The sequence below is a fragment of the Podarcis tiliguerta genome (genome assembly GCF_965153285.1).
Source record: "Podarcis tiliguerta genome assembly, chromosome: 6".
NCBI lineage: Eukaryota > Metazoa > Chordata > Lepidosauria > Squamata > Lacertidae > Podarcis > Podarcis tiliguerta.
The window spans coordinates 81,820,687-81,964,865 of NC_139539.1; the positions used below are offsets into that span (position 1 = coordinate 81,820,687).

Sequence of the window (144,179 nt, forward strand, 5' to 3'; positions counted from 1 at the left end):
ATAAGTGCTAATGTCACTGCAAAAAACAAAAAGTGATTTACCTAATTGGCACAGTCTTTTGCAATTCAGATCTGTGAACTCTCTTTCATTCTCCATTTAAGCTAAAATGCCAACTGAATATTTTCAATTTCTGCTTAAGATAATGAACCATTGTAGCTATTTCAAGCATAGGAAGTCAGACGTTCCCATAAATACCAACCAAAGTATTTCAAGGAGAAAATATGTAATTTTCTTCTGATTCCCTAGAGATACTCTAGTCTAGTTCATCCATGGCAGCTCCACAAAAGGTTCATGCTTCCCAAATTCTGCTTCCATCTCTCAATAGCAGCAGATACAAAAACTTTCTGCATGAAAGGGGAGACTTACGCAGGAGCCATGGGCACACAAGAAAAGCTCCTGCACAATTTATGTGTGCCATCACCCTTGAAAGTATCATATTTTTTGCTCTATTATACACACTTTTTCCCTCCTAAAAAGTAAGGGAAAATGTGTGTGCGTCTTATGGAGCGAATGCAGGCTGCACAGCTATCCCAGAAGCCAGAACAGCAAGAGGGATTGCTGCTTTCACTGCGTAGTGATCCCTCTTGCTGTTCTGGCTTCTGAGATTCAGAATAGTTTTTTTCTTGTTTTCCTCCTCCAAAAACTAGGTGCGTCTTGTGGTTGGTGCATCTTATAGAGCGAAAAATATGGTGCTGATCACTTGTTGATGGGGAAAAGTTGGTGCCCATCTTGGCTCTTCTCCTTGGACTTGAAACTAGACTCGTAACCACACCTGGAAGTTTGAAAACATTATTGAGCAAAGCACTAAATGCTGTTTATCTTCCTGTCGCAGTGGTACCTATTTATCTACTTGCACTGGCATGCTTTCGAACTGCTAGATTGGCAGGAGCTGGGACAGAGCAACGGGAGCTCACCCCCTCATGGGGATTACCGAACCGCCGACCTTCTGATCGGCAAGCCCAAGAAGTTCAGTGGTTTAGACCACAGTGCCACCCATGCTATAGTGTCCCAACATAGGACGACAGGCTACAAGTAGGTGACGCATGGTGGAGTACAATGAGACAACACTAAGCATAGCCAAGATGTTGATGCAACACTAGGAATGTCCCCCCTTCTTTGGAAGAGCAGGACAGGGACATCCATTTGCGTGGTCCATGTCCTGAGCCCAGGACTAGGCAAGCAAACAACTCTTCCTCTGCAGAGGCCGCTTCTGTGATGCAGGTTTGCAGCAGGGCTGATGCTGCCATGACCTTGGAGACAGATGGCTCAATGCTAGACCTTTACCCAGAAGCCTCACCAGGAAGGGAGGCCACCCTGTTGACAGGGGGAGAAGCCAGATGCAACTCCACATTGGGAGACATCAGGCTTCGGATATCCTGTGCCATGTGAGCTGAGCGCTCCTCTGACACCCTGCTAGGCCCCACCCTGGGATCCAAGTCTCTTCCACCCAGTCCACTGGGATACTCTTCTAAGTCAAACTATTCCTGGGATCCTAGTTTCTCATTCCCCAGACCCTATCTGTGACCATCAGACCTTGGGTCATCCTCCTGCAGACCCAGAAGCCAATCAGGGCTGGCAAAAGTGTCAACCAATCAAGAGGGAGTGGAAGGTTAGCACCTGAGAGCTAAACTGTCAGATAGGACTTGGTTAGAGCCTGGATAGGATTTATAGGGCTAAGAAATAGCTCGGCTAGGGATTAGCTTGGGTGGTTAGGGAGTTGCTAGGCAGGGCAATTCAGTTTATTTCCCTGAAGGGAAGTAAAAGATCCTGGAAGGGGCTGTAAGTGCTTTACTGGCCTAGTAGAACAAATAGCCATTCTAGGAGGAATTAGTTTAATCAGAAATAAGGTCTGAAGCAGACATTTTAATTAAGGTTCTTTGTTTCTTCTGTAAAGTGTTTGTCTTATTTTTTTGGAGTTGTATGCTCCGATTATTATTATTTTATTAAGAATATTACAGTGATTTAAAGTAAAAGAGAAAATACATAAAGAATTTAAAAGGTAGAGGAAAACAACAGTAACCACGTGACAATAAAAGTTAATTAAGATTACAGAACTGTATAATATATATGTAAATGGATGAACTTATTGTTTCCCTCAAGTATACATTGATTCATGGGTCACCATGGTTTCAATAAATACGTTCCAACATCATCTGAGCCCGGCCTTGGCTGGGGAGGGCGGGGTATAAATAAAAATTATTATTATTATTATTATTATTATTATTATTATTATTATTATTATTAATATATAAATATATAACCTTGGTCTGAAAGTGATCTGTTCATGGGTTACAAGAGTTGTCGTCTATTCTATCCATTGATCAAAAGAGGCCATATTTTTGTCCTTTCAGTATGTCATTATCAATCACTTGTAAAGTGATTCTGACTGAAACAAAATGTTGTGCCTTAGCAGAATAACCATTAAACTTTAACCCTGATCAATTATGTTTAAATAGAATTCCAGTTTTGTTTGCAAACATGCCCCATCCTTATTTTGATCCTCTGTTTCAGGAATGGATATCACATGTTTCCCTTTCATATTATTAAGGATCTTTACTGCTGAATATTAGCAGACACTACTGCATAGAGGGGACGTGGGTGGCGCTGTGGGTTAAACCACAGAGCCTAGGGCTTGCCGATCAGAAGGTCGGCAGTTCGAACCCCCGCGATGGGGTGAGCTCCCGTTGCTCGGTCCCTGCTCCTGACAACCTAGCAGTTCAAAAGCACGTCAAAGTGCAAGTAGATAAATAGGTACCACTTCGGCAGGAAGGTAAACAGCATTTCTGTGTGTTGCTCTGCTTTGCCAGAAAGCGGCTTAGTCATGCTGGCCACATGACCCGGAAGCTGTACGCCGGCTCCCTCGGTCAGTAAAGCGAGATGAGCACTGCAACCCCAGAGTCGTCTGCGATTGGACCTAACGGTCAGGGGTTTCTTTACCTTTACTGCATAGAGAGAAATACAGACCTCTGCAGTGATACTGACAGGGAGTGTCTAAACTTTAAAGCATCCAGTGGGAACCCATTTTTTCCCAGCGAAAGCCATATTCCCTTGGGGGAATCGGTCAGGGACTACATAGCAGCCGTAGGCAAAGCCAGAACCAATGACAACATTCTTTTAGATTAACTAATCCAGAATTAAGACCACTTTGCTTCAGTGGTAAACATCAAATTAGCATTGCCAATTCCAGGCAGATGGAAGGAAACTCCATTTGGATTGATGGCTTTGCAAATAAGCACACCTTTTTCTCTACCCAAATATATCTGCTGTTCTTGAAAGCCAGTGAAAGGAATTCCTTTCATAACAGAGACAAACATAGCAGAACCCTACCTATTTGTTCTTGGCTTCAGAAAAGACTTCTATTCTCCCAGGCAAATAATAAGGGTGGGAAGGGGAGCAAAAAGGAATCAATTTCTTTGTAGCAAATAAAATGCTGCCCCTTCCACTTGTTCTGAAGCCGTGTAGAAATGTGTTTTGTTGTGAGGGAGAGGGCTAGTGAACACATGCTAAAACACAAGGAAAAAGAAAGGGGGAAATGGACAGGAAGAAATGAACTTTGGTGGGATGGAAGCTTCAGAAAGGAACTGCATAAATTGAGGCTGGAGTTGCATGTGGCCTCTGGGTCACAATTTACCCACCTATGCACTGCATCACCAAAAAAGATGGCAGTATTACATTCTTGTTCAAAGAAATAACCTTACTAAATTTTACTCCAATCTATACACCTCCCGCAACTCATCTGAGCAGGAAATTAAAAATTTCCTAGCAGGACTGACCATGCCAACATTAACTGCAGAAGAGCAAGAATTCGTGAAGAGTCCTGTCACCCCAGAGGAAATAGAGATGGTCCTCAAAAACCTGAAACCACACAAAGCTCCATGCCTGGATGGTTTTACAGCAAAATTCTACAAGAAATTCAAAGAAATCCTTATACTGTACATGACCCACATTATCATAGGGGCCTCCATCCTGAAAACTTGGACCTCCTCCAAAATAGTCTCTACTCCCAAGCCTCTGAAAGATAGCCTCAAAACAGAATCATACCGTCCAATCTCACTGATAAATCAAGACTACAAGATATCCACATCAATCTTGGCTAACTGACTAAAAAGCTTCCTACACAAATTGATAGCCCCAGACCAGGCTGGCTTTGTCCCTGGTTGCAACATAACAGACTCCATTAGGAAGTTGCAGAATCTGGTTGAACACAGCAAAACAACCAAACTCCCACTGACAATCATGTCCTTAAAGCCTTTGATTGTTTGGAATGGAAATACTGCACCTAATAGAGGTATTAGCCACCATGAAATTTGGCCCCAACTTCTTACAAATCCTTAAACTTAGCCACCTGTGGTTTAACTAGCCATCAAGGGGAGCAGCAGAAGTACCCATTCTCTCATCGCTGAAACAGAGTAGCAGTAAGCACACAGATGTGTGCTGCATAGTATTGCTCAATTAGGCCAGCACTTCCCTACCTTTGGTCCTTCGATTCTGTTAAACTACAAGTCCCATCATACCTGACAATTGGACCATGCTGGCTGCGGCCAATGGGAGTTGTAGTTCAACAACAACTGGTGAGCCAAGGTCGAGAAAAGCTGGATTCAGCAATACAGTGTGGCCAAGTACTGATTTACATATACATATTCATTGATTGATAATGGGAGCAAAAAGCATCAATTTGCACATGCATGGATAGAGTATTCATATCAGCTCACATCATAAATACTTTTTTGTGTGATGTCTGCTTATACATTCTGATGCAAATGATATGGCGATGAGTAACCTAGTGAAATGCATGTGGAAACCAGATGCAAGAACAAGTTCATATGAGGTTATAAAAACTTCACAATAGCACAGGAGTGATATGCACCTATCAAACATGAACCATCCATTTAACATCACTGAAAATCAATGTTCCCATGAAACAAACTAAGGCTACAATCCTAACCCTACTTACTTGAGAGTTAAGCCCCGTTGAATTCACGAGGACTTACTTCCGAGTCAACATGATTATGATTGCAGCCTTATTTCTGAAAAGAATATTTCAAAGTAGGTGTGGTAGCAGCCAAGTATTGTCTCTGGAAGCCTCAGTAGGCTTCGAGATGCAGAGTTGAGTGGATTTATTTCTGGAGAAGGATGATAGGGCAGCAGTAGACTAGGGCTGGATCTAGACACGTAAAAAAAAAATGTTTCAGGGAAACACATTCTAAACTTCCTAAAGGGAAATCACGTTGGCCAAAGATGGGGCTCAACAGCGCCATCCAGTGTCACAGTGTTATAACGCATCTAAACATTTTTTCTTTACCCATGTAGCGGAGTCCTAGATGTTTAGGAAAATGAGGTTCAGGTTCATAACTGGCATCTCCTGTTAGAAGATTCAAATAGCAAAATATATTAAAGGCCTCCGCCAGAGATTCTGGAGAGCCGCTGCCAATCAGGGTTTACAATACTGGAGTGGATGGGCAAATGGCCTGATCTGGTACAAGGCAGTTTCTAGTGTTCTTAAGTTCAGGGCAAGGCATGCTACAGAAAACTCATTAGGATGCACAAACAGGTGCAAACACGGCACTGTCACAGCTATTTATAAGGACTGGTTTGCTCATCTGCCTTCTTTTTCTTTTTCATAAGCATATGAAATTGCTGGACGAAAACTCATCACATTACATCTTAATTACCTGAACTTGCAATTTGACCAACAGATGTGCCCCAAGTGGACATACCACAGTGGCCCCCATTTCAGCTCAACAATTACAGTAGTCCAAATCTCTGCTCTGAGGTATTGGCTAGGCAATTTTAGCAAATTAAATGCTATGTGCTTCTGTACAATAGTGCACCAACGCCTGTGATCTTCAGAAAGTGTCCTTTACTGAAGCATCTTGTTTTGAGAAGAAGCGCTGCTTGATAAATCTAGCACGGAGTGTACAAGAATCCACTGGTGTCACTTTCACGCTACAACTTAAACAAAACACTATGAACACCTATAAAGACTCCTTAAAATCAGCAGTGCTTCCTTTCTTTAACTTTCATTTGCCAGCAATCAGTTTTAATGATGCAGCCAGAACCATATGTGCACTTTTTACAACAAAAGTGGTTTGCCGACCATAAAAATGGTAGGCGTGAGAGAGCCATGTTGGCCTCCCTTAGAAAGAGCTCTTCCGTTTAATGGCAAACAATTTGCTTTTATCTCTTCAATACTCCTGTTCCCTCACTTAGAGCCAAGAGACATAGCTGCTCCTGCTCCTGATTCATGTCTTTTCTGCCCCTCTTCCTCATAATATCTAACTTAAAACATTGTATGACGCAGCGGCATCACCAGGGATCCACAAATTTTGTCTCGCCTGGGTAGCCAACTCAAAACATTTTTTTTTCCAGAAACACAAGGAAGACCAGGAACAATTCCTTGCTCCCCTCTGCAGCTCAGAGCTCAGAGTTTCAAAAAAAGGATCTCTATAGTATCAGTTGTTTTACAACAACCAACATATTTGGGATGGTCTTAAATCATTCGCATTCCCACCAGCAGTCAGAGGTTAAGGAACTGCAATACCTGACAAACTTGGCCAAGTGGCACAGGCAACTCTACAATTTCGTGGTTCTGTGCTGAGATTCCTGCATTGCAGGGGGTTGGACCAGATTTCTAAAAAGTCCTTGGGGTCCCTTCTAACTTCGAGATTCCACTTACCATATACAGAGTGGTCTCTCCCTCTCTTTTTAATTTAGCTATGCGATTGGACTTCAAAACTGCCTCTCAGGCTGCAAACCTATACCCACATACCTGGGAGTAAGTCTCATTGTACATAATGGGACTTCCATCCAAGGAGATATTTTATAGGATCGTACTGATAGTAACACAATTTGCTTTCTGGTTTGCTTTAATTCTGATGCACATTTTCTCCCTTTTATTATTTTATTCCATCTTACATAAAATATAAACGAAAAGGTAAAATTGGGGGGGGGGGGTCAGAGAGATCTGCTGCACAAGTTTTGGGGACAGTATCTTGGTTTTCCATCTTGCTTGGTTAGGAATATTCTCTGATTGTACACAGATGCAATAGTGCTGGATTTCATGTATCAGTCAGGTCAGGGGTGGGATTAGATGTTCTTTCTAGTGCCATGACTCTCGGACATATTCCACTCAGGCAAAAAAGGAATCCATGCAGGTTTCAAGGAACACTGGCAAGATTGTTCACAATCAGCATTCACCAAGACATTTCCCCCCCATTCTGAATTTCAGTGATCACTGTAAAAAGATTCCACCACAGCACAGCATTCATAGGATATCTAATTAACACCTGAGGCAAGGTAGCTCAGCCCCATCAGGGAAAGTAGGCAAGAAGAATCCATTCTTAAAATATGGGTCCTGGAGAAAGATATTCTTGCGATCAATACCATTTCTTTTTTAAGACCCTAAGGAGAAATTTGCAAGGGACTCGGCACACCTGAGTGCTGCAGGACTGCTGGAGCAAAACAGGTGTGGACTTTATCATCCACTTGGCAGAAGACCACTGATGCCCTGTATAAGAGCAGGATGAGCTTTAAAAGACAGAAGCTTGTAAAATGGACTTTTCGTTTTTAGAAATTTCTCACAACCTGGCCAGAAGAGCACCCACCAACCTGAGGTCGGGATTCACCATCAGCGCAATGTGGAAGAATACATCATGTTTTTAGAAGTGCATAGCAATCTGAGCTGACAAGCATCAATCACCGTGTCATATATGGAAGCAATGCATTTATTATTAGACATCTCTCCCAATATAAGGGGCACGTGATACAGAAGGAGCAATGCTCAACAAGGGCAGTGGGCTTCAGATGGCACAAGCTGATGGAGAGAGAAAGGGAGAGGGAGAAGGGGGAAAATCACTGCTAGTAGTTTCATCCTTTCCTCAAAAGGGAAAGCCAGCCTGGGTAAACACTTCAGGGATCTCACACACATCAGAGGCAGATAATCTCCTGCGTGAATTGGGAAGTATTGATGGGCATGTTTGCATCCTCAGACATAAGGTAAAGGTACAGACATACATCATGAAGGGTGGTAGGAAATGTAGCGTCCACAGATTAGGAAGAAGAATAGTGTGGGATAACAGCGCTATCACACTGCCGGGCTCTGTGTGTGTGTGTGTGTATGTGTGTGTGTGTGTAGACATACACACAGACACACAACAGCAGTAGGCTAGACTTTACACGGGTCTGCAAGACGGGCACAAATGCTTGTGCGCGCACGGAAGAGTAACAGGTACAAAGGGCTGGCGCGGGCTCAAGTGACACTGAAATGCCGTGGGCAACTTCGAGGAGCTGATAAACATCAGGGCGCCGCCGCCAGCCTAAGGAAATAAACCCCCTCAGCAAGAACACGCGAGCCGTTATGCCTATGCACGAGAAACGTGCGGGTGCAGCTGCGGGCACGCATGCAAGCCCTCGCACGTAGGGACAGACGGAGTTGCAAGAGGAACGCTGCATCCCAGCCTCATTGCATCTCCAGGCGATGCGTGCTGCAAACAAAGGGCAAAAGTCAACAGGGGCATCTTCCTCGTTTGGAGGAACATCCCCTCGGAGCAGCCTCCCTTCCACCTCTCCCCCAACTCACCTGTCGTCGTTCTGCCATCCCTGATCGCCCAGCAACAAATCCCGGAACCTGTACCTCGGAGGAAGCGGGGGGACCTCGCTCTCCAAATCCACCATCCTGCCTTTAGGAGAGAGGGAAATAAACCCTCCAGGCTGCAAGGTACCACCAGCAGAAGCAGCAGCCAGCAAGCAGACAAGACGGCGGCAGCAGCGACGCGTTTGGAGCCGAGAGAGGAGAGGAGGCGCCGCCGGCGGTGCGGGGCTCTATCTTTTCCCCACAGGTGAGGCTGTAACTCCCCGCCACCTGCTGCGCGAGAGACCCTCCCCCTCCTCCAGCTCCCCCGCCCGGGCGTCTGAAATCGCAACAGGAGGCAAAGTAGGAGGGGGAGAAGCGCGCGCGCGCGCTCCCGCGTGCGTCTCAGCCAACCGGGCAGCGCCTTCCGAGGCACGCGCAGCTCCTTCCAGCCGACAACAAAAGGCTCGCCTTGCTAGCTCCTATCCTCTGCCAGCACATCCCCAGCCAGCCATGCAAATGCCGTTTGGAGATGCCGCTGAGAGCGCAGCCAATCGGCGACCGCCCGGGTGGGGAAGCGGAGGTCGGTGACGTCGGCGGGAACCTCGGCCCGTCCACCAATAGCGAGCCTCGCTTCGTTAGCCGAAGGAGGACAGAGGGGGGTTTCCTCGCGCAGGCCAGGACTGAGCAAAGTGGCTGGGGGAGAAGCAGCCGGTTAGCGGGTCTGAAAGATGCGCTCGGGATAAACCTGCATCCAGTTCCATTAAGTTCTTTGAGATTATTCCCAAATTAATGAGTTTGCAGGGGGGTTTTTCCTCTCCTCTCAAACTGGATTTGCTCGTAGGATCATAGAACTGTAGAGTTGGAAGGAATATCGGGGGTCAGTCCAACCACAAGCAATGCAGGAATCTCAATATTCATGGCAGGTGACCATCCAACCTCTGCTTTAAAATCTCCAAGGAGATGTCCACCACCTCCCGAGGGAATCCGCTTCACTGTCGAACAGCTCCTCCTGTCAGAAAGTTCTTCCTGATGTTTAGTCAAAATCTCCTTTCTGCTGTGCCTTGAACAGTAGCTTCCCCAGCAGAAATATGTGCATTTCTTTGCCTCTGTTACAAATGATTCTTCTGGAAAACGAGTTGCTGCTGCGAGCCATACAGTCATTTTGAAATTCAAGTCAAAACTCAACTACTTAGACGTTTACATGTTTCTACGTACAATTCAATGATCCTTAAATAAAGAACTGTTTAATTTCCCTAATGCAAAATTCCAGGATATAGGAAACATATGGGGAAGGAAATCATTGTGCCTTGTGCCAGTTTCTGCAATAAAGTATATTTCACTTTATCTGCTTACACAGTAACCAATGTTCTAAATTAAGGATTCTCTGGTTGTCAAGAACTATTGCTGTTTTCCCTTAAGGAGCAAAGGCAATTTAATAACAGGGGTTACCGTATTTTTTGCACCATAACACTCACTTTTTTCCTCCTAGAAAGCAAGGGGAAATGTCTGTGCGTGTTATGGAGGGAATGCCTATGAGTGGTGAGGGGGATCTGCTGCAGTCGTGAGCAGAGGATCCATGGTTCCCCTTCCTTCCCTCCTCCGTGGCTCGCTTTGAAACAGCAAAGCAGGAGAAGAGCCACTGAGTGGGGAGGAGAGAGGGACAGAGAGCCTGCTTCTTTAAAGGAGCAAAGTGGGAGAGGAGAGGAGCTGCTTACACTCGTGTAAGCGGCTCCTGTCCGGTTGGTTCCTTTAAAGCAAGAAGGCTCTCTGTCCCTCTCTCCTCCCCACTCAGCTCGCTACATAGCAGCAAAGTTTTTCAGCTCGCTAAGCCGGGGGTGTGCGGGGAGGACGAAGAAAAGCAGAGCCTGCTTGCTTTAAAGGAGCAAAGTGGGTGAGGAGAGGAGCCTTCTCCCCTTATACCCCATTTCTTCCTTTTTTGCAGCATCCTTCTCCACCCACGCCAGGCGTGCTCCTTCTCCCCTTATACCCCCTCTTCTTCATTATTAGCAGCATCCTTCTCCACCCACCCCACGTGTGCTCCTTGTCCCTTGAGTGCTTTTCCTTCCCTCCCCACTTAAAACATGGTTACAAAGCACGGATCCACATGGATCCTCAGGATTTTTGCATTGGGCTACTCCAAACTCACTGTCAGATCACATGTCTGTGGCCACAGCATGAACCACAAAAATCACACATCCACTGTTTCGTTTGGAATATTTTTTTTCTTGTTTTCCTCCTCTAAAAACTACGTGCGTGTTATGGTCGGTTGCGTGTTATAGAGTGAAAAATACGGTAATTGCAGCAAATTCAACAACAACAACAACACTAACCTTTGTTATTTGATTTTATATCTGAAACTTGAGTCTAATAACTTGGACTTTTTGCATAATATAGAAATCTGCATTTATTCTGTCACATTTTCAACATCTGAAAATATTAGTTCAATAATCCTGTTCGTTCTTTCAGCAGTCATACACTATATAAACAATTTCTAAAACTGGGTCTCTTTCAGAGAAGTGCTTATTTAGCTCTTATGTTATCTGCCAAGTCCTTCCTACAGTAGCTCAAAGAGAACAGTAGTTGTTCTCTCCCCAAATCACCTTGTAGAATTCCCATTGTTTTCTTAAAATTAAGGCACTACAGAGGATATAATGTCTTTATGAAAGATGTTTTTACTCAACTCCCCCTTCCATTTACATCACCACCACCCTAACCCTGCCAACCTCCCTTGCAAAAGCCACCTGCAAAAGACACATTTTCTCTTTGGTAGCTTCAGGCCCCGTAACCCTGGCAACCTCCTGCTTCTTCCTTCTGTCTCTGCCCATTAAATATTTGCCTTGTCAATCACCCTTAATGGTCGGGTGCTCTCCTCTCTTTGTCTCTTAATGGCACCTATGTGAGACGATTTCCTGAACAGGAAAACTGGAATATCCTGTATTTTTACAGGGTGCCTGGCATCTTCCCCTACTATTCCAAATATTAGCTAAATTATAACATTTACTAATTTAAGAATTTAGGGGGATCTGCTCCCCCCAAGAAACCTCATAGCAATATATTTTTACACACATAGGAGTCAACTCCTAGGGGCCGAGTTCCCTTCAATCCCCAAATAAAATATTTGAAGGGGGCTGCCCCCCCCCAGTTGATGGGCTTTTCTATTCAAATAGTGTGCTTGCACTGCATCATGTGATTGATTATGCGGGGTGGGGCTCATCTGGACCTCCCCATATATTGTATTTCAAGTTGGCAGCGCTGGTTACAAGCCACCCCAATCTCCACAAGTGGTGTCAGATTCCAGGGGTCCAGGATCTGTATTCTTTGGAGATGAGGCACATCAGAGACTCTGGTGTCTTTATGATATATGGTTTATTTACACATATCTACAATGTGTGTCCAAGGGACACGGGTGATGCTGCGGTCTAAACCACAGAGCCTAGGGCTTGCTGATCAGAAGGTCAGCGGTTCGAGTCCCCGCGACAGGGTGAGCTCCCGTTGCTCGGTCCTTGCTCCTGCCAACCTAGCAGTTCGAAAGCACGTCAAAGAGCAAGTAGATAAATAGGTACCGCTCCGGTGGGAAGGTAAACGGCATTTCCGTGCACTGCTCTGGTTCACCAGAAGCGACTTAGTCATGCTGGCCATATGACCCGGAAGCTGTCTGCAGACAAATGCCGGCTCCCTCAGCCTACAGTGCGTGATGAGCGCCACAACCCCAGAGTCGTCCGTGACTGGACCTAATGGTGAGGGGTACCTTTACCTTTACCTTTACAATGTGTGTCTAGATGAAGAGAATTTAAAGCATTTACACTTCAAGAGGGCCTCTTGTTTATCCCATAGGTGCAGCAGACTTAGGGCTCAGAACAGATAAATCAGCTAAGTCTTCTGTCTCTTTGTTACAGCCTGTCAGAGGCAACTCCCCTGGGCTCCTCTCCTTCTTCTTTGTCACTGCTAACCCGGTGAAACAATTTCCCTCCAGCCCACCTCATCCCAACTGAAACCCTAAACCCTTTTTGCCTCTGCCCCCTAACAGAAGCTGGAGAAGGGGCTCCACACACCCCTTGCTGTATGACATTGAATGTCCTGACGACCCATCAAAATATGAAACTGGTCTTTATCCCCCTAATTGTCCACACTCAGCTGGCCTGGATTCTTAACATAAACATAAACTTAATCCAACCTTGTTAAGCCTAACTTTAATTGGACCCAGGAATTTAGGATGCCCTGCACCCCACAAACTCATAGCATTGTGTTTACCTTCTAATTCCCTTGTCAAAGTTGCTTCAAAACGAGCTAGTTCCCTGAGTTTGGCTTATTCCCAATTCTTGCACAATTAAATGTCTAATCTGGCTACTTCCATGGTAACAATATTTTCAATCAAGATGTTCTCTTGAAAACAAACCTGGTTTTGCAACCCAGTTCTTATCGTTTTTTCTTTCCCTGTTGCTTGAAATCTCTCCTCGTCTTGTCAGATAACTGAGGCTAGAGGTGAACTATCAGCCATTACTTTCTTTTTCTACTTATTTGTTACCTGCCCTTGGATAAATCTGAACCTATTCTGTTTTCTGCCAAGGAAGAGTATCCAGTTGGAGGGTGTAAGTTTGAAAGGCAAGTTGAAACCTACATTCTGGTACCAGAATTTCCATTTTACTAAGGAGGAAAGTAGAGGAAGAGGGAGAGAGAGGGGGGGCAGATCTGTGTGAATTTCCATTCAATGTTTACTTCCCAGTACTCCAGCAAAGGTGATCTTTCTGTTCTCCAACTGCCCCCACACAGCCAGCTTGCCCTGATGTAGTTTTCAAAAAGTCCCCCCCCCCCGCCCCGCCCAGCTTGCCTTGGCTGTTTGTTTTTCTTTTCTTCCTTTTTTAATTGATGCTTCCTGTTGCAGTATTTCTGTGTGAATTGTTTTGTGAGGTTTGCTGAAAAGGAGTGTATAAACACCTTAAATGAAGAATACATGCTTGCTTTGTAGTGACCAGGTTGCTAATATGTGCACTATGGTGGGGGGCAATAAAGATCCATAGCTGCTTCCTGAAGAGAAATTGCCACACTGTTCTACGCTACTAATTCCCCTGTGGCACTTGAGTTTATTTTATTCCTACAAAATCTGTTTTGCTGCAGTAAACCCCCAGTTCCTCTATTCGATCATTTCCGTAAGCAGCCCATAAGCAGCCCACACAAACATAAAAGATTGCTGTTTTTAGCTTCCCATGAATTCATACATCACACAGCAGAATTGTGTTGTTTCATGAAGCCATTCCCCTGTTCCCTGTTAGTCTGTGAACAAAGATTTGAGTTCATCTATTTACCAGAGGTCAGGAACCAGGGGAATGGCTTTCATAAAGCATCACCGTGTTGTTATGGCTTATACAAGATTACTTTAGTGGGCAAGAAAAGAGTCAGGTTTGGATAAGTGCAATTTTCTGGAAACCACTCCCTAGAGTTCTTGCTCTACAATTAATCTGAGGGGGGAATGGACACAGCCAAGTGACACTATAGTTGTGGAATGCTCTTAGGAACCAAGTCACAGCTACTTGACATTTCCGTGTTGCAATGATTCTGGGCTTCTTCGCAAGGCTGCTGTCATTTTACAGTGCACAGACTTCATAAAAGGAGCTCAGAACCTTCTCGGTATGGATGTTTAGGTCCCATTTCTTTCTGCAAATCCAATCAGTCTTGCACAAAGAATGGCTTGTATCACCTTTTTGCTATAAGTACATAAAACACTGTGTTTGAATGCATTATATTAAAAATGCTTGCAGAAAGGGTTGCATTAGGGCCGGAGAGTTTTGTCTGTAGATATGGCAAGGTGTATGTTTGCTAACTGATGGCTGAACCTGGAATCCTGAGCTGCAGATTTCTCACAGCAGAAACCTCAGAACTCAGCCTCTTAGGCAGTCCGTAGAGTCTGCAGTAGTAGTGGCTCAGTTCCAAGATGATGAGACAAGCAAGTTGATAGGATCTCTTTCTCTGGGATCAGAGAGAGAAAAGTTTATTGAACTGCATTTAAGACTTAAAGAAGGCAGGAACACATTGCTTGCTTATTTGAGAGCAATGTGGTACTTTGTATCTTATAATGTTCATTTGTAACTGTTTTAAGTTTGTTCTGCACTAAAGCTTTGAAACTCATTCTTGTGGTGGAGAGCATTGATGTCCACTCAGCACAAGGTTCAGATCCAAGATTCTCTTTGCAGGAACTCTAACACTTTCCCCCAAGAAAACACCCAGAGTTGTGTATTGCTCCAGAATTGCTTTATGGTCCTGAAGGCTTTGGGCTGAAAAGTTGCGATGTTGTTTTACCATTAAAATGAGGCAAAATTGAAAACCTCTCAGTCTTCTTCTTTGGATCATACCTGATGTCATTGTCTATGCAAGCGACATGGGACTTTTCTAGGATGCTCAGAAATTGGAAATCACATGTCCAATGCCATTTTAGACCTTAAAATGTCTTGAATGACAAACTCAGTGGACAGGTAGCCTAGAAGCATGGTTTGTCAATTAGAGCATTTGGGGGCACTTATATCACTGATTAAAAACATATTTATGTTGCTATTTTGCTGATTTTGTTTTACTGCCAGTATTGCTGAGAAAATCACTTTATCTGGTCTTTTGTTAATGCAAGCTCAAGCAAGGCGCTAGAATAGGTAGTTCCATAATTAAGTTGCTGACTGCAGCATCGTTCTGCCTGGGGAATGAAAAAAATGATTAGCAAAGTTTTTCTGTGGTGTGCTAGATACTTAATATAGCCGATGTTTCCTCCTTTGGACAGTGAGCACATAACTTGCCCTTGTTTCAAACTAATACTTGATAAAAACTGTCAAAGCTGAGGAATAAGCAGCTGTCAGATGGAAGCCAGACCCAGGGAACCAACTGGCTGCATACGCAACCATATTTAAAGCATATTTCTCGTCCCTAAGAATCCTGGAAACTGCAGTTTCTTAGGGGTGCTAGAAATTATAGCTCTGTGAGAGGTAAACTCATTTTCTCAGGATTCTTCTTTGAGGGGGGTTGCTTTTCTCTTTTTTGGTTATCTATTTAATTTCTATGCTGCCCTTCATCTGTGGATGACAAAGCAGCTTACTATATAATGATACTAAGATTGGTTTAAATAAGCTAATGATTTATGTTTGTTTTTGGATTTTTTGGAAAATCAATTGAAAAAATTGAAAAACAAAACAAAAGCCTGGGGCATGGCTGAGTAAAATGGCACCAGAGGCTGTAACTTGTGTTCCCTGCTATGGAAACAGACTGCAATACTAGAAAGTGTGCTCTCCTTCCGCATTGTGCATTTGACAACTTTATCACCCTCACAGACGCAGGAGGTGACGGTTAAAATGATGGAGGCACTGACAAAGCATTTTTCTCCAAAGAAATACTCTGATTTTGAGACGTATAAGTTCCAGCAGGCTAGACAGAAGGAAGAAGAATGCATGAATGAGACACCTACCTGTTTCCTAGGAATTCAACAAGATTGATAGGGTGCTGCAAGCTAATATATTTCAAGGATGCCTCTGCCCATGCCTCAAGAGGCTACTACTGAAGAATACTTTACTGCAGATTCTTTACTGTTCACATAAGTCTTATCCTGCTTTAACCAGACTCCTAAAAGCTGTTGTTCTCAATAACATGCACAGGTCAAATGTGGACATAAATAAAATGCACTAAGAATGTAAAAGCTAGGCATACAAGACACCCCCGGTCAAACAGGTTTTGCAGATATTTGAAACAAACAAACCAAACCTGTACCCCCATTGTTCACAGCAGGCATGGCCAAACTTTGCCCTCCAGCTGTTTTGGGACTACAATTCCCATCATCCCTGACTACTGGTCCTGTTAGCTAGGGCTGATGGGAGTTGTAGTCCCAAAACAGCTGGAGAACCAAGTTTGGCCATGTCTGGTTCATAGACTGCAAGTCGACAAAGCAGACAACCATCTGTCACATCATCCCCACCTATGGGTGTTTCCTAGTATCAAGACAACACTAAGGTGGCAATCCTATAGCAAGATCTGCTAGGAAAGTGGCCTCTTTTGTGGTAAAGGTCTCTAGGCTCAGGAAAATATATTTGGAATTGATTTCAGATAACTCTGATGGAGATTCCGAGTTCTCAGGGTAGAAATTCATTTTGGCATGTAAATCTACTTTTTTATTTCATTATAGTAGTGTTAAGCAAATATAAAATTCTGTGCCATGTATGCTTATGCAGCATTTTAAATGAATTTTTTTAAATGTGGCGTTTGTATGCATTTTATATTGTTCTCTTTTGATATTGCCTGCAATCTAATTCAATAAATACTATTCTACTCTGTTCTTATCTATGAAACTAAGCATGCTACCTTTATTAGCTAATCTACTAGCCTTCCTCTGAATTCCTTATCCAAGCCATCTGTTATTTTCTCTCGAGTTTGGAAATGTGCCACAGGTGCATTATGAGGAAAAGTTCTGACCTCATTCATGACTCTAAACTGACTTCATGGAAGCCTTTGAATTACTTATCTAAATCATTTGGTTTTGGTTTTCCAATGTAGGCAGGTACTGCAGGTGTAAATGACGGAAAGTCCTGACCTTAATTAAAAAGGGCAGAGATAAAATCATGACAAAGATTCATTCTCATCTTCAGTCTCCTGAAGGAGGCATACAAAGCACCATCCAACCACCTTAGGGACTCCACTCTGGATTTGTGTTGGGTTTACTCCTTAGCCTTTTCTTCTCCCAAAGACATCCAGCAAGGTAGCAGAGGTTTTGGATCAGAGTTTTCCTTCTCCTACATGGACTACCCAAGTTGGCAAGCCCCATCTGCCCCACACTTCCCTCTACAGCTTCTGCAGAAACTGCCTTCTTGACCATTAGAACCTCTTTTGGCCTTGTCCACCCCCGTATAGTTAAAGCTATGGTTTTCCCAGTAGTGATGTATGGAAGTGAGAGCTGGACAATAAAGAAGGCTGATCGCCGAAGAATTGATGCTTTTGAATTATGGTGCTGGAGGAGACTCTTGAGAGTCCCATGGACTGCAAGAAGATCAAACCTCTCCATTCTGAAGGAAATCAGCCCTTAGTGCTCACTGGAAGGACAGATCCTGAAGCTGAGGCTCCAATACTTTGGCCACATCATGAGAAGAGAAGAGTCCCTGGAAAAGACCCTGATGTTGGGAAAGATGGAGGTCATAAGGAGAAGGGGATGACAGAGGACAAGATGGTTGGATAGTGTTCTCGAAGCTACCAACATGAGTTTGACCAAGCTGCGGGAGGCAGTGGAAGACAGGAGTGTCTGGTGTGCTCTGGTTCACGGACACGGCTAAACGACTGAACAACAACAACTCAATCTACTGGAGCCTGTCTTCACATGCAGGGGAAGTCCTTAACTCATCAAGGGTTTAGGTAAAGGTAAAGAACCCCTGGACGGTTAAGTCCAGTCAAAGGCGACTATGGGGTGGGGCACTCATCTCGCTTTCAGGCCAAGGGAGCTACTGTTTGTCCACAGACAGCTTTCCAGGTCATGTGGCCAGCATGACTATAACACTTCTGGCACAACGGAACACTGTGACAGAAACCAGAGTGCATGGAAACGCCATTTACCTTCCTGCCACAGCGGAACCTGTTTATTTCCTTGTACTGGTGTGCTTTCGAACTGCTAGGTTGGCAGATGCTGGGACAGAGCAACGGGAGCTCACCCTGTAATGGGGATTCAAACCACTGACCTTCTGATTGGCCAGCCCAAGAGGCTTGGTGGTTTAGACCACAGCACCACCCGTGTCTGATCAAGGCTTTGAGACCTATAAACTGCCCTCACCTGGTTCAGCCAGCTGGCCAGAGCCATTCCCAGGATGTAGCCACTGTCACATGTGATCAGCTTCCAGGAGCCACAGGCGCAAACTGAATGCAGGGTGGGAACCTCCCCAGGAGGAGCACAACATGCCTAATAATAATAATAATAATAATAATAATAGTTTATTATTTATACCCCGCCCATCTGGCTGAGTCTCCCCATCCACTCTGGGCGGCTCCCAATCAAGTGTTAAAAACAGTACAGCATTAAATATTAAAAACTTCCCTGAACAGGGCTGCCTTCAGATGTCTTTTAAAGATAGGACAGCTGCTTATTTTCTTCGCATCTGAAGGGAGTGTGTTCCACAGGGTGGGTGCCACTACCAAGAAGGCCCTCTGTCTGGTTCCCTGTAACCTCACTTCTCACAATGAGGGAACCGCCAGAAGGCCCTTGGCACTGGATCTCAGTGTCCGGGCTGAACGATGGGGTGGAGACGCTCCTTCAGGTATACAGGACCAAGGCCGTTTAGGGCTTTAAAGGTCAGCACCAACACTTTGAATTGTGCTCGGAAACGTACTGGGAGCCAATGCAGATCTATCAGAACCGGTGTTATGTGGTCCCGGCGGCCACTCCCAGTCACCAGTCTAGCTGCCGCATTCTGGATTAATTGCAGTTTCCGGGTCACCTTCAAAAGTAGCCGCATGTAGAGCGTGTTGCAGTAGTCCAAGCGGGAGATAACTAGAGCATGCACCACTCTGGCGAGACAGTCCGCGGGCAGGTAGGGTCTTAGCCTGCGTACCAGTTGGAGCTGGTAGGCAGCTCTCCTGGACACAGAATTAACCTGCGCCTCCATGGACAGCTGTGAGTCCAAAATGACTCCCAGGCTGCGCACCTGGTCCTTCAGGGGCACAGCTGCCCCATTCAGGACAAGCGAATCTCCCACACCCGCCCGCCCTCTGTCCCCCAAAAACAGTATTTCTGTCTTGTTAGGATTCAACCTCAATTTGTTAGCCGTCATCCATCCTCCAACCGCCACCAGGCACTCACACAGGACCTTCACCACCTTCACTGGTTCTGATTTAAAGGAGAGGTAGAGCTGGGTGTCATCTGCATACTGATGAACACCCAGCCCAAACCCTACTAATGCTACTACCCCTGCTTTAACACCCCATAGGATGTTGATATCTCAAACATTACATGTGGTGCTGTAGTACTGCGGGTAGTGGGGTGTGTGTGTTGGCGATGGCTCCTTAAATTTGTTTACTTTCTGCTTGCATTTATTATCCAGACAAGGCTGTCAACCCTGAAGCAGCAAGGGGGCACTTGAAGTGGAGAACTGGTGGGTAGAGAAGCAATTAAACACAGAGAGACACATTTGCCTGTGCACATCGCTCCAGTGCTTTAGCTTGTCCCTCCTTTGACATCCGACTTTTGTTACAAACATATGCATGTAGTGCAGCGTGAAAGTGTGCCTTGAGTGGAGAAGGTGGAAGCAAGTGGATGGCTGGAAAACAATGTAATGGCAGGAACCTTTTTATCAACATACTTTGACAAGTGTGCCTAGCCCATGGATTCCTTCATTCTGATGTAGAAGGCCTTGACTTCATTGGTGTATTTTTTACCCTGGTTTTGTGTCTCTGGGAACACAAATCAGTTTACAAAAAAGAGGCGTCCTGGAATTCTGTAATAAGAGACTAGAAAGAGGGTTCCTGATATATTCTACACTTTTCTTTTCATTCTGGAAAATCCTTTTTATCCTAATTTATGTATCCTCCTTATTTGCTTTCACTTGCTTAACGCAGGGCAGACAGTATATTTTATATCATGGTCTGGCTCTTGAGTTTTCTTCCAAATGTAGAAGGCACCACATCAATTTGAAATGATTATATAGTGTCATTTGAGCCCTTATGGGACCAATCTACCAGCATCCTTCCAAATCTGACCTCTATATCTTTACAGACTGATCTGTTCCCTGTATTTCTTCTCAAAACCTCTACAGCTTGACATGCTGCCTATATTTATTCCCAGTTCTGGGAGCTCAGCCAGGAGGAAGACATGGTAGTGATGCATCACTTTTTAGAGTATTCATAGGTTTTCAGACACATCATCTCTATAATGCTAGTTACAAAAGGCCTGTAAGGTATATCCCCCCAAATTGGCTTGCATAAGATTGTTCAAGACTGAGACTCAGAATTCACACTCTTATGGTGTAATCCCACCATTTCAACTCAGAAGTAAGTCCTATAGAATTCAGTGGGGCTCCTAGGTAAGTGGAATTAGGATCTCATCCTTAGTCAATGTGGCGCCAGCTCAAAGGGATGAGAGCTTTCCATCAAGGCTAAAGTCAATCAAAGTTTGGATAACTATCTGTCATGGATGCTTTAGTTGACATTCCTGTATTGCTGGGGGTTGGACGAGATGATCCTCAGGGTCCCATCCAACTCTACAATTCTATGATACTATGAAACTACTCATCAAACTTCTGGGCACTGGAGATGGGGCCTTTTCAGTTGTGTTTCAATATCTCTGAAACTTTCTCTGTCCCGAAAGAAGTACAGCCGTACCTTGGTTCCCGAACACCTTGGGAGTTGAACGTTCAGGCTCCCGAACAATCAAAAACCAGAAGGGAGTGTTCTGGTTTTCAAATGTTCTTTTGGAAGCAAAACATCTGGCGGGGCTTCCGCGGCTTCCGATTGGCTGAAGAAAGTTCCTGCAGCCAATTGGAAGCCGTGCCTTGGAAGTCGAACGGACTTCCAGAACGGATTCCATTTGGCTTCCAAGGTACAACTGTATGTCTGTTTAATACTATATTTGTTAGATTTTCAAACAACCTTAAACATGCTTTCATTTTAACCTGCGTTGTTGGGGGGAAAGTGTCCCACTGGGCACAGAGTCGCCTGCGCAAACTCAAAACATATCCCACAATCCTGCAATGCTAAAGGGTCACCAAGGTGCTAAAATTATAACCCTTTGACATAAATTATAAAATGATCATAATGATTAATCATTAAATTGCAATATGATCCAACCTACTTTAAAAGCAGCTGAGCTGGAAAGAAAGTCACTGTTGCTTTACAAATGCAAAATTATTATTGAACTACTGCATTGCCAAACTAGATTTAACCCAGACACTGCCTCACAAACAAAGATTTTAAGGGGAATTCCCAGTGCACCAGAAGAGATTAGGAAATGATGTTTCTTTACTTCTTCAGAAAGCTGTTTTGGTTGAAAAGAAAGAATGCAGGGCAGCAGTCCCCTAAACTAACCTGTTGTCCCCTAGTATGGTGCTGAACGTCTTTCCATCACCAGTGTTTGAAATACGGTTCAGCCACCAATTTATCTGTCCTCTGTAGGTTGAAAGGGGAAGTTACCATCTTGTTGTTTGCCTCAGGCTACACAATGTCTTGGGCTGGCCCTGCTGGAAGGAAATGTGGTAGCCTCATGCTTTTGAGATTTGAGGTGGTATCCTTGATGGCTTAGACCCCTTTCGCTGCTGTCCTCAAGTCTGCCAAAGTGCCCCTCTCCAAAGCTGAGGAAGGCATTTCTGATCAGGCCTACTCTGCATGGTTTTGAAATCAGAACTTCTAATGGAAAGTTGCACTTTCGTGATATTCCATGGGGATTTCCTGTTGTCTCTAGGCCTTTCGAAGTGATGGAGTTACATTAGGATAATGGCTGTTTCTGTTTACACCAGAGGCTTAAATAATCACTCAGTGCCTAAGTAATTATCATGTGAGGCATTTAACACTCAGCCTCTTTAGAGGTGATGTCTTTGGGAGTCTGCTGAACAGTATGCCACCACTTAACCATTCATAGGCTGTTAGTGCCAGGAAGAAAGACATTTAGAAGCTGGCTTTTCAGTCAACAATGAAGAGTTCTTCAAAAGCATGGAGAATTTGTTGACAAAGAACTCTTTTTAAAATAGTGTTTCTTATAAAACATCAGAAATACTGATACATAAGCTTGTAGAGCATCCAGAGATTTATAATTTCAGTGTGCTATCAAAGCATTTTTTTCCCAACAAAGGTGTTTGGGTGTGGCTCTTTAACATAAAATATATCAATTTTGCCAGAAATGGTACATGCCGTTGCGACTCATTCCCACAACCAAAACATTTGGAAGAACTGACAGAATAAAGGTCTACCTCCCATTTTTTGGTCACCACCTGACTAATTATTATTATTATTATTATTATTATTATTATTTATTTAGTTATACCCCGCTTATCTGGCTAGGTTTCCCCAGCCACTCTGGGCGGTTTCCAACAAAACACTAAAATACAATAACCTATTAAACATTAAAAGCTTCCCTAAACAGGGCTGCCTTCAGATGTCTTCTAAAAGTTTGGTAGTTATTTTTCTCTTTGACATCTGGTGGGAGGGAGTTCCACAGGGAGGGCGCCACTACTGAGAAGGCCCCTGGTTCCCTGTAACTTGGCTTCTCGCAGTGAGGGAACCGCCAGAAGGCCCTCGGCGCTGGACCTTTATTTTTAGAAGTCAGACCTGCCAGAATAAACAAATATTTCTAAATAATCACGTTTCCCCAGCAATTGCTGGCAACGGCATGTTGCCAAAAAACACAGGTCAGAGGCCTGGACTTAGCATATCTTGAAATGTATACTAAATCAAGAATGTGCTTAGCACAGATTATAAGTGAAAGTGTTTGGGGAGTTCCCTTCTATTCTAATACCATGATAAACTAACAAAAGGAAAGCCAAGTTCCTGTTCAACAACTGTTGACTTCAAATGAAAATATTTTGCCAATGTGGGTACATAGCAATGCATCACATGCGATTGTGGTAAGGTGGAATGCCAGTTGAACCAGTCTCAGGCTATTCATCACTGCCCTACCTCATCATTGGCCTAATGAAAGTCACTATAGGAAGTGTAGAAAGTTTGGGTATTTGTTTCCCGCCCGACAATCAGATGTGTGACCAAGAGGCTCCCTGACCAAGAGGCTGTCTTGAATCTTGATTCCTAGCCAAATTGGTCACCTATGGAGCTCCTGTCCATAAAAAAAGTGTTCCCAGGGCAGCGTTGTTGTTTAGTCGTTTAGTCGTGTCCGACTCTTCATGACCCCATGGACCAGAGCATGCCAGACACTCCTGTCTTCCACTGCCTTCCGCAGTTTGGTCAAACTCATCTTTGTAGCTTCGAGAACCCTATCCACCCGTCTCATCCTCTGTCGTCCCCTTCTCCTTGTGCCCTCCATCTTTCCCAACATCAGGGTCTTTTCCAGGGAGTCTTCTCTTCTCATGAGGTGGCCAAAGCATTAGAGCCTCAGCTTCACGATCTGTCCTTCCAGTGAACACTCAAGGCTGATTTCCTTAAGAATGGATAGGTTTGATCTTCCTGCAGTCCATGGGGCTCTCAAGAGTCTCAGCCAAAACTCACCAGAACTCAGTTCTGTCACTTCTCAGGTGGGCACCATTGCCATTCTAAGAGAATGAGGGAGGCATTCATGGTTGTCCGGGCACCTCTTTTTATATATATATAAAATAGCACTGTGTGTTCCTCACCCTTCTCTTTGCCTAGGCCCTCCAGAGACCATGTAGGTTCACATTTTAGACCTTTCTGGATCTAGCTTGGTGCCCCCTGGCTTCCTTGGGATGGCAAAACAATGACGTGTTCCTAAGAAATAAAATTGTTGCTTTTTTCATATTTTTCATAAAAGGTCAAAAGAGGTAAAACAAAAAGAAAAGAAAACCCTAAATCATACATTGACCCATCCACATCCATAGTACAGTGGTACCTCAGGTTACATACGCTTCAGGTTACAGACTCCGCTAACCCAGAAATAGTATCTCGGGTTAAGAACTTTGCTTCAGGATGTGAACAGAAATCGTGCTCTAGTGGCGCGATGGCAGCAGGAGGCCCCATTAGCTAAAGTGGTGCTTCAGGTTAAGAACAGTTTCAGGTTAAGAACGGACCTCCGGAACGAATTAAGTACTTAACCCAAGGTACCACTGTACTAGCATATCCACAAGCTTTCAGTTATTTATTTTGTATACCACCCTAGACCCGTAGATTTCAGGACAGTTCACAACATAAAATGCTCAAAATATTTAATAAAAACAAAAAACAACCCAATTATGCCCCCTCCCACAACACATCTTAAAAGGGCATTAGATGTTTACTAGGAGAACTTGGCTTCAAATGCTGCAATGTATTGTCGCACATATAGATAAACACATGCTACTCCAAGTACAGTGGTACCTCGGGTTAAGAACTTAATTCGTTCCGAAGGTCTGTTCTTAACCTGAAACTGTTATTAATGAGGTACCACTTTAGCTAATGGGGCCTCCCATTGCTGCCGTGCCACTGGTGCGTGATTTCTGCCCTTATCCTGAAGCAAAGTTCTTAACCCGAGGTACTATTTCTGGGTTAGCGGAGTCTGTAACCTGAAGCATCTGTAACCTGAGGTACCACTGTGTATGGATTAAAGACTTAGCTAAAATTAAGCCATTGAGCTAAAAACCATAGCACCTTCTCCCCCATTTCTAGCCTATATGCCTTAGTAAAAAGGTAAAGGGACCTCTGACTGTTAGGTCCAGTCGCGGATGACTTTGGGGTTGCGGTGCTCATCTCACTTTACTGGCCGAGGAAGCCAGCATACAGCTTCTGGGTCATGTGGCCAGCATGAGGAGGCTGCTTCTGGCAAACCAGAGCAGTGCACAGAAACACTGGTTACTTTCCCGCTGGAGCGGTACCTATTTATCTACTTGCACTTTGACGTGCTTTCGGACTGCTAGGTTGGCAGGAGCTGGGACCGAGCAACGGGAGCTCACCCTGTCACGGGGATTCAAACTGCCGACCTTCTGATCGGCAAGCCCAAGAGGCTCTGTGGTTTAGACCACAGCGCCACCGGTGTCCCAATCTTCCTTATGTAGTATCAAATAATTTAACACCCCTCCTTTTAATTCACATTAAAAACGACACCTTATACAGTTTTACATTGCAGCTTTTTTCAATTCTCGCAACCCATTTTCTGCATGCAGCATCTTGTGAGAACACCAGCTACTACATTTTCAGTTGCACAATGCACAATTTTAATTACTTTTCCATCAAATAAAATTTTATTATAGTGGTATTGAACATCCATATATTTTGTTCTCTTACTTGATTTTTCTGACTCAGCCTTGTTACTGCAAGCTTGATTATCCTCATAAGCTGTAGCTGCTGCTTGCATCTCCAAGCTTAAATCAGTTAACAATAAACTTTGAGAAACTTTGAGAACCATTAAGAAAAACTCTGCCAGAACAGGCCAAAGACCAGATACAATCAATTAAAATTAGACACCACAGGCTTATAATAATAACAATTTTTTATTTATACCCCGCCCTTCCCAGTTCAGAAAACCGGGCTCAGGGCGGCTAACAACAAATTTAAAACACTTAATTGATGCTACAAGAAACAGCATAAAATACGGTATAAAATGTGAATAACAATAAAATAAAAAATCAATTTAGGGGGGAAATCCATCCAATAAACATTAGATGATCACCAGGGCTCGCTGGCTAAATTAGTCCTATTTGGGCCAGCAAGGAGACCAGGGGAGAATTAGCTGTAGGATCCCACGCTAAACTCACGCCCTGGAACACCCTCCTTGCGGATGTCAAGGAAATAAGCAACTATCTTACTTTTAAAAGACATCTGAAGGCAGCCCTGTTTAGGGAAGTTTTTACTGTTTAATGCTGTATTGTGTTTTTAACATTTGGTTGGAAGCCACCCAGATTGGCTGGGGAAACCCAACCAGATGGGTGGGGTATAAATAATTCTTTCTTTCTTTCTTTCTTTCTTTCTTTCTTTCTTTCAACACAAAGGGGCAGGGAGTGGAGGGGAAATAAAAAATAAAATTCAGACACATGTTTTGCATAGTTCAGTGGTCGAAGGTGCCCTTGAATGTGGGCAAATTCGTGAGCATGGTGATGAAGATGATGATGATGATGATTTATTTATACCCCACCCATCTTTCTGGGTTTCCCCAGCCACTCTGGACTGATCCCAACAGAATATTAAACAGAATAAAACTTCAAATATTAAAAACTTCCCTAAACAGGGGTATCATGAACTGGCAGGGCAATGGGGAGAGGAGGAAGAGGATCCCGGCGAAGGGTGTAGCTGGAACTGAGACACACCAGGGCAAGCTGAGGAAGGAGAGGCTGGTGTAGGAAGTACTCACAGGGTGATGGAAGGTGGCAAGGGGATGGAGGTCAGTGCACATCACCAGAGTCAGAGGAGCCCCTGTCCCCATAAACATGGTGGGTTCTAAGGCACAGGGAGCAGCGGGAATGGCACAGTAGGAGGCTCAGGCATGCAAGGGCCTACTGCCCAGCTCCCTAGCTGGCCAGGTGGAGCTTGCTAGCTCTGGGATGTAGGGATGTGATGCCTCAGCTGGAGTAGGCTTGGAGCAGGTGAGGGTCACCTGCCTCATCCAGCCCTGCAATTAGCAGGCAACGTATAAAAGGGCAGCCGAGCTGAGGTGCTGGGTCTGCTCAACTGCCCATGGTGGTGAACCTCAGCTTGGATGCTCCAGGATCTCTGAAGGACTGTGCTTCGGTTTGGACTTTGGACACACAGCTTGATCCTAGACTGGGGTCTTGGCATACTGACTTGCTGCCAGGTCGGCCAGAGTTTTAGGATGCATATATTCTGAATGATCTTTCATGTCTCCTTGCTCTTCCTTGCCACCCGCTCTGTAAAGGTAAAGGTAAAGGGACCCCTGACCATGCGGTCCAGTCGTGGCCGACTCTGGGGTTGTGGCACTCATCTAGCTTTATTGGCTGAGGGAGCCGGCGTACAGCTTCTGGGTCATGTGGCCAGCATGACTAAGCCACTTCTGGTGAACCAGAGCAGCACACGGAAACGCCATTTACCTTCCTGCTGCAGCGGTACCTATTTATCTACTTGCACTTTGACATGCTTTCAAACTGCTAGGTTGGCAGGAGCAGGGACCAAGCAACAGGAGCTGACCCTGTCGCGGGGATTCAAACCGCCGATCTTCTGATTGGAAAGTCCTAGGCTCTGTGGTTTAACCCACAGCGCCACCCGCGTCCCTCAACCCGCTCTGTAGTAATACACTAAAAAGAGGCAATGCTCCTAGTTTTTTATGTACTGTGCTGGGCCCGGGGGGTAACCCAAGCAACGCAGTCCAGGTCCGGTCCCAAATCCAAGCGTTCCGCGAGGAGTCAGTCCGACAGGGCTAAGGCAGGAAACCAGGCACAGGGTCTCAGGCAGGTTCTGGCAAACAGCAATGTTGCTCCCGCAACCTGGGATGGGGTCCTACAGCCTTTTATCTTTGTCGGGGTAACGACCGGTCCTGATCCCCCGGAACGAATTCTTAACCCAAGGTACCACTGTATGTATTTATTGTAATAAACATAACTTTTTGTTTTCCATACTTAAAGGCTCGGTGTGATTGCCTTACTACTAAAGGGTGCTCAGCAGCAAGTGTTCAGAATACAACCTTTGCAAAATTATTCAAAGTGATGTTTGCCCTGATTTGTGTATTGCTTGTTATAATAGTCTCTTAGGTGCAAGCAGAGCTAGGCAGCTTTGGAATATGCCATCTAGAAATGAGATCCTCATTCATAATTTTAGTATTTTTACAGGGCCGGAACTAAGATCTCTTAGATGAGGTAACTGAGTAATTTGCTGGACCCAGAACTCAAATTGTTGACATCCTGGCCTGTTTTAGCTCTTTGGAAAGCATCAATAAATATGAATTGGTAGCAAACTGTTGGTGGGCAAAAGGAATCCAAGGATTGCATCATTAAGGAAGGGTGGAGTGATAACTTCTTGTAAAAGCAACAGAGGAACAACATAGTGGTTCAAATAGAGTTTATGGATAGCTTTTAGTGGCTAGCGGGGGAAAGTATTATCTCATTAAAAATACTGAAGCATAACCAAGGCTTGCATTTTTGTTTTTTTAACCAAGCTTATTATGGCAATGTGCATAAAAGCTGATTTGCCTACTGGCACAGCGCCTTCACAATAATCAAAACAACTCCTATGTTCCAGCTAAAACAAACTTGGTTAAGGAAAACATCAACAACTTCCAAGAAAATAGCGCATCTCCATTTTAAAAAATTGATATGCTCCTTACCCGCATTTCATCCATTTGCTGCACTTACTGGAAGAGAAGGAAAACAGATCCTGCAAAGAATGAGGTCTGTATCCGATGAGGCTAAAAATGGCAGCAAAGATCTCTGGAACAATGTAATACCGATGTCAGCATTACAGCTCATAGCAGATCTTGAACTGGTGACCAGGCACGGATGCAACCAGTTTGTTAGTGTCAAGTGTTAGCCAAAGGAAAAAAAACAGCAAGGATGTCAGGCACACAAACCGAGGGAGTCCCCTTGCACCAATAAGACAGAACCAGGCAGGTGTGGCACTGTGCTCTAAACCACTGAGCCTCTTGGGCTTGCTGATCAGAAGGTCAGCGGTTCGAATCCCCACGATGGAGTGAGCTCCCGTTGCTTGGTCCCAGTTTCTGCCAACCTAGCAATTTGAAAGCATGCCAGTGCAAGTAGATAAATAGGTACCACTGTGACTGGAAAGTAAACAGCGTTTCTGTGTGCTCTGGTTTCCATCATGGTGTTCCATTGCACCAGAAGCGGTTTAGTCCTGCTGGCCACATGACTTGGAAAGCTGTCTGTGGACATACGCCAGCTCCCTCGGCCTGAAAGCGAGATGAGCGCCGCAACCCCATTAGTCGCCTGTGACTGGACTTAACCAACCAGGGGTCCTTTACCTTTACCCTTTTTAAATTACACATTGACCCCTAAAAAGGCTTTTGGGAGGGATTTGCTTGCTGGTTTCAGAATTTAAAGGCAGACTACACGTTACTGTAAGAGCCAGGTGCATGAGGTTTGGGGTCCCAAGTCATGTAAGAGTTTATAGTTTAAAATCGGCACATAAAACCAGGCTCATATTGGTTGCTTGTGCAGCCAGAGCAGAAACAGTGTGATATGTTGGGATTGTGTGATCCCCAGTGACACTGGCCACACATGATACATTACTGAACTATTTAATACTGGACAGAGGGTTTTTTCATATTAGCTTGGTCATGATCACTACAGATGGTAACAGCAGTCACGAAATTAAAAGACGCCTGCTTCTGGGGAGAAAAGCAATGATAAACTTAGACAGCATCTTAAAAAGCAGAGACATCACCTAGCCAACAAAGGCCCGTATAGTTAAAGCTATGGTTTTCCCAGTAGTGATGTATGTATGTGAGAGCTGGACCATAAAGAAGGCTGATAGCCGAAGAATTGATGCTTTTGCATTATGGTGCTGGAGGAGACTCTTGAGAGTCCCATGGACTGCAAGAAGATCAAACCTATCCATTCTGAAGGAAATCAGCCCTGAGTGCTCACTGGAAGGACAGATCCTGAAGCTGAGGCTCCAATACTTTGGCCACCTCATGAGAAGAGAAGACTCCCTGGAAAAGACCCTGATGTTGGGAAAGATGGAGGGCACAAGGAGAAGGAGACGACGGAGGATGAGATGGTTGGACAGTGTTCTCGAAGCTATCAACATGAGTCTGACCAAACTGCGGGAGGCCATGGAAGACAGGAGTGCCTGGCGTGCTCTGGTCCATGGAGTCACGAAGAGTCAGACATGACTAAACAAACAAAAAAGAAGCATAAATAACATTTATGCATAAAGTCATATTGATAAGATGCCTCTCGGTTGTATGGATTCTTGCAACATTACGGTAGAAATGGATTAGTTGAGCTCTGTTTGTTGCTTTTCCTATCCTTTTACAAAAATGAAAAAGTTAACATAGCCCAACAATCCACCAACAAGCCAAAGAGCTATCCTTCCTCACCATACACGAACTACCTGCATATCACAGATGTTTACTAAACTATATGTCAGGCCTATGCTGAACTCAGGTATTTTGTTTGACCATACACTGAAGGTGAGCAAACCTTGATCCACATCTCTCCCCTCCCCTCTCCCCTCCTCCTGCTGCCAACTTATTTCATTTTACTTTAGTTTGTGTTTGCTGTGTCCATGTAAACGGAAAACATTCAATAAAACACTTTAGGAAAAAGAAGAGAAAGGGAGTACAGGAGAATGGTCCAAACATATCTAGTGGTTGCTTTCATCAATGATTATAAACTATGATTTATTGTTCAGTGTACAAGCCTGGGCATATCCCCAGGCTTATGAGCTTCTTCCTTGCCTTCTTTTCCTTTTCTGACATGGGGGTGAGGAGATTGGAAACTTTTGTTACTGTTTTTGTCTGACCACTATTTGTACCATGTCAAAACCCAAACTGAGTCAAAAGGGGCTTATAAGAAGCAGCCAGTTTCAAACCTTGGAGCAGGAGATTCTTCATGCTAAGGGCTCATTCACCTAATAAGTTAATTATTACGTCCAGTGTCACTGTGTTTATATGAATCTTCATTACCCACAAAGTGGGTTTCCACGTGTGTGTTTTTCCAGACTTTCCAAATTCCTTTATTGCTCGACACATCCATTGGTATGGGTGTTTGTTTTGTCTGTCTGACTAACAATGAATGAATCTTTTTCTATGCTTTCTGGATTCCCAGTCCCCTTCATTGTTCATGGCCCACACTTCATGTTTCTCTGAGTCACATTAAAAAGTTATTGTCTTATCTTGTGTTGGCTTGTTATCTGGGTATATGCTAGTGTGTATTGTGTAGTGCTCCCGAAAAGAGCCATCTCCAAACCTTGCATGGAGTCTGTGGTCTAACACAAGTGATAAATAGATTAGATTAATGAAGGACTGCTATCTTTCCCGTGAATACGTATGGGAAATGTCACATTATAGTCACTGGGACTTCTCAGTAGAAAAGACGGCAGCTGAATAGACGCATTAACATGTTTTAAGCAATTCACTTGCATTGCTTTGTTACCTTTAAACAATCATGACAATCAACAGGAAAATAAATTTAAAATATCTATTTTGGGGGGAGGGGGAGAAGAAATATGTTAGTTCCAAAAGTTCACTGAGGAGGTTATTTAAAACAAACATTTATGACTGTCCTTTGTTGTTATAACCTACCAAATACTGAACATTGTAGAAGCTGGCCTTGTCTTTCAATACAGGTAAATCGTGAAATGATGGCAACAAATTTAAATGGGCAGGGAAGAGAAGAGATAATGTATGGCACAAAGATTGTTTTAGCTTGTTCTAGTTAGGACAGGGTAAGAAATATATGCTGATGGAGGAAGATTGATAATAACGGGCACTGCAAACAGTTTGGTGGACTCAACTCCTGGGAGCAGAGAATTCCAGGCATGGGATAAAATTTGCAAAATTCAGGAATGAACTATCTGCAACCATTCTTCAGAAACTGAATCCACAGATGCATTTTGCCATAAGAACCAATGTTTAAAACATCCTTGTGGGTCTCTGCAAGAGTGTTCGTCATACATCTTCTAGCAGCAGGATTTAAAATGTAAATAAACCAGTAAGCCAGGGACTTGTTTTGAACAACTGGCACAGCTGAGCTGTTGAATCGTTCAACCTTGGCTGTGGTCAGGTTGGCAACCCAACGAACTGGATATCTAATTTTAAAAAGGGCTAAGCAAATGTAATGATCGACAGGCAGGCACATTGTGGGTTGTTATATTAACTGCAGGATATGCTTTATTTTAATGCCAAGGGTGTTCCTTAAATGTTCCAGGCGCTCAAAGAGAGCAACAGGAAACACAGCGCATCATGTGTTCCCATTTTTGTTCCCTCTGCTGTTGTGGATGTCATCAGTAGTACTAAACATGCACCACAGTCAAAAACTAGGCTGTTGCTTCATCCCACAAAGTATGTCTAGTACAGTGGTACCTCGGGTTAAGAATTTAATTCGTTCTGGAGGTCTGTTCTTAACCTGAAACTGTTCATAACCTGAGGTACCACTTTAGCTAATGGGGCCTCCCGCTGCCGCCGCAGCATGATTTCTGTTCTCATCCTGAAGCAAAGTTCTTAACCTGAGGTACTATTTCTGGGTTACCAGAGTCTGTAACCTGAAGCGTCTGTAACCTGAAGCGCCTGTAACCCGAGGTACCACTGTACAGTGGTGACCTTTTGCTGTGTAAGAAAGTTTTGCATCGCTCCCTCTGCTCTCCCCATGTGCTAACCTAAATCAGTTCTGGGCAAATTTGGGGTGGGCACAGAGGACTCGTGGGTAAAGGAGAGGGAGTGGACATTCCATTGTGCAAGTAGAAATTCTTAAACTGCTGGAAGTACTTCATTAGATGCCCCACTAGACTTCTGTGTACTCTGTTCTGAACCATATTGTGCTATCTCCATATTATCTTACATTCTTTTGAACTGGGTGTAAAGTCCACCAGTTAAGGCCAAAGATATATGCAAGATATATGCAAAGAATTACATGCCTCGGGTGAATGAAGAAGGAAGTGGAGATTGTGCTTTGTGTGCAGTTGACTGCAGGTCAACAATGATAAATGAACTTATGATTATTCCTGTACTAGTAATGGGAGGGTTTCTTGGTTTTGCTATTATTTGCTATTATTGTAAACCACTGTGTGATCTTTGGATGAAGGGTGATATAGAAATGTACCTAATAAATAAATAACATCGTGGTACATTGGCCACACATGTCAACGGGGATGTACGGATGCAGCCCGCATTGCCAGGTCCACTTACCTGTGCTATCATCTGTTTTCAAATGGACATACTGTGGGGTGCTGCAGAGTCAATCTGCAATGAGCCTTTGTTTTCAGAATGCAACCAATTGCTCAAAAAGCACTTTTCAGTTTCAGAAAATAGGCAATGGTTCTAGATTGCAATTGAGCAATTTAGGGGGGGAAACCCACAAGTGCTTGGGCTGACAATAAAATTATATATATAAATGTAAGGTAAATACTTACATATCTATTAACTTAAAATGGACTGCTATTCTTTCTCTTCCCCTTTTTAAAGTTTTTCTTTTACTCTGTTTGTTGACCTGTGCAAACATCAGGTTTCTCAAAACATTTAAACAGAAAACTCTAGGCTTAAAATTTCTACCTTTCCCTATTGTTAAAGAAATACACCTGGGTTTAGAAAATCTTCATTGTAACAACAGTAACATACTAAAGGAAGTAAAAAAAGGTTAAGAAAGCAATTTCCCCAGCCATTTATGGTACCACAAATATCTGTCTGATCTTCTGCCTCTCTACCATGCTGACATGTCTAGTTAGCAAACATTGCAGAAGGACTGTTTGTTTTCATGTTCCGAGAAGGAGCTCCCTTGGATAATTCTTAGGCCAAAACTAACGATAAACTTAATTTCGGCTGGCCAAAGTTTAGAGGAAGCTGAAGAAGTTAACCATAAAGCCAGCTGGAACAAGGGGCTGGATATTGATGAAAAGTGAATTGAATGGGGAGGGGAGAGCAAAGAACAGAGTAAGAGGACAGAAGACTCAAAAACTTCAAAGGGGAAAGAATGGGATATTTCAGCTTCTAAGACTTCAATCCAGTGCACCCATTCAGTTTAATGGATCTCAAACTTTGGGTAAACTTATTCAAGACTGGGTTGCTGTTAAGAGGTCTTTAAAAAAACAAAAACAGAATTACTACTTTTTTTTCATTTGTTCTCATTGAGATGTATTATGCCTTTGCATCTCTCTTCCCTCAAAAGAATCATACAGAGATGGTAGGAATATTTTGGGGAAAGCAGATAATTCAATCTTCTCATTGAAGAATATTCAGAGGAAATTTGGTTGTGGGGGTGCCTTCTTTTTCTGCCAGGAGTTGAGGAGGGGAAAGGTGGGGGGGATCTCGGAAATTTCTCTCAGAAAAAAGTGTCCTAAGGGGGTAAAAGTTATTATTTCATTTTATAATGTATATAAAACAGAACGGTTATGACAGACAAAAATTGGAAGATGAAATACGAAACCATAAAATAGGCACGCAGAATGAGTAGTTGCCTCATGGGTTAAAATAAAGTCCAGGTAAAGATTATCAGCATTTTCAGATCACCAGACATGGCCCCAGATTCACCAGGCTTGTGAATGACAAAGGCTAGTCTTGAAAATGATGCTTCCGCTGTATATGTCATAAAGGAATGCCAAATCACATAAAAATGTTCATGGGGGTTCTAGTCCTTGTCGAATTCCTTGGCAAATTCTGAGCTATTGGTACATCAAAATCTGAGACGCAAGAGAAGTAACTGGATATCTTCTATAGGCCTTTTGTGCATCCCTGTGTGTACAGGGTTCCTTCATGCCGAATTGAAAGCACAATGATGTTCGTTTTGCTGCCTGAACCAAAGGGCAACAATTGACTCTAAGACTTAAATGTTAAGTTCTGAGGAGATTTCACCCCTCCCATACCCAAGAATCTCCTGAGCAGTCTGCTGATTCTGCAGAGAGGAGGAGGTGTGTTCTGATATCTACTTATTCTGCTCCAGCACCACATCAGAGAGAGAGAGAGAGTCGGTCAGTGAGAGAGTCAGTGAGTGAGTCAGTCAGGGAGAGAAAAAGACTGAGTGTTATCTCTGTGTAGATAAGGTCGCTGCAGAAAGCAGCTGTAAGACTTAGTGCAGTCCAGCATCTCCATTTGTATATAGTTTGTATAGTACAGTAGCTGTTAGTGAATAAAAGAAGATATTCTTCAGTGCTGTCGTCCGAGTGATTTATGCTCTGCTGTACTCTGCTGTACAACGACTGTCTTCTTGTTGGAGTGATTTGCGGTGCTCACAGCTCTGAGTTGTGAGTCCACGGCACTTGGACCTGATCCTGTGAGGAAGGTGGTCTCTGGAAGTGCCATCCAGCTCGCCTAGCCCAGTCGGGGCTGAGGTGGATGAGTCCAGTTGGTGACACTGGCTCAAGGGCGATGCTGACAAGTTCGTTGACCAGGAAATAAGTCCTACTGAATTCTGTAGAACTCATTTATGAATAAGCATACCTAGCAATAGGTAGTTGCTGCAATCTTGTGCACACTTCATTGAGATTATTTTTCAATGTATTTTTCCAAGGAAGCCTACACCATTGATTTGTTTAGATTGCTTTAAGGCAGTTACTTTTAAAGGTGTTCGGGAACAATGTAAACGGTGGCTTTTAATTACAGATATGAGCCTAGGCAACAATTTTATTTTCAATTATCCCGAATTTAGTATTACATCTGAACCCCCCAAAAAACCTGCGGTAAATATTAAGTTTCCTGAAACAAGCCAGCTTCATAAACCATGGTTTGAAATCGGCTTGTTTTAGTAAACCATGGTTCTAACTAACCACAGTTTGTCTGAGTTCAAATGTAACACTACACTGCTGTCAGTAAAATGTAAACAAAAGCTGCTGATTTCATCCTCAGACATTCTGCATGGCTGTGTGTGTTATACTGAGGCTTGCATAGTCTTATAGCTTATCATTGCACTGTAACCATTCTTTGCTGTGACATCCAAATGCTGTCAGAGGTGGAATTGCATCCAATTTTTCCAAAGACATTCAACTTCCATTATAGTTCATCCATAAAAGCAGGCTCCTCGCCTTGCTTTTCTATTGCAAAGGTCTCTACTTTGTTCTCCCACGTATTGAGACCACTCCCTGAATTTTGCAATCAATTGCCAATTCAAGTCATGTGTGCACACAATACATATACTGGTGTAAAATGTATATAACATTCATATATTAGTGAAAATAGCATATAAAAATACATTTTATTAGGGAAAACCGCTTTGCAAAAAAAAAAGTATACTAGGCAAAAATTCGGGGGGGGGGGGGAGAATAAATCCACACTAACATTCTGATGAACTTTCTGAGAACTTTTAAAAAGGAAAGTTGCAAACTGATATGTAAATGTGGAGAACTGAACTTTTGTGGGGAAATGATAAACTGAAAGACTGACAGATTTACCCATTCCTACCTGCTGTCTTCTGTAATTTTCTGCTGCTCCTTTACTGTTTTAGTGTTATACTTTAAGATTTATTTTAGATTACTTCATTTTAAATTGTAAATACATGTGTTTTTATCCTTGCAGCCAGCTGCCTTGAGTTGAAATGTTTCAAATAAATAAGTACCGTACGTTAACGTGCAGCACCCAATACAGTGGTACTTCAGGTTACATACGCTTCAGGTTACATACGCTTCAGGTTACAGACTCTGCTAACCCAGAAATAGTACCTCAGGTTAAGAACTTTGCTTCAGGATGAGAACAGAAATCGTGCTCTGGCGGCACAGCGGCAGCGGGAGGCCCCATTAGCTAAAGTGGTGCTTCAGGTTAAGAACAGTTTCAGGTTAAGAACGGACCTCCGAAACGAATTAAGTACTTAACCCGAGGTACCACTGTACCTTGTTGACCTTATGCAAATGATGCAGGTCCCTTCCCCCAATAATATTCTCAGAAGAACTGAATAAGATGTCATGAACCATGTTTGGGGTTAGTGTTGGTGAAGAGCAAGGAATAGGTGTAAATGTTAGCAGCCCATATGGTAAAATTCTGGAACCTCTGTAAAATCTGGAATCCTTTGGGCAGCTTGTAGCCCAGTGCAACTCTGAGTTTTCTGGGAAATTCCCAATGAAAATAGCCACATATGTGAAGCGTGAAAGAGTGAAAGCAAACAGAGCAGGAAGGACAGAGGCAGTTGAGAAATTGGGGAAGTATTTTCTACTTCGTTTGCATAATTCTCTGCCAAAAGAAAAGGCTGATTGTGTGCGTGTTGCAACAGGGTTAGAGGGGGAAGTGATTGGTGAAGTGAGAAGAAAAAGCTTAAGCAAGGTCATTCCTTGGCACAATCAGGAGAGGCTAAGTGGATGTAGCAGAGACTCAGAGGCAACCAGGCAGATCCGTTTGCAAAGGGTGTCAGCCCTTTGCAAGGCTCGGTAACGATGCCACATTTGCTGAGCTATACTGCTCTGCTTCTGCTATGGATATGTTGCTCTGCGCAGAAGGGTAAGTAGTTGAATTTTAAACCGATGCAGAAACTAGATCTCAGTGTTCGAACGATGTGGTTGATACGTCTGTATTTTACTTCTCTAAGGCTGCAATCCTAAATACTCCTAATTCATTGGGATTTGGCTATAAGAGTTGTACAAGTTCCAGAGTCATTCCTTTCAGATTTCCATTGTGCAGTTAAAGATGTGAGTGGTTTGACTCAGCTGTAGTTTCAGGGATGCTTGAGAAGAGAGCTGTGCAGTGTGACCCTAAACACGTTTATTCAGAAGTATGTCCCGCTAATTTCAATGGGTTTTCCTCTCATGTAATTGTTCTTACCATCTTATCAAGGTGGGAGTTCTACTAGCATTGTAACCCACCCTGCCTCCAGAGCATCAGAAATGAAGACTTGGACCATATTAAGAGGCACTTTTGTGTGCATGCGTGGTGATGCTTGAGCCTCAGCTGTAAACCAGTTGGGAGTAAGTTCCGTTGAACACTCTGGATTGCAGCTGCAACTTCTGAGTAGACTGTAAATTCTACATTGTTAGTATGTACGAAATGGTAGAACCACCCAGCTGAAAATACTCCGTATTAAGTAGAAACCAATTTTCCATCTCACTGAACTTTGAGAGTGTGTGTTGTTATGCACAACTGAAGTGTGAATAGAAAACAAGGAGGCTAAAAGCAGGTATATGGACCCAAGAAATTTTGCATAAACATAGAAGGGGAGAGGGTTTTGCATATTCATTTGCTTTGCAAAAAAGAAGAAGAAGAGGTGCATTTGATGTCATTGCTGAGGTTTTGTCTGTATAGGTATGATGACACAGGGCAGCATTTCTGTACCTTTAATGGTTGTATCAAAGAAGGTAGGTGTAGCTTGTAGGTGTAGCTTGTTATGCTTGGGGACTGCATTTGCTGAAAGGTGGACAAGCAAATGCTACAACATGTTGGAAATGTGGCTTAACACCAGCAGCCTATAATGTATGTATGGTGGTATTATGCACTATGCAATGAACATGTATACGGACGTGGGTGGCACTGTGGGTAAAAGCCTCAGCTCCTAGGGCTTGCCAATCGAAAGGTCGGCGGTTCGAATCCCCGCGGCGGGGTGCACTCCCGTTGTTCGGTCCCAGCACCTGCCAACCTAGCAGTTCAAAAGCACCCCCGGGGGCAAGTAGATAAATAGGGACTGCTTACTAGCGGGAAGGTAAACGGCGTTTCCGTGTGCGGCTCTGGAAGTGTCTCCGGACAGCGCTGGCCCCCGGCCTCTTGAGTGAGATGGGTGCACAACCCTAGAGTCTGTCAAGACTAGCCCATATGGGCAGGGGTACCTTTACCTTTAATGAACATGTATGTCCCAAAGCAGGGGATATGGTTAGGATGGGGGATAACCTTAGAAAAAATATTGTTTTGGCAAGCAAATTCCAGCTGGTCACTAATGTTTGGAAGTATTTCTCATACAATGTGACCCCCCCCCCACACACACACACTACACTGTGGTTTTTCACTGCCCCCACAGTTGGGGCCCACTCAAGTTATTGCCTGAGGTACAGCAGAAAATGGCATCTCTCCATAGTACCTAAGGCCAGTAAAGTTATTTTAGCATCTTACATAGAAAAAAACCCATAAACACTCTCCTCTACTCTGGGAAGGAAAATGGAACAACAATAAATTAAATAACTAACCATTTGCTACCTTTTCATCGTGCCCAGTATTAGCCAGCACACTGTGCCAGACAACGGTGGTTACTGTGGGCATAGAGGGCCACTTTTGCAAGTATTATGTGGCTGTTGCGTAGTCAGTGCTTGAAACCTTGTGAGCATCACTGGGTAGCCATTTTTGACAGCATTCCCATGGCAACTGTAATGTGTGAACCAGTCCTAATTTGTGCACTCTGCCTCCAACCTCTCTCTCTCTCTCTCTCTCTCTCTCTCTCTCTCTCTCACACACACACACACACACACACCACCACCAGCTAGAATATTCAGATCTTGCCTTGTAAATACCCTTATATTGCCATGAACTGCAAACCTCGATTGGAAGTCGACATTGGGCAAGAATGTAGTTAATCATTAGTTACGAGAGAGTCAGGCTATGCTCCTTTTTGTTAGTGCTCAAGTCCAATTCTTCATGCTGTGCTCCCAGGTATAATAGAACAAATAATATTGTAGACTTCTGTTTATATCTGTTGCTCATCGGATATTCTTGTGGGTGGTAATGGGGAAATAAGTGAGTATTTATGAGATAAGAATTCTTCGTCTGCAGTGTTGATCAGGATTCCTGTTTAGATTAAAATAACCAGGAAGAGCAATCTTTTCCATGCTGTCAAATCACAAAGAGTTGTTGCTGATAACTGTTTTAAAAACCATTCTTCACCCAGAATGTTTTATAACATGTTCTGAAATGTTTCCATTATATAAAGGCAAAGGAAGGCATGCATGTTTGGGGATCTTTTTGAAAAGCAAAATTCATACATTTAAAATCTGAAAAGAAGCTGAAAGCCCATGGCTGCTTCTAATGCTATTAGCCAGCAGGGCTGCATGCATGCAAGAGCACTTAGCAGGAGCTAAGCTGAAATTCCTTAGGACACTTTTTCCGGAGAGAAATTTCCGAGATCCCCCCCCCCTTCCCCTCCTCAACTCCTGGCAGAAAAAGAAGGCAGCCCCACAACCAAATTTCCTCTGAATATTCTTCACCCTATTTTTGTGGCAACTTTCACACCTCCGCCCAACCCAAAGCTCTGGCATGGCACTGGGCATTGTGGAGAAGGCAAAAATAGTGGGTGGGTTGTCGACACCATTGCCTCTGCTCCTGTATAATAATAATACTAATAATAATAATAATAATAATAATAATAATAATAATAATAATAATTTTTTATTTATACCCCGCCCATCTGGCTGAGTTTCCCCAGCCACTCTGCGCAGTTCCCAATCAAATGTTAAAAACAGTACAGCATTAAATATTAAAAACTTCCCTGAACAGGGCTGCCTTCAGATGTCTTTTAAAGATAGAATAGCTGCTTATTTCCTTCACATCTGAAGGGAGGGTGTTCCACAGGGTGGGCGCCACTACCAAGAAGGCCCTCTGTCTGGTTCCCTGTAACCTCACTTCTCACAATGAGGGAACCACCAGAAAGCCCTCGGCGCTGGATCTCAGTGGGGCTGAACGATGGGGGTGGAGACACTCCTTCAGGTATACAGGACCGAGGCCGTTTAGGCCTTTAAAGGTCAGCACCAACACTTTGAATTGTGCTCGGAAACGTACTGGGAGCCAATGCAGATCTCTCAGGACCAGTGTTATGTAGTCCCGGCGGCCAGTCCCACTCACCAGTCTAGCTGCCGCATTCTGGATTAATTGCAGTTTCCGAGTCACCTTCAAAGGTAGCCCCACGTGGAGCACATTGCAGTAGTCCAAGCGGGAGATAACTAGAGCATGCACCACTCTGGCGAGACAGTCTGCGGGCAGGTAGAGTCTTAGCCTGCTTACCAAGTGGAGCTGGTAGACAGCCACCCTGGACACAGAATTAACCTGTGCCTCTGTGGTTTAAAGTGACCACAATGAGAAGCCTAAGATAGAAAGGAAGGAAAACATTGTGCTACTGCTAACAGTGAGTCTCACTCCTATTAGAGCTGACTCCTTTTGGAAAATGTCTTCTCCCTGTGATGAAATTTGGTGAAGTTGCCCTTCCGTCTTCTTCAGCCACAACTGAAGTGGAGAACAAGAGACAATTTGTACAGGGCTCTAAATTATAATGTGAACCTGTGAGGCCCAGTAAACTAGGTCTCTCTCTCTCTCTCTCTCTCTCTCTCTCTCTCTCTCTCTCTGTATGTCACTGTATAAAATTGCCTCTTCCTTCTCTCCACTACTCCCCTGCTATCACATCATTAAGACTGTTGTGCAAGTATGGGAACACTTCTCATGTCTACATGCCCCGAAGCCCAGTCCCTTTGGCTCTTAAGAGCTGCTGTAGGCAAAGGAAGTGTTTGCCCTGAGGGGAGTTGGAGAGAGCTGTTGAACCAGCTGCTGTTGGTAAAAAGGCATTTCTAGCCCCCATGGCTACCTGAGCCTCCAGTGGCAGAACTGGATGCAGAAGCACCCCCCCACACACAAACTGCAAGTCCCTTCACAGGAAGTGTGACCCCATTCAAGGTAGGCAACCGACCAATTTCTCAGACATAGGAACGACTCACCCACAGTGCCAGGATTCAAGCTCAGCTTGTTTTCCCACATCCATTTCACCACTGCGTCCCGGCAGTGGTCCAGGGACTTTGCAGCCTCTCCTGATTCAGATGTTATGGAGAAATAGAACCGAGTGACATCTGCATATTGTATTGGCCCGAATATAAGACCTGCTTCAGGGTGGCAGTGCTAGGAGGCAGGCACACTCATTTCCGAATATAAGCCACACTTTAACTTTTCACAGTCGGAATTTGGAAACAAAAAGTGTGGCTTATATTCGGGCCAATATGATATTTCAACCGGAGCTTCAGCAAGTGCAGAGTCAAGATCACTCTAAAGCTGAGTGACTTAATCCTCCAAGTGTGCAGCCAGTTGGTCGCAGTAGGTCTTTGGGGGATCCGCAGGTTCCTCCCCTACACAACGCATTCCTTCACATGCTGCTTGTGAGCTTTCAGAGGGGTTTCACTGGCTGCTGTTGGATACAATGCATTCGTGCAAACAGCCCCATAGGAAAGATTCCCATCTGCCTTGCACTTTAAATGCTATTGATTGCCTGCAGAATGGAATTTGGGCATTCTCAGATCGTGCCCGGAGGTGTAGCGGTGTTAGTCTCTTGCAGCAAAAACAGCAAAGAGTCTTCTGGTGACTGGGTAGCTCAGTTGGTTATAGCATGGTGCTGGTCACACCAAGGTTGCAGGTTCGGTCCCCATATGGAGATATTCTGCATATTCTGGCATTGCAGAGGGTTGGACCGGATGATCCTCAGAGTCCCTTCCATCTCTACTATTCTATGACTCTAACTTAAAGTATAGCATTTATAATGCCATGTACCTTTGCAGACTGAAGTCCATCAAATTCATGAAGTGTCATTGAGTTGCATGGTTTGTTGGGGAAAGGTGGACCTGTAAATAGTGAGGTTGGAGGCAAAATGGTGATGATGATGCTATCGGCCAGGACAATTTGCAAAAAATACTTACTCACATGATTTCTCAAATCATGAAAAAGTTGGAGACTTTTTTTTTACAGAGAAATATCCGCATATCAAACAAAAGAAACAAATCTTGAAAAATAAGTAGAAGAAAACAAGTTTGAATGGGTCTTTCATAGTCTTTAATCAGACAGTGCATCCTTTGGATAGTATGACTGCACCCTCTAGTGGCAGCCATAGTACTATATAAAATCCAACTGCACACTTGAAAAAGAGAGAACTGAAGCTTTTTTCAATAATAGTCTGAGGCTATGTTCCAGTGACTACAGATGTAGTATTAAGTCAGATGAATCAGTTTCATTCCTAAACCACTGAGCTCACGTAGCCTTGTGTAGGATCATGCCGTTCAGTTAATTGATTGGCAGAGCAATCTGAATTGCCTTGCACTAGTCTGGTTTTGTATGGGATGTTAGGGGACGAAGAGTACCTCTGCTCCCAATGGCTTCATGTAGATATTAAATAGTACTGGAGTGTAATAGTTCCATATAACACCAGTCCTGAAAGACCTACATTGGCTCTCAGTACGGTTCCAAGCACAATTCAAAGTGTTGGTGCTGACCTTTAAAGCCCTAAATAGCCTTGGCCCAGTATACCTGAAGGGGTGTCTCCACCGCCATTGTTCAGCCCAGACACTGAGGTCCAGCGCCAAGGGCCTTCTGGCGTTTCCCTCACTGCGAGATCACAGGGAACCAGGCAGAGGGCCTTCTCAGTGGTGGCACCCTCCCTGTGGAACGCCCTCCCTTCAGATATCAAGCAAACAAACAACTATCTGACTTTTAGAAGACATCTGAAGGCAGTTCTGTTTAGGGAAGTTTTTTATGTTTGATGTGTTATTGTGTTTTTAATAATCTGTTGGGAGCCATATAAGTAATAAATTATTATTATTATTATTATTATTATTATTATTATTATTATTATTATATCTCCTGCGGCACCCCATAAAGTAGCCACCAGGGGCCCAAAAGCTATGCTACACTCTAGACTTGGTCCTAAAGGTAGTATTGGAAGCACTGTCATACCCCAATTCCCATTCCCCAGAGTTGGTTCAAGAGGATGTCATGGTCTATGGTCTCAAACACGGATGACTGATCCAGAAACTGGAACAAGGTCATAATCCCCTTGTCCCACTCTCTGCAAAAAGGTCATTCATCAGTTTGACCGAAACGGTGGCCAGGTCTGAACCCAGATTGGAATGGATCTAAATAATCTTTGTCCTCCAAGAATGCTTGGGGCTGCCCCACCACGGTCCTCTCCACCCCCAGCCCTAAAAGGGGCTTGTGGCAGTTGGTTGCCCCACCCCCTGCCCCCACCTGCCTTGCCCCACCCCCTGTTCCTGGGACTCCTCATGAAGGAGCTGTCCCTGAAGGAAGAACTGCGAGGGCCTCCTTCCACCTGCCTTGCTCTACCCTCTAGTCTCTGCTTCTCAATGTGTATTGTAGTGTGGCTTGCCATTGTTTTATTGATTATAGTTTAGATATTTATTGTACCTGCTGAGTGGATTTCTGCTTAACTTTTATATGTTGATATTATTATTTTATACTATTCTAAAGATTGTTGAATGTTACTTTTTTGATGTAGGTTGCCTATTTTAAAGTTGTTTTATTATCACATTTTTGTATTGCATTAGATTGTTATAAGATGCACGTTTTTTGTTTCTTCAGCTTGTAAACCGCCTTGAGTATTGTAAGATAGAAAGACGGTATACAAATTAAAAATGATGATGATGATGGGGCAACTGCATTGCAGGGAATTAGACTAGATGACTCTGGGGTCCCTTCAAACTCTACAGTTCTATGGTCCTATGGACAGGGGTCTAGGGGGCATGTGGTCGGACACATTGCCTTGACTACATCAGCTGATTGCATAAGGTGAAACTGACCTCGCAAAACATCCTCGATAACAGCACTGCATACTGTATTGGCCTGAATATAAGACCTGCTTCAGGGTGGCAGTGCTAGGAGGCAGGCGCACTCAGTTCCGAATATAAGCCACACTTTAACTTTTCACAGTCGGAATTTGGAAACAAAAAGTGTGGCTTATATTCGGGCCAATATGATATTTCAACCGGAGCTTCAGCAAGTGCAGAGTCAAGATCACTCCAAAGCTGAGTGACTTAATCCTCCAAGTGTGCAGCCAGTTGGTCGCAGTAGGTCTTTGGGGGATCCACAGGTTCCTCCCCTACACAACGCATTCCTTCACATGCTGCTTGTGAGCTTTCAGTGGGATATCACTGGCTGCTGTTGGATACAATGCATTCGTGCAAACAGCCCCATAGGAAAGATTCCCATCTGCCTTGCACTTTAAACGCTATTGATTGCCTGCAGAATGGAATTTGGGCATTCTCAGATCGTGCCCGGAGGTGTAGCGGTGTTAGTCTCTTGCAGGAAAAACAGCAAAGAGTCTTCTGGTGACTGGATAGCTCAGTTGGTTAGAGCATGGGGCTGGTCACACCAAGGCTGCAGGTTCGGTCCCCATATGGGACAACTGCATATTCTGGCATTGCAGAGGGTTGGACCGGATGATCCTCAGAGTCCCTTCCATCTCTACTATTCTATGACTCTAACTTAAAGTATAGCATTTATAATGCCATGTACCTTTGCAGACTGAAGTCCATCAAATTCATGAAGTGTCATTGAGTTGCATGGTTTGTTGGGGAGAGGTGGACCTGTAAATAGTGAGGTTGGAGGCAAAATGGTGATGATGATGCTATCAGCCAGGACAATTTGCAAAAAATAATTACTCACATGATTTCTCAAATCATGAAAAAGTTGGAGACTTTTTTTTTTACAGAGAAATATCCGCATATCAAACAAAAGAAACAAATCTTGAAAAATAAGTAGAAGAAAACAAGTTTGAATGGGTCTTTCATAGTCTTTAATCAGACAGTGCATCCTTTGGATAGTATGACTGCACCCTCTAGTGGCAGCCATAGTACTATATAAAATCCAACTGCACACTTGAAAAAGAGAGAGCTGAATCTTTTTTCAATAATAGTCTGAGGCTATGTTCCAGTGACTACAGATGTAGTATTAAGTCAGATGAATCAGTTTCATTCCTAAACCACTGAGCTCACGTAGCCTTGTGTAGGATCATGCCGTTCAGTTAATTGAGTGGCAGAGCAATCTGGTTTTTTTAAAAAAGATATTTATTAAAGTTTTCAATGTATTACAAAAATTAGAAAAAAGAAGAAGAAAAATAAAAAAGGAGTAAAAAGAAGAAAAGGATATAAAATAGAAACAGTTAAAAACAAATCAATCTTTCCATATCATATCTTTCATTTACTTGTTTCCCTGACCTCCTCACACCTCCCTTTCTTGCATTCCAGTTCAGTTGGTTAATTCAGCAAATCCTTTCCCTCTTTAATTTTATCTTAATCTTTTATCTTAACATATTATAGCTTTAAATTATCACCTGTTAGCGATCCATTTTTACATATTCCTTAACATTGCTGCTAAAAAATCCCACTTAACTTCAATCCAGCATCATTCTAACATTCATTAATTTTACAGTGTTTCTGTAAGTAATCTTTAAATTTCTTCCAATCTTCTTCCCCTGACCCTTCTCCCTGGTCTCGGATTCTGCTGGTCATTTCCGCCAATTCCATATAGTCCATCACCTTCATCTGCCATTCTTCCAGGGTGGGTAATTCTTGTGTCTTCCAATACTTCGCGATAAGTATTCTTGCTGCCGTTGTAGCATACATAAAGAAAGTTCTATCCTTCTTTAACACCAATTGGCCAACCATGCCCAGGAGGAATGCCTCTGGTTTCTTCAAAAAGGTATATTTAAATACCTTTTTCATTTCATTGTAAATCATCTCCCAGAAAGCCTTAATCCTTGGGCACGTCCACCAAAGGTGAAAAAAAGTACCTTCAGTTTCTTTACATTTCCAGCATTTATTATCGGGCAAATGATAGATTTTTGCTGGCTTGACTGGTGTCATGTACCACCTGTATATCATTTTCATAATATTCTCTCTTAAGGCATTGCATGCCATAAATTTCATACCTGTGGCCCATAACTGCTCCCAGTCAGCCATCATTATATTATGTCCAACATCTTGTGCCCATTTAATCATAGCAGATTTTACTGTTTCATCCTGAGTATTCCATTTCAGCAGCAATTTATACATTTTTGACAAGATCTTAGTTTTGGGTTCTAACAATTCTGTTTCCAATTTTGATTTTTCCACCTGGAAGCCAATTTTCTTATCCAATTTATATGCCTCCATTATCTGATAATAATGAAGCCAATCTCGCACTTTGTTTTTTAGTTTTTCAAAACTCTGCAATTTCAATTTAGCTCCCTCTTGTTCCAAAATTTCCCAATATTTCGGCCATTTGGCCTCCATATTGAGCTTTTTCAGAGCCTTCGCTTCCATCGGTGACAGCCACCTTGGAGTTTTATTTTCAAGTAGGTCTTTATATCTTATCCAGACATTAAACAATGCTTTCCTGACAATATGATTTTTAAATGCTTTATGCACTTTGACCTTATCATACCACAAATATGCATGCCATCCAAATGCATTATTAAAACCTTCTAAATCCAAAATGTCTGTGTTTTCAAGAAGCAGCCATTCTTTCAGCCAGCAGAAAGCTGCTGATTCATAATACAGTTTGAGGTCTGGCAGGGCAAATCCACCTCTTTCCTTTGCATCCGTTAATATTTTAAATTTTATTCTAGGCTTCTTGCCCTGCCAGACAAATCTAGAAATGTCTCTCTGCCACTTCTTGAAACAATCCATTTTGTCCATGACTTGCAATGTTTGAAACAAAAACAACATTCTAGGCAATACATTCATTTTTATCGCAGCAATACGGCCTAGCAGTGAAAGTTTCAAATTTGACCAAATTTCTAAATCTTTTTTCACTTCTGTCCAGCATTTTTCATAATTGTCTTTAAATAAATTCCCATTTTTAGCTGTCATATTAATCCCCAAATATTTCACTTTCTTAACCACTGTTAAACCTGTCTCATTCTGAAACCTCTCTCTCTCATTCGCTGTTAATTTTTTTTCTAAAACCTTTGTTTTTAACTTATTCAATTTAAATCCTGCAACCTGACCAAATTCTTGAATTAGTTCCAAAACTCTTTTAGTACTAGATTCTGGCTCCTGTAATGTCAGTACTAAATCATCTGCAAATGCTCTCAATTTGTACTGTTTAGCTCTGACCTGTATACCTTTAACCAATTGGTCCCTTCTAATCATGTTCAACAGAACCTCCAGGACCGATATAAAAAGCAATGGGGAAATTGGGCAACCTTGTCGTGTTCCTTTTTCTATCTTGAATTCCTCCGTCACAACATTATTTACAATTAATTTGGCCTTTTGTTCAGAATAAATTGCACTTATACCACTTTCAAAGCCTTGTCCTACCCCCATCCCCTGTAGGTTCTTCTTCATAAAACTCCAAGAAATATTGTCAAAGGCTTTCTCCGCGTCCACGAATATCAAAACTGCCTTGGTATTAATCTTCTCTTGTAGAAATTCTAAAATATTAATTATGTTTCTCATATTATCAGTTAAATGTCTGCCCGGGAGAAAGCCTGCTTGGTCTTTATGAATCTCTTCTACTAATACTTTTTTTAGTCTTTTAGCCAAAATATCTGCAAAGATTTTATAATCCACATTTAGCAATGATATGGGGCGGTAGTTCTTAAGCTGCGTCTTTTCAGTCTCTGTTTTCGGTATAATTGTGATATACGCTTCTTTCCACGACTCTGGTGCCCTTTTCCCTTCCAATATTTCATTGCAGACTTCCTTTAGAGGTTGTACTAACCATTCTTTCAAAGATTTGTAGTATCTAGAAGTCAGTTCATCCGGTCCTGGAGATTTCCCTAATTGCATATTCTGAATGGCACCTTCTACCTCCTGTTCAGTTATTTTATAATTCAACATCAGTTTGTTTTCTTGGGAGATTCTTTGTAATCCATTTACAGTGGTGCCCCGCAAGACGAATGCCTCGCAAGACGGAAAACCCGCTAGACGAAAGGGTTTTCCGTTTTGGCGGTGCTTCGCAGGACGAATTTGCTATGGGCTTGCTTCGCAAGACGGAAATGCCTTGCGATTCCTGGGATTTTTTTTCCCTCCCCCCCCTTTTCCCAAGCCCCTAAGCCGCTTAACAGCTGTTCGCTAAGCCGCTTAACAGCTGATCGCTAAGCCGCTTAACAGCTGATCTAAGCCGCTTATCAGCTGATCTAAGCCGCTAATAGCCTTTTAGCAGCTAATCCGCTAATCCCTTAAGCCTTTAATAGCCGCTAATAGCCTTTTAGCAGCTAATCCGCTAATCCCTTAAGCCTTTAATAGCCGCTAATAGCCGCTAAACCGCTAATAGCGCTAATAGTGCTAATTCGCTAATGGGCTTGCTTCGCAAGACGAAAAAAACCGCAAGACGAAGAGACTCGCGGAACGGATTCTTTTCGTCTTGCGAGGCACCACTGTATTTTCAAAAATCGATCTATGTCAATTTCTTTCTGTGGCCCTTGTGTATATAATTGTTTAAAGTATCTCTGGAAACAGTTTCTAATCTCAACTGGGTTCTGTATGATCTTTCCTTCAACTTCTAAATTTGTAATAGTATTTAATTTTTGTCTTTTTTCCATTTGCCAAGCCAACAATTTCCCACACTTATTAGCCGGCTCCTATCGGCCAGGACAATTTGCAAAAAATAATTACTCACATGATTTCTCAAATCATGAAAAAGTTTTTTTTTTACAGAGAAATATCCGCATATCAAACAAAAGAAACAAATCTTGAAAAATAAGTAGAAGAAAACAAGTTTGAATGGGTCTTTCATAGTCTTTAATCAGACAGTGCATCCTTTGGATAGTATGACTGCACCCTCTAGTGGCAGCCATAGTACTATATAAAATCCAACGGCACACTTGAAAAAGAGAGAGCTGAAGCTTTTTTCAATAATAGTCTGAGGCTATGTTCCAGTGACTACAGATGTAGTATTAAGTCAGATGAATCAGTTTCATTCCTATACCACTGAGCTCACGTAGCCTTGTGTAGGATCATGCCGTTCAGTTAATTGATTGGCAGAGCAATCTGAATTGCCTTGCACTAGTCTGGTTTTGTATGGGATGTTAGGGGAGGAAGAGGAAGAGTACCTCTGGTAGGGGGCAATCGTGCCTGTTCTGGGGTAGTTTGACCATAGTTGGTCTCCACCCTGCACTCAGCTCTCACCTGTGGCTCCTAGAATAAGACAAGCTCTAATGGATTGAGTGGATGAGGCCAACAGTGGGTCCAATGGTCATGAATGTGATTTCTGCACGTGCTGTAGAAAGAAGTGAGGGGCAATGAAGTTTGTCTAGGACAGCGGTTCTCAACCTGTGGGTCCCCAGATGTTGTTGGACTACAACTCCCATCTTCCATAGGTAGCAAGGCCAGAGCTCAGGGATGATGGGAGTTGTGGTCCAACAACATCTGGCGACCCACAGGTTGAGAACCACTGGTCTAGGAGAAGGAAGTCTCTGATCCTAAACCTCCACTGCCTTTGTGGGATATCTTCAGGAGAGGAAAAGGCTAAGCAGTAAACACTACACAAATCCGGAGTAGAGTCCCTAATTTGGTTGAATGGCACCTTGTACACCTCCTTCCGGCAACTCCTGCAGCCAAGTTGGTGCTAAAAGTATTGCTCTGTTTTCCTTTGGACCACATCAGCATGGCTAATCTCAGCAGCTCAGGCTTGCACACCACAGAGGTCACTTCAGTGCTGCTAATGTAGCAATCTAACTTCACCCCCCAGAAGCAGACTCCATTGTCTCTCGAGACAGACGGATGCCAACAACCGTCTGGTTGTACATGGGCCACCCCCTTTAAAATAACACCAGTATCACTTCATGAGCACAGACCTCCTCCTTCCACCTGTCATCATTAACCAAATGTTAATTCACTAATGTATTAATTCCATAAAGTTCACTATTCATCAAGTCATTAAAGAGAATGTATTGAACTTGAAACTTGAATCCAAACAAACAAAATGTACTTGTCGGTGTTATCTCAGTTCTTGATTACTTTTATATAGAGTTTAGAGGGAAAGTTTCAGGCTTCTAAAAGCAATACCTCTAACCTGAATTTAAAGCTTTTAATCATTCTTCTATTACTATTTCTCCTTCTTTCTGTGCCACATTTCCACAGAATTGTGCCCCAAATGGCTTACAACATATCAGATGAACAATCACTATTCAAAACAGATAGCTAGATAAAGAGAAACAATTAGAAAGAATACTAACATCAGTAATTAAAAAGATCAGTCTGTACAACATTGTGTAAAACAATGCAAATGATTGCTTCAGTGAAACAATATTGCATAAAACAATACAAGTAAACTAATCTAATTTAATGGCTTAAATCTGATGAAGAAACACCCACACCTCTTGACTTCACAGCCATTAACAGCAGCTCTTCAGTTGAACACCACTCAAGATGTCTAACAGCCTTTCCGCAATTTGTTCACATGTTAATCCCAGCTGGTTAGGCCTAAACTAGAAGAAGAAAATAAACTCTTGTCTATTGCATTGCATCTAACTGGGTGGGGTGTAGGTCTAAGAAACTTTATTCTTCACTAAGCCTCCCTGAAGAACACTCCTGGAACAACCTTTTTAGACTCAAATTATCTTGATCAATATTAGCCCGTTATTACTGTCACCTTCCCGGGTAAAAGGTATTCAAGGGATTAGTGTCCCTGCCGAATTAGTGTGTTGCCGAATAAGACCAGTATTTTGTGAGAATCCCAGCAATGGGGTATTCTGAACACTTTCCACTGATGGACAGTGTGATGGGATGAAGAGCTGCTTGTGCGTAAACTGCAAGTCCCTCAGAGTTTGAACAAGTTCTCAAACCTCTGCCTGTGACGGAGCCCCTCCAGCATGGCTGCGTCAATCGCTAGCAGAATCTGAAAGTGGTTGCTTTCGGAAACGTTTCCAACATAAAAGCTCCTTAACGGAAACACGTCTTCTGGACTCTCGGCGTGACAGTTTCCGGCGAGGAACGGGTGTCCCTATAGGAGGTCCTGAGACCTCCCCACTGTTTTCGCTGGAAGCGTCTCTGAGCCATTCCTCCGACTCTCCTTCCCTTGACGTTCCTGTTCGCCCCCTACTGGTTCCCTCTTCAGCTGTTACGTCTCTCTCTACCTCAGAGAGCCTTTGCACCTCCTGTCCTGCCGATGGCAGTTCCCTGACAGACAGCAACGTACTTTCTGCTCAAACCTGACTTATAGTACAATGAAGGGAGGTTAGGTAGCAATCACAGTTACAAAGCCAGCATTTTTATCGCTTGATTCACTGGAATCCTCAGTTCTTGCTCTTTTTCCTTCAGATACTTTAAATGTTAGTGCACAGGACCTGGAAGTCATACTTGATTGATGCTTTCCCCCCCTCACTCGTATCTAGGTGGAAATGACTGTGGACCACCCCCAAGAAGAGACCGCGAAGAACTTGCAAAATTACCAGGCAAACCATCCTATTCCCATGGGGAAGAAGTAATCTACAACTGCCGGCCTGGATATATAAAACTTGGGCGCCTTAGATTTCGGTGTAATGATGGAGAATGGGTGCAATCTGTACCACATGTGGAATGCAAGAGTAAGTAAAAGCATAACTTTGCAGAATCACAGGCAATTGAAATATTTTGAGCAGTTCATTTTTCTCTTTGTGATAATCATTGGGATGACTCATTTTTTTCCCCCAGCATTCTAACAGAGACCACAAGGTTCTATTTCAGTTTGTAGGCACTATCTCCTTTTTTTTGTCTGACATTTGGATTCCATTATTTGTTTCCACTCAGAGGTGGAGAAATATTATCATTTTCCTTTTCAACTGAAACCTGAATACTGCCTACACTACTTCTCTTCTCCTTCTTCTTTGGTGATCACTCATAGCCAAGTAAGATTGTCTTCCATAAACACGGTCTTAAAAGTGAGTCCGTACGTGACTGTGGAGGCCAATTCTGGATCCACACATCCTTCCACAGTGGGGACATAGGTTTCTGGGTGGGAGTTGATCACAGTGAGGGTTTGTCAAGCGTGCCTTCCTCTTAGTGTGTTTCTCTCTTTTGTCCTGAGTTCAAGCATCTTCAAAGCCAATGACACCTTTGGGAAAGGCTGTTCTCCAACTGGAGCGCTCGCAGGCCAGTGTTTCCCAGCTGTCGGTGTTTATACTACATTTTTTAAGATTTGCCTTGAGAGAGTCTTTAAACCTCTTTTGTTGACCGCCAGCATTACACTCTCCATTTTTAAGTTTGGAATAGAGTAGTTGCTTTGGAAGACAATTTTCAGGTATCTGCACAACATGACCAGTCCAACAAAGTTGATGTTGAAGAATCATTGCACACACAAACATGGACACACACGGAAGCTGAGGGCCAAATACAATGTTATGAAGAAAAGTTGTTGGCCACCACAAACAGCTTCGTATCTCCCTGGTTATGACTTCTAAAAGAAGGTGCTTGAAGCAGCTTAAGACTTCCACCCCAATCTTTCTACAAGAGGCACCTGGTGAATCAGAGTAGGAGTGGGGGAATTTTGAGCTCAGTGATGTTGCCTGTCTTCTATTTCTTCATGGAGAGACAAGGAGATGCAAGGCTGTTCTTCACAATCTCATATATTCCTCCTAACTTTGCATGGTTCTCAAATGCCAGGTTTTTCTAACCAGAAGTGGTATAATGCATTACATTTCACTTTTTTTTAATTTCCAGAAAAGCCATGCGGACATCCTGGAGATATTCAGTCTGGCTCTTTTGATATTGTTAATGAAAATGAATTTGTCTTTGGTGCTCGTGTTGTGTATCGATGTGATGATGGGTAAGTCTCCCCCCTTCCTTCAGATATTTAATCATGGTAGTATTTTTAGGACAGCTGCTTTATGATTAAAAACTCTACTGATTTTTAAAAACTCATTAAAAAAAAGAAAGAACATCAGGTGTATATTATATTCTTAAATGGGTGGTTGTACTTGGGTAGAGGGGACACGGGCGGCGCTGTGGGTTAAACCACAGAGCCTAGGACTTGCTGATCAGAAGGTTGGCAGTTCGAATCCCCGCGACAGGGTGAGCTCCTGTTGCTCGGTCCCTGCTCCTGCCAACCTAGCAGTTCGAAAGCACGTCGAAAGCAGTTCAAAAGTGCAAGTAGATAAATAGGTACCGCTCCAGCGGGAAGCTAAACAGCGTTTCCGTGCGCTGCTCTGGTTCACCAGAAGTGGCTTAGTCATGCTGGCCACATGACCCGGAAGCTGTACGCCAGCTCCCTCAGCCAATAAAGTGAGATGAGCGTCGCAACCCCAGAGTCGGTCACAACTGGACCTAATTGCCCTTTACCTTTACTTGGGTAGTCCTGGGGTGCCTGACTGCTCTTGGGCTAAGGCACCCATTTCACTGCAAGGTATTTCAGTCAGAAGAAAACAAGTAGCTGCAAGTTATTTTTGTCAACTTTGCCTGGTGTGCAAGCTGCAGCTGTTCCTGAATATCCATGTCATCCCTAGAAACAACTAGAAAATGCTCTTTCTTTTCCAAAAGCCTCATCATGTTTCAAAGTATTATTACAGAAGCTGATCCACTCATGTAATTCTATAGTTTTAAAAAGTTTCAGTTTATTTTTTTAAAAAAATCTTCTAGGTACAAGATGCTCAGTCATACAAATTACCGTGATTGTCGTGCAGATGGATGGAGCAATGATGTCCCTCATTGTGAAGGTAAGTGGACCTTCAGAGATCTTGAGTGAAATTCAGAGTACATCGGAATTGTCTAAGGTTCTATACGGTAGCTTCCACCAATTATCTTTTATTCCCTTTCACCTTTGTTTTGAAGGCTGGGGAACTCAGAGGAGCTTTCTAGGGTACTGCAACCCTCTGTGTATTTCTGGATGTTCTTTTTATGTGTACAGGGGGACTGAATCTGAGCCTTTGTCCTTTAATTGCTTTACCTGGAGCAAGAAACATTTCTCTTTTGTTCGCACAGCTCCCAGGATTCCATAGTGTTATCAGTGCCTGCCAGACCACCATAATCTCCAGGCTGAGCAAGTGTTAGAATTCAATGAAGGCTTGGGATTTTAAAACTGGGTGCCAGACCCATGTGTATTAGGCTGTATGCTAGGCACTTCTAATCCCCTGGAATCAGCAAGTGTTAAAAGCTAGTTAAATTCAGCTAGCCTCCTGTGTTGAGATGAGCCATTAAGACAACGAAGTTCAAGGGAACTCATTGTGAGATGGCAAACGGTTGGGGCCTCTCCCTCAAAAGATAAAGTCACAGAGCTTAGGTTAGAAAAGTTAGAGTTAGGTGTTATGTGACAGAGAAGCAGAAAAGCAGGAGGGAGAGCACAATATTTGATGCCTGTTTGAATCCAAAGTTGTGTCTATGGGAGACGCAAGACCCATTTGGGTGTTGATGCTGTGTAATCTCTCCATCGTAGACTCAGGTTCTATGTATGTGTAAATAAACCATATATCACAAAACAGTACAGTCACCCGTGTGTCTCATTCCCAAATTGTAAGAATCTATGAATATTGGTCTACTTTTTTGTGGAGGAATAGTTTCTTCTTTGCTAATGGAAACATTGATATAGCTAGCGATTCATACTGTAGAGACTGAAGATTTACTGGTTTTAAAAGGAATGTTTGGCTGCTGTGATAGCCAACACTTTAGACTATTGATTGTATGTTATGGCCAATGGCAAAGATAAGAAAAACTGAACAGAAAATCTTGTGTGTATTAAATCCACACACAGCCAGGTTTAATTTTGATAGATCTGCTCAATAACAGGCTTCCTGTTTCCTATGTGCTAAGGGATAGAGACCCTTCCCAACACAGTGGAGAGAGACAGGCGGAAATAATCAGAAAATGATGGGGGAATTGCATTTTCTGCATTCCTCTTCGGTTGATAAATAGTACACTTGAATGTCTTCTGTTGAGTACATTCGTACCTTGGATCCCAAATGCCCTGGAACATTTCCGAACACCTCAAACCCTGAAGTGTTTGTTCCAGTTTGCGAACATTCTTTTGGAACCTGAATGTCTGACGGGGCTTCCATGGCTTCTGATTGGCTGCAGGAACTTCCTGCAGCCAATCAGAAGCTGCAATTTGGTTTTCAAATGTTTTGGAAGTTGAATGGCCTTCCGGAATGGCTCCCGTTCCACTTCCAAGGTCCGACTGTATTATGGTTGTAGTAATTATGTTACTCATTTTCTTCTGTTTTTCTTGATCACCTTCAAAAAATATCTTGCTAAACTTTGCATGACGTTGTTATTTGTTTTATAGTGACGAAGTGTTTCCCAGTAAAAGCACCAGAAAATGGAAGAATCCTTATGACTGGAGTACAAGACTTAGACCAGGAATTTCTGTTTGGCCAGGTGTTACGATTTGAATGCTCTGCAAGTTTCAAAATCCAGGGGTCTGAACAAATCTTTTGCACAGCGCATGGAAACTGGAGTGACGATGTACCAAGATGTGTAGGTTAGTCGGGAGGAGGGGATAAAACAAACAATCAAAAGCAGCAGAAGATATGTTAAAGCTCAGTGCTTAAAGCCCCTTTTGTATGCCAAAAATTATCACCAAAGAGTTTGTATAAAATAATAGGGCTGTTCATTTAAAATTTGATCCATCAATTCCATACCCTCCAACATTTCTCTGATGAAAATAGGGATGTTCCATTGCATAATCTTAATTTTACTATTTATACCCCACATATATTATTGGGTTGCCCCAGACACTCTGGGCAGCTTCCAACATATATAAAAACTTAATAACATTTTAAAAACTATACAGGATTACCTAAAGATGGCTCGGGGGTCAGATAACTCCATACCCTCCAACATTTCTCTGATGAAAAAAAGGACATCATAAGGAAAAGTGGGACATTCCAGGATCAAATCAGACACCAGGACAGCTTCTCTAAATTAGGGACCTCCCTGGAAAATAGGAACATCCCTGGGAAATAGGGCCTGCAGTTCCCCTTAGCTTTACCTAACTAAATAAATGATTTAATGACCATTTGAATTTATTGATGGTGTGTTAACATGTGTCCCTTATCACATGTGATGTTCATGTGTCCACGTGCCATCAATGGAAGCACGTATTCCGATACTTGGGGGTCAAAAGATGGTTCACCATGGGGGCATTTTCTTTCTTACAGTAACCGGGGGAGATTGGCAGTAGAGGTACAAAACCAAGGCTTATACATACTTATCACAGAACAAGAAGCAAGTGTGCAACTGCCTATAACTATAACCACAGTGTAGAGCCTGGAGAGAAAGAGAGGGAGGTGGGGAAAGCTACTGTCATGTTATAAAGCAAGAAGAGGTTGCTAGGAATCTGGCACACTGTAATAGAGACCTAGATTTCATGGAACAACCCTGGCATGTAAGTTAAAAGGATTTTGTGCATGCATAGGTTCCTTTGAGCCTGACATGGTGTGGTTCCCAAAGCAAGCAACTTGGATTCTCCTGAACCTTCTCAGTTCATTGAAAAATAGCTTTAAAGGGGAGGTTTGAGGCTTCCTGTCCTCTCTAGGTACCTGACTAGAATGGAAGTAAATGACAAAGATGGAGGAGAGGCAAGGGTAAAAGGTAGAGAAAGAGGTGAGGGGAAAGCTGAACCAGGCTGGAGCAATCTTGATGAGGTCCCGTAAAGACTGAATGAAGATTGAACAATGAGGGCACTCTTAAATGCTTTATTTCCTTAAAAGGTGGGGGGATGTTACTTGACACAACAGGCAAGCCATCTACAAAAATGAGGTAGGGTATTTTAAGCTTCCTGTCACAGGTAGTTTAAGAAGCTGCTTGAGCACATTGGTGCTGAGTGAAAAAGTAAGAGATGAGTGCTTTGTGCAAATTGGATAGAGTACCTCTGCCATCCAGAATATCATGTTCAAACCTGGGCAACTAGCCTTTCCAGATGCCAGCTTGTAGAGACAGTGTTTTTGGAAAGGCCATTTTTGTTCTCACCAGGGCTAATGAATGGCCAAATACAGTGGTGCCTCGCAAGACGAAATTAATTCGTTCTGCGAGTTTTTTCGTTCTACGAGTTTTTTTGTCTTGCGAAGCACCACTGTATTTAAACACTGACAACGGCGGGGAGGGGCGGGGAGAAGCAGGACGTTAATTCATGGGCTGACTGACTTTGCAGCGAGCGTGGCACGGAAGAGGAGACTCTGGAGGAGGAATGCTGCTGGCGGGGGTAGGAGAAAGGCGAGAGGGGCTGACGCGGCTCCCCCATTCAATCGGCGCCCCAGGAGCAGGCCTGGCGTCCGCACCAAAAGCGCAGCCGGGCGCCTCAGGGCGCTTTCCTGAGGCGGGGAGGAGGTCTCTGCTGCTGCAGCCGGTACCTCAGACTCACCCGCGTTGTGGCCACCGTGCGACGCGGCTGCTGGAGGGCGGCGGGGCTCAGGAGCGTGACTCGGCGGAACCGCCACCATCCTCTTCACCTGAGGGAGAAAGGGAGAGAGAGGCGCTGGCAGCAACGGCTCTCTGAGGGGAGCGCGCGAGGGGGGTGGGCAGTGGCGTGAGGCACCAACCGTCAGCGGGAAGGTGGGAGGGAGCCGGAGGAGCGGGGAAGCGGGGGGGGGGGGACAAACCGCTCCTCCGCGAGCCGCCTCGCCGCGGCCGCTTAGTGGGCACGGTCGGCCAGTGACGTCCCACTCGCTTGATCGTAGGCGCGTGCGTGCGTGCAGTGCGCGTCGCCATGACACGAGAGGCAGGGCCGTTTCGTCTTGCAAAGCAAGCCCATAGGGAAATCCTTCTTGCGAAGCACCTCAGAAAATGAAAAACTCCTTCGTCTTGCGAGTTTTTCGTCTTCCGAGGCATTCGTCTTCCGAGGTACCACTGTACTGGACTGTAGCCAGGCAGAGAAGCAATCCAGTATAGAGCAAGGCATTTTCACGCATCAAAAATCCTTAGGCAATGAGGGCAAGCACAATTCCAGCAGGGAAGGAGAGGCAAGGTTGCCACGGCTCACTTCCTTTGTTGTGCTTCTATGACATAGGCATTCACTTTTTGAGTAAACGAGTCAAGATGCTCAAGGGAAATGCTCAGGATGATAGGGAGGCAGGAACCCTTGTTGCAGTGGCCAGTAGGGGAGCATTGCTCTCCTGGCATCACTGCCAGTTAGAGAAAGGGGAAGGTCAAGGCAGTGAGGAGATCAGCACAGTGCAGTGGCAGTGACAGTGCTGGATTGACTCTTCCACTGCACCTGTGTCACAACTCCCCACTGCCTTGCCCCCCACTCTTGGTAGTTGGCAGCAATGTATGATATTGAGTAGCACAGGTGAGCAGTGCCAAACCACCCACACCAGCCGGCCAGCCACAACTGTGTGTGTGTGTGTGTGTGTGTGTGTGTGTGTGTGAGAGAGAGAGAGAGAGAGAGAGAATATATATATAATCCATACAAATTGTCAGTAAATGTTGGCTAACATTGTATGGCAGTTTGCCTAATATACACATTTTTGCAAAGCCATTTCCCTCTACATAATGCATTTTTGTATGCTATTTTCCAAATATGTATGTATTTTAATCCACACGGTACCCTCGCATATGCACCTTTCTACACATCAGTTGGCCAGAGAACTGCATTGCAAAATTCAGAGCAGTGAGAATTTCGAAGGATGTCTGTGTTTTGGTTTCTGTATTTTTTTGCGAAGGCAAATAACATTCACGTTCAAATACAGGTTCACCTTCAAATATTGATAGGATCAATTCATATTTAAGCAGCTAGGAAAGGTTGTTAAAAGAGAAAAAAGTGGTGTGTCATTGTGACTCCTAAAGATTCTTTCAACACCTAGGAAACATATGGAAGCTGTTGAGAATATTTTATGTCACTGGGCTTGAATCTAGTTCACTCCTGAATGAGAATTATGACTTCTGCATTTATCCTGCTCGCATGCATGATTACGTGACTCCTTCTGAGTTCTGGCACCTTAGAAATGGGAATACAGTGAATTGTTCACGGAAGGAACTTTTTAGAAACGTTGCATTACATTTCTTTTTGTTACAAGTTAACACCTCGTTTCCTGAGAGCCAGTGTGGTGAAGTGGTTAAGAGTGGTGGACTCATAATCTGGGGAACCGGGTTTGCGTCTCCGCTCCTCCACATGCAGCTGCTGGGTGACCTTGGGCCAGTTACACTTCTCTGAAGTCTCTCAGCCCCACTCACCTCACAGAGTGTTTGTTGTGGAGGAGGAAGGGAAAGGAGATTGTTAGCCGCTTTGGGACTTCTCAGGGTAGTGATAAAGCAGGATATCAAATCCAAACTCTTCTTCTTCTTCTTCTTCTTCTTCTTCTTCTTCTTCTTCTTCTTCTAATGCGGAAATTTTGTTTGTATTTTGTGGTAGAAATTACTTGCCAAGAAGAAAACATCGATCATGGATATATACTAAACCCAAAGAAACTTTACAAAGAGGGGGACCGAGTGCACTTCTCATGTTCTAATGGGTACAAGCATGCTGAGAGATCGGATGCTACATGCACTCGGAATGGGTGGAGTTCAAGACTTGCGTGCATAGGTTCGTATGTTTCCAGTTCCTAGAGCTGTCGTCGTTTCAGTGTAACCCTGTGCAGGCTTACTTTGAAGTAAGCTCACTCTGTTGCACAGATCTCTCAGGGAGTTGTGCACAAGATTGCAATTTTAGTCAAGTGGATTGGATTAGATGATTTAAAATAGATCAGAACGTTGTCCTTGGTGAATCGGGACAATGATTTTTACACCTTTAAAACTATGCCATTTTGTGTTTTATACCGGTATTTATTTACTCATCACTCACATCTTGCATATAGGAGGGAATCCTCCTTCTACAGTGGTGTCTGGAAAGGCACCTATTATTATTATTATTATTATTATTATTATTATTATTATTTTGAATTTATATACTGCCCAATAATCCAGAGGTTTCAGGGTGGTTCACAAAAAAGATCTATGACAGCAGAAAGGGAAGAGAGGAAGATCTAGAATGGCAGTGGCATGTTGCAGGACTGTGCTTATATTGTTTTAAAGGGAATAATAGTTTGGTGATCCAAGAACAGAATACGTGTGCTTTTGTTCCTTTTCATCTGGTGGCTATGGTCATAGCGGTAAAGGAAGCTGCCTTATCCCCATCTAGCTCAGTCTGGCTCTACATGGTTTCAAGACAGGGGTCTGTCTCAGCCTGATCTTCAGACACTGCCTGGGACTTTTGCATGAGCTTTGACACACACACACACACACACACACACACGATTCAGACATTGACTAATTTAAAAATACATATTGTTAATCAAGAAAATTTTCTTTAGCAAGTTCCGCTGATTCTGATTTTGCAATCTTTTGCTAAGATGTTTAGATGCAAATTTTAATCTGTTCTTATTCTACTAATATTTTATCTTTTTGAAAGTTTAAAATTATTATTGTTGTTGTTTACATTCTTTTTTTTGTAATTTTTTGGGGGGTTTTCAAATTAAATTTTACAATAACATAAGTAAAGGTAAAGGTACCACTGCCCGTACGGGCCAGTCGTGTCCGACTCTAGAGTTGTGCGCCCATCTCACTTAAGAGGCCGGGGGCCAGCGCTGTCCGGAGACACTTCCGGGTCACGTGGCCAGCGTGACGAAGCTGCTCTGGCGAGCCAGCACCAGCGCAGCACACAGAAACGCCGTTTACCTTCCCGTTATAAAGCGGTACCTATTTATCTACTTGCACTTAAGGGTGCTTTCGAACTGCTAGGTGGGCAGGAGCTGGGATTCGAACCGCCGACCATATGATCGGCAGGTCCCAGGCACTGAGGTTTTACCCACAGTGCCACCCGCGTCTATATTGTATGTTGATATGACAATAACATATCAACATACAATATAGAAACAAGATTCCACAGAATCTCCTGGACTTCCCTCATCTCCTTTGTGGGTCCTATTGCTAGTCCTTTCCTCCTGCATCTTTTATAATAATCCAAATCTTTTGCATCTCCATTATGTCCAAAATTTACCATTAAACTGCAAGTGTTATTCCAACCTAACGATTTTAGCTGTTTACAATGGTTTTTAAGATATAAATTTCCCCCATTCCTTATTAAGACTTTGGTCTTTGAAAATATTGCTTTTCTATCTTATTGAAAAATGTATTAATATTTCATAAACCACTTTGAAGTTTGTTTTTAAGAAATAATAAATACGTTCTCATACCGATGTACTGAATTATATCTAGCCAAGGAAAGACTTTGTTGCTTGATCTGTTGTTGACCAAGTGTCCTCCTTGTATTCCTCCATAGAAATTGTCTGCTCCCAACCCCAAATAGAAAATGGCGACTACCATCCTAAGCAGAGTCACTATGAATATCAAGACACAATCGAAACACAGTGTGCGTCTGGGTATCAGCTTCAGAGCCGCCAATCCACTTCCGCATGTACAGAGACAGGGTGGTCTCCTCCTCCGATATGTATTCGTAAGTAGCTTTCTCTTTGCAGTTTCAAAACATGAACAACTATCATTCAATGCATCCAACTTTGTAGTTTATGAATTATATGCTCATCACGATGATAGTTGAGGTGTGTGTGAAGGAAGAGCCAAGAACCTCTACCTGTTGCTCTATTACTGGAGGTCAGGGGCTGTGCATGGAGGCACATGGGGTCCCTTGGATGGAGGCTGGGTTATTCACAGTCAGAGTAAGGGGTCAGTATTTTGCCCACTGAAATGTTGTTCCCAAGTACAAAGTTTTATTGCCATCATTCACAAATATATCGGACGAAATAATAATAATGATAATAATTTATTATTTACACCCCGCCCATCTGGCTGAGTTTCCCCAGCCACTCTGGGCGGCTCCCAATCAAGTATTAAAAACAATACAGCGTTAAATATTAAAAACGTCCCTGAACAGGGCTGCCTTCAGATGTCTTTTAAAGATAGGATAGCTACTTATTTCCTTCACATCTGAAGGGAAGGTGTTCCACAGGGTGGGCGCCACTACCGAGAAGGCCTTCTGTCTGGTTCCCTGTAACGTTACTTCTAGCAATGAGGGAACCACCAGAGGGCCCTCGGAGCTGGATCTCAGTTTCTGGGCTGAACGATGGGGGTGGAGACGCTCCTTCAGGTATACAGAAATAGGGACGCAGGCACATCCGATTGAATGTCTGCATAGGCTCGAGCTTTTTGCAAAGATTTGATTTCAATGCTTGCTAAAATATTGGAGTTCCCCACACCATTACCCTATGTCCTTGTTCTAAGGGTCAAAGGCTTATCTTTGGGCTGGAGAAGACTGTGGTCTTCAAGCCCCAGCAAACTGTCTTTCCCCAGCTCTGACTGTTCCTGGCAGCATACGTGGGTCTGGGGACCACCTGCATCTTCTGCCACAGTCATCTATTTCTGTTTTCATACACAGACCAAAGAGGGAAACCCAGATAATATTCAGACACTGATACACTTGAGCCAAATGTGCAACCTCCATTAAACCAGCCAGGCAAGGAAAATAGCAAGTGGAACTTCCTGATTTATTTATGTTTGGCTTAATCTTTTTCTCATCTTCTCAAAAGCAAAGAACTGTGACTATATTCGGATTGAGAATGGACAACTATCTGATACCTATGAATACTATAAAGACTACTATTTTCCAAGAAGGGTGGGACAAACAGTTGACTATAGTTGCAGTTATGGTTTTCTACCAAGAAATAAAGAAACATGGGGTAGAAGTTCATGCACCAAATTCGGCTGGAATCCAGAACCAAAATGCTTCAGTAAGTTAACATTTCCCTTGCATTCTCAACTTTGATCAGAAATGGAAACGACAAAATATGCCTCTTCCAAAAGATGTGGAAGGAAAATGTGTAACGTGGTTAAACAGTGAGTAATCAGAGTGGAAAACTTTAAAATTTAATATGAAAATGTCTTCATATGGCACCAAAAATATAATAAGCTGAGTACCAGGTTGACCCATTTGGTAGTGGTGATTGTGTTCCACAAGTGGGGGGGGGGGCTGATGGAAAGGCTTTCTGTGTGATCACCACCCCCTGATATCAGTGGAAGATCTTGGCATTTGGGCAGGTGGCTATGGACGTAGGGGAGGGTTGGATCATCTTAATCTCTCATCCTTGTGATTGTCACACAAGTACATTGTAAGTCCCTTCTGTCAAATGCCTGTGTAATATTTTAAGACAAAATCCTAAATATACGCCTATTCTTTAAGTATAAAAAATAATAGTTATAATGGTATTTGAAGGGGTTCCATGGTACACTTTTTCCTTTAACAAAAAATCTAACTGCTCAGGTTTGGTGTAATAAGTACCTGGTGACCATAGTGCTTTATGATGTGACACCCTTCCTGGGTAATTGTATGGAGAAAAAAATGGTTGCCCTCCGATACCTATGAAGTCACCTCTCTTTTTCTCTATATGTCACACATCACAATGTGTCCCGTCCCACCGCTTCCAGGGGCCTCTAGTTAGTGATGGACAAATCTGTTAGTTTTAGTTTCTTTGGGTTTCTTATTTTTCCAATCTTAAGTTCATTTCTCCACATTTCCACATCAGTTTATTGGTTTGTGTGGTGTGTGTGTGTGTGTGTGTGTGTGTGTAGTGACAAATTGTCAGCAAATGTTGGCTAATATTGTATGGCAATTTGCCTAACATACACATTTTTGCAAAGCCATTTCCCCCTACATAATGCATTTTTGTATGTAAGGTTGTTAAAAGAGAAAAAAGTGGTGTGACACTGTGGCGCCTAAAGATTCTTTCAACACATGAAGGGGTCCATAAAAGACCTATTTTATGAATCACATTGTGTGTCTATTTTCTACATCTATATGTTGCAAAAGCATATAGGAAAACTTTAAACCAAGTCTCTTGAGTAATGCACCATCTATCTTGAAAATAAGATTTCAATTGCCAAAATATATGTCAATCAATGATGTAACCTTTTTTTATCCTTCTAGAAAAATGTGATATTCCTAGACTGCTTGCACATGGTACATTCAATGCCCATACTCGGCAGAAGTTCATAGAAGGTGATGAAATTTCGTATTCTTGTGAGGTTGGATATGATCCTATAAATCAACAAGCTAAGGCCATGTGCACGAAAAATGGCTGGTCACCTACTCCACGTTGTAATGTAAAAAGTAAGTAAGTGTTATTCATGGAATGCAATTTGACAATATAGAACCTGTGAACCTGGAGCCTGCCCTGTCCTGCTGTGAACAACCAGTACATTATATTATTTTCTTGGACTTCTCACAGTTATAGGAAAGCTTAAGGATGTGCATGTTTGCAAATCTCATGTTGATTTGTAATGAGTAGCAGAGGAAAAGAGGCCTTTGCAGCTCCTATCTCTTCTGAACGTCCCCTCTTCACTGGGTGAAGCAATCACAAGCAGTCTGGGTACTTACCAAACATGTGGTAGATGGAGCTGAACCTGGAAGAACTTGTTTAATATTTGTACTCAAAGGGTGGAACTTCTGACAGGCTGTGGAATGAACCTTAAAGTCTCTCTAAAACCTGAGCTACATAACTTAACCAGACTAGATCTCAGTTGAGAAATTTATGAAACATTGTAGTGGACTTCACAAGAAGCTGATTCTTAGCTAACAAAGCCCACCATAATTTGTGGGTTCATGTATCTAATATGTTCCTTTTCCTCATTAGAAATATGTCGACCCGTGAAACTACCAAACGGCTTTTTCACTGAAAGAAGAAACCAATATAATTTGAATGACAAAACATCATATCGCTGTCAGCCTGGCTTCACAACTCCACAAGGACTTGAAACGGGAGATATACAATGCCATGAAGAAGGGTGGAAGCCTGAACCAAAGTGTATCAGTAAGGAGTTTAAAGAATCTTGTATTATGGATGAAAAATGGGTTGGTTTAGACCACACATTGGAAAAGTCATTAACTTAAGCTTAAAAAGCAGTCTGCTCTGATAACCGTGTGCAACCTGGCTAAACTCTACACAATATGGACTTCTTCTGTCTGTTTCCTCCATCTTCTTTCAGTGGTAGTAATTTCAAAAGCAAAATATTGAGGAACGTATTACAGCAGGAGACTCAAACTAACAACAAGAAGTTGTTTTCTTGCCAATCAATTGATGAGAGACAAAGTTCTAGGCCTCATTGATGAAATGCAAACTGGCAAATCCATCCTAGAGTAGTCAAAGAACTCAAATGTGAAATTGCTGTCCATTTAGCTACAATATGTAACTTGTCCCTCAGATTAGCCTTCATAGCTAATGGAAAATAGCTAATGTATCTCCAGTTTTTAAAATGGGATCCAGGGAGAGCCTGGAAGTTATAGTAGCAGTAGTAGTAGTAGTAGTAGTAGTAGTAATAATAATAATAATAATAATAATAATAATAATAATAATAAATTTTATTTATACCCCGCCCTCCCCGGCCATAGGAGTGGCTAACATCAATAAAATTACAATAAAACATAATTGGGGGGGGGGGGGGACAAAGAAACAAACAAAAAACCAGTTTATTAAAATACAGGTTAAAATACAATTTATAATGCAGCATTATTTTAATAGTAGCCTATAAATCGAAAACACAAGGGGAGGGAAATATAAGGGTCAGACTGAGTCCAAACTAAAAGCCAGGCGGAACAGCTCTGTCTTGCAGGCCCTGCAAAAAGATGTCAAGTCCCTCAGGGCCCTAGTCTCTTGTGAGAGAGCGTTCCACCAAGTCGGAGCCAGTACTGAAAAGGCCCTGGCCTTAGTTGAGACCAATCTAACCACCTTGTGGCTTGGGACCTCCAAAGTGTTGTTATTTGTGGACCTTAAGGTCCTCTGCGGGGCATACCAGGAGAGGCGGTCCCATAGGTATGAGGTTAAAGTTGCTTAATTTCTGCTTGCTTAATGCTTGTTCTGAGGAAATTTGTGGAAAGTATTGTGAAAAATAAAATAACCAACCATATAGAAAAAGAAATCTTGCTGAAATAGAAACAGCCTGGCTGCTGTAAGGGCAAATCCTGTCTCACCCACTTAGTAGAGTTCTTTGAGTGTGTTAGCAGGCACATATGAATGGTGGTGATCTGGTTGACCCCTTGGACTTTGAAAAAGCTTTTGACAAGGTATCTCACCAAAGACTCCTAAATAAGCTTAGCAGTCATGAAATAAGAGGTGAAGGTCCTTTATGAACCAGGAATTGGTTAACCAGCAGGAAGAAAGAAATGGACAGTTCTCTGAATGAAGGGATTCAGAAAGTGAAGTCCCTAAGAATCAGTAATGGGACCTGTTCCTTTTAACTAGCCCATAGACATCTAGAGTTAGAGGTGAGCAGTGAAATGGCCAAGGAAGCTGGTGATACTAAATTGTTCATGGTCACTGTAACAAAAAGAGACCATGAAGAGCTCCAAATGGGACTCTCCAAATTGAGTGAATTGGTGGTAGAATGGCAAAGGCAATTCAATTTAAACAACTGTAAAGTGATGCATTGTTGTTGTTTAGTCGTTCAGTCGTGTCCGACTCTTCGTGACCCCATGGACCAGAGCACGCCAGGCACTCCTGTCTTCCACTGCTACCCGCAGTTTGGTCAGATTCATGTTTGTAGCTTCGAGAACACTGTCTAACCATCTCGTCCTCTGTCGTCCCCTTCTCCTTGTGCCCTCCATCTTTCCCAACATCAGGGTCTTTTCCAGGGAGTCTTCTCTTCTCATGAGGTGGCCAAAGTATTGGAGCCTCAACTTCACGAGCTGTCCTTCCAGTGAGCACTCAGGGCTGATTTCCTTAAGAATGGATGCGTTTGATCTTCTTGCAGTCCATGGGACTCTCAAGAGTCTCCTCCAGCACCATAATTCAAAAGCGTCAATTCTTCGGCGATCAGCCTTCTTTATGGTCCAGCTCTCACTTCCATACATCACTACTGGGAAAACCATAGCTTTTACTATACGGACCTTTGTTGGCAAGGTGATGTCTCTACTTTTTAAAATGCTGCCTAGGTTTGCCATTGCTTTCCTCCCAAGAAGCAGGCGTCTCTTAATTTCGTGGCTGCTGTCACCATCTGCAGTGATCATGGAGCCCAAGAAAGTAAAATCTCTCACTGCCTCCATTTCCTCCCCTTCTATTTGCCAGGAGGTGATGGGACCAGTGGCCATGATCTTCGTTTTTTTGATGTTGAGCTTCAGACCATATTTTGCGCTCTCCTCTTTCACCCTCAATAAAAGGTTTTTTAATTCCTCCTCACTTTCTGCCATCAAGGTTGTGTCATCTGCATATCTGAGGTTGTTGATATTTCTTCCAGCAATCTTAATTCCGGCTAGGGATTCATCCAGCCCAGCCTTTCGCATGATGAATTCTGCATATAAGTTAAATAAGCAGGGAGACAAAATACAGCCTTGTCGTACTCCTTTCCCAATTTTGAACCAATCAGTTGTTCCATATCCAGTTCTCTCTGTAGCTTCTTGTCCCACATAGAGATTTCTCAGGAGACAGATGAGGTGATCAGGCACTCCCATTTCTTTAAGAACTTGCCATAGTTTGCTGTGATCGACACAGTCAAAGGCTTTTGCATAGTCAATGAAGCAGAAGTAGATGTCTTTCTGGAACTCTCTAGCTTTCTCCATAATCCAGCGCATGTTTGCAATTTGGTCTCTGGTTCCCCTGCCTCTTCTAAATCCAGCTTGCACTTCTGGGAGTTCTCGGTCCACATACTGCTTGAGCCTTCCTTGAAGAATTTTAAGCATAACCTTGCTAGCGTGTGAAATGAGTGCAATTGTGCGGTAGTTGGAGCATTCTTTAGCACTGCCCTTCTTTGGGATTGGGATGTAGACTGACCTTCTCCAATCTTCTGGCCACTGCTGAGTTTTCCAAACTTGCTGGCATATTGAGTGTAGCACCTTAACAGCATCATCTTTTAAAATTTTAAATAGTTCAGCTGGAATACCATCACTTCCACTGGCCTTGTTATTTGCAATGCTTTCTAAGGCCCATTTGACTTCACTCTCCAGGATGTCTGGCTCAAAGTGATGCATATTGGGGCAAAAAAATCTTAATTTCACACGTATGTTCATGGAGTCTGAACTAGCAAGATTTTAGAGCATGTAAACTGATGCTATAAAACCAATCATAAATATAATTCATTCTTTATTTCCTCAGAGACATGCCAAGTACCAACTCAAAATAATGTAATCTTTAACACAAGTCAATCGGTTTTCTTGTTTGAAGAAATACTTCACTACAAATGTAAAGATGGGTTTGAAACCATTAAAAAGGCCACAGGTGACCATGTAGTATGCACAGAGAATGGATGGAGTCCAAATCCTGAATGTCTACGTAAGTTACAAAATACCATTGTTTAATTACCAGTATATAACACAGCCTTTGTCAATCAAACAAGGTTTGTTTCACTGATGTTTTCTATGTGGTTACATACACAGGCCACTAGTTTATAATCTTTCAGAAGCAAGGCCTCCAATTATCCTAGATATACACTAGGATTATCTAGTATGTCATAACCAGCAATACTCTGGTTTCTCTTCAGATATTGCTATAACCAGCAATATCCTTTATTTTCTTCAAGTAATTTTCTCCCAGTGATTCCTAACGATTTTACATAACTAAAATGCCTCCAGTTGGCATACATCGGTGATCTAACACTTCCATTAATAATGATCAGTAAGAATATATGTACTCATCTCGGATGTAATAAAGTAAGATATGAAGCTGGATTTTTAGCAATCTGATTCTGTAGATGAAATTGCTACATATAGGAGTCAGGCAACTTGCTCTGTGTTTAACAATGTGTTTGGCTTGCTCCGAGTTCAGAGAAAACATCTGAGAATAAAATACCCCAACTTAAGCACCTTTTTGCAGTGGTTCCTCCATCCAGCCAGACTGATAAGAATCCTTCACCTGGAATGTAAAGAATGAAGAAAAAACAACAGGAAAGCAAAAAGTTAATGGAATATATCCAAGCTCAGGTTGTTCAAAGAATTCACACCATCTTCTAGATTAAGAGTAGCAGCAGCAACTCACCTGAGTATGCCAGTTGTTGTTGTTGTTGTGAGAAAATAGAATTTGACTTCTTCTAGAGAGATTTTCAGGCATAGAAATTTTGAAGGTATGAGGAAGGTGGACTCACCCAATAGCTGAGAAACATGGCATGCTGTCTTGTTAAAGATTTATTGGTCTCTACTCCCAGGGGGTCAGAGGTTATGCAAGCCTGCAATAAGTTTGATGAACATTTGCAAACATTTTGCTCAGCAGGTTAATTTCAGGCATGTTTATTTTGAAATGCACTTAATTATATTCAATCTGCTTTGCTCAACATTTCCTTTAGCAATACATTGTGATGGTTTCCTTCTGGAGAATGGGATACTTGACCCTAGAAACAACCAATATCAGCACGGAGACGTGGTGAAATTTTCCTGCCGCGGAAACTACAAAAGAGTTGGGCCTGACTCTGCCCAGTGTTATCATTTTGGATGGTCTCCACAGCCCCCAACGTGTAAAGGTATGCATTTTTTTCTCATGGCTTATACAAAAAGTAAATATCAGTGTGCTTGTTACTCGTAAAAATTTCCTGGCAGCCTTTTCTAATAATGTTTCTCCCAAGCCTTACTGGGGAAGATTTCACTGGCTAGCGGATAGATAGATATTTTTTGTTTAGTCTTGTGTGGTCAATGGAATATGGAAAGGAGGTGACGCCAATGGCGCTGTGGTCTCAACCACTAAGCCTCTTGGGCTTGCTAATTGGAAGGTTGGGGGTTCAAATCCGCACAATGGGGTGAGCAAATTAGCTGCTGGAGTTTGGATTACATATCAATAAAGGCAGCTCCATGTATAGCAATGGAGGAAGAATCTGTTTTAAACAGATTTATGTAGGGAATTTGCTGGTTGCAACCTGATTGAGATTTGCTCACATTGCACTGTCTATTGCATCAACCAGCCAGTTATGTCCAAGCTGTCTCTGTGTTGCTGAGTTTTGAAAGAGAAAGAAAATGCCTGAAATGAAACACAAAATTGTATGGGAAAATATGGTATGTTATACACGCAATATACCCCATTATATAGTCCCATTTGATACAGGTAAATTTCATCATATGCAGGGGTTACATTCCTTGCTACCATGTGTAGAAGCAAAATTATGTAAAGCAGGAGTAACCCCAGAATGGCCCTGTGTGAGCATCCCTACCTATTTATAGCCGGGGGGGGGGGGTGTTTCATTCAGCAACATAGCAACCATTTCCCCCTGGCTTCCTCTACACAGTTGTTGGTAATGGGTGAAACTAGGAGCTACATGAGTAGTGCTGATCATTTGAGTCTTTCCCACATCAATGACACCATCCATTCCACACAACTGGCTGGAACTCAGCGCATCCAACATCATTTCATAATTATGAAAATTCTATGTGGAAGGATGTGCTGTCTAGACTTATTTTGAGTCAACAGATACAAGACTGAAGCGATGCTCTCTTATTTCCAGCACAAGTCGATCCTTGTCAGCCACCCCCCAGCATTTCGGATGGCAGTATTAGCGGTGACCTTAAGGAAAAATATGAACATGGAGAAAAGGTGGAATACAAGTGTAATTTCGGATTTGCAATGACTGGATCAAAGTTGATTGAGTGTTTGGATGGACAGTGGACATCTTTACCACTCTGCACAGGTAAATTACAGGTGCAACTAAGGCATGTTCACAGGGCAAATGCTATGTGCAGATAAAACTGTTTTCGTTAACTCAGCTAACTCAGCAAAGTCCACTAGGATTTCTTTTCTATTTACATGCTGGAATTTTCTGTCCCAGAAGTTTCCCAAGTAGCTGGAGAAGAAAAAGGTCTGCTGAAGGGAAAGTGGAGTGTAACATTTGATGTCTCCATTTGAAGCAGAATCAGACCATCTTAAGTGTCTTCATGCTTTGCTTTATCATTGAAATGCTATGTTTAAACTAAAACTCCCAAATGTGGTATAAAAGAATACATTTCTAAATTCCAGTCTTAAGTTTCCAATGCTTGGGACTGGAAATAAGATCAAAACTGAACAGAGAAAAGTAACAACAAATCAATGCTCAGTTATTAAGAATGAAGTTAAAATCATACAAGCCATAATAATATCAAAGTCTGCCTCTTCATTCTACTTCTGCAATATATCCTGATGAGCTGAAAAATCAAGAGCTGCCCTTGGCATTTTTTATCTGGCGTGTAGGAGAGGCTGAAGAGAATGAGCAGCTAAAACAACTGGGGACTGAGATTATAGTCTTAAAAAAATTAAGAACTCATATTTTGTTTCACATCATTTCCTTCTGTTTTCAACAGAGGAACCCAGAGCTTGTGAAGTACCTCCAAATATTAGAAATGGACGCCCTGTCAGTGTTGACTCAGATAGATATCTGCATGGCGAAACTGTGGCATATGAATGTAATGAAAGATTTTACATTGTTGAAACTAAAGAAGCTGTGTGTCTGCATGGGCAGTGGGAGTTACCATTATGTGTTGGTAAGCTATTATTATTATTGAATTTATATACCACCCTACACCCAGGGGTCTCAGGGCGGTTCGCAGAATAAAATCAAGATATAAAACCACAAAATACATAATAAAAACAGAAACAACAAACCAATAGCCTCCGCCCAAAAAAAAAACATTTTAAAAGGGTAAATCAAATCAACCAAAGGCCTGGTTAAAAAGGAACGTTTTTGCCTGGCGCCTTAACAGTGTCCAATGAAGGTGCCAGGCGAACTTCCCTGGGGAGAGCATTCCACAGACAGGGAGCCACTGCAGAGAAGGCCCATTGTCGTGTTGTCACCCTCTGGACCTCTCGAGGAGGAGGCACATGAAGGAGGGCCTCAGAAGATAATCTCAGGGTATGGGTAGGTTCATAGGGAAAGAGGCGGTCCTTGAGGTGTTGTGGTCCTGAGCAGTTTAAGGCTTTATAGGTCAAAACCAGCACTTTGAATTGAGCCCGGAAACTAATTGGTAGCCAGTGCAGTCGGACCAGGATCGGTGTAATATGCTCAAACAGCCTTGCTCCAGTGAGCAGCCTGGCCACTGAATTCTGCACCAGCTGATGTTTCCAAACCGTCTTCAGAGGCAGCCCTACATATAACGCATTGCCGTAATCTACCCTTGAGGTTACCAGAGCATAAACAAGAGTAGTTAGGCTATCCCTGTCCAGATAGGGGAGTAGCTGGGCCACCAGCCGAAGCTGATGGAAGGCACTCTGGGCTAGCCTGAGCCTTGAGTGACAGCAAAGAACCCAGGAGTATCCCCAAGCTACGAACCTGCTCCTTCAGAGGAAGTGTAACCCCATCAAGAGCAGGTGACCTCCCACCTATCTGGTCTAGGAAACCACCCACTAATAGTAGCTCAGTCTTAGCTAGATTGAGCTTCAGCTTGTTGGTTCTCATCCAGTCCATTACCAAGGCAAGACACTGGTCCAACACTTCCACTGCCTCACCTGGAGATGTAAAGGAGAAATAGAGCTGTCAAGCTATACCATTAAAAATAAATGCAACTCATATTTATGTAGACACTTTTCATAGTTAATTGCCATTTATTAACATAAGCAATTATAGGCTTGTGTTCCATTGGACGGGAAATTAGGCCTACTGCCAGGAGACTTCTGCCACAGACATACTTTGTGGTCTTAATCAAGTCTGTTACTACTTCTTCACCTCAGCTGCCCTATAAAAAAAGGCAATAATTATGGTTTCTCCTCCAAAACTGCTGCAAGGATTGACTGTAATAAAGACTGAAAGGCGTATTGGAAAATAGATGTGCATGAAAAATACCAGAGAGATTTTCTAGTTTACTAACTCCATTTGATTGTGATTTGCTAACAAACAACTTTACTTGAACAATATTTGAATTGTTAGATGTTGCAGCAAAATGTAGACGTCCACAGAATGCAGAGTTTGTACCATATGCCTCTCTGGAGAAAAGGTTTATGCACAACAACGTTGTAACCTACACCTGTGGTTCCAATCAGCATAAAACAAAATGTGTTAATGGAAAATGGTCACCTGAGCCAGACTGCACAGGTACAGTTTTGCATGCTATATACAAATGCATGGTTTCTCAACTTGAGGGACAGATGTGGCCACTGGAAACAAGAGTGGGACAGACCTGTTCAGGAGTGCCTTCCTGGGTAGGCTAGACTCAGCTCCTTTGGAAAGATCACATAAAGCTTCCTTTAAGATTGCATGAATTCTGCATGCCTTATGTACTCGGCTGGTGTGAGATCAGGATATTAGTTTATCCACTTCAGGAGCAGAAGCATTGCTGCCACATGGGAAAGGCAATCATTCGACCCAAGGACAGAATTAGCAGCTTGCAAAGCAGTCACTACAGGCTGTTGGTTCTTGCAAATAGAGGCACAGGGTACATTTTCCCTTCTGCATCCCTGTCTGAGAGCACCATCTCTGGAGGTCAACTCAGCTGTGGTGCCCAGGATTCAGAAACACATAAAACTAGATTGGGTGGCGTATTTTGCTACTTTCTCAACAGTGACCTTCCGGTAGCTTTATAATAGTAAAATCTGGGTTGAGTTCACATGTCAGCAAGAACCATTTTGGTATGATCTCATGCACCACAAGAAGCATGCAAAGCTGAACTGAACCATACGAAGGTTAAAACTTCAATAGATGAAGGGTAGCATGCAAATATAAATTTCAGGAGTGGCAGTAACTCTCCACACTTCTGTAGACAGACACCTCACCTGCACTGAGTTTTGGAGAGCCTGATGAGGCAACCTGGGGATCTCACTGGAACTAAACTGGAGAAGTTCTGCTTCTCTTGCAGGTTTTACCAGGCAGCTCTTTGGTTCAAGACCAATGCAACTAACTCATTGCAACATTGAATCCATTCAAGGGATAAGGAGGTTTGACTAGATGCTCACTTTTCATAGATTCTTACATGCTCTTCTCTTTCATCGTTTCCTTGCATAACTTTATATCATTTAATTCTAATGGACTTTTGTTTGTTTATTAAAGCATTCTGTCCACCACCACCTCAGCTTCCCAATGCCGTTGACATAACTGATACGAGAAACTATAAGAGTGGTGAGGAGATAAGCTTCAGTTGTCAGGAAAACTTCTTTCTTCAAGGGCCACAAAAAATAAAATGTGACAACGGAAAGTGGCAAACCCCACCACGCTGTTTAGGTTAGTATGATCTTCCTTTCATATTTCCCTTTTTTGTTTTCAAGAAGTCAGAGAATTGAGGGTGGTGGTGTGTGATTTATAAACTAAAGAAGCATAACTTTTTTAAAAACAAAAGGAAACTAGAAAATATAAATGACAATGTGGCCTAAAAAAATATTCTAAGGACACAATTAAACTTTGGAACCTACTCATACAGAAGACAGTGATAGCCACCAAGTTAGATGGCTTGAAAAGAGGACTGGAGAAATTCATGGAGAAGGTCATTGATGCCTATGCTTTGCGTATACCAGTTGCTGCAAATCACAGGAAGGGAGACTGCTCTTATGCTCAGATCAGGCTTGTAGGTCTCCAACAGACATCTGGCTGTCCGCTTGAGGACAGAACGCTGGCCTAGAAGGGCCATTGACCTGACTCATCAGGCTCTTCTTACGTTCTTCTTATTTAATAATGGGGATTCAAACCAGGGATGTGGGTGCTGCTGTGGTCTAAACCTCTTGGGCTTGCTGCAATGGGATGAGCTCCCGTTGCTCTGCCCAGTTCCTGCCAACCTAGCAGTTCAAAAGCACACCACTGCAAGTAGATAAATAGGTACTGCTGCGGCGGGGAGGTAAACGGTGTTTCCGTGCGCTCTGGTTTCCGTCATGGTGTTCCATTGTGCCAGAAGTGGTTTAATCATGCTGGCCACATGACTCGGAAAGCTGTCTGTGGACAAACACTGGCTCCCTTGGCCTGAAAGCGAGATGAGTGCCGCAACCCATCCAGGGGTCCTTTACCTTTTTTAGTGAAATAGTAATGCACTTGTGAGGTTATAATGATGCTTATTCAATAGATCAGTGGTTCCCAAACTGTGCTCCATGGAGCACTCGGTGCTCCACAAAGCATCTCCAAGTGCTCTGCGAAGAGATTGGAAAGGAAAATAAATAAATATGTTTCTTTGGTATAAGGGTGGAGATAGTGCTCCATAATGAATTTCTTTCCAAGAAGTTTGGGAGCCGCTGCAATAGAATGGCAGGAACTAGATGTAACACGAATGGCAGCTGATGCCATAAGTAGCAACCAAGTGTCTTGCACTCTTCCTCTCTTGTCCCCTACATAGCTGATGAAGCAAAATATATGATGTGATCTGATTGATTGATTGATTGATTGATTGACTGTATATGCCACTCTTCTTTGCATACCCAGGCAGAATAACAACAACAACAACAACAACAACAACAACAACAACAACAATAATAATAATAATAATAATAAATTAATAAATTAATAATTTTCTTCTTTTTACCCTGCCCATCTGGCTGGGTTTCCCTAGCCACTCTAGGCAACTTCCAAGAGAATATTAAAAATGCAGTAAAATATCAAACATTAAAAACTTCCCTAAACAGGGCTGCCTTCAGAAGTCTTCTAAAAATCAGATAGCTATTTATTTCCTTGACATCTGATGGGTGAGCCTTCCATAGTCTGAACGCTACTACCGAGAAGGCCCTTTGCCTTGTTCCCTGTAATCTCACTTCTCGCAGTGAGGGAACCGCCAGAAGGCCCTTGGAGGAGGACCTCAGTGTCCAGGCTGAAGGATGGGAGTGGAGACACTCCTTCAGGTATACTGGGCTGAAGCCATTTCAGGTGGACAAACTCTGTTCAGGCATTCAGTGAACATGCATAGAGGAAGGAGGGAATTGCCACCCCCCTCCTTACACATGGCTTCATTGAATACAGAACGTGAATGCCTGAAGGAGACCCTCTTGGCTGCAAATAACTCCTCCATTCTCCAACTTTCAAGACAATGGCATTGCACCCTGCATATTTCATTGGCAACCTATAATTGGGCATAAAAGGAGAAGATAAAATCCTGCATTCCATGAAAGATACTATGCATGGTACTGAGCTAAGCAGTCTTACGACCTGCCGCTGTGGTTTGGAATAACTAAGGCAGGAGTAGTCAACCTTTTTATACCGACTGCTCGCTAATGCATCTTTCTTGATGGTAAAATTTTCTTACCGCCCACCAGTGCTCGATGGAAGGAGGATTCAGTTTGTGCCGTAGAACCCCCTACCGCCCACCTAGAATCCTGAAACGCCCACTAGTGGGCGGTAGAGACCAGGTTGACAACCCCTGAACTATGGAATGGAAAGTGTAGCTGAAATCTGAAGTGCATTTTTATGAGAATAACCCCCCACTGACTCACTTAACTGGAAAAAACTTCTTGGTAAACCTACTTAAGGTGTCTAGGTCCTTAACCACTCTCCCATCTGCAGTGCACATATTAATAAAATAACAGATATCACAGCAATACTATAAGCCTCCAAATTTCTTTCTTCCCTGCCTCTTTGTAAACCGACTTTGAATTGGCTGCCTCTGAAACTTTCTACCAGATGAAAAAGGAGAGAGCAGTTCTGCATATAAAACACTCTGGAAATGTTTTTATGCCATTTAATTGTATTCATGAAGGCCACATGCTATATAACTCCCTTTCCAGATACAAGATGTGGAGACCCCCCTGCAATTGCCCATGGTGAGGTAAATAATACTTCCCAGAGAAAGTATCTTTCTGGTGAAAGTGTGGAGTATCATTGCCATGAAGGTTTTGAACTTGGGGAATCAAGTACTTCAACATGCGAAAATAGGGAGTGGTCCCCACCGCCAACTTGCAGAGGTAAGAAAATATGCTTATGATATAATAATAATTTATTATTTACACTCCACCCATCTGGCTGTGTTTCCCCAGCCACTCTGGGCGGCACTCAACAGAATATTAAAAACACAATAAAACATCAAACATTAAAAACTTCCCTAAACAGGGTTGCCTTCAGATGTCTTCTAAAAGTCAGATAGTTGTTTATTTCCTAGACTCTCTGAGCTGGACCTCAGCTTCCATTCAAAAGTGGAGGGGTAACTATATATCCAATGAAGAGCTTTTAGTGAGACTTCAGTCTTATTCCATTAAGAGTATGCATGGAAGACATTTTGCCAAACCTATAGAAATTGTGACACTGCCTCACTTGAAGTGTCCTGCCAACCAGCAAACATTCAGAGTTTTGAAATATTCTCCCTCTTGCAGAATTGAGGGTAATTCAACTTGCAGTCTAACATTTTGTTGCTTTAATATTTCAGCCATGACCTTGCTTTTGGTTTTGGGCAGCACTTGAATGTCTCAGAAACTTTTCAGGGGCTTCTCAGTGAGACGCTGGTTTACTGGCTTACCATCCCTAGTCAGAACAGACAAGCTTCTGTGAAAGAAAACTTGATCGATAGAACCTGATCCACATTTACTGGTTTTCCCCTGTAATGCACAGCAGCAAAAGGCATAATGTGTATTATGGGCTCCACTGTAAGATTATGTGGGGCAGTGGCAGAAACCAACAGGTATAGCCAGTGCTTATTTTCTAAGATAATGTTTAGGGGCACTCTCATTTTGACTCAAGAAAATCACCATTTTATAGTTCAGATTGGGGAAAATAAATACAGTAAATGGACAAAAGTACAAAGATTCACAAAATGTTTAGGAGTATGCGTACCCCAGGGGAAAAAAGCACTGGGTATAGGCACTGCCCTGCTTAAACTAAGAATGTGCTTTAGGTTGTGACTCCAGAATCCCTCAATATTTAGGATTTCTTTGGGAGTCAAATTGAAACTTGAGAGCAGGCAATTAGGAAGGTGGTATAAAAGTTTGAAAACCTCTGGACTAAGGACCTGGCCAGACTTAAACATGTATCTAAATTCTGTGGATTGGCCATAGCAGACATATTAAATTACTAAACCATCTGTTTTCTTTCCTAGTAATATTTATGTTCTTCAGCATTTAACCCATTGTGAACTTCTCTGATTACTGATCCCTCTGCCTTCATATTTCACTCTTGGGGGGGAAACAACCAACAACACACAACTCCCTTCAGCCTTTGAAATGCAGCTTTGTTCAATATTTTAGTAGGGAAATCCAGACACAGGTATGGTGACATGTTTTGAGAATCATATTTTCATTTGTATTATCTTCTCAGAAAAGCCATGTGGGGAGCCCCCCAGACTCACTGATGCTGCATATGAAGGATTAATAAAAAATCACTATAAGCCTGGGGACCTGATACCTTTCAAATGTGCACCAGGTTATGCTACAGAAGGACCACGGAATATTACATGCCACAAAGGAAAATGGTCGGAAGCTTCAACCTGTGAAGGTATGTTGCATGTTTTGCCTGGATAACCATTCTAAAGGTAGTTTACTTCTGGGAACAGAGCGATTCAAGCACTGGTTTGAACAGCAAGGGGCATAGTGAACAAGTAAGTTCATCTCTGTAGATGTTTAGGCTCACAAATGTGATTCTACTTAAATCCTTTACATCTCCAGTTAAAATGATCTGGGGTAGAAAGGCTTGGAATGAACTCTGGTGATACCTTGGAGAGTTCTGCTGATCAGCATTGGCAATACAGTGCTACATCGGTTTACAAACTTAATCCGTTCTGGAAGTCCGTTCTTAAACCAAAGTGTTCTTAAACCAAGGCGTGCTTTCCTATAGAATGTAATGGAAAATGCATTAATCCGTTCCAGACGATGAAAAACAACCCCTAAAACAGCAATTTAACATGAATTTTACTATCTAACGAGGCCATTGATCCATAAAATGTAGGCAATAATCAATGTACTGTACTATAAAATAAATAAGACAGTATTGTAGATGATTAAAAAAAATTTCTTATGTACACTGATGATAGTCATTGTTTGGATGGGGGGCTTTTATCCATTTCTGCAGTCACACAATCAACCAGTAGCTGTACTGGGTTCCACACAGTCACAAAAACGAAGGCACAAGCCACAGTCACAAGTCGGTCCCGTAAAATGAAGAACAAGTCACAGTCAAAAAAATGTAAAAGCCACACAAACAAAAATGCAAAAATATAGCAAAAATTAAAGCTCCAAATGTCACCTCTGTATTGTGTGGGTGCTCGGGACTCAACAGGAAGCCTCTGATTAGTAGCGGAGGACTCAATTTACAAACAGAACACACTCAACAGGAAGCGGAACATGTTCCGCTTCCAAGGCAAAGTTCATAAACCAAAACACCTACTTCCGGGTTTGCAGCGTTCTATTTCCCATTTGTTCATAAACTAAGCTGTTCTTAAATCAAGGTACCACTGTAGTGTGCTTGATCAGGCAATAATCTGGGCTCACCCACCCTGACCTTTCCTCCTGCACTTTCTAGGCAGAGCTCCAAGCTTTAAAGCTCCTTATCTGAGAGCTTTTCTGTGGATTGCTGTTTGCTCCGATTCAGCAATGAATGGGTGTTTGTGAGGAAAGACAGCTTCCGATTTATGTGAATGCTACTAGATGCAGAACGTTCTCTGACAAATCAGAGAAGTGGTCAGCCACTCCTACGCTTGGAGAAAAAAGAGCTTCTGATCAACATCACGGGTCCTTCTAGTGCAGCCTTCCTGCTCCCCTAGGGTACCCTTTTATTGTATCAGCACCTGAGCAGTCCCTGCAAGCAGTGTGTCCCATCGTACTGTACCTCCCTTATGAACTCAGGAAGAAGTGGGCCCACAGCACACACATAACCTCTTTGCAGGTTGGAATCTTGCTGGGAAATCTATATAACGTTAAGAAACTGAAAACAGCAACTTTTTGGATGAAGGCTCTTACTGCCAGCACTAGTTCCTTGGCAAGATTCATTCTGGCAAATCCTCTCTGGTGGTGTGAACACTGTTGCAAGTGATGATGGGGGCAACAGCTCCTTCTTTGCTTCCCTCCCATGCCTCACAAACAGAGAAGGCAAACAGCAGTGATTACTCCAACCTTCCATCATTCCCCAGAGGGCAACCTCCTGACGACTCCTCCATCTCCCATCTCTAGTCTCAAAAGCATTGCAAAGAGGAATGTAGATCCCTGCTCTGCCAATATTAATTTCCAATTTGTTTTATGAAGGAATTGGGAAGTGGGGATCATGGCACTGCAAGTGTGGATGAATGGAATGGATGCTTTTTTAGACCTTGGTATGTTTGAATGAATGGAATGGGTGATTGAGGGCAACATTTATTCTTTTTTGTGGAGTGGAGCATTTTTGCCCCACCAGTAGATTGTAGGGCCTCAGAGGCTGGCTGCATTTAAATCCTGTCCCCAGGCTTAAACTTCCACACCCCTGATGTAAACTGTTGCTAAGTGATACATAATGTAAATTGGTTTTCTGATGGTTATATTTAGGAATTTAGTGCTGAATCCCAGGTTCTGCTGCCGTCATAATTGTAGATGTCCCTTTGTCAAATTTAAACTCTGCCCTGAAGAAATAATATTGCCTAATACAATTCAATTAAAGGGCAATGGCAACATCCAGCCAAATTATTCAACGTAGTTATTCTTCCCACTGAAATCTATGCGACATAGAGCTTAACTTGGCCTATATTATAGCAGAACAAGTCAAGTATCTTAGAAATACAGTGGTACCTCAGGTTAAGTACTTAATTCATTCCGGAGGTCTGTACTTAATCTGAAATTGTTCTTAACCTGAAGCACCACTTTAGCTAATGGGGCCTCCTGCTGCTGCCGCACCGCCAGAGCCCGATTTCTGTTCTTATCCTGAAGCAAAGTTCTTAACCTGAAGCACTATTTCTGGGTTAGCGGAGTCTGTAACCTGAAGCGTATGTAACCTGAAGCATCTGTAACCTGAGGTACCACTGTACTTAAACTAAATGGCCTTGGGTTAAAATAACTGTCTGAGATATGGATGGATCTGTCAATTTAAGTTCTTCCAGCTTCTCATTTTTCCTGGGCTGCCCAGACAAGAAGACCCCCCTCTCAGCTTTGCTGATGTGGTTCAAAGGAAAGCAGTGCAATACATTTGGCACCAGCTTGGCTGTAGCAGTTGCTGGAATGAGGTGTACAAGGTGCCATCCAACTGTTTTAGGGACTCTGCTCTGGATTTGTGTAGGGTTTACTTTCCTTCTCCTAAAGATATCCCGCAAGGCAGTGAAGGTTCAGGATTAGAGCTTTCGTTCTCCTAGATCGGCTACCTAGTTGGTGAGCCCCATCTGCCCCTCACAGCATTTGCAGAAACCGCCTTCTTAACTGTTGGACCCACTCTTGGTCTTTGCATGCAGGTGTGGTAGTTAAACCAATGTTTGGCTTTAGTTAGGCATTGGACAGCAGGATTGCAGTTAAGCTTGGTCCTCCTTAACCATGATCTGTAAACATAGGCACCATCTCCTAGGGGCCGAGACATTTGGGGGTGACTTCTTTCCCTTGCACAGGGACGCGGGTGGCGCTGTGGATTAAACCACTGAGCCTAGGGCTTGCCGATTGGAAGGTCGGCGGTTCGAATCCCCGCGATGGGGTGAGCTCCTGTTACTCGGTCCCTGCTCCTGCCAACCTAGCAGTTCGAAAGCACGCCAAAAAGTGCAAGTAGATAAATAGGTACCACTCCGGCAGGAAGGCAAACGGCATTTCTGTGCTCTGGTATGGTTCGCAAGAAGCAGCTTAGTCATGCTGGCCACATGACCCGAAAGGTGTACACCGGCTCCCTCGGCCAATAAAGCGAGATGAGCACTGCAACCCCAGAGTCGTCCGCGACTGGACCTAACGGTCAGGGGTCCCTTTACCTCTTTCCCCTGCACAGCAGCCGGCTGGGGAGGATTGGGTCCACCTGCTGCTGGGGCCATGCTGCAGCCACATTTGGCTCCACCGCCCAGCTCTGTGTGATGTTGCACATGTGACAACAGGGCATTCCATGGGGCCCCTGCAATGTTTTTGAGAAGTTGGCGACTCTGTCTGTAAGCAAGGTTTGCTTGCATTAAGCTCTTGCACTCTTATCTTTGTGTTTGTTCACATTAGGTTCTGGTATTCTTTTTTTAAAAAAGAATGATGGGTATCTATTATGCAGACACCACAATTTGTGGAGGAAAAGTTTATTTGTTGGTTTCCTCTCCCCATTTAGATGCAACCTGCGGAGAGCCCCCTGCAGTTGCCAGTGCTGAAATTGTGGCGGGGACAGCAGAGGTCTATCTGCCTGACCACAAAGTGCATTATCAGTGCCATGAAGGTTTTGAAATATCTGGATCGCCTAATGTAACATGTCAAAATAAAGAGTGGTCAGAACCACCGACATGTTTAGGTAAGACCTGGCATTGCAGGTGATGATGATGATATTTTTTATTATTTATACCTCACCTATCTGGCTGGATTTCCCCAGCTACTCTGGGCGGCTTACAAGATATCTAAAAACAAATTAAAAACACCAATCCTTAAAAACTTCCCTAAACGGGGCTGTCTTCTAAAAGTCAGATAGCTGTTTATTTCCTTGACATCTGACGGGAGGGCGTTCCACAGGGCAGGCGCCACTACCAAGAAGGCCCTCGGCCTGGTTCCCTGTAACCTCACATCTCGCAGTGAGGGAATTGCCAGAAGGCCCTCAGAGTCCGAGCAGGACGATGGGAGTGGAGACGCTCCTTCAGGTATACTGGGTTCCTGATCTTCCTTCTGTGTGCTAAACATAAATGTGAAAAAGGAAGTGGAAGAAACTGGAAAGAGAAATGTCTGGTGGCCAAGGCAGATATTTTATTTCTGAGTTAAAACTGGAGACGTGCTTTACTGTTACAGCCAAAGAAGTTCATTTTTAAAGTCCTTACAAGGAGAATTATCCACCTGTGTGAGTCCCTGTTTTCCATGTGCCCTCCTCTGAAGGCTGGCAAATTTGCCTCTGCACTGGGAAATACTGCATGATAGAATGGTATCCCAATGTTAAGACATGCCTCTTTCCAGTCAGCCTCAGATGGGGAAGGGCAGCAATAGAGCATGGAAACTGCCTCTCAGACTGTGCATTTTGGGCTCAAAGAAGACTTGAATTGTATAGGAGAATTTCAATATTGCAATGTACTAGCAGGGATCGAAGACGGGTTTTGTATGCGCAATGCGCCACGTTCAATCCCTGGCATCTCCAGGTGGAGGCTAGGACAAACCACTGCCTGAACTCCTGGAGAGCCTCTACCAATCCATATGGACCAGGGATGGGGAACTTGTGCCTCCCCCAGATGTTGTTGCACTTCCCATCATCTCTGACCATCAACCTTGCTGGCTGGGGATGATGGGAGATGTAGTCCAACAACATCTGGAGGGCCACAGGATCCCTGACACAGAAGAAATTGATCTAGGTGGACCTCAGTGCTTTTTGTGTTCCAGGCAGCAAGGAAGAAGAGTTGCCATATGCACCTTGACGTACCCTTAAATGACCCAATACAGCTGCCATTTTCAGGGACTTTTCTTCCTGGACTCATTTACAAAAGTGTAGTGTAGGTGGTTTCCCACGAGGCAAGACACAGTGATAACAGCAAGAACCTTTATTGAACTAACGCAACTGGACAACAGGGGCAAAGGAACTGCTAATGAGCATTTCTGAAGGCCTGGGCCACTCCCACTCCCAACGTGATTTGCTGCCTAAACTTCCAAGCTGTGAATTATGACTCAGAGTTTAAGGGCCAATGGCAGAGGCCCAAATCCTGAAATGTTCTGTGATTGGATATCATGTATCGAATCAGAACATAGGGGCTCAGAATTCTTAGTCCAGACTCAAGCTCAGGCAAACACAGACCACTGAATACATAACAAAAAGCACACACTTTTGACCTCTAACTTTTATAGCTAAGAATGACAGCACTGGGGTTGCAAATAGCAGGCTCGTGGCTTGAGGTTGCAACCCCACAAGCATGTGCTCTTTTCTCAGCTTCCTCCAGTGCAAGTTTATTCTGAGTCGAACAGGGCTCTTTCCTAAGTCCATGTGTTTATGGTTACAGCTGGGTAGATAGGAGTCTACACCCTCGATGGGGGTTGGAGACCAGCAATTCTCACAGGTAGGACAGTATCCTCTCTTATGACATCTTTTGTCCAGTCTCAGAATGTTGGAACAAACTGGTAGGTGCTGTTTTGTGGGAACAGAATGCATTTTCAAGGACTGAAGTTTTCTCTATCATTTCAGATGTAACATGCCCTCCCCCACCCCAGGTTTCTAATGGTCAGATTACGACTGCTCTCAAGCAAAGGTACTTGCCTTTTGAGAAGGTGCGATATCGCTGTCGCCAAGGATACAGCCTTTTTGGAGCTTTTACAGTAAAGTGTGTGAACAAAGAATGGACAGAATCACCAAGATGCATAGGTATGTCCAATTTTTTAAATAGTCTAAAAGAGAGGAATATAACATTCTTCCTTTTAAAAGTTTAAAACATAAAAGTTGTATGTTAAATTTTGCACTGTGCGGATTCTTGCATAGTCTTGGACTGTCATTTATTATTTACATTCTGCTAATCTCTGGGCTATGAGGAATATACCAGAGGAAGTCAAGACTGAAGTGTATACTATGGGAAAACCAACAAGCTTCATCTAGAATGGGCCTGATGGAGATTCCTATGGGATCACTCAGTAGTTGGTGGTAGTTTTCCTTCATTGACCAATCATCACGATTGTGATTGGGAAGAAATCCATGCAGACCAAATTGGTCTTCCACAGCACAAGGTGGCTTGTGATGCTTATTTAAATCAATTTGAGCTATTTGCGATGTAATCATCTGTTTGTGGCACATGTTGATCTAGACTGTCTATGCAGTCTGAACTTTAGTAGACCGGAGAGGTAGGAACATAATCACAATACTGGATGAGACTAAAGATTCATCTACTGTGCTTTGCACAGTACCTAACAGGATGGCTTTGGGAAACCCACATGGAGGACAAAATCTGGATGGGGACAAGGCAAGAAAGAGAGAGATGAACAGGTCATATTCAAATATGTCTGCCCAAAATGATGGGATGCACCCTGCCTCATCCCATCCCACTTCAGACATTGCTAAGCAGAAAGCCAAATGCTTCATGGGAAAGGCGGTTTTAGAACCAGTGGAATTACCCCCATTCAACTGCAGCAAACTTAGTGCTTCAAGATGTTGATGGACTGTAACTCCCTTGACCATTCGCCATTCTGGACTGACTGGAGTTGTAGTCCAGCAACATCTAGATAGCATCACACTGGCTACCCCCAAGTTGCATGTTTGGGGCAGGAGTTCCAGACATCAGAGGCAGAAAGGAGAAAACTAACAGAGGTGTTTATGAAAACACAAGACCTTCAGGAACCAGCATTTTATAGACTTTTATGCTTCTGCAGAATCAATTTTTACAAATAGACACTTGCAAGATACTAAAAGAGATTTCCAAAAACAGCAGAATATGTTAAATTTTGATAGTGAAGAGCTGAGCAAAATTCAGAGGACTGCCGTCTCCTCCTCGCAATGAGATCCCATCCATGTCAAAATAGGTTCTAGTTGTTTTAATAATTGGTCTATTTGACCAACTAAGGAGGTGCTGATGGAATGTCAGCCACACTTGAAGAGACATTAGAAAGACAATTTGTTCACCCAGCAGATATACATAGCTCAATAAAACGTATATTAAAACTTTTCTTCCTTTTTAAATTAAATCTTTGCATGATACTTTTCTTTTTTCCTGATGTAGAAGCTGAATTATAGAAATGCTTGTGTGCACAGCCATGTGTGTAATCCTAGTAAGTGCCATGTAATAGATTCCTTTTTCTGTTTCAATGCATCACCACAGATGCTGCGGGAAAATGTGGTCCTCCACCTCCTATTGAAAATGGAGACTTTCTGGGCACGGCAACTTCGGAATATATGCCAGGGGCACGTGTACAGTATAAGTGCCAAGCTCTCTACAAAATGCAAGGAGATGAATATGTACGATGTGTCAACGGGCATTGGACAGATACACCAACATGCACAGGTACAGGGAATTTCTCTAAATCTTTGCTTTTTCTGTTCTATTGAAGGATATTCAATAAATTCAAAAACCTGTGACCTAGTGGCACCAGTGTGGTGTCAGCAGTTGGCATTGTTCTATATGTGTTTTTGCTTTACTACACACTTTTAGTTACCCTCCATCCCAGCTCCTCCCATGAACTACAGGTAGCTCTCTCATGAAGCAAAGTGAGCCACCCACCAAACTCTGGATGCCTTTACTAATAATAACAGGCAGCCATGTGGTCTAACAGCCCCCCAGAATGCACAAACTCTTTCCCTTTGCAAGGTTTTCCTCTCAGACACTGACTTTCCTCGCAGCAGTGAATTCAAATTCCCCTCAATGCCTCTCCCTGCAAACAGCTAGGACATCAACAAACTATTAGATGGGCCTTAAGGTTAATCATATCTATAACAAGCCTTCAGACATCACGCTGTACAGTGGTACCTCTGGTTACGTACTTCATTTGTTCCGGAGGTTCCTTCTTAACCTGAAACTGTTCTTAACCTGAAGCACCACTTTAGCTAATGGGGTCCCCCGCTGCTGCTGCGCTGCCACAGCGCGATTTCTGTTCTCATCCTGAATCAAAGTTCTTAACCCGAGGTACTATTTCTGGGTTAGCGGAGTCTGTAACCTAAAGCGTCTGTAACCCGAGGTAGCACTGTATGCCCATGTGGTCTGCAGGAAAGTATCTCCTGCAGGAGTGTGTGATCGGTGCTGAGTACTTATAAACTTCTGTAGTACAGTGGTACCTTGGGTTAAGAACTTAATTCATTCTGGAGATCCGTTCTAAACCTGAAACTCTTCTTAACCTGAGGTACCACTTTAGCTAATGGGGCCTCCCACTGTCACCGCACAATTTCTGTTCTCATCCTGAAGCAAAGTTCTTAACCTGAGGTACTATTTCTGACTTAGCGAAGTCTGTAACCTGAAGCGTATGTAACCTGAGGTACCACTATAATGTTTTGGACAAAAATCAATAGTTTAAAAAGAACATTAACAATAACCACTTGTGGATACCATATTGTTCTTTACCCTAGATAAGGAGAAGGGACAGGAGATATCTTAAGGTTGTTGCCTCTTCTGACAAAATTTGGGCTGTCATTACTGTTATGTATTGAAGTGCTCACCCTGGCCTCCAGGGGTATTGTGTATATATTTCACTCAGGTCCACGTCAGTTAATTTAGGCAGGAAACCCTGTGGTGGTGTTGTTACAATGTTGACGGCCGGCTTCCTATAAAAGCAGGCCGGCTGAGCTGTTCAGTTCAGTTCAGTTCAGTTCCAGCTTACTATAAAGAACCACTTGGAGAAATCTCTGTGTCGTCTGCTTTGTCAACCCACTACTTAATAATTACTGGCAACCCTCACATTTTGTTCTGCTGTTACTGAATGCCCTGATAGGCCACAATAAAACGTTCCTCCATGACTTGATCGGGGATGAGGGGGCTGACCTGGTATCTTCCTCACCAGGAAGCCAGTCCACCTGGGAGCCAGGGTTGAGTTGTTCCTGCTGTTGGGCCAGAGACACAGGGATGCTGTTGGTGTACTGTTCGATCTGATGTTCACCAGCCTCTCTGTTTACGCTAGTGGAGATGATCTGGGGAGTTGTTCTGGAGAATCCCCAAGCACTTCATAGTATCATAGAATCGTAGAGTTGAAAGGGACCCTGTAATGGTTCTAGGGGTTGCTCGTGCGTAAGCCGGTGCAAACACCTGGGTGGATTGCCTGAGTGAACCTTTTCTGTCCAGACAGCCACTCACCCATGGCTGTCTCAATCGCTGGCAGAATCCGTCAGTGGGCGTTTCTTAAACTTCTTCCAGCAAAGAAGCTCTTTGACGCCTAGTCTCCTCCTACTCTCTCTGGACGAAAGCCTTCTGCGCAAGGAGGGCTTAGGCAGCGGAGGACCTCTACTCTCCCCGCTGGTCCCTGGCAAGGAGTCATGGGACCGCCTCGCCGCATCCCCCATCTGCCCCCCTTCTCCACTGGTGCTACGCTGATTCTCTTCCCCAGAAGATGGGCTGCCTCTCCCAATCCCAGGACGCTCTCCAGAATTCCTCTGGATTTTGCTCTCTCCCTCCGGCACTGATGGCAGTTCCCTGACAGACCCCACGGGTCATCTAGTCTAAGCCCTCCAATGCAGGAATCTCAGCTAAACAATCCATGGCAGATGGCTATCCAACCTCTGCTTAAAAACCTCAAGGAAGCAGAGTCCACAACCTCCTGAGGGAGGTGGAACAGCTCTTACTGTCAGAAAGTTTTTTTTTCTGGTGTTTAGTCAGAATCTCCTTTCTTGTAACTTGATGCCATTGGTTTGAGCCAGAGCAGGAAAAAACAAGCTTGTTCCCTCTCCCATGTGACAGCCCTTGCGATATTTGTGCTTGGAGACTTCATTTACATGCTGAGGCTGCATAGTCTGGACTGACTCAAGGACCTCATATCTGCCATGACAACAGCAGGGGTCTATCAATACAATGTGGGCCCAACTTATGTTATACCTTCAATCTGACCTTTGTCGTAAAGCAGATTGTGAATGTCCCATTGGTGGGAGTGGTTGTCACAGGTGGATTATGTCCTGGTGAAGTTGACTTTGTGGTAGCAGGTTTTCCCTGCAGGGGGGAGTAGGGGATCATTGGGATGGTCTGCCCATGGAAACCTATAGAACATGAGAGATTCCCTTTGCTCTGGGGGATTTCCCTACCAATTCTGTGAAGCCCCTAGTTTCACTATGGAACGATGGAACAATGGAAGGACTGTCAATAAAATCACTACCAAGTACCCTTTCTGTCATCCCACCGAAAAGTTCATGTTGGAATAAAAAGTGCTGAGGCCTTCTTGAATAACTTGGTAAACCACATACTGCTATATAATGTATAATAATATTGGTATTAGACCCCAATTCAGAAAGCGCCCAATTAAATGTGCACTGCTACTGATGCTTTCTTCATGTTGGCTGATTCTCAACTCAGAAAATCTAAAGCTTGTGACTCCCAATTGGTTTTAATGGGGAAAATATTCAAATTGCTATTTATTTATTCATTTGACAGAAGTCAATGAACTTTTAGGTACAGTAGGCCCCAAGCTTTACTTATTTTTCCTCAGAGGAGACCCACTGATGGGACCACATTATCAATCTCAATTTACTTCAGTGGGTTTGACTGAGTATGACTAACTTTGGACACAATCCAAAGGGTTGTTGTTTTTGTTGTTTTGTTTTGGTCAAGTGAATTCATCGTTGTCAAATTAATCTCTTAGATGACATGATTTGTGCCTTTCTACAGCTCCTTGTACAGCAACCGAAGAAGATATGAATCAAAACAATATACGGCTGAAGTGGAAAAGCGCTAATAAAATCTATTCCGCATCTGGAGACGTGACAGAGTTTGCCTGCAAATGGGGCTTTCAGGAAGATCCATCCTCGCCGCCCTTCAGAGCCCCATGTAGAGAGGGCAAGTTGGACTATCCAAGATGTATACCTGTAGGTACATTGCAGTTAAAGCATAATAACAGAAAATTCAACACACATCGTTGTGATTTTTGTTAAGCTATAGGAAGCATTACAAAATAAATGTCTTTGCAATTTTGTTGGTCTATAGCAGATTTTCGATTTTTATCCAGCTATGCCTGTTTTTCTCTTCTCCTCCCAGAGTTACTCTTCTTTGTTGTTCATCATCTCTTATTTTCTCCTCTCACCTTCCCTTTCTTTCACTGTTTTCTCCTTTCTCTCTCAAAGTCCTAGGCAGAATTAAAATGTGGAAAAAGTAGTTCTGCTGCCACAAGTAAAGCCCAGATTAAGCCATGACACAATCCAACTTTGGGTATGAAATGCCACAAGTGTTTTAGCGCTTCCTTACTCAGCCTTTAGAATAAATTCACCAGGACCATTTAAACTTCAGTGCTCCTAAGCATCACAATTGTCACATTGTGGAGTAAGCATCTCTTGTTGCTCTTTCACTCTGAATGAATGGATTCATAATATTCCCCAGGATAGTTCCATAATTCACACAGCCCCCCCAAAAAATCTCAGCTGGTATCATAAATACATCAGCAGTGTGGTGTAGTGGTTAAGAGCGGTAGACTCATAATCTGGTGAACCGGGTTTGCGTCTCTGCTCCTCCACATGCAGCTGCTGGATGACCTTGGGCCAGTCACACTTCTTTGAAGTCTCTCAGCCTCACTCACCTCACAGAGTGTTTGTTGTGGGGGAGGAAGGGAAAGGAGATTGTTAGCCACTTTGAGACTCCTTCAGGTAGTGATAAAGTGGGATATCAAATCCAAACTCCTCCTCCTCCTCCTCCTCCTCCTCCTCCTCCTCCTCCTCCTCCTCCTCCTCTTCTTCCCGGTGCAACATTGAGTCTGTATTAGCACCTGATTTCTGACTGGTTTTTCAAGTACCCGCGACGGGGTGAGCTCCCGTTGCTCGGTCCCTGCTCCTGCCAACCTAGCAGTTCAAAAGCACGTCAAAGTGCAAGTAGATAAATAGGTACCGCTCCAGCAGGAAGGTAAACGGTGTTTCTGTGCACTGCTCTGGTTTCACCAGAAATGGCTTAGTCATGCTGGCCACATGACCCGGAAAAACTGTCTGCAGACAAACGCCAGCTCCCTCAGCCTATAGAGCAAGATGAGCACAGCAACCCCAGAGTCATCCACGACTGGACTTAACTGTCACGGGTCCTTTACCCTTTTTTTTTAATCTTGGGTTGAGTCCAACCCTTTAAATTGGTGTTAAAGTTTACCTATCAATATCAGAAATGTTTGCCTAACAAGGCATATTTTGTACATGTGGAATGCGATTTTAAATGCCATCACTCACGGAAAATGATGTTTGACCTTTTATTGTAACACAGGTAATTTGGAAAGTAATAATGGCAGTAATGATTGTGCACTGGGGTTATCAGTGTCTGTTGAGTGACTCTAGACAAAAAAAATGGAAACCATCTTATAATTATTACATAGTGTTACTTGCATATGGAACCAGTTTAATATAATAAATTAATCAAAGACTCTTAGTAGGTATCTACATAAAGGATAATTATGTATGTATGTATATAACCTTACATTTTCATTGCTTACTTTCTATTTAACAGTGGCAACAAAAGTAATTGGAAGAAGCATACAGAAGACATTCTTAACCAGCACCTGACCTTCAAAATTCATTGATGATTTATTTTTAATATTATCAAATCAAGCTACTTCTTCACACACCAATAGATTTTCCCATGGATTATATGCAGCTGCTCACAATGGATCATGGGCCTAAAATTGGAAGCCTACTTCCTTGAAGACACACTTGTAACTTTTAAGGATTGATACAATGAGTATAGATGTAGGCCTGGTTCACTTTCAATAAATTCTACTTTAAAGCATCGTGGAAAATGTTATAGGAAGGAAAGAAATACACCAGGAGACAATAACCCAAGAGTTTTGTATAAACATTTCCAGCTCTGGACTTTTGAATTCTCAGTGAGTACTAGCAGCTGTAAATAATACACTAGTTGTATAAAACTGCAGTGATTTTTTGTAAGCTTGTAGGGCTATTATGTTCATTTAAAAAATAAAAATAAAAGCACTTGTTTTAAAAAAAATTATGTCCTTTGTTAGTATTTAATAAAAACGCATAGCATACAAATTATTGTCTTTAATGTACTAGTAGCAAGCTTACATACCTGTGGGAGGAAACCCCATTGAGTACATTGAAACTTACTTCTCAGTTAACGTTTATAGGATTGTAGTATTACAGAGGCGGATTTAGATCAGTGTGACTGGTTCTGCTGCACTGGGCACTGAACCTGGGGCATCACAGGGCATCACAACTATGACATGGTGAATTGAGCAGAACAGAAGGGGGGGTTTGCTGAATTTGGGCCCCACATAGGACACTGCTGAAATCTGAAAGATCAAATTATGCCCCTGACTATTACTATTGCTTTTGAATATGCTCAGACAAGCGTATTGACCCTTTGGCATATTAACAGTCGCACAGATCGAGATATGTGGCTGCATTGGTGGCTACTGGAATTTGGAAGTAAAGATATGTTTCTTATGTCCTTAAATCCCAATATTAACAAACCATGAAAGTATCTCTCAGATCAGCCTTTCTAGTCCTGTTTTCCACAGTAAGCAATCATATACCTCTGGTACGCCCAAAATGCAATAACATTATCTTGTGCATGTTCCCTAACAAGGGATAGATTTTGTTTCTTTTGCTTCTCTGTTTCCCAATCTTAAGTTCTTTTGCTCCCTTTATATATTTTGCTGTTTTATAAATGAATAATAAATAATAATCAAAATGAAGACAACAACCCAATAACCCCCCCCAACCCCCCCCCCCCACACACACATTTTAAAAGGGTATAGGACAGTGGTGGCAAACCTTTTGGAGACAGAGTGCCCAAACTGCAACCCAAAACCCACTAATTTATCACAAAGTGCCAACTCGGCAATTTAACATGACAAACCTAGACAGCATCTTAAAAAGCAGAGACATCAGCTTGCCGACAAAGGTCCGTATAGTTAAAGCTATGGTTTTCCCAGTAGTGATGTATGGAAGTGAGAGCTGGACCATAAAGAAGGCTGATCGCTGAAGAATTGATGCTTTTGAATTATGGTGCTGGAGGAGACTCTTGAGAGTCCCATGAACTGCAAGGAGATCAAACCTATCCATTCTTAAGGAAATCAGCCCTGAGTGCTCACTGGAAGGACAGATCATGAAAATGAGGCTCCAATACTTTGGCCACCTCATGAGAAGAGAAGACTCCCTGGAAAAAAGACCCTGATGTTGGGAAAGATGAAGGGCACAAGGAGAAGGGGACGACAGAGGACGAGATGGTTGGACAGTGTTCTAGAAGCTACCAGCATGAGTTTGACCAAACTGTGGGAGGCAGTGGAAGACAGGAGTGCCTGGTGTGCTCTGGTCCATGGGGTCACGAAGAGTCGGACACAACTAAATGACTAAACAACAATATTTAATATTCCATTAAAAATGAGCTTGGGGGGGGGGGCTGCCCTGAGTTGTTGAGCTTTGGGGAGTAATTGCCCAGAGATTTTTGGGGGGGTGCCAAGAGTTGCAGAGCTTTTGCAGGGGCTTGGATCACTGTTCTTTTTTGGGGGTGGAACACTCACATGCTTTATAAATACTTCCTGTGGCACACGGAGCAGAAACAACACATAGTCTCAGCAATCGCAGGCAGCAACCAATCACACGAACTACAGCTGCTGACTATCTCCTGCTCGCTGCAAAAAATTCCACCAATCGCTGGAGGGCGGGGGAGGCAGGAAAACACCTGCTTGGCTGCCGATAGACAGTCTCTAAGCTGCTGTGGGAGCCGCGCACTTGAGGGATCGGTTTATGCACTGGGAAATGTGGGGGGAAGTGGTTGCCCAATTTGAGAACCCCAAACAACAGCACTGCTGGCGCAATGAATCATGCCATATCTTTGCCACCGCTAGTATAGGATATCAGTTCATGTCAACACCATTTCACATTTTTTGAAAAAGAAAAAAATCTGTTCATGCTAAACAAACCATTTTGGGTCCAAAATTTGCCAGTGTATTTCAAGTCTCATTTTTCCTTATTGTGAACTAGGTGACCCCGTGCGTATCAGTTTAGCCGAGGAATGTTGATCACCCATAGACAGGAGACTGACTACAGCTCATTTCCTACATTCCAAAGCCACTTTTCACTCACACAAGTCACAAAGCATCTTACAAACAATAAATAACAATAACAGAATGCAACATCACAACATAAAACAAATAAAATAATTAACAAACCAACAGTAAAACAGTAAAACGATTAAAAACCATCAGTGAAACAATGCCCGCAGGTCACGGATTTCGCCAAAATCCCAAAAGTGTGTGATTCACTAAAAATGATGCAAAAAACGTGCAAATTGCCCCCTCTAAGGCTTTTTGGTGCAAATGCCGCATTTCCAGGTAAGCTGAAAAATAAGCCCTCACTGCCCAGAACAAGGGATCACGGTCTTAGCCAAAATACTGGCATTTTCCCACAGGTTAAAGTACTGAGGGCTGATTTTTTTGGTATATAATAAAACGTGCTTTTTGCATCACCAAACCATTCAGGGGAGCATTTGCAACAGTTTGGTACCATATTTGAGTGAATTTGATAATGTCAGATTTTTGAAATTGTGACCCCAGCAGGTTAGGGGTTTTTTCAAAAAAATGCTTTTCCGAATATGAAAGTGTCAAGGGCCTATGATAAAAAGCCTTCTGTTCCCACTGCCACACCTCTCAGGGGAGAATGGTGCCAAAAGGTTGCAAATGCTCCCCTGAATGGTTTGGTGATCGAAAAAGAAGGCTTTTTATCACAGGACAGGAAATCAGCCCTTGACAACTTAACCGGCAGAAAACCTTTTTTAAAAAATCCCCAAGCCCCGGGGTCACAATTTCATCAAAAATCTGACTTTGGGCAATTCACTCAAAAATGGTGCCAAACAGTTGCAAATGCTCCCCTGAAAGGTTTGGCGGTCGAAACAGAAGGCTTTTTATCACAGGACAAGAAATGAGCCTTCGACAACTTAACCGGCAGAAAAAGATTTTTTTGAAAAAAATCCCCAAGCCCCGGGGTCACAATTTCATCAAAAATTTGACTTCCGGCAATTTACTCAAAAATGGTGCCAAAAGGTAGCAAATGCTCCCCTAAAAGATTTGGCGGGCGAAACAGAAGGCTTTTTATTACAGGACAAGAAATCAGCCCTCGACAACTTCACCGGAAGAAAAAGATTTTTTCTAAAAAATCTGTAAGCCCCGGGGTCACAATTTCATCAAAAATCTGACTTTCGGCAATTGACTCAAAAATAGTGCCCAAAGGTTGCAAATGCTCCCCTGAAAGGTTTGGCGGTTGAAACAGAAGGCTTTCTATCACAGGACAGGAAATCAGCCCTCAACAACTTCACCGGCAGAAAATCTTTTTTTGAAGAAATCCCCAAGCCCCGGGGTCACAATTTCATCAAAAATCTGACTTCCGGCAATTCACTCAAAAATGGTGCGAAAAGGTTGCAAATGCTCCCCTGAAAGGTTTGGCAGTCGAAACAGAAGGCTTTTTATCACAGGACAGGAAATCAGCCCTCGACAACTTCACCTGCAGAAAATCTTTTTTAAAAAAAAATCCCGAAGCCCCGGGGTCACAATTTCATCAGAAATCTGACTTTCGGCAATTCACTCAAAAATGTTGGCAAAAGGTTGGAAATGCTCCCCTGAAAGGTTTGGCAGTTGAAACAGAAGGCTTTTTATCACAGGACAGGAAATCAGCCCTCGACAACTTCACCAGCAGAAAATCTTTTTTTTAAAAAATTCCCAAGCCCCGGGGTCACAATTTCATCAGAAATCTGACTTTCGGCAATTTACTCAAAAATGTTGCCAAAAGGTTGCAAATGTTCCCTGAAAGGTTTGGCGGTCGAAACGAAAAGCTTTTGATCACAGGACAGGAAATCAGGCATCGACAACTTCACCGGCAGAAAATCTTTTTTTGAAAAAATCCCCAAGCCCCGGGGTCACAATTTCATTAAAAATCTGACTTTCGGCAATTTACTCAAAAATGGTGTCAAAAGGTTGCAAATGCTCCCCTGAAAGATTTCGCGGTCAAAACAGAAGGCTTTTTATCCCAGGACAGGAAATCAGCCCTCAACAACTTCACCGGCAGAAAATCTTTTTTTGAAAAAATCCCCAAGCCCCGGGGTCACAATTTCATCAAAAATCTGACTTTCGGCAATTTATTCAAAAATGTTGCCAAACGGTTACAATTGCTCCCCTGAAAGGTTTGGCGGTCGAAACAGAAGGCTTTTTATCACAGGGCAGGAAATCAGCCCTCGACAACTTCACTGGCAGAAAATATTTTTTTGAAAAAATCCGTAAGCCCCGGTGTCACAATTTCATCAAAAATCTGACTTTCGGCAATTCACTCAAAAATGGTGCCAAAAGGTTGCAAATGCTCCCCTGAACGGTTTGGCAGTCGAAACAGAAGGCTTTTTATGAAAGGACAGGAAATCAGCCCTCGACAACTTCACCGAAAGAAAAGAATTTTTTGAAAAAATCCGTAAGCCCCGGGGTCACAATTTCATCAAAAATCTGACTTTCGGCAATTCATTCAAAAATGGTGCCAAAAGGTTGCAAATGCTCCCCTGAAAGGTTTGGCAGTCGAAACAGAAGGCTTTTTATTACAGGAGTAGAAATCAGCCCTCGACAACTTCACCGGCAGAAAATCTTTTTTTGAAAAATCCCCAAGCCCCGGGGTCACAATTTCATCAAGAATCTTACTTTCGGCAATTTACACAAAAATGGTGCCAAATGGTTACGAATGCTCCCCTGAAAGGTTTGGCGGTCGAAATAGAAGGCTTTTTATCACAGGACAGGAAATCAGCCCTCGACAACTTCACCGGCAGAAAAACGTTTTTTGAAAAAATCCCCAAGCCCTGGGTTCACAATTTCATCAAAAATCTGACTTTCGGCAATTCACTCAAAAATGGTGCCAAAAGGTTGGAAATGCTCCCCTGAACGGTTTGGCAGTCGAAACAGAAGGCTTTTTATGAAAGGACAGGAAATCAGCCCTCGACAACTTCACTGGCAGAAAATATTTTTTTGAAAAAATCCGTAAGCCCCGGTTTCACAATTTCATCAAAAATCTGACTTTCAGCAATTCATTCAAAAATGGTGCCAAAAGGTTGCAAATGCACCCCTGAAAGGTTTGGCGGTCGAAACAGAAGGCTTTTTTACACAGGACTAGAAATCAGCCCTCGACACCTTCACCGGCAGAAAAACGTTTTTTGAAAAAATCCCCAAGCCCTGGGATCACAATTTCATCAAAAATCTGACTTTCGGCAATTCACTCAAAAATGGTGCCAAAAGGTTGGAAATGCTCCCCTGAAAGGTTTGGCGGTCGAAACAGAAGGCTTTTTATCACAGGGCAGGAAATCAGCCCTCGACAATTTCACCGGCAGAAAATTATTTTTTTGAAAAAATCCCCAAGCCCCGGGGTCACAATTTCATCAAAAATCTGACTTTCGGCAATTCATTCAAAAATGGTGCCAAAAGGTTGCAAATGCTCCCCTGAAAGGTTTGGCAGTCGAAACAGAAGGCTTTTTATTACAGGAGAAGAAATCAGCCCTCGACAACTTCACCGGCAGAAAATCTTTTTTTGAAAAATCCCCAAGCCCCGGGGTCACAATTTCATCAAGAATCTTACTTTCGGCAATTTACTCAAAAATGGTGCCAAAAGGTTGCAAATGCCCCCCTGAACGGTTTGGCAGTCGAAACAGAAGGCTTTTTATTACAGGAGAAGAAATCATCCCTCGACAACTTAACCGGCAGAAAATCATTTTTTGGAAAAATCCGTAAGCCCCGGGATCACAATTTCATCAAAAATCTGACTATCAGTTATTTACACAAAAATGGTGCCAAAAGGTTGCAAATGCTCCCCTGAAAAGTTTGGTGGTCGAAACAGAAGGCTTTTTATCACAGGACAGGAAATCAGCCCGCGACAATTCACCGGCCAAAAATCTTTTTTTTCAAAAAATCCCCAAGCCCCGGGGTCACAGTTTCATCAAAAATCTGACTTTCGGCAATTTACTCAAAAATGGTGCCAAAAGGTTGCAAATGACCCCCTGAACGGTTTGGCAGTCGAAACAGAAGGCTTTTTATTACAGGAGAAGAAATCAGCCCTCGACAACTTAACCAGCAGAAAATCTTTTTTTGAAAAAATCCGTAAGCCCCGGGATCACAATTTCATCAAAAATCTGACTTTCAGCTATTTACTCATAAATGGTGCCAAAAGGTTGCAAATGCTCCCCTGAAAGATTTGGCGGTCGAAACAGAAGGCTTTTTATCACAAGACAGGAAATCAGCCCTCGACAACTTCACCGGCAAAATTTTTTTGTTGAAAAAATCCCCAAGCCCCAGGGTCACAATTTCATCAAAAATCTGACTTTCTGCAATTCACTCAAAAATGGTCGAAATAGAAGGCTTTTTATCACAGGACAGGAAATCAGCCCGCGACAATTCATCGGCAAAAATCCCCAAGATCACAATTTCATCAAAAATCTGACTTTCAGCTATTTACACAAAAATGGTACCAATAGGTTGCAAATGCCCCCCTGAAAGGTTTCGCAGTCGAAACAGAAGGCTTTTTATTACAGGAGAAGAAATCAGCCCTTGACAACTTAACCGGCAGAAAAAGATTTTTTTGAAAAAATCCGTAAGCCCCGGGGTCACAATTTCATCAACAATCTGACTTTCGGCAATTCACTCAAAAATGGTGACAAATGGTTGCACATGCTCCCCTGAAAGGTTTGGCGGTCGAAACAGAAGGCTTTTTATCACAGGACAGGAAATCAGGCCTCGACAACTTCCCCGGCAGAAAATCTTTTTTTGAAAAAATCCCCAAGCCCCGGGGTCACAATTTCATCAAAAATCGGACTTTTGGCAATTCACTCAAAAATGGTGCCAAAAGGTTGCAAATGCTCCCCTGAAAGGTTTGGCGGTCGAAACAGAAGGCTTTTTATCACAGTACAGCAAATCAGCCCTTGACAACTTAACCGGCACAAAAATCTTTTTTTGAAAAAATCTGTAAGCCCCGGGGTCACAATTTCATCAAAAATCTGACTTTCGGCAATTCACTCAAAAATGTTCGAAACGGAAGGCTTTTTATCACAGGACAGGAAATCAGCCCGCGACAATTCACCGGCAAAAAATCTTTTTTTGAAAAAATCCGTAAGCCCCGGGGTCACAATTTCATCAAAAATCTGACTTTCGGCAATTTACTCAAAAATGGTGCCAAAAGGTTGCAAATGCTCCCCTGAAAGGTTTGGTGGTCAAAAAAGAAGGCTTTTTATCACAAGACAGGAAATCAGCCCGTGACAATTCACCGGCAAAAAATCTTTTTTTGAAAAAATCCGTAAGCCCCGGGGTCACAATTTCATCAAAAATCTGACTTTCGGCAATTTACTCAAAAATGGTGCCAAAAGGTTGGAAATGCTCCCCTGAACGGTTTGGCAGTCGAAACAGAAGGCTTTTTATGAAAGGACAGGAAATCAGCCCTCGACAACTTCACTGGCAGAAAATATTTTTTTGAAAAAATCCGTAAGCCCCGGGGTCACAATTTCATCAAAAATCTGACTTTCAGCAATTCATTCAAAAATGGTGCCAAAAGGTTGCAAATGCTCCCCTGAACGGTTTGGCAGTCGAAACAGAAGGCTTTTTATCCCAGGACAGGAAATCAGCCCTCAACAACTTCACCGGCAGAAAATCTTTTTTTGAAAAAATCCCCAAGCCCCGGGTTCACAATTTCATCAAAAATCTGACTTTCGGCAATTTATTCAAAAATGTTGCCAAACGGTTACAATTGCTCCCCTGAAAGGTTTGGCGGTCGAAACAGAAGGCTTTTTATCACAGGGCAGGAAATCAGCCCTCGACAATTTCACCGGCAGAAAATCTTTTTTTGAAAAATCCCCAAGCCCCGGGATCACAATTTCATCAAAAATCTGACTTTCAGCTATTTACACAAAAATGGTGCCAAAAGGTTGCAAATGCCCCCCTGAAAGGTTTGGCAGTCAAAACAGAAGGCTTTTTACCACTGGACAGGAAATCAGCCCTCGACAATTTCACCGGCAGAAAAAGATTTTTGTGGAAAAATCCGTAAGCCCCGGGGTCACAATTTCATAAAAAATCTGACTTTCGGCAATTTACTCAAAAATGGTGCCAAAAGGTTGCAAATGCCCCCCTGAACGGTTTGGCAGTCGAAACAGAAGGCTTTTTATTACAGGAGAAGAAATCATCCCTCGACAACTTAACCGCCAGAAAATCATTTTTTGGAAAAATCCGTAAGCCCCGGGATCACAATTTCATCAAAAATCTGACTATCAGTTATTTACACAAAAATGGTGCCAAAAGGTTGCAAATGCTCCCCTGAAAAGTTTGGTGGTCGAAACAGAAGGCTTTTTATCACAGGACAGGAAATCAGCCCGCGACAATTCACCGGCCAAAAATCTTTTTTTTCAAAAAATCCCCAAGCCCCGGGGTCACAGTTTCATCAAAAATCTGACTTTCGGCAATTTACTCAAAAATGGTGCCAAAAGGTTGCAAATGACCCCCTGAACGGTTTGGCAGTCGAAACAGAAGGCTTTTTATTACAGGAGAAGAAATCAGCCCTCGACAACTTAACCAGCAGAAAATCTTTTTTTGAAAAAATCCGTAAGCCCCGGGATCACAATTTCATCAAAAATCTGACTTTCAGCTATTTACTCATAAATGGTGCCAAAAGGTTGCAAATGCTCCCCTGAAAGATTTGGCGGTCGAAACAGAAGGCTTTTTATCACAAGACAGGAAATCAGCCCTCGACAACTTCACCGGCAGAATTTTTTTGTTGAAAAAATCCCCAAGCCCCAGGGTCACAATTTCATCAAAAATCTGACTTTCTGCAATTCTCTCAAAAATGGTCGAAATAGAAGGCTTTTTATCACAGGACAGGAAATCAGCCCGCGACAATTCATCGGCAAAAATCCCCAAGATCACAATTTCATCAAAAATCTGACTTTCAGCTATTTACACAAAAATGGTACCAATAGGTTGCAAATGCCCCCCTGAAAGGTTTCGCAGTCGAAACAGAAGGCTTTTTATTACAGGAGAAGAAATCAGCCCTTGACAACTTAACCGGCAGAAAAAGATTTTTTTGAAAAAATCCGTAAGCCCCGGGGTCACAATTTCATCAACAATCTGACTTTCGGCAATTCACTCAAAAATGGTGCCAAAAGGTTGCAAATGCTCCTCTGAAATGTTTGGCGGTCGAAACAGAAGGCTTTTTATCACAGGACAGGAAATCAGCCCTCGACAATTTCACCGGCAGAAAAGATTTTTTGAAAAAATCCGTAAGCCCCGGGGTCACAATTTCATCAAAAATCGGATTTTCGGCAATTCATTCAAAAATGGTGCCAATAGGTTGCAAATGGCCGCCTGAAATGTTTGGCAGTCGAAACAGAAGGCTTTTTATTACAGGAGAAGAAATCAACCCTCGACAACTTAACCGGCAGAAAATCTTTTTTTGAAAAAATCCCCAAGCCCCGGGGTCACAATTTCATCAAAAATCTGACTTTCGGCAATTCACTCAAAAATGGTGCGAAAAGGTTGAAAATACTCCCCTGAAAGGTTTGGCGGTCGAAACGGAAGGCTTTTTATCACAGGACAGGAAATCAGCCCGCGACAATTCACCGGCAAAAAATCTTTTTTCGAAAAAATCCCCAAGCCCCGGGGGTCACAATTTCATCAAAAATCTGACTTTCGGCAATTCACTCAAAAATGGTGCCAAAAGGTTGCCAATGCTCCCCTGAAAGGTTTGGCGGTCGAAACAGAAGGCTTTTTATCACAAGACAGGAAATCAGCCCTCGAAAACTTCACCGGCAGAAAAATCTTTTTTTGGAAAAATCCGTAAGCCCCGGGGTCACAATTTCATCAAAAATCTGACTTTCAGCTATTTGCTCAAAAATGGTGCCAAAAGGTTGCAAATGCTCCCCTGAAAGGTTTGGCAGTCGCAACAGAAGGCTTTTTATCACAGGACAGCAAATCAGCCCTCGACAACTTAACCGGCAGAAAAATCTTTTTTTGAAAAAATCCGTAAGCCCCGGGGTAACAATTTCATCAACAATCTGACTTTCGGCAATTCACTCAAAAATGGTGCCAAAAGGTTGCACATGCTCCCCTGAAAGGTTTGGCGGTCGAAACAGAAGGCTTTTTATCACAGGACAGGAAATCAGGCCTCGACAACTTCCCCGGCAGAAAATCTTTTTTTGAAAAAATCCCCAAGCCCCGGGGTCACAATTTCATCAAAAATCGGACTTTTGGCAATTCACTCAAAAATGGTGCCAAAAGGTTGCAAATGCTCCCCTGAAAGGTTTGGCGGTCGAAACAGAAGGCTTTTTATCACAGTACAGCAAATCAGCCCTTGACAAGTTAACCGGCACAAAAATCTTTTTTTAAAAAAATCTGTAAGCCCCGGGGTCACAATTTCATCAAAAATCTGACTTTCGGCAATTCACTCAAAAATGTTTGAAACGGAAGGCTTTTTATCACAGGACAGGAAATCAGCCCGCGACAATTCACCGGCAAAAAATCTTTTTTTGAAAAAATCCGTAAGCCCCGGGGTCACAATTTCATCAAAAATCTGACTTTCGGCAATTTACTCAAAAATGGTGCCAAAAGGTTGCAAATGCTCCCCTGAAAGGTTTGGTGGTCAAAAAAGAAGGCTTTTTATCACAAGACAGGAAATCAGCCCGTGACAATTCACCGGCAGAAAATCTTTTTTTTAAAAAAATCGCCAAGCCCCGGGGTCACAATTTCATCAAAAATCTGACTTTCGGCAATTCACTCAAAAAAGGTGCCAAAAGGTTGCAAATGCTCCTCTGAAATGTTTGGCGGTCGAAACAGAAGGCTTTTTATCACAGGACAGGAAATCAGCCCTCGACAATTTCACCGGCAGAAAAGATTTTTTGAAAAAATCCGTAAGCCCCGGGGTCACAATTTCATCAAAAATCGGATTTTCGGCAATTCATTCAAAAATGGTGCCAATAGGTTGCAAATGGCCGCCTGAAAGGTTTGGTGGTCGAAACAGAAGGCTTTTTATTACAGGAGAAGAAATCAACCCTCGACAACTTAACCGGCAGAAAATCTTTTTTTGAAAAAATCCCCAAGCCCCGGGGTCACAATTTCATCAAAAATCTGACTTTCGGCAATTCACTCAAAAATGGTGCGAAAAGGTTGGAAATACTCCCCTGAAAGGTTTGGCGGTCGAAACGGAAGGCTTTTTATCACAGGACAGGAAATCAGCCCGCGACAATTCACCGGCAAAAAATCTTTTTTCGAAAAAATCCCCAAGCCCCGGGGGTCACAATTTCATCAAAAATCTGACTTTCGGCAATTCACTCAAAAATGGTGCCAAAAGGTTGCAAATGCTCCCCTGAAAGGTTTGGCGGTCGAAACAGAAGGCTTTTTATCACAAGACAGGAAATCAGCCCTCGAAAACTTCACCGGCAGAAAAATCTTTTTTTGGAAAAATCCGTAAGCCCCGGGGTCACAATTTCATCAAAAATCTGACTTTCAGCTATTTGCTCAAAAATGGTGCCAAAAGGTTGCAAATGCTCCCCTGAAAGGTTTGGCAGTCGAAACAGAAGGCTTTTTATCACAGGACAGCAAATCAGCCCTCGACAACTTCACCGGCAGAAAAATCTTTTTTTGAAAAAATCCGTAAGCCCCGGGGTCACAATTTCATCAAAAATCTGACTTTCGGCAATTCACTCAAAAATGGTGCCAAAAGGTTGCAAATGCTCCCCTGAAAGCTTTGGTGGTCGAAACGGAAGGCTTTTTATCACAGGACAGGAAATCAGCCCGCGACAATTCACCGGCAAAAAATCTTTTTTTGAAAAAATCCCCAAGCCCTGGGGTCACAATTTCATCAAAAATCTGACTTTCGGGAATTCACTCAAAAATGGTGCCAAAAGGTTGCTAATGCTCCCCTGAAAGGTTTGGCGGTCGAAACAGAAGGCTTTTTATCACAGGACAGCAAATCAGCCCTCGACAACTTAACCGGCAGAAAAAGATTTTTTTGAAAAAATCCGTAAGCCCCGGCGTCACAATTTCATCAAAAATTTGACTTTCGGCAATTCACTCAAAAATGGTGCCAAAAGGTTGCAAATGCTCCCCTGAAAGTTTTGGCGGTCGAAACGGAAGGCATTTTATCACACGACAGGAAATCAGCCCTCGACAACTTCACCGGCAGAAAATCTTTTTTTAAAAAAAATCGCCAAGCCCCGGGGTCACAATTTCATCAAAAATCTGACTTTCGGCAATTCACTCAAAAAAGGTGCCAAAAGGTTGCAAATGCTCCCCTGAAAGGTTTGGCGGTCGAAACAGAAGGCTTTTTATCACAGGACAGGAAATCAGCCCTCAACAACTTCACCGGCAGAAAATCTTTTTTTGAAAAAATCCGTAAGCCCCGGGGTCACAATTTCATCAAAAATTGGATTTTCGGCAATTCATTCAAAAATGGTGCCAATAGGTTGCAAATGGCCGCTTGAAAGGTTTGGCAGTCGAAACAGAAGGCTTTTTATTACAGGAGAAGATATCAACCCTCGACAACTTAACCGGCAGAAAATCTTTTTTTGAAAAAATCCCCAAGCCCCGGGGTCACAATTTCATCAAAAATCTGACTTTCGGCAATTCACTCAAAAATGGTGCGAAAAGGTTGGAAATACTCCCCTGAAAGGTTTGGCGGTCGAAACGGAAGGCTTTTTATCACAGGACAGGAAATCAGCCCGCGACAATTCTCCGGCAAAAAATCTTTTTTCGAAAAAATCCCCAAGCCCCGGGGGTCACAATTTCATCAAAAATCTGACTTTCGGCAATTCACTCAAAAATGGTGCCAAAAGGTTGCAAATGCTCCCCTGAAAGGTTTGGCGGTCGAAACAGAAGGCTTTTTATCACAAGACAGGAAATCAGCCCTCGAAAACTTCACCGGCAGAAAAATCTTTTTTTGGAAAAATCCGTAAGCCCCGGGGTCACAATTTCATCAAAAATCTGACTTTCAGCTATTTGCTCAAAAATGGTGCCAAAAGGTTGCAAATGCTCCCCTGAAAGGTTTGGCAGTCGAAACAGAAGGCTTTTTATCACAGGACAGGAAATCAGCCCGCGACAATTCACCGGCAAAAAATCTTTTTTTGAAAAAATCCCCAAGCCCCGGGGTCACAATTTCATCAAGAATCTTACTTTCAGCAATTTACACAAAAATGGTGCCAAAAGATTGGAAATGCTCCAATGAACGGTTTGGCAGTCGAAACAGAAGGCTTTTTATCATAGGACAGGAAATCAGCCCTCGACAACTTCACCGGCAGAAAATCTTTTTTTGAAAAATCCCCAAGCCCCGGGATCACAATTTCATCAAAAATCTGACTTTCAGCTATTTACACAAAAATGGTGCCAAAAGGTTGCAAATGCCCCCCTGAAAGGTTTGGCAGTCAAAACAGAAGGCTTTTTACCACTGGACAGGAAATCAGCCCTCGACAATTTCACCGGCAGAAAAAGATTTTTGTGGAAAAATCCGTAAGCCCCGGGGTCACAATTTCATAAAAAATCTGACTTTCGGCAATTTACTCAAAAATGGTGCCAAAAGGTTGCAAATGCCCCCCTGAACGGTTTGGCAGTCGAAACAGAAGGCTTTTTATTACAGGAGAAGAAATCATCCCTCGACAACTTAACCGGCAGAAAATCATTTTTTGTAAAAATCCGTAAGCCCCGGGATCACAATTTCATCAAAAATCTGACTATCAGTTATTTACACAAAAATGGTGCCAAAAGGTTGCAAATGCTCCCCTGAAAAGTTTGGTGGTCGAAACAGAAGGCTTTTTATCACAGGACAGGAAATCAGCCCGCGACAATTCACCGGCCAAAAATCTTTTTTTTCAAAAAATCCCCAAGCCCCGGGGTCACAGTTTCATCAAAAATCTGACTTTCGGCAATTTACTCAAAAATGGTGCCAAAAGGTTGCAAATGACCCCCTGAACGGTTTGGCAGTCGAAACAGAAGGCTTTTTATTACAGGAGAAGAAATCAGCCCTCGACAACTTTACCAGCATAAAATCTTTTTTTGAAAAAATCCGTAAGCCACGGGATCACAATTTCATCAAAAATCTGACTTTCAGCTATTTACTCATAAATGGTGCCAAAAGGTTGCAAATGCTCCCCTGAAAGATTTGGCGGTCGAAACAGAAGGCTTTTTATCACAAGACAGGAAATCAGCCCTCGACAACTTCACCGGCAGAAAAAGATTTTTTTGAAAAAATCCCCAAGCCCCGGGGTCACAATTTCATTAAAAATCTGACTTTCGTCAATTTACTCAAAAATGGTGTCAAAAGGTTGCAAATGCTCCCCTGAAAGATTTCGCGGTCAAAACAGAAGGCTTTTTATCCCAGGACAGGAAATCAGCCCTCAACAACTTCACCGGCAGAAAATCTTTTTCTGAAAAAATCCCCAAGCCCCGGGGTCACAATTTCATCAAAAATCTGACTTTCGGCAATTCACTCAAAAATGTTCGAAACGGAAGGCTTTTTATCACAGGACAGCAAATCAGCCCTCGACAACTTAACCGGCAGAAAAAGATTTTTTTGAAAAAATCCGTAAGCCCCGGCGTCACAATTTCATCAAAAATTTGACTTTCGGCAATTCACTCAAAAATGGTGCCAAAAGGTTGCAAATGCTCCCCTGAAAGTTTTGGCGGTCGAAACGGAAGGCATTTTATCACACGACAGGAAATCAGCCCTCGACAACTTCACCGGCAGAAAATCTTTTTTAAAAAAAAATCGCCAAGCCCCGGGGTCACAATTTCATCAAAAATCTGACTTTCGGCAATTCACTCAAAAAAGGTGCCAAAAGGTTGCAAATGCTCCCCTGAAAGGTTTGGCGGTCGAAACAGAAGGCTTTTTATCACAGGACAGGAAATCAGCCCTCAACAACTTCACCGGCAGAAAATCTTTTTTTGAAAAAATCCGTAAGCCCCGGGGTCACAATTTCATCAAAAATTGGATTTTCGGCAATTCATTCAAAAATGGTGCCAATAGGTTGCAAATGGCCGCCTGAAAGGTTTGGCAGTCGAAACAGAAGGCTTTTTATTACAGGAGAAGAAATCAACCCTCGACAACTTAACCGGCAGAAAATCTTTTTTTGAAAAAATCCCCAAGCCCCGGGGTCACAATTTCATCAAAAATCTGACTTTCGGCAATTCACTCAAAAATGGTGCGAAAAGGTTGGAAATACTCCCCTGAAAGGTTTGGCGGTCGAAACGGAAGGCTTTTTATCACAGGACAGGAAATCAGCCCGCGACAATTCTCCGGCAAAAAATCTTTTTTCGAAAAAATCCCCAAGCCCCGGGGGTCACAATTTCATCAAAAATCTGACTTTCGGCAATTCACTCAAAAATGGTGCCAAAAGGTTGCAAATGCTCCCCTGAAAGGTTTGGCGGTCGAAACAGAAGGCTTTTTATCACAAGACAGGAAATCAGCCCTCGAAAACTTCACCGGCAGAAAAATCTTTTTTTGGAAAAATCCGTAAGCCCCGGGGTCACAATTTCATCAAAAATCTGACTTTCAGCTATTTGCTCAAAAATGGTGCCAAAAGGTTGCAAATGCTCCCCTGAAAGGTTTGGCAGTCGAAACAGAAGGCTTTTTATCACAGGACAGGAAATCAGCCCGCGACAATTCACCGGCAAAAAATCTTTTTTTGAAAAAATCCCCAAGCCCCGGGGTCACAATTTCATCAAGAATCTTACTTTCAGCAATTTACACAAAAATGGTGCCAAAAGATTGGAAATGCTCCCCCGAACGGTTTGGCAGTCGAAACAGAAGGCTTTTTATCATAGGACAGGAAATCAGCCCTCGACAACTTCACCGGCAGAAAATCTTTTTTTGAAAAATCCCCAAGCCCCGGGATCACAATTTCATCAAAAATCTGACTTTCAGCTATTTACACAAAAATGGTGCCAAAAGGTTGCAAATGCCCCCCTGAAAGGTTTGGCAGTCAAAACAGAAGGCTTTTTACCACTGGACAGGAAATCAGCCCTTGACAATTTCACCGGCAGAAAAAGATTTTTGTGGAAAAATCCGTAAGCCCCGGGGTCACAATTTCATAAAAAATCTGACTTTCGGCAATTTACTCAAAAATGGTGCCAAAAGGTTGCAAATGCCCCCCTGAACGGTTTGGCAGTCGAAACAGAAGGCTTTTTATTACAGGAGAAGAAATCATCCCTCGACAACTTAACCGGCAGAAAATCATTTTTTGTAAAAATCCGTAAGCCCCGGGATCACAATTTCATCAAAAATCTGACTATCAGTTATTTACACAAAAATGGTGCCAAAAGGTTGCAAATGCTCCCCTGAAAAGTTTGGTGGTCGAAACAGAAGGCTTTTTATCACAGGACAGGAAATCAGCCCGCGACAATTCACCGGCCAAAAATCTTTTTTTTCAAAAAATCCCCAAGCCCCGGGGTCACAGTTTCATCAAAAATCTGACTTTCGGCAATTTACTCAAAAATGGTGCCAAAAGGTTGCAAATGACCCCCTGAACGGTTTGGCAGTCGAAACAGAAGGCTTTTTATTACAGGAGAAGAAATCAGCCCTCGACAACTTTACCAGCATAAAATCTTTTTTTGAAAAAATCCGTAAGCCACGGGATCACAATTTCATCAAAAATCTGACTTTCAGCTATTTACTCATAAATGGTGCCAAAAGGTTGCAAATGCTCCCCTGAAAGATTTCGCGGTCGAAACAGAAGGCTTTTTATCACAAGACAGGAAATCAGCCCTCGACAACTTCACCGGCAGAAAAAGATTTTTTTGAAAAAATCCCCAAGCCCCGGGGTCACAATTTCATTAAAAATCTGACTTTCGGCAATTTACTCAAAAATGGTGTCAAAAGGTTGCAAATGCTCCCCTGAAAGATTTCGCGGTCAAAACAGAAGGCTTTTTATCCCAGGACAGGAAATCAGCCCTCAACAACTTCACCGGCAGAAAATCTTTTTCTGAAAAAATCCCCAAGCCCCGGGGTCACAATTTCATCAAAAATCTGACTTTCGGCAATTCACTCAAAAATGTTCGAAACGGAAGGCTTTTTATCACAGGACAGGAAATCAGCCCGCGACAATTCACCGGCAAAAAATCTTTTTTTGAAAAAATCCCCAAGCCCCGGGGTCACAATTTCATCAAGAATCTTACTTTCAGCAATTTACACAAAAATGGTGCCAAAAGATTGGAAATGCTCCCCTGAACGGTTTGGCAGTCGAAACAGAAGGCTTTTTATCATAGGACAGGAAATCAGCCCTCGACAACTTCACCGGCAGAAAATCTTTTTTTGAAAAATCCCCAAGCCCCGGGATCACAATTTCATCAAAAATCTGACTTTCAGCTATTTACACAAAAATGGTGCCAAAAGGTTGCAAATGCCCCCCTGAAAGGTTTGGCAGTCAAAACAGAAGGCTTTTTACCACTGGACAGGAAATCAGCCCTCGACAATTTCACCGGCAGAAAAAGATTTTTGTGGAAAAATCCGTAAGCCCCGGGGTCACAATTTCATAAAAAATCTGACTTTCGGCAATTTACTCAAAAATGGTGCCAAAAGGTTGCAAATGCCCCCCTGAACGGTTTGGCAGTCGAAACAGAAGGCTTTTTATTACAGGAGAAGAAATCATCCCTTGACAACTTAACCGGCAGAAAATCATTTTTTGTAAAAATCCGTAAGCCCCGGGATCACAATTTCATCAAAAATCTGACTATCAGTTATTTACACAAAAATGGTGCCAAAAGGTTGCAAATGCTCCCCTGAAAAGTTTGGTGGTCGAAACAGAAGGCTTTTTATCACAGGACAGGAAATCAGCCCGCGACAATTCACCGGCCAAAAATCTTTTTTTTCAAAAAATCCCCAAGCCCCGGGGTCACAGTTTCATCAAAAATCTGACTTTCGGCAATTTACTCAAAAATGGTGCCAAAAGGTTGCAAATGACCCCCTGAACGGTTTGGCAGTCGAAACAGAAGGCTTTTTATTACAGGAGAAGAAATCAGCCCTCGACAACTTTACCAGCATAAAATCTTTTTTTGAAAAAATCCGTAAGCCACGGGATCACAATTTCATCAAAAATCTGACTTTCTGCAATTCACTCAAAAATGGTCGAAATAGAAGGCTTTTTATCACAGGACAGGAAATCAGCCCGCGACAATTCATCGGCAAAAATCCCCAAGATCACAATTTCATCAAAAATCTGACTTTCAGCTATTTACACAAAAATGGTGCCAAACGGTTGCAAATGCCCCCCTGAAAGGTTTCGCAGTCGAAACAGAAGGCTTTTTATTACAGGAGAAGAAATCAGCCCTTGACAACTTAACCGGCAGAAAAAGATTTTTTTGAAAAAATCCGTAAGCCCCGGGGTCACAATTTCATCAACAATCTGACTTTCGGCAATTCACTCAAAAATGGTGCCAAAAGGTTGCACATGCTCCCCTGAAAGGTTTGGCGGTCGAAACAGAAGGCTTTTTATCACAGGACAGGAAATCAGGCCTCGACAACTTCCCCGGCAGAAAATCTTTTTTTGAAAAAATCCCCAAGCCCCGGGGTCACAATTTTATCAAAAATCGGACTTTTGGCAATTCACTCAAAAATGGTGCCAAAAGGTTGCAAATGCTCCCCTGAAAGGTTTGGCGGTCGAAACAGAAGGCTTTTTATCACAGTACAGCAAATCAGCCCTTGACAACTTAACCGGCACAAAAATCTTTTTTTGAAAAAATCTGTAAGCCCCGGGGTCACAATTTCATCAAAAATCTGACTTTCGGCAATTCACTCAAAAATGTTCGAAACGGAAGGCTTTTTATCACAGGACAGGAAATCAGCCCTCGACAATTCACCGGCAAAAAATCTTTTTTTGAAAAAATCCGTAAGCCCCGGGGTCACAATTTCATCAAAAATCTGACTTTCGGCAATTTACTCAAAAATGGTGCCAAAAGGTTGCAAATGCTCCCCTGAAAGGTTTGGTGGTCAAAAAAGAAGGCTTTTTATCACAAGACAGGAAATCAGCCCGTGACAATTCACCGGCAGAAAATCTTTTTTTAAAAAAAATCGCCAAGCCCCGGGGTCACAATTTCATCAAAAATCTGACTTTCGGCAATTCACTCAAAAAATGTGCCAAAAGGTTGCAAATGCTCCTCTGAAATGTTTGGCGGTCGAAACAGAAGGCTTTTTATCACAGGACAGGAAATCAGCCCTCGACAACTTCACTGGCAGAAAATCTTTTTTTGAAAAAATCCGTAAGCCGCGGGGTCACCATTTCATCAAAAATCTGACTTTCGGGAATTTACTCAAAAGTGCTGCCAAACGGGTACAAATGCTCCCCTGAAAGGTTTGGCTGTCAGAACAGAAGGCTTTTTATCACAGGACAGGAAATGAGCCCTCGACAACTTCACCGGCAGAAAATCTTTTTTTGAAAAAATCCGTAAGCCCCGGGGTCACAATTTCATAAAAAATCTGACTTTCGGCAATTTCCTCTAAAAAGGTGCCAAACGGCTACAAATGCTCCCCTGAAAGGTTTGGCTGTTGAAACAGAAGGCTTTTTATCACAGGACAGGAAATCAGCCCTCAACAACTTCACCGGAAGAAAATCTTTTTTTGAAAAAATCCCCAAGCCCCGGGGTCACAATTCATCAAAAATCTGACTTTCGGCAATTCACTCAAAAATGGTGCCAAACGGTTACAAATGCTCCCCTGAAAGGTTTGGCTGTCGAAACAGAAGGCTTTTTATCACAGGACAGGAAATCAGCCCTCGACAACTTCACCGGCAGAAAATCTTTTTTTGAAAAAATCCCCAAGCCCCGGGGTCACAATTTCATCAAAAATCTGACTTTCGGCAATTTACTCAAAAATGGTGCCAAACGGTTACAAATGCTCCCCTAAAAGGTTTGGCGGTCGAAACAGAAGCCTTTTTATCACAGGACAGGAAATCAGCCCTCAAAAACTTCACCGGAAGAAAATCTTTTTTTGAAAAAATACCCAAGCCCCGGGGTCACAATTTCATCAAAAATCTGACTTTCAGAAATTCAATCAAAAATGGTGCCAAAAGGTTGCAAATTCTCCCCTGAAACGTTTGGCGGTCGAAACAGAAGGCTTTTTATCACAGGACAGGAAATCAGCCCTCGACAACTTCACTGGCAGAAAATCTTTTTTTGAAAAAATCCCCAAGCCCCGGGGTCACAATTTCATCAAAAATCTGACTTTCGGCAATTTCCTCAAAAATGGTGCCAAACGGTTACAAATGCTCCCCTGAAAGGTTTGGCTGTTGAAATAGAAGGCTTTTTATCACAGGACAGGAAATCAGCCCTCAACAACTTCACCGGAAGAAAACCTTTTTTTGAAAAAATCCCCAAGCCCCGGGGTCACCATTTCATCAAAAATCTGACTTACGGGAATTTACTCAAAAGTGCTGCCAAACGGGTACAAATGCTCCCCTGAAAGGTTTGGCTGTCGGAATAGAAGGCTTTTTATCACAGGATAGGCAATCAGCCCTCGACAACTTCAACGGCAGAAAATCTTTTTTTCAAAAAAATCCGTACGCCCCGGGGTCACAATTTCATAAAAAATCTGGCTTTCGGCAATTTACTCAAAAATGGTGCCAACAGGTTGCAAATGCTCCCCTGAAAGGTTTGGCGGTCGAAACAGAAGGCTTTTTATCACAGGACAGGAAATCAGCCCTCGACAACTTCACTGGCAGAAAATCTTTTTTTGAAAAAATCCCCAAGCCCCGGGGTCACAATTTCATCAAAAATCTGACTTTCGGCAATTTCCTCAAAAATGGTGCCAAACGGTTACAAATGCTCCCCTGAAAGGTTTGGCTGTTGAAATAGAAGGCTTTTTATCACAGGACAGGAAATCAGCCCTCAACAACTTCACCGGAAGAAAATCTTTTTTTGAAAAAATCCCCAAGCCCCGGGGTCACCATTTCATCAAAAATCTGACTTTCAGAAATTCAATCAAAAATGGTGCCAAAAGGTTGCAAATTCTCCCCTGAAAGGTTTGGCGGTCGAAACAGAAGGCTTTTTATCACAGGACAGGAAATGAGCCCTCGACAACTTCACCGGCAGAGATTCTTTTTTTGAAAAAATCCGTAAACCCCGGGGTCACAATTTCATCAAAAATCTGACTTTGGGCAATTTCCTCAAAAATGGTGCCAAACGGGTACAAATGCTCCCCTGAAAGTTTTGGCTGTCGGAACAGAAGGCTTTTTATCACAGGACAGGAAATGAGCCCTCGACAACTTCACCGGCAGAGAATCTTTTTTTGAAAAAATCCGTAAACCCCGGGGTCACAATTTCATCAAAAATCTGACTTTCGGCAATTTCCTCAAAAATGGTGCGAAACGGTTACAAATGCTCCCCTGAAAGGTTTGGCTGTCGAAACAGAAGGCTTTTTATCACAGGACAGGAAATCAGCCCTCAACAACTTCACCGGAAGAAAATCTTTTTTTGAAAAAATCCGTAAGCCCCGGGGTCACAATTTCATCAAAAATCTGACTTTCGGCAATTTACTCAAAAATGGTGCCAAACGGTTAGAAATGCTCCCCTGAAAGGTTTGGCTGTCGAAACAGAAGGCTTTTTATGACAGGACAGGAAATCAGCCCTCAACAACTTCACCGGAAGAAAATCTTTTTTTGAAAAAATCCCCAAGCCCCGGGGTCACAATTTCATCAAAAATCTGCCTCTCGGCAATTTACTCCAAAATGATGCCAAAACGTTGCAAATGCTCCCCTGAAAGGTTTGGCGGTCGAAACAAAAGGCTTTTTATCACAGGACAGGCAATCAGTCCTCGAAAAACTTCACCGGCAGAATTTTTTTTTTTTGAAAAAATCCGTACGCCCCGGGGTCACAATTTCATAAAAAATCTGGCTTTCGGCAATTTACTCAAAAATGGTGCCAAACGGTAGGAAATGCTCCCCTGAAAGGTTTGACTGTCGGAACAGAAGGCTTTTTATCACAGGACAGGAAATCAGCCCTCGACAACTTCACCAGCAGAATATTTTTTTTTGAAAAAATCCCCAAGCCCCGGGCTCACAATTTCATCATATATCTGACTTTCAGCAATTCACTCAAAAATGGTGCCAACAGGTTGCAAATGCTCCCCTGAAAGGTTTGGCGGTCGAAACAGAAGGCTTTTTATCACAGGACAGGAAATCAGCCCTCGACAACTTTACCGGCAGAATTTTTTTTTTAGAAAAAATCCCCAAGTCCCGAGGTCACAATTTCATCAAAAATCTGACTTTCGGCAATTTACTCAAAAATGGTGCCAAACGGTTACAAATGCTCCCCTGAAAGGTTTGGCTGTCGAAACAGAAGGCTTTTTATCACAGGACAGGATATCAGCCCTCGACAACTTCACCGGCAGATTTTGTTTTTTCTGAAAAAATCCCCAAGCCCCGGGGTCACAATTTCATCAAAAATCTGACTTTTGGCAATTTACTCAAAAATGGTGCCAAACGGTTAGAAATGCTCCCCTGAAAGGTTTGGCGGTCGAAACAGAAGGCTTTTTATCACAGGACAGGAAATCAGCCCTCAACAACTTTACCGGAAGAAAATCTTTTTTTGAAAAAATCCCCAAGCCCCGGGGTCACAATTTCATCAAAAATCTGACTTTCGGCAATTCACTCAAAAATGGTGCGAAAAGGTTGAAAATACTCCCCTGAAAGGTTTGGCGGTCGAAACGGAAGGCTTTTTATCACAGGACAGGAAATCAGCCCGCGACAATTCACCGGCAAAAAATCTTTTTTCAAAAAAATCCCCAAGCCCCGGGGGTCACAATTTCATCAAAAATCTGACTTTCGGCAATTCACTCAAAAATGGTGCCAAAAGGTTGCCAATGCTCCCCTGAAAGGTTTGGCGGTCGAAACAGAAGGCTTTTTATCACAAGACAGGAAATCAGCCCTCGAAAACTTCACCGGCAGAAAAATCTTTTTTTGGAAAAATCCGTAAGCCCCGGGGTCACAATTTCATCAAAAATCTGACTTTCAGCTATTTGCTCAAAAATGGTGCCAAAAGGTTGCAAATGCTCCCCTGAAAGGTTTGGCAGTCGCAACAGAAGGCTTTTTATCACAGGACAGCAAATCAGCCCTCGACAACTTAACCGGCAGAAAAATCTTTTTTTGAAAAAATCCGTAAGCCCCGGGGTAACAATTTCATCAACAATCTGACTTTCGGCAATTCACTCAAAAATGGTGCCAAAAGGTTGCAAATGCTCCCCTGAAAGGTTTGGCAGTCGCAACAGAAGGCTTTTTATCACAGGACAGCAAATCAGCCCTCGACAACTTAACCGGCAGAAAAATCTTTTTTTGAAAAAATCCGTAAGCCCCGGGGTAACAATTTCATCAACAATCTGACTTTCGGCAATTCACTCAAAAATGGTGCCAAAAGGTTGCACATGCTCCCCTGAAAGGTTTGGCGGTCGAAACAGAAGGCTTTTTATCACAGGACAGGAAATCAGGCCTCGACAACTTCCCCGGCAGAAAATCTTTTTTTGAAAAAATCCCCAAGCCCCGGGGTCACAATTTCATCAAAAATCGGACTTTTGGCAATTCACTCAAAAATGGTGCCAAAAGGTTGCAAATGCTCCCCTGAAAGGTTTGGCGGTCGAAACAGAAGGCTTTTTATCACAGTACAGCAAATCAGCCCTTGACAAGTTAACCGGCACAAAAATCTTTTTTTAAAAAAATCTGTAAGCCCCGGGGTCACAATTTCATCAAAAATCTGACTTTCGGCAATTCACTCAAAAATGTTTGAAACGGAAGGCTTTTTATCACAGGACAGGAAATCAGCCCGCGACAATTCACCGGCAAAAAATCTTTTTTTGAAAAAATCCGTAAGCCCCGGGGTCACAATTTCATCAAAAATCTGACTTTCGGCAATTTACTCAAAAATGGTGCCAAAAGGTTGCAAATGCTCCCCTGAAAGGTTTGGTGGTCAAAAAAGAAGGCTTTTTATCACAAGACAGGAAATCAGCCCGTGACAATTCACCGGCAGAAAATCTTTTTTTTAAAAAAATCGCCAAGCCCCGGGGTCACAATTTCATCAAAAATCTGACTTTCGGCAATTCACTCAAAAAAGGTGCCAAAAGGTTGCAAATGCTCCTCTGAAATGTTTGGCGGTCGAAACAGAAGGCTTTTTATCACAGGACAGGAAATCAGCCCTCGACAATTTCACCGGCAGAAAAGATTTTTTGAAAAAATCCGTAAGCCCCGGGGTCACAATTTCATCAAAAATCGGATTTTCGGCAATTCATTCAAAAATGGTGCCAATAGGTTGCAAATGGCCGCCTGAAAGGTTTGGCAGTCGAAACAGAAGGCTTTTTATTACAGGAGAAGAAATCAACCCTCGACAACTTAACCGGCAGAAAATCTTTTTTTGAAAAAATCCCCAAGCCCCGGGGTCACAATTTCATCAAAAATCTGACTTTCGGCAATTCACTCAAAAATGGTGCGAAAAGGTTGGAAATACTCCCCTGAAAGGTTTGGCGGTCGAAACGGAAGGCTTTTTATCACAGGACAGGAAATCAGCCCGCGACAATTCACCGGCAAAAAATCTTTTTTCGAAAAAATCCCCAAGCCCCGGGGGTCACAATTTCATCAAAAATCTGACTTTCGGCAATTCACTCAAAAATGGTGCCAAAAGGTTGCAAATGCTCCCCTGAAAGGTTTGGCGGTCGAAACAGAAGGCTTTTTATCACAAGACAGGAAATCAGCCCTCGAAAACTTCACCGGCAGAAAAATCTTTTTTTGGAAAAATCCGTAAGCCCCGGGGTCACAATTTCATCAAAAATCTGACTTTCAGCTATTTGCTCAAAAATGGTGCCAAAAGGTTGCAAATGCTCCCCTGAAAGGTTTGGCAGTCGAAACAGAAGGCTTTTTATCACAGGACAGCAAATCAGCCCTCGACAACTTCACCGGCAGAAAAATCTTTTTTTGAAAAAATCCGTAAGCCCCGGGGTCACAATTTCATCAAAAATCTGACTTTCGGCAATTCACTCAAAAATGGTGCCAAAAGGTTGCAAATGCTCCCCTGAAAGCTTTGGTGGTCGAAACGGAAGGCTTTTTATCACAGGACAGGAAATCAGCCCGCGACAATTCACCGGCAAAAAATCTTTTTTTGAAAAAATCCCCAAGCCCTGGGGTCACAATTTCATCAAAAATCTGACTTTCGGGAATTCACTCAAAAATGGTGCCAAAAGGTTGCTAATGCTCCCCTGAAAGGTTTGGCGGTCGAAACAGAAGGCTTTTTATCACAGGACAGCAAATCAGCCCTCGACAACTTAACCGGCAGAAAAAGATTTTTTTGAAAAAATCCGTAAGCCCCGGCGTCACAATTTCATCAAAAATTTGACTTTCGGCAATTCACTCAAAAATGGTGCCAAAAGGTTGCAAATGCTCCCCTGAAAGTTTTGGCGGTCGAAACGGAAGGCATTTTATCACACGACAGGAAATCAGCCCTCGACAACTTCACCGGCAGAAAATCTTTTTAAAAAAAAAATCGCCAAGCCCCGGGGTCACAATTTCATCAGAAAATCTGACTTTCGGCAATTCACTCAAAAAAGGTGCCAAAAGGTTGCAAATGCTCCCCTGAAAGGTTTGGCGGTCGAAACAGAAGGCTTTTTATCACAGGACAGGAAATCAGCCCTCAACAACTTCACCGGCAGAAAATCTTTTTTTGAAAAAATCCGTAAGCCCCGGGGTCACAATTTCATCAAAAATTGGATTTTCGGCAATTCATTCAAAAATGGTGCCAATAGGTTGCAAATGGCCGCCTGAAAGGTTTGGCAGTCGAAACAGAAGGCTTTTTATTACAGGAGAAGATATCAACCCTCGACAACTTAACCGGCAGAAAATCTTTTTTTGAAAAAATCCCCAAGCCCCGGGGTCACAATTTCATCAAAAATCTGACTTTCGGCAATTCACTCAAAAATGGTGCGAAAAGGTTGGAAATACTCCCCTGAAAGGTTTGGCGGTCGAAACGGAAGGCTTTTTATCACAGGACAGGAAATCAGCCCGCGACAATTCTCCGGCAAAAAATCTTTTTTCGAAAAAATCCCCAAGCCCCGGGGGTCACAATTTCATCAAAAATCTGACTTTCGGCAATTCACTCAAAAATGGTGCCAAAAGGTTGCAAATGCTCCCCTGAAAGGTTTGGCGGTCGAAACAGAAGGCTTTTTATCACAAGACAGGAAATCAGCCCTCGAAAACTTCACCGGCAGAAAAATCTTTTTTTGGAAAAATCCGTAAGCCCCGGGGTCACAATTTCATCAAAAATCTGACTTTCAGCGATTTGCTCAAAAATGGTGCCAAAAGGTTGCAAATGCTCCCCTGAAAGGTTTGGCAGTCGAAACAGAAGGCTTTTTATCACAGGACAGGAAATCAGCCCGCGACAATTCACCGGCAAAAAATCTTTTTTTGAAAAAATCCCCAAGCCCCGGGGTCACAATTTCATCAAGAATCTTACTTTCAGCAATTTACACAAAAATGGTGCCAAAAGATTGGAAATGCTCCCCTGAACGGTTTGGCAGTCGAAACAGAAGGCTTTTTATCATAGGACAGGAAATCAGCCCTTGACAACTTCACCGGCAGAAAATCTTTTTTTGAAAAATCCCCAAGCCCCGGGATCACAATTTCATCAAAAATCTGACTTTCAGCTATTTACACAAAAATGGTGCCAAAAGGTTGCAAATGCCCCCCTGAAAGGTTTGGCAGTCAAAACAGAAGGCTTTTTACCACTGGACAGGAAATCAGCCCTCGACAATTTCACCGGCAGAAAAAGATTTTTGTGGAAAAATCCGTAAGCCCCGGGGTCACAATTTCATAAAAAATCTGACTTTCGGCAATTTACTCAAAAATGGTGCCAAAAGGTTGCAAATGCCCCCCTGAACGGTTTGGCAGTCGAAACAGAAGGCTTTTTATTACAGGAGAAGAAATCATCCCTCGACAACTTAACCGGCAGAAAATCATTTTTTGTAAAAATCCGTAAGCCCCGGGATCACAATTTCATCAAAAATCTGACTATCAGTTATTTACACAAAAATGGTGCCAAAAGGTTGCAAATGCTCCCCTGAAAAGTTTGGTGGTCGAAACAGAAGGCTTTTTATCACAGGACAGGAAATCAGCCCGCGACAATTCACCGGCCAAAAATCTTTTTTTTCAAAAAATCCCCAAGCCCCGGGGTCACAGTTTCATCAAAAATCTGACTTTCGGCAATTTACTCAAAAATGGTGCCAAAAGGTTGCAAATGACCCCCTGAACGGTTTGGCAGTCGAAACAGAAGGCTTTTTATTACAGGAGAAGAAATCAGCCCTCGACAACTTTACCAGCATAAAATCTTTTTTTGAAAAAATCCGTAAGAAACGGGATCACAATTTCATCAAAAATCTGACTTTCAGCTATTTACTCATAAATGGTGCCAAAAGGTTGCAAATGCTCCCCTGAAAGATTTGGCGGTCGAAACAGAAGGCTTTTTATCACAAGACAGGAAATCAGCCCTCGACAACTTCACCGGCAGAAAAAGATTTTTTTGAAAAAATCCCCAAGCCCCGGGGTCACAATTTCATTAAAAATCTGACTTTCGGCAATTTACTCAAAAATGGTGTCAAAAGGTTGCAAATGCTCCCCTGAAAGATTTCGCGGTCAAAACAGAAGGCTTTTTATCCCAGGACAGGAAATCAGCCCTCAACAACTTCACCGGCAGAAAATCTTTTTCTGAAAAAATCCCCAAGCCCCGGGGTCACAATTTCATCAAAAATCTGACTTTCGGCAATTCACTCAAAAATGTTCGAAACGGAAGGCTTTTTATCACAGGACAGCAAATCAGCCCTCGACAACTTAACCGGCAGAAAAAGATTTTTTTGAAAAAATCCGTAAGCCCCGGCGTCACAATTTCATCAAAAATTTGACTTTCGGCAATTCACTCAAAAATGGTGCCAAAAGGTTGCAAATGCTCCCCTGAAAGTTTTGGCGGTCGAAACGGAAGGCATTTTATCACACGACAGGAAATCAGCCCTCGACAACTTCACCGGCAGAAAATCTTTTTTTAAAAAAAATCGCCAAGCCCCGGGGTCACAATTTCATCAAAAATCTGACTTTCGGCAATTCACTCAAAAAAGGTGCCAAAAGGTTGCAAATGCTCCCCTGAAAGGTTTGGCGGTCGAAACAGAAGGCTTTTTATCACAGGACAGGAAATCAGCCCTCAACAACTTCACCGGCAGAAAATCTTTTTTTGAAAAAATCCGTAAGCCCCGGGGTCACAATTTCATCAAAAATTGGATTTTCGGCAATTCATTCAAAAATGGTGCCAATAGGTTGCAAATGGCCGCCTGAAAGGTTTGGCAGTCGAAACAGAAGGCTTTTTATTACAGGAGAAGAAATCAACCCTCGACAACTTAACCGGCAGAAAATCTTTTTTTGAAAAAATCCCCAAGCCCCGGGGTCACAATTTCATCAAAAATCTGACTTTCGGCAATTCACTCAAAAATGGTGCGAAAAGGTTGGAAATACTCCCCTGAAAGGTTTGGCGGTCGAAACGGAAGGCTTTTTATCACAGGACAGGAAATCAGCCCGCGACAATTCTCCGGCAAAAAATCTTTTTTCGAAAAAATCCCCAAGCCCCGGGGGTCACAATTTCATCAAAAATCTGACTTTCGGCAATTCACTCAAAAATGGTGCCAAAAGGTTGCAAATGCTCCCCTGAAAGGTTTGGCGGTCGAAACAGAAGGCTTTTTATCACAAGACAGGAAATCAGCCCTCGAAAACTTCACCGGCAGAAAAATCTTTTTTTGGAAAAATCCGTAAGCCCCGGGGTCACAATTTCATCAAAAATCTGACTTTCAGCTATTTGCTCAAAAATGGTGCCAAAAGGTTGCAAATGCTCCCCTGAAAGGTTTGGCAGTCGAAACAGAAGGCTTTTTATCACAGGACAGGAAATCAGCCCGCGACAATTCACCGGCAAAAAATCTTTTTTTGAAAAAATCCCCAAGCCCCGGGGTCACAATTTCATCAAGAATCTTACTTTCAGCAATTTACACAAAAATGGTGCCAAAAGATTGGAAATGCTCCCCCGAACGGTTTGGCAGTCGAAACAGAAGGCTTTTTATCATAGGACAGGAAATCAGCCCTCGACAACTTCACCGGCAGAAAATCTTTTTTTGAAAAATCCCCAAGCCCCGGGATCACAATTTCATCAAAAATCTGACTTTCAGCTATTTACACAAAAATGGTGCCAAAAGGTTGCAAATGCCCCCCTGAAAGGTTTGGGAGTCAAAACAGAAGGCTTTTTACCACTGGACAGGAAATCAGCCCTCGACAATTTCACCGGCAGAAAAAGATTTTTGTGGAAAAATCCGTAAGCCCCGGGGTCACAATTTCATAAAAAATCTGACTTTCGGCAATTTACTCAAAAATGGTGCCAAAAGGTTGCAAATGCCCCCCTGAACGGTTTGGCAGTCGAAACAGAAGGCTTTTTATTACAGGAGAAGAAATCATCCCTCGACAACTTAACCGGCAGAAAATCATTTTTTGTAAAAATCCGTAAGCCCCGGGATCACAATTTCATCAAAAATCTGACTATCAGTTATTTACACAAAAATGGTGCCAAAAGGTTGCAAATGCTCCCCTGAAAAGTTTGGTGGTCGAAACAGAAGGCTTTTTATCACAGGACAGGAAATCAGCCCGCGACAATTCACCGGCCAAAAATCTTTTTTTTCAAAAAATCCCCAAGCCCCGGGGTCACAGTTTCATCAAAAATCTGACTTTCGGCAATTTACTCAAAAATGGTGCCAAAAGGTTGCAAATGACCCCCTGAACGGTTTGGCAGTCGAAACAGAAGGCTTTTTATTACAGGAGAAGAAATCAGCCCTCGACAACTTTACCAGCATAAAATCTTTTTTTGAAAAAATCCGTAAGCCACGGGATCACAATTTCATCAAAAATCTGACTTTCAGCTATTTACTCATAAATGGTGCCAAAAGGTTGCAAATGCTCCCCTGAAAGATTTGGCGGTCGAAACAGAAGGCTTTTTATCACAAGACAGGAAATCAGCCCTCGACAACTTCACCGGCAGAAAAAGATTTTTTTGAAAAAATCCCCAAGCCCCGGGGTCACAATTTCATTAAAAATCTGACTTTCGGCAATTTACTCAAAAATGGTGTCAAAAGGTTGCAAATGCTCCCCTGAAAGATTTCGCGGTCAAAACAGAAGGCTTTTTATCCCAGGACAGGAAATCAGCCCTCAACAACTTCACCGGCAGAAAATCTTTTTCTGAAAAAATCCCCAAGCCCCGGGGTCACAATTTCATCAAAAATCTGACTTTCGGCAATTCACTCAAAAATGTTCGAAACGGAAGGCTTTTTATCACAGGACAGGAAATCAGCCCGCGACAATTCACCGGCAAAAAATCTTTTTTTGAAAAAATCCCCAAGCCCCGGGGTCACAATTTCATCAAGAATCTTACTTTCAGCAATTTACACAAAAATGGTGCCAAAAGATTGGAAATGCTCCCCTGAACGGTTTGGCAGTCGAAACAGAAGGCTTTTTATCATAGGACAGGAAATCAGCCCTCGACAACTTCACCGGCAGAAAATCTTTTTTTGAAAAATCCCCAAGCCCCGGGATCACAATTTCATCAAAAATCTGACTTTCAGCTATTTACACAAAAATGGTGCCAAAAGGTTGCAAATGCCCCCCTGAAAGGTTTGGCAGTCAAAACAGAAGGCTTTTTACCACTGGACAGGAAATCAGCCCTCGACAATTTCACCGGCAGAAAAAGATTTTTGTGGAAAAATCCGTAAGCCCCGGGGTCACAATTTCATAAAAAATCTGACTTTCGGCAATTTACTCAAAAATGGTGCCAAAAGGTTGCAAATGCCCCCCTGAACGGTTTGGCAGTCGAAACAGAAGGCTTTTTATTACAGGAGAAGAAATCATCCCTTGACAACTTAACCGGCAGAAAATCATTTTTTGTAAAAATCCGTAAGCCCCGGGATCACAATTTCATCAAAAATCTGACTATCAGTTATTTACACAAAAATGGTGCCAAAAGGTTGCAAATGCTCCCCTGAAAAGTTTGGTGGTCGAAACAGAAGGCTTTTTATCACAGGACAGGAAATCAGCCCGCGACAATTCACCGGCCAAAAATCTTTTTTTTCAAAAAATCCCCAAGCCCCGGGGTCACAGTTTCATCAAAAATCTGACTTTCGGCAATTTACTCAAAAATGGTGCCAAAAGGTTGCAAATGACCCCCTGAACGGTTTGGCAGTCGAAACAGAAGGCTTTTTATTACAGGAGAAGAAATCAGCCCTCGACAACTTTACCAGCATAAAATCTTTTTTTGAAAAAATCCGTAAGCCACGGGATCACAATTTCATCAAAAATCTGACTTTCTGCAATTCACTCAAAAATGGTCGAAATAGAAGGCTTTTTATCACAGGACAGGAAATCAGCCCGCGACAATTCATCGGCAAAAATCCCCAAGATCACAATTTCATCAAAAATCTGACTTTCAGCTATTTACACAAAAATGGTGCCAAACGGTTGCAAATGCCCCCCTGAAAGGTTTCGCAGTCGAAACAGAAGGCTTTTTATTACAGGAGAAGAAATCAGCCCTTGACAACTTAACCGGCAGAAAAAGATTTTTTTGAAAAATTCCGTAAGCCCCGGGGTCACAATTTCATCAACAATCTGACTTTCGGCAATTCACTCAAAAATGGTGCCAAAAGGTTGCACATGCTCCCCTGAAAGGTTTGGCGGTCGAAACAGAAGGCTTTTTATCACAGGACAGGAAATCAGGCCTCGACAACTTCCCCGGCAGAAAATCTTTTTTTGAAAAAATCCCCAAGCCCCGGGGTCACAATTTTATCAAAAATCGGACTTTTGGCAATTCACTCAAAAATGGTGCCAAAAGGTTGCAAATGCTCCCCTGAAAGGTTTGGCGGTCGAAACAGAAGGCTTTTTATCACAGTACAGCAAATCAGCCCTTGACAACTTAACCGGCACAAAAATCTTTTTTTGAAAAAATCTGTAAGCCCCGGGGTCACAATTTCATCAAAAATCTGACTTTCGGCAATTCACTCAAAAATGTTCGAAACGGAAGGCTTTTTATCACAGGACAGGAAATCAGCCCGCGACAATTCACCGGCAAAAAATCTTTTTTTGAAAAAATCCGTAAGCCCCGGGGTCACAATTTCATCAAAAATCTGACTTTCGGCAATTTACTCAAAAATGGTGCCAAAAGGTTGCAAATGCTCCCCTGAAAGGTTTGGTGGTCAAAAAAGAAGGCTTTTTATCACAAGACAGGAAATCAGCCCGTGACAATTCACCGGCAGAAAATCTTTTTTTAAAAAAAATCGCCAAGCCCCGGGGTCACAATTTCATCAAAAATCTGACTTTCGGCAATTCACTCAAAAAAGGTGCCAAAAGGTTGCAAATGCTCCTCTGAAATGTTTGGCGGTCGAAACAGAAGGCTTTTTATCACAGGACAGGAAATCAGCCCTCGACAACTTCACCGGCAGAAAATGTTTTTTTGCAAAAATCCCCAAGCCCCGGGGTCACAATTTCATCATATATCTGACTTTCAGCAATTCACTCAAAAATGGTGCCAAAAGGTTGCAAATGCTCCCCTGAAAGGTTTGGCTGTTGAAACAGAAGGCTTTTTATCACAGGACAGGAAATCAGCCCTCAACAACTTCACCGGAAGAAAATCTTTTTTTGAAAAAATCCCCAAGCCCCGGGGTCACAATTCATCAAAAATCTGACTTTCGGCAATTCACTCAAAAATGGTGCCAAACGGTTACAAATGCTCCCCTGAAAGGTTTGGCTGTCGAAACAGAAGGCTTTTTATCACAGGACAGGAAATCAGCCCTCGACAACTTCACCGGCAGAAAATCTTTTTTTGAAAAAATCCCCAAGCCCCGGGGTCACAATTTCATCAAAAATCTGACTTTCGGCAATTTACTCAAAAATGGTGCCAAACGGTTACAAATGCTCCCCTAAAAGGTTTGGCGGTCGAAACAGAAGCCTTTTTATCACAGGACAGGAAATCAGCCCTCAAAAACTTCACCGGAAGAAAATCTTTTTTTGAAAAAATACCCAAGCCCCGGGGTCACAATTTCATCAAAAATCTGACTTTCAGAAATTCAATCAAAAATGGTGCCAAAAGGTTGCAAATTCTCCCCTGAAACGTTTGGCGGTCGAAACAGAAGGCTTTTTATCACAGGACAGGAAATCAGCCCTCGACAACTTCACTGGCAGAAAATCTTTTTTTGAAAAAATCCCCAAGCCCCGGGGTCACAATTTCATCAAAAATCTGACTTTCGGCAATTTCCTCAAAAATGGTGCCAAACGGTTACAAATGCTCCCCTGAAAGGTTTGGCTGTTGAAATAGAAGGCTTTTTATCACAGGACAGGAAATCAGCCCTCAACAACTTCACCGGAAGAAAACCTTTTTTTGAAAAAATCCCCAAGCCCCGGGGTCACCATTTCATCAAAAATCTGACTTACGGGAATTTACTCAAAAGTGCTGCCAAACGGGTACAAATGCTCCCCTGAAAGGTTTGGCTGTCGGAATAGAAGGCTTTTTATCACAGGATAGGCAATCAGCCCTCGACAACTTCAACGGCAGAAAATCTTTTTTTCAAAAAAATCCGTACGCCCCGGGGTCACAATTTCATAAAAAATCTGGCTTTCGGCAATTTACTCAAAAATGGTGCCAACAGGTTGCAAATGCTCCCCTGAAAGGTTTGGCGGTCGAAACAGAAGGCTTTTTATCACAGGACAGGAAATCAGCCCTCGACAACTTCACTGGCAGAAAATCTTTTTTTGAAAAAATCCCCAAGCCCCGGGGTCACAATTTCATCAAAAATCTGACTTTCGGCAATTTCCTCAAAAATGGTGCCAAACGGTTACAAATGCTCCCCTGAAAGGTTTGGCTGTTGAAATAGAAGGCTTTTTATCACAGGACAGGAAATCAGCCCTCAACAACTTCACCGGAAGAAAATCTTTTTTTGAAAAAATCCCCAAGCCCCGGGGTCACCATTTCATCAAAAATCTGACTTACGGGAATTTACTCAAAAGTGCTGCCAAACGGGTACAAATGCTCCCCTGAAAGGTTTGGCTGTCGGAACAGAAGGCTTTTTATCACAGGATAGGCAATCAGCCCTCGACAACTTCACCGGCAGAAAATCTTTTTTTGAAAAAATCCGTACGCCCCGGGGTCACAATTTCATAAAAAATCTGGCTTTCGGCAATTTACTCAAAAATGGTGCCAAACGGTTAGAAATACTCCCCTGAAAGGTTTGGCTGTCGGAACAGAAGGCTTTTTATCACAGGACAGGAAATCAGCCCTCGACAACTTCACCGGCAGAATTTTTTTTTTTGAAAAAATCCGTAAGCCCCGGGGTCACAATTTCATCATATATCTAACTTTCGGCAATTTACTCAAAAATGGTGCAAAACAGTTACAAATGCTCCCCTGAAAGGTTTGGCTGTCGAAACAGAAGGCTTTTTATCACAGGACAGGAAATCAGCCCTCGACAACTTCACCGGCAGAATTTTTTTTTAAAAAAAAATAATCCGTAAGCCCCGGGGTGACAATTTCATCAAAAATCTGACTTTCGGCAATTTACTCAAAAATGGTGCCAAATGGTTACAAATGCTCCCCTGAAAGGTTTGGCTGTCGAAACAGAAGGCTTTTTATCACAGGACAGGAAATCAGCCCTCGACAACTTCACCGGCAGAAAATCTTTTTTTGAAAAAATCCCCAAGCCCCGGGGTCACAATTTCATCAAAAATCTGACTTTCGGCAATTTACTCAAAAATGGTGCCAAACGGTTACAAATGCTCCCCTAAAAGGTTTGGCGGTCGAAACAGAAGGCTTTTTATCACAGGACAGGAAATCAGCCCTCAAAAACTTCACCGGAAGAAAATCTTTTTTTGAAAAAATACCCAAGCCCCGGGGTCACAATTTCATCAAAAATCTGACTTTCAGAAATTCAATCAAAAATGGTGCCAAAAGGTTGCAAATTCTCCCCTGAAAGGTTTGGCGGTCGAAACAGAAGGCTTTTTATCACAGGACAGGAAATGAGCCCTCGACAACTTCACCGGCAGAGATTCTTTTTTTGAAAAAATCCGTAAACCCCGGGGTCACAATTTCATCAAAAATCTGACTTTGGGCAATTTCCTCAAAAATGGTGCCAAACGGGTACAAATGCTCCCCTGAAAGTTTTGGCTGTCGGAACAGAAGGCTTTTTATCACAGGACAGGAAATGAGCCCTCGACAACTTCACCGGCAGAGAATCTTTTTTTGAAAAAATCCGTAAACCCCGGGGTCACAATTTCATCAAAAATCTGACTTTCGGCAATTTCCTCAAAAATGGTGCGAAACGGTTACAAATGCTCCCCTGAAAGGTTTGGCTGTCGAAACAGAAGGCTTTTTATCACAGGACAGGAAATCAGCCCTCAACAACTTCACCGGAAGAAAATCTTTTTTTGAAAAAATCCGTAAGCCCCGGGGTCACAATTTCATCAAAAATCTGACTTTCGGCAATTTACTCAAAAATGGTGCCAAACGGTTAGAAATGCTCCCCTGAAAGGTTTGGCTGTCGAAACAGAAGGCTTTTTATCACAGGACAGGAAATCAGCCCTCAACAACTTCACCGGAAGAAAATCTTTTTTTGAAAAAATCCCCAAGCCCCGGGGTCACAATTTCATCAAAAATCTGCCTCTCGGCAATTTACTCCAAAATGATGCCAAAACGTTGCAAATGCTCCCCTGAAAGGTTTGGCGGTCGAAACAAAAGGCTTTTTATCACAGGACAGGCAATCAGTCCTCGAAAAACTTCACCGGCAGAATTTTTTTTTTTTGAAAAAATCCGTATGCCCCGGGGTCACAATTTCATAAAAAATCTGGCTTTCGGCAATTTACTCAAAAATGGTGCCAAACGGTAGGAAATGCTCCCCTGAAAGGTTTGACTGTCGGAACAGAAGGCTTTTTATCACAGGACAGGAAATCAGCCCTCGACAACTTCACCAGCAGAATATTTTTTTTTGAAAAAATCCCCAAGCCCCGGGCTCACAATTTCATCATATATCTGACTTTCAGCAATTCACTCAAAAATGGTGCCAACAGGTTGCAAATGCTCCCCTGAAAGGTTTGGCGGTCGAAACAGAAGGCTTTTTATCACAGGACAGGAAATCAGCCCTCGACAACTTTACCGGCAGAATTTTTTTTTTAGAAAAAATCCCCAAGTCCCGAGGTCACAATTTCATCAAAAATCTGACTTTCGGCAATTTACTCAAAAATGGTGCCAAACGGTTACAAATGCTCCCCTGAAAGGTTTGGCTGTCGAAACAGAAGGCTTTTTATCACAGGACAGGATATCAGCCCTCGACAACTTCACCGGCAGATTTTGTTTTTTTTGAAAAAATCCCCAAGCCCCGGGGTCACAATTTCATCAAAAATCTGACTTTTGGCAATTTACTCAAAAATGGTGCCAAACGGTTAGAAATGCTCCCCTGAAAGGTTTGGCGGTCGAAACAGAAGGCTTTTTATCACAGGACAGGAAATCAGCCCTCAACAACTTTACCGGAAGAAAATCTTTTTTTGAAAAAATCCCCAAGCCCCGGGGTCACAATTTCATCAAAAATCTGGCTTTCGGCAATTTACTCAAAAATGGTGCCAAACGGTTAGAAATACTCCCCTGAAAGGTTTGGCTGTCGGAACAGAAGGCTTTTTATCACAGGACAGGAAATCAGCCCTCAACAACTTCACCGGAAGAAAATCTTTTTTTGAAAAAATCCCCAAGCCCCGGGGTCACAATTTCATCAAAAATCTGCCTTTCGGCAATTTACTCAAAAATGGTGCCAAAACGTTGCAAATGCTCCCCTGAAAGGTTTCGCGGTCGAAACAAAAGGCTTTTTATCACAGGACAGGCAATCAGCCCTCGAAAAACTTCACCGGCAGAATTTTTTTTTTGGAAAAAATCCGTAGGCCCCGGGGTCACAATTTCATAAAAAATCTGGCTTTCGGCAATTTCCTCAAAAATGGTGCCAAACGGTAGGAAATGCTCCCCTGAAAGGTTTGACTGTCGGAACAGAAGGCATTTTATCACAGGACAGGAAATCAGCCCTCGACAACTTCACCAGCAGAATATTTTTTTTTGAAAAAATCCCCAAGCCCCGGGGTCACAATTTCATCATATATCTGACTTTCAGCAATTCACTCAAAAATGGTGCCAACAGGTTGCAAATGCTCCCCTGAAAGGTTTGGCGGTCGAAACAGAAGGCTTTTTATCACAGGACAGGAAATCAGCCCTCGACAACTTTACCGGCAGAATTTTTTTTTTAGAAAAAATCCCCAAGTCCCGGGGTCACAATTTCATCAAAAATCTGACTTTCGGCAATTTACTCAAAAATGGTGCCAAACGGTTACAAATGCTCCCCTGAAAGGTTTGGCTGTCGAAACAGAAGGCTTTTTATCACAGGACAGGATATCAGCCCTCGACAACTTCACCGGCAGATTTTTTTTTTTAAAAAAAAATCCCCAAGCCCCGGGGTCACAATTTCATCAAAAATCTGACTTTCGGCAATTCACTCAAAAATGGTGCCAAACGGTTGCAAATGCTCCCCTGAAAGGTTTGGCGGTCGAAACAGAAGGCTTTTTATCACAGGACAGGAAATCAGCCCTCGACAACTTCACCGGCAGAAAATGTTTTTTTGCAAAAATCCGTAAGCCCCGGGGTCACAATTTCATCAAAAATCTGACTTTCGACAATTTCCTCAAAAATGTTGCCAAACTGTTACAAATGCTCCCCTGAACGGTTTGGCTGTTGAAACAGAACGCTTTTTATCACAGGACAGGAAATCAGCCCTCAACAACTTCACCGGAAGAAAATCTTTTTTTGAAAAAATCCCCAAGCCCCGGAGTCACAATTCATCAAAAATCTGACTTTCGGCAATTCACTCAAAAATGGTGCCAAACGGTTACAAATGCTCCCCTGAAAGGTTTGCCGGTCGAAACAGAAGGCATTTTATCACAGGACAGGAAATCAGCCCTCAACAACTTCACCGGCAGAAAATCTTTTTTTGAAAAAATACCCAAGCCCCGGGGTCACAATTTCATCAATAATATGCCTTTCGACAATCTACTCAAAAATGGTGCAAAACGTTTACAAATGCTCTCCTGAAAGGTTTGGCGGTCGAAACAGAAGGTTTTTTATCACAGGACAGGAAATCAGCCCTCGACAACTTCACCGGCAGAATTTTTTTTTTTTGAAAAAATCCCCAAGCCCCGGGGTCACAATTTCATAAAAATCTGACTTTCAGCAATTTACTCAAAAATGGTGCCAAACGGTTACAAATGCTCCCCTGAAAGGTTTGGCGGTCGAAACAGAAGGCTTTTTATCACAGGACTGGAAATCAGCCCTCAACAACTTCACCGGCAGAAAATGTTTTTTTGCAAAAATCCGTAAACCCTGGGGTCACAATTACATAAAAAATCTGACTTTCAGCAATTTCCTCAAAAATGGTGCCAAACGGTTACAAATGCTCCCCTGAACGGTTTGGCTGTTGAAACAGAAGGCTTTTTATCACAGGACAGGAAATCAGCCCTCGACAACTTCACCGGCAGAAAATGTTTTTTTTGCAAAAATCCGTAAGCCCCGGGGTCACAATTTCATAAAAAATCTGAGTTTCGGCAATTTACTCAAAAATGGTGCCAAACGGTTACAAATGCTCCCCTGAAAGGTTTGGCTGTCGAAACAGAAGGCTTTTTATCACAGGACAGGAAATCAGCCCTCGACAACTTCACCGGCAGAATTTTTTTTTTTTGAAAAAATCCCCAAGCCCCGGGGTCACAATTTCATAAAAATCTGACTTTCAGCAATTTACTCAAATATGGTGCCAAACGGTTACAAATGCTCCCCTGAAAGGTTTGGCTCTCGAAACAGAAGGCTTTTTATCAAAGGACAGGAAATCAGCCCTCGACAACTTCACCGGCAGAACATGTTTTTTTGCAAAAATCCGTAAGCCCCGGGGTCACAATTTCATCAAAAATCTGACTTTCGGCCATTTACTCAAAAATGGTGCAAAACAGTTACAAATGCTCCCCTGAAAGGTTTGGCTGTCGAAACAGAAGGCTTTTTATCACAGGACAGGAAATCAGCCCTCGACAATTTCACCGGCAGAATTTTTTTTTTAAAAAAAAAAATCCGTAAGCCCCGGGGTGACAATTTCATCAAAAATCTGACTTTCAGCAATTTACTCAAATATGGTGCCAAACGGTTACAAATGCTCCCCTGAAAGGTTTGGCTCTCGAAACAGAAGGCTTTTTATCAAAGGACAGGAAATCAGCCCTCGACAACTTCACCGGCAGAACATGTTTTTTTGCAAAAATCCGTAAGCCCCGGGGTCACAATTTCATCAAAAATCTGACTTTCGGCCATTTACTCAAAAATGGTGCAAAACAGTTACAAATGCTCCCCTGAAAGGTTTGGCTGTCGAAACAGAAGGCTTTTTATCACAGGACAGGAAATCAGCCCTCGACAATTTCACCGGCAGAATTTTTTTTTAAAAAAAAAAATCCGTAAGCCCCGGGGTGACAATTTCATCAAAAATCTGACTTTCGGCAATTTACTCAAAAATGGTGCCAAATGGTTACAAATGCTCCCCTGAAAGGTTTGGCTGTCGAAACAGAAGGCTTTTTATCACAGGACATGAAATCAGCCCTCGACAACTTCACCGGTAGAAAATCTTTTTTTGAAAAAATCCCCAAGCCCCGGGGTCACAATTTCATCAAAAATCTGACTTTCGGCAATTTACTCAAAAATGGTGCCAAACGGTTACAAATGCTCCCCTAAAATGTTTGGCGGTCGAAACAGAAGGCTTTTTATCACAGGACAGGAAATCAGCCCTCAAAAACTTCACCGGAAGAAAATCTTTTTTTGAAAAAATACCCAAGCCCCGGGGTCACAATTTCATCAAAAATCTGACTTTCAGAAATTCAATCAAAAATGGTGCCAAAAGGTTGCAAATTCTCCCCTGAAAGGTTTGGCGGTCGAAACAGAAGGCTTTTTATCACAGGACAGGAAATCAGCCCTCGACAACTTCACTGGCAGAAAATCTTTTTTTGAAAAAATCCGTAAGCCGCGGGGTCACAATTTCATCAAAAATCTGACTTTCGGCAATTTCCTCAAAAATGGTGCCAAACGGTTACAAATGCTCCCCTGAAAGGTTTGGCTGTCGAAACAAAAGGCTTTTTATCACAGGACAGGCAATCAGCCCTCGAAAAACTTCACCGGCAGAATTTTTTTTTTTTGAAAAAATCCGTACGCCCCGGGGTCACAATTTCATCAAAAATCTGGCTTTCGGCAATTTACTCAAAAATGGTGCCAAACGGTAGGAAATGCTCCCCTGAAAGGTTTGACTGTCGGAACAGCAGGCTTTTTATCACAGGACAGGAAATCAGCCCTCGACAACTTCACCAGCAGAATATTTTTTTTTGAAAAAATCCCCAAGCCCCGGGGTCACAATTTCATCATATATCTGACTTTCAGCAATTCACTCAAAAATGGTGCCAACAGGGTGCAAATGCTCCCCTGAAAGGTTTGGCGGTGGAAACAGAAGGCTTTTTATCACAGGACAGGAAATCAGCCCTCGACAACTTTACCGGCAGAATTTTTTTTTTAGAAAAAATCCCCAAGTCCCGAGGTCACAATTTCATCAAAAATCTGACTTTCGGCAATTTACTCAAAAATGGTGCCAAACGGTTACAAATGCTCCCCTGAAAGGTTTGGCTGTCGAAACAGAAGGCTTTTTATCACAGGACAGGAAATCAGCCCTCAACAACTTCACCGGAAGAAAATCTTTTTTTGAAAAAATCCCCAAGCCCCGGGGTCACAATTTCATCAAAAATCTGCCTTTCGGCAATTTACTCAAAAATGATGCCAAAACGTTGCAAATGCTCCCCTGAAAGGTTTGGCGGTCGAAACAAAAGGCTTTTTATCACAGGACAGGCAATCAGCCCTCGAAAAACTTCACCGGCAGAATTTTTTTTTTTTTGAAAAAATCCGTACGCCCCGGGGTCACAATTTCATCAAAAATCTGGCTTTCGGCAATTTACTCAAAAATGGTGCCAAACGGTAGGAAATGCTCCCCTGAAAGGTTTGACTGTCGGAACAGCAGGCTTTTTATCACAGGACAGGAAATCAGCCCTCGACAACTTCACCAGCAGAATATTTTTTTTTGAAAAAATCCCCAAGCCCCGGGGTCACAATTTCATCATATATCTGACTTTCGGCAATTTACTCAAAAATGGTGCCAAATGGTTACAAATGCTCCCCTGAAAGGTTTGGCTGTCGAAACAGAAGGCTTTTTATCACAGGACAGGATATCAGCCCTCGACAACTTCACCGGCAGATTTTTTTTTTTTTGAAAAAATCCCCAAGCCCCGGGGTCACAATTTCATCAAAAATCTGACTTTCGGCAATTCACTCAAAAATGGTGCCAAACGGTTGCAAATGCTCCCCTGAAAGGTTTGGCGGTCGAAACAGAAGGCTTTTTATCACAGGACAGGAAATCAGCCCACGACAACTTCACCGGCAGATTTTTTTTTTTTTTTTGAAGAAATCCCCAAGCCCCGGGGTCACAATTTCATCAAAAATCTGACTTTTGGCAATTTACTCAAAAATGGTGCCAAACGGTTAGAAATGCTCCCCTGAAAGGTTTGGCGGTCGAAACAGAAGGCTTTTTATCACAGGACAGGAAATCAGCCCTCAACAACTTTACCGGAAGAAAATCTTTTTTTGAAAAAATCCCCAAGCCCCGGGGTCACAATTTCATCAAAAATCTGGCTTTCGGCAATTTACTCAAAAATGGTGCCAAACAGTTAGAAATACTCCCCTGAAAGGTTTGGCTGTCGGAACAGAAGGCTTTTTATCACAGGACAGGAAATCAGCCCTCAACAACTTCACCGGAAGAAAATCTTTTTTTGAAAAAATCCCCAAGCCCCGGAGTCACAATTTCATCAAAAATTTGCCTTTCGGCAATTTACTCAAAAATGGTGCCAAAACGTTGCAAATGCTCCCCTGAAAGGTTTGGCGGTCGAAACAAAAGGCTTTTTATCACAGGACAGGCAATCAGCCCTCGAAAAACTTCACCGGCAGAATTTTTTTTTTTTTGAAAAAATCCGTAGGCCCGGGGTCACAATTTCATAAAAAATCTGGCTTTCGGCAATTTCCTAAAAAATGGTGCCAAACGGTAGGAAATGCTCCCCTGAAAGGTTTGACTGTCGGAACAGAAGGCATTTTATAACAGGACAGGAAATCAGCCCTCGACAACTTCACCAGCAGAATATTTTTTTTTGAAAAAATCCCCAAGCCCCGGGGTCACAATTTCATCATATATCTGACTTTCAGCAATTCACTCAAAAATGGTGCCAACAGGTTGCAAATGCTCCCCTGAAAGGTTTGGCGGTCGAAACAGAAGGCTTTTTATCACAGGACAGGAAATCAGCCCTCGACAACTTTACCGGCAGAATTTTTTTTTTAGAAAAAATCCCCAAGTCCCGGGGTCACAATTTCATCAAAAATCTGACTTTCGGCAATTTACTCAAAAATGGTGCCAAACGGTAGGAAATGCTCCCCTGAAAGGTTTGGCTGTCGAAACAGAAGGCTTTTTATCACAGGACAGGAAATCAGCCCTCGACAACTTACCAGGCAGAAAATCTTTTTTTGAAAAAATCCCCAAGCCCCGGGGTCACAATTTCATCAAAAATCTGACTTTCAGCAATTTCCTCAAAAATGGTGCCAAACGGTTAGAAATACTCCCCTGAACGGTTTGGCTGTTGAAACAGAAGGCTTTTTATCACAGGACAGGATATCAGCCCTCGACAACTTCACCGGCAGATTTTTTTTTTTTTGAAAAAATCCCCAAGCCCCGGGGTCACAATTTCATCAAAAATCTGACTTTCGGCAATTCACTCAAAAATGGTGCCAAACGGTTGCAAATGCTCCCCTGAAAGGTTTGGCGGTCGAAACAGAAGGCTTTTTATCACAGGACAGGAAATCAGCCCTCAACAACTTCACCGGCAGAAAATGTTTTTTTGCAAAAATCCGTAAGCCCCGGGGTCACAATTTCATCAAAAATCTGACTTTCGGCAATTTACTCAAAAATGGTGCCAAACGGTAGGAAATGCTCCCCTGAAAGGTTTGGCTGTCGAAACAGAAGGCTTTTTATCACAGGACAGGAAATCAGCCCTCGACAACTTACCAGGCAGAAAATCTTTTTTTGAAAAAATCCCCAAGCCCCGGGGTCACAATTTCATCAAAAATCTGACTTTCAGCAATTTCCTCAAAAATGGTGCCAAACGGTTAGAAATGCTCCCCTGAAAGGTTTGACTGTCGGAACAGAAGGCTTTTTATCACAGGACAGGAAATCAGCCCTCGACAACTTCACCAGCAGAATATTTTTTTTTGAAAAAATCCCCAAGCCCCGGGGTCACAATTTCATCATATATCTGACTTTCAGCAATTCACTCAAAAATGGTGCCCACAGGTTGCAAATGCTCCCCTGAAAGGTTTGGCGGTCGAAACAGAAGGCTTTTTATCACAGGACAGGAAATCAGCCCTCGACAACTTTACCGGCAGAATTTTTTTTTTAGAAAAAATCCCCAAGTCCCGAGGTCACAATTTCATCAAAAATCTGACTTTCGGCAATTTACTCAAAAATGGTGCCAAACGGTTACAAATGCTCCCCTGAAAGGTTTGGCTGTCGAAACAGAAGGCTTTTTATCACAGGACAGGAAATCAGCCCTCAACAACTTCACCGGAAGAAAATCTTTTTTTGAAAAAATCCCCAAGCCCCGGGGTCACAATTTCATCAAAAATCTGCCTTTCGGCAATTTACTCAAAAATGATGCCAAAACGTTGCAAATGCTCCCCTGAAAGGTTTGGCGGTCGAAACAAAAGGCTTTTTATCACAGGACAGGCAATCAGCCCTCGAAAAACTTCACCGGCAGAATTTTTTTTTTTTTTGAAAAAATCCGTACGCCCCGGGGTCACAATTTCATAAAAAATCTGGCTTTCGGCAATTTACTCAAAAATGGTGCCAAACGGTAGGAAATGCTCCCCTGAAAGGTTTGACTGTCGGAACAGAAGGCTTTTTATCACAGGACAGGAAATCAGCCCTCGACAACTTCACCAGCAGAATATTTTTTTTTGAAAAAATCCCCAAGCCCCGGGGTCACAATTTCATCAAAAATCTGACTTTCGGCAATTTACTCAAAAATGGTGCCAAATGGTTACAAATGCTCCCCTGAAAGGTTTGGCTGTCGAAACAGAAGGCTTTTTATCACAGGACAGGATATCAGCCCTCGACAACTTCACCGGCAGATTTTTTTTTTTTTGAAAAAATCCCCAAGCCCCGGGGTCACAATTTCATCAAAAATCTGACTTTCGGCAATTCACTCAAAAATGGTGCCAAACGGTTGCAAATGCTCCCCTGAAAGGTTTGGCGGTCGAAACAGAAGGCTTTTTATCACAGGACAGGAAATCAGCCCTCGACAACTTCACCGGCAGATTTTTTTTTTTTTTTTGAAGAAATCCCCAAGCCCCGGGGTCACAATTTCATCAAAAATCTGACTTTTGGCAATTTACTCAAAAATGGTGCCAAACGGTTAGAAATGCTCCCCTGAAAGGTTTGGCGGTCGAAACAGAAGGCTTTTTATCACAGGACAGGAAATCAGCCCTCAACAACTTTACCGGAAGAAAATCTTTTTTTGAAAAAATCCCCAAGCCCCGGGGTCACAATTTCATCAAAAATCTGGCTTTCGGCAATTTACTCAAAAATGGTGCCAAACAGTTAGAAATACTCCCCTGAAAGGTTTGGCTGTCGGAACAGAAGGCTTTTTATCACAGGACAGGAAATCAGCCCTCAACAACTTCACCGGAAGAAAATCTTTTTTTGAAAAAATCCCCAAGCCCCGGAGTCACAATTTCATCAAAAATTTGCCTTTCGGCAATTTACTCAAAAATGGTGCCAAAACGTTGCAAATGCTCCCCTGAAAGGTTTGGCGGTCGAAACAAAAGGCTTTTTATCACAGGACAGGCAATCAGCCCTCGAAAAACTTCACCGGCAGAATTTTTTTTTTTTTGAAAAAATCCGTAGGCCCCGGGGTCACAATTTCATAAAAAATCTGGCTTTCGGCAATTTCCTAAAAAATGGTGCCAAACGGTAGGAAATGCTCCCCTGAAAGGTTTGACTGTCGGAACAGAAGGCATTTTATAACAGGACAGGAAATCAGCCCTCGACAACTTCACCAGCAGAATATTTTTTTTTGAAAAAATCCCCAAGCCCCGGGGTCACAATTTCATCATATATCTGACTTTCAGCAATTCACTCAAAAATGGTGCCAACAGGTTGCAAATGCTCCCCTGAAAGGTTTGGCGGTCGAAACAGAAGGCTTTTTATCACAGGACAGGAAATCAGCCCTCGACAACTTTACCGGCAGAATTTTTTTTTTAGAAAAAATCCCCAAGTCCCGGGGTCACAATTTCATCAAAAATCTGACTTTCGGCAATTTACTCAAAAATGGTGCCAAACGGTAGGAAATGCTCCCCTGAAAGGTTTGGCTGTCGAAACAGAAGGCTTTTTATCACAGGACAGGAAATCAGCCCTCGACAACTTACCAGGCAGAAAATCTTTTTTTGAAAAAATCCCCAAGCCCCGGGGTCACAATTTCATCAAAAATCTGACTTTCAGCAATTTCCTCAAAAATGGTGCCAAACGGTTAGAAATACTCCCCTGAACGGTTTGGCTGTTGAAACAGAAGGCTTTTTATCACAGGACAGGATATCAGCCCTCGACAACTTCACCGGCAGATTTTTTTTTTTTTTGAAAAAATCCCCAAGCCCCGGGGTCACAATTTCATCAAAAATCTGACTTTCGGCAATTCACTCAAAAATGGTGCCAAACGGTTGCAAATGCTCCCCTGAAAGGTTTGGCGGTCGAAACAGAAGGCTTTTTATCACAGGACAGGAAATCAGCCCTCAACAACTTCACCGGCAGAAAATGTTTTTTTGCAAAAATCCGTAAGCCCCGGGGTCACAATTTCATCAAAAATCTGACTTTCGGCAATTTACTCAAAAATGGTGCCAAACGGTAGGAAATGCTCCCCTGAAAGGTTTGGCTGTCGAAACAGAAGGCTTTTTATCACAGGACAGGAAATCAGCCCTCGACAACTTACCAGGCAGAAAATCTTTTTTTGAAAAAATCCCCAAGCCCCGGGGTCACAATTTCATCAAAAATCTGACTTTCAGCAATTTCCTCAAAAATGGTGCCAAACGGTTAGAAATACTCCCCTGAACGGTTTGGCTGTTGAAACAGAAGGCTTTTTATCACAGGACAGGATATCAGCCCTCGACAACTTCACCGGCAGATTTTTTTTTTTTTGAAAAAATCCCCAAGCCCCGGGGTCACAATTTCATCAAAAATCTGACTTTCGGCAATTTCCTCAAAAATGTTGCCAAACGGTTACAAATGCTCCCCTGAAAGGTTTGGCTGTTGAAACAGAACGCTTTTTATCACAGGACAGGAAATCAGCCCTCAACAACTTCACCGGAAGAAGATCTTTTTTTGAAAAAATCCCCAAGCCCCGGAGTCACAATTCATCAAAAATCTGACTTTCGGCAATTCACTCAAAAATGGTGCCAAACGGTTACAAATGGTCCCCTGAAAGGTTTGGCGGTCGAAACAGAAGGCTTTTTATCACAGGACAGGAAATCAGCCCTCAACAACTTCACCGGCAGAAAATCTTTTTTTGAAAAAATACCCAAGCCCCGGCGTCACAATTTCATCAATAATCTGCCTTTCGACAATCTACTCAAAAATGGTGCAAAACGGTTACAAATGCTCTCCTGAAAGGTTTGGCGGTCGAAACAGAAGGTTTTTTATCACAGGACAGGAAATCAGCCCTCAACAACTTCACCGGCAGAAATTTTTTTTTTTGAAAAAATCCCCAAGCCCCGGGGTCACAATTTCATAAAAATCTGACTTTCAGCAATTTACTCAAAAATGGTGCCAAACGGTTACAAATGCTCCCCTGAAAGGTTTGGCGGTCGAAACAGAAGGCTTTTTATCACAGGACTGGAAATCAGCCCTCAACAACTTCACCGGCAGAAAATGTTTTTTTGCAAAAATCCGTAAGCCCTGGGGTCACAATTTCATAAAAAATCTGACTTTCAGCAATTTCCTCAAAAATGGTGCCAAACGGTTACAAATGCTCCCCTGAACGGTTTGGCTGTTGAAAGAGAAGGCTTTTTATCACAGGACAGGAAATCAGCCCTCGACAACTTCACCGGCAGAATTTTTTTTTTTTGAAAAAATCCCCAAGCCCCGGGGTCACAATTTCATAAAAATCTGACTTTCAGCAATTTACTCAAATATGGTGCCAAACGGTTACAAATGCTCCCCTGAAAGGTTTGGCGGTCGAAACAGAAGGCTTTTTATCACAGGACTGGAAATCAGCCCTCGACAACTTCACCGGCAGAAAATGTTTTTTTGCAAAAATCCGTAAGCCCTGGGGTCACAATTTCATAAAAAATCTGACTTTCAGCAATTTCCTCAAAAATGGTGCCAAACGGTTACAAATGCTCCCCTGAACGGTTTGGCTGTTGAAACAGAAGGCTTTTTATCACAGGACAGGAAATCAGCCCTCGACAACTTCACCGGAAGGAAATCTTTCTTTGAAAAAATTGCCAAGCCCCGGGGTCACAATTCATCAAAAATCTGACTTTCGGGAATTCACTCAAAAATGGTGCCAAACGGTTACAAATGCTCCCCTGAAAGGTTTGGCTGTCGAAACAGAAGGCTTTTTATCACAGGACAGGAAATCAGCCCTCGACAACTTCACCGGCAGAAAATGTTTTTTTTTGCAAAAATCCGTAAACCCCGGGGTCACAATTTCATCAAAAATCTGACTTTCGGCAATTTCCTCAAAAATGGTGCCAAACGGTTACTAATGCTCCCCTGAAAGGTTTGGCTGTTGAAACAGAAGGCTTTTTATCACAGGACAGGAAATCAGCCCTCAACAACTTCAGCGGAAGAAAATCTTTTTTTGAAAAAATCCCCAAGCCCCGGGGTCACAATTTCATCAGAAATCTGACTTTTGGCAATTTCCTCAAAAATGGTGCCAAACGGTTACAAATGCTCCCCTGAAAGGTTTGGCGGTCGAAACAGAAGGCTTTTTATCACAGGACAGGAAATGAGCCCGCGATAACTTCACCGGCAGAAAATGTTTTTTTAAAAAAATTCGTAGGCCCCGGGGTCACAATTTCATAAAAAATCTGACTTTCAGCAATTTCCTCAAAAATGGTGTCAAAAGGTTGCACATGCTCCCCTGAAAGGTTTCGCGGTCGAAACAGAAGGCTTTTTATCACAGGACAGGAAATCAGCCCTCGACAACTTCACCGGCAGAAAATGTTTTTTTGCAAAAATCCCCAAGCCCCGGGGTCACAATTTCATCATATATCTGACTTTCAGCAATTTACTCAAAAATGGTGCCAAACAGTTAGAAATACTCCCCTGAAAGGTTTGGCTGTCGGAACAGAAGGCTTTTTATCACAGGACAGGAAATCAGCCCTCAACAACTTCACCGGAAGAAAATCTTTTTTTGAAAAAATCCCCAAGCCCCGGAGTCACAATTTCATCAAAAATTTGCCTTTCGGCAATTTACTCAAAAATGGTGCCAAAACGTTGCAAATGCTCCCCTGAAAGGTTTGGCGGTCGAAACAAAAGGCTTTTTATCACAGGACAGGCAATCAGCCCTCGAAAAACTTCACCGGCAGAATTTTTTTTTTTTTGAAAAAATCCGTAGGCCCCGGGGTCACAATTTCATAAAAAATCTGGCTTTCGGCAATTTCCTAAAAAATGGTGCCAAACGGTTAGAAATGCTCCCCTGAAAGGTTTGGCGGTCGAAACAGAAGGCTTTTTATCACAGGACAGGAAATCAGCCCTCAACAACTTTACCGGAAGAAAATCTTTTTTTGAAAAAATCCCCAAGCCCCGGGGTCACAATTTCATCAAAAATCTGGCTTTCGGCAATTTACTCAAAAATGGTGCCAAACAGTTAGAAATACTCCCCTGAAAGGTTTGGCTGTCGGAACAGAAGGCTTTTTATCACAGGACAGGAAATCAGCCCTCAACAACTTCACCGGAAGAAAATCTTTTTTTGAAAAAATCCCCAAGCCCCGGAGTCACAATTTCATCAAAAATTTGCCTTTCGGCAATTTACTCAAAAATGGTGCCAAAACGTTGCAAATGCTCCCCTGAAAGGTTTGGCGGTCGAAACAAAAGGCTTTTTATCACAGGACAGGCAATCAGCCCTCGAAAAACTTCACCGGCAGAATTTTTTTTTTTTTGAAAAAATCCGTAGGCCCCGGGGTCACAATTTCATAAAAAATCTGGCTTTCGGCAATTTCCTAAAAAATGGTGCCAAACGGTAGGAAATGCTCCCCTGAAAGGTTTGACTGTCGGAACAGAAGGCATTTTATAACAGGACAGGAAATCAGCCCTCGACAACTTCACCAGCAGAATATTTTTTTTTGAAAAAATCCCCAAGCCCCGGGGTCACAATTTCATCATATATCTGACTTTCAGCAATTCACTCAAAAATGGTGCCAACAGGTTGCAAATGCTCCCCTGAAAGGTTTGGCGGTCGAAACAGAAGGCTTTTTATCACAGGACAGGAAATCAGCCCTCGACAACTTTACCGGCAGAATTTTTTTTTTAGAAAAAATCCCCAAGTCCCGGGGTCACAATTTCATCAAAAATCTGACTTTCGGCAATTTACTCAAAAATGGTGCCAAACGGTAGGAAATGCTCCCCTGAAAGGTTTGGCTGTCGAAACAGAAGGCTTTTTATCACAGGACAGGAAATCAGCCCTCGACAACTTACCAGGCAGAAAATCTTTTTTTGAAAAAATCCCCAAGCCCCGGGGTCACAATTTCATCAAAAATCTGACTTTCAGCAATTTCCTCAAAAATGGTGCCAAACGGTTAGAAATACTCCCCTGAACGGTTTGGCTGTTGAAACAGAAGGCTTTTTATCACAGGACAGGATACCAGCCCTCGACAACTTCACCGGCAGATTTTTTTTTTTTTGAAAAAATCCAAAAGCCCCGGGGTCACAATTTCATCAAAAATCTGACTTTCGGCAATTCACTCAAAAATGGTGCCAAACGGTTGCAAATGCTCCCCTGAAAGGTTTGGCGGTCGAAACAGAAGGCTTTTTATCACAGGACAGGAAATCAGCCCTCAACAACTTCACCGGCAGAAAATGTTTTTTTGCAAAAATCCGTAAGCCCCGGGGTCACAATTTCATCAAAAATCTGACTTTCGGCAATTTACTCAAAAATGGTGCCAAACGGTAGGAAATGCTCCCCTGAAAGGTTTGGCTGTCGAAACAGAAGGCTTTTTATCACAGGACAGGAAATCAGCCCTCGACAACTTACCAGGCAGAAAATCTTTTTTTGAAAAAATCCCCAAGCCCCGGGGTCACAATTTCATCAAAAATCTGACTTTCAGCAATTTCCTCAAAAATGGTGCCAAACGGTTAGAAATACTCCCCTGAACGGTTTGGCTGTTGAAACAGAAGGCTTTTTATCACAGGACAGGATATCAGCCCTCGACAACTTCACCGGCAGATTTTTTTTTTTTTGAAAAAATCCCCAAGCCCCGGGGTCACAATTTCATCAAAAATCTGACTTTCGGCAATTTCCTCAAAAATGTTGCCAAACGGTTACAAATGCTCCCCTGAAAGGTTTGGCTGTTGAAACAGAACGCTTTTTATCACAGGACAGGAAATCAGCCCTCAACAACTTCACCGGAAGAAGATCTTTTTTTGAAAAAATCCCCAAGCCCCGGAGTCACAATTCATCAAAAATCTGACTTTCGGCAATTCACTCAAAAATGGTGCCAAACGGTTACAAATGGTCCCCTGAAAGGTTTGGCGGTCGAAACAGAAGGCTTTTTATCACAGGACAGGAAATCAGCCCTCAACAACTTCACCGGCAGAAAATCTTTTTTTGAAAAAATACCCAAGCCCCGGGGTCACAATTTCATCAATAATCTGCCTTTCGACAATCTACTCAAAAATGGTGCAAAACGGTTACAAATGCTCTCCTGAAAGGTTTGGCGGTCGAAACAGAAGGTTTTTTATCACAGGACAGGAAATCAGCCCTCAACAACTTCACCGGCAGAAATTTTTTTTTTTGAAAAAATCCCCAAGCCCCGGGGTCACAATTTCATAAAAATCTGACTTTCAGCAATTTACTCAAAAATGGTGCCAAACGGTTACAAATGCTCCCCTGAAAGGTTTGGCGGTCGAAACAGAAGGCTTTTTATCACAGGACTGGAAATCAGCCCTCAACAACTTCACCGGCAGAAAATGTTTTTTTGCAAAAATCCGTAAGCCCTGGGGTCACAATTTCATAAAAAATCTGACTTTCAGCAATTTCCTCAAAAATGGTGCCAAACGGTTACAAATGCTCCCCTGAACGGTTTGGCTGTTGAAACAGAAGGCTTTTTATCACAGGACAGGAAATCAGCCCTCGACAACTTCACCGGCAGAATTTTTTTTTTTTGAAAAAATCCCCAAGCCCCGGGGTCACAATTTCATAAAAATCTGACTTTCAGCAATTTACTCAAATATGGTGCCAAACGGTTACAAATGCTCCCCTGAAAGGTTTGGCGGTCGAAACAGAAGGCTTTTTATCACAGGACTGGAAATCAGCCCTCAACAACTTCACCGGCAGAAAATGTTTTTTTGCAAAAATCCGTAAGCCCTGGGGTCACAATTTCATAAAAAATCTGACTTTCAGCAATTTCCTCAACAATGGTGCCAAACGGTTACAAATGCTCCCCTGAACGGTTTGGCTGTTGAAACAGAAGGCTTTTTATCACAGGACAGGAAATCAGCCCTCGACAACTTCACCGGAAGGAAATCTTTTTTTGAAAAAATTGCCAAGCCCCGGGGTCACAATTCATCAAAAATCTGACTTTCGGGAATTCACTCAAAAATGGTGCCAAACGGTTACAAATGCTCCCCTGAAAGGTTTGGCTGTCGAAACAGAAGGCTTTTTATCACAGGACAGGAAATCAGCCCTCGACAACTTCACCGGCAGAAAATGTTTTTTTTTGCAAAAATCCGTAAACCCCGGGGTCACAATTTCATCAAAAATCTGACTTTCGGCAATTTCCTCAAAAATGGTGCCAAACGGTTACTAATGCTCCCCTGAAAGGTTTGGCTGTTGAAACAGAAGGCTTTTTATCACAGGACAGGAAATCAGCCCTCAACAACTTCAGCGGAAGAAAATCTTTTTTTGAAAAAATCCCCAAGCCCCGGGGTCACAATTTCATCAGAAATCTGACTTTTGGCAATTTCC

General features: G+C 42.8%; 2 protein-coding genes across 14 annotated transcripts in view; one reads left to right on the forward strand and one right to left on the reverse strand.

Annotated features, from left to right (window-relative positions):
- The window catches only part of KCNT2 (potassium sodium-activated channel subfamily T member 2), a 232,982-nt gene extending 223,852 nt beyond the window's left edge, over positions 1-9,130 (reverse strand). For 4 of the 8 annotated variants that reach the window (XM_083445286.1, XM_083445282.1, XM_083445283.1 and 1 more), the window contains exon 1: positions 8,579-9,128. In XM_083445286.1, coding sequence (XP_083301412.1) covers positions 8,579-8,673 — 95 coding nt within the window. In that variant the 5' untranslated portion in view covers positions 8,674-9,128. Of the gene's footprint in view, positions 1-8,578 lie in introns of all 8 variants that reach the window. The other 4 variants (XM_083445287.1, XM_083445284.1, XM_083445285.1 and 1 more) reach the window with 2 other exon arrangements.
- A 27,722-nt stretch (positions 9,131-36,852) lies between these two features.
- LOC310679702 (complement factor H-like) lies at positions 36,853-91,742 on the forward strand. Of its 6 annotated transcripts, none has more exons than XM_083445274.1 (23): positions 36,853-37,199; positions 51,754-51,945; positions 53,057-53,162; positions 53,972-54,048; positions 55,611-55,805; positions 59,676-59,846; positions 61,581-61,754; positions 62,842-63,042; positions 64,236-64,418; positions 64,942-65,118; positions 68,392-68,568; positions 69,575-69,748; positions 70,721-70,903; positions 71,550-71,729; positions 73,109-73,273; positions 74,225-74,395; positions 76,870-77,046; positions 78,389-78,565; positions 82,310-82,486; positions 84,344-84,520; positions 85,962-86,144; positions 89,439-89,649; positions 91,245-91,742. In XM_083445274.1, exons 1-23 carry the CDS (start codon positions 37,136-37,138, stop codon positions 91,315-91,317), a joined length of 3,765 nt encoding a protein of 1,254 aa, XP_083301400.1. In that variant the 5' UTR covers positions 36,853-37,135; the 3' UTR covers positions 91,318-91,742. The 6 variants fall into 6 exon arrangements, with proteins under 6 accessions (XP_083301400.1, XP_083301401.1, XP_083301402.1 ...); XM_083445275.1 differs by having other exon boundaries at positions 36,867-37,199; positions 89,439-89,635; XM_083445276.1 differs by lacking the exon at positions 73,109-73,273 and having other exon boundaries at positions 36,871-37,199.
- Positions 91,743-144,179: the final 52,437 nt, after the last annotated feature.

Coding starts and splice junctions, on each gene's coding strand:
- LOC310679702 (XM_083445274.1), top strand. CDS start 37,136: ATGCCACATTTGCTGAGCTATACTGCTCTGCTTCTGCTATGGATATGT. Junction 69,749..70,720: donor ACAGCCCCCAACGTGTAAAG/GTATGCATTTTT, acceptor TCTTATTTCCAG/CACAAGTCGATCCTTGTCAG. Junction 74,396..76,869: donor AACCCCACCACGCTGTTTAG/GTTAGTATGATC, acceptor CTCCCTTTCCAG/ATACAAGATGTGGAGACCCC.